Raw genomic sequence first — 144,179 nt, 5'->3', positions numbered from 1 at the left:
ATCAGAATCTTCAGAATCGACAAGAGAGAACCTCCGGCGTTTTCAGAAATCTCCACTTCGGCCGTTTTTAGAAATAATCGTTTTCTGTGATAAAACAGGGTTCCCATTCGAAGGGAACTCAACAATACGTCGAATGACGCAATGAGGCGTTCCCCATTGCGTCATTCGACGTATTGTCTCGTTCCCTGTTCTCAGGGAACTTAGGTTACAGTCGCAACCTGAGATGTTCCCTTTCGAAGGGAACTCAACAATACGTCGAATGACGCAATGGGGAACTCCTCATTGCGTCATTCAACGTATTGTCTCGTTCCCTGTTCTCAGGGAACATAGGTTACAGTCGTAATCTGAGACGTTTTCGTGTAAATGACAGGCCAAAGCGCAAGAGAAATATATGTGTTTTCCCTTCGTGTAAACATGGCCTAAGAAGAGTGAAGATGGATTGCAGAAGAGGAATTAGGTAATTCGTTAGGGAAGGTGAGTAAAAGTTCATGAATTGTTTTTGACAAAGAAAGTGCAATAAAAAAATCTTTAGTATTTACAATGTTGTGGTATTTGACACAGCCTGTGCCAAACCATCATTTAGTAAGTATTGCATTTGTAATTCTACAGGAGTGATGTTGAATGAAGTGACAGACGAAGTGATGGAGGAAAATCAACTCGGCTTCTTTCAGGAGCTTCTTCCATCGGCGGAGCGCACCGATTGGAGTGGGTTCTCCGAGAGTGTGCTCTTGAAACCCAGAATCTCTTTGCCTCCTCTGAGGCTCTTCTGCAAAGGTAAAGTCAAAAGTCTTCTGACTTTTCTTTTATTGAAGTAAAACAAAAGAGTTTTTAAAATCTTAAAATAAGCTGATATAATCAACAGTAGGAATCAAGGATAGATTTGTATTGAAGAATTTCAAGGTGTAGAATTGATATGCATTGAAATTAATAGAAATGACAGGGTAGCTTTTAATAATGAATTTAATAAATGTATACATTTCACTGTAATTATTATCTTGGAATTTAATTTCATGTTTAACCTCTTTTGAATTTAATACGCATCTGATATGCAAAATTAAGCTATTTTTATTTAACTCTGTTTGACTTTTTGTCTTCTGGTGGAGATAAGGTGAATGATAGGTATGTGATGCAGTTGACCATGATATAAGGTATCTCACTAAATTCTAAGACTCTTTGGTTGAGTTGAGAAATTACTTTTTTAAATAATATTAATGTGTATTTAAAATTTTGGATGGATTTCCCCAACCACCCGCATATTTTGGCTTCAAATGGCGAAATTCTAGCCTGACTTCGTCATACTCATATTCAAGAAAGAATATGAGTCTGAAACTCCTCCATTGGGCTTTTATTATGAGGCTTGTCGTAACCGAACCAGGACAAAAAAAAAAACCCTCTGCACTCAATTGGATAGTCGGTAGACCTACCAACCAATCAGAGCAACGCATAAGTCAACTCCTTTGCATAGCGCAGTTTTCAAATACAGAACGTAGCCTAACTTTATTTATTTTAGAAGTTAAATAACGAGTGTTACTTCTTTTACTTACTTCTCCATGAGTGCCACCAAAGGAGAAACCACAACGACCACAGGCTTTTCATTACGTCCCATCTTCTTAACGACCGTCAGAGCCAGCTAATAAGTTGCACTTTTCCCGAATCATGTAGGAAGGACGCCAAAAATATCTTTCCGATCGACAAATGCCTTGATTGCAGTTCTCTGTTTGTCTATTAAAATGAATGCGCTGTTGATTTTTTTTTAACAAAAGACGCGACATCGGAATCTATACATCTCAATTCTCCAGCTGCAGTCATCTTTGACAAGCTCACTTTGATGACGTGATGATTACGTTACTAAAGACCACCTGTCAATCATCGTATAAAGCCCGCCCTGGCAATTTGATTGGCACGATGATTTCTGAACCAATCATAATTACTCCTCAATGGATTGAGTCCAGACCGAACTTCCCGTCCAAAAAATGTTGTGGGCGGAGTTCGGGCTGGCATCCAGGCTAGCGAAATTCACCAAAATGTCACGATTTTGAGAACTGAAAATCTGAACTGAACTGAAGTAGTTGAAGGAGATCGCAATTCTCGCGCATTGTTCAGGCCAACAAGGAAGAAAAGGAATAGTCGAATAAAGTCGTTATTTTTTTTTGTTTTTTCGCACAAAAAGTATTCCCGTCGCTTGATAAACTTATAGTTGAGCCACGGTAGTCACATGGAATATTTAAACATTTTCTTCATTGAATTTCTGGGCCGTCAAGTGTCATTCCCTTAGGAGCCAATGTGGTAGTTATACAGCTCTCAAATTTAATCAAAAATATCTTCATTTGTGTTCCGAAGATGAACGAAGGTCTTACGGGGTTGGTACAGCATGGGGGTGAGTAATGAATGACTTAATTTTTATTTTTGGGTGAACTAACCCTTTAAACGATTCCAGACGATGAATAAGAGACTTATCAAGTGAAACGATCGGTCATTTAAAAAATAAATAACAAAGTTTAAGTTAAGTTAAGTTGCTCTGTTCTGTGATGCACATTCGTGACTCTTCTTTCCGAACTCATTCATCAAAATTAACCAATCTTTTTTCCGAGTCATTTCGTTCATTTTGTTCGTTGAATGAAGAAAAAAAGAAAACAGAAAATAGCTTCAGAATGGCAAAATGAGGTTGATAGTTAAATGGAAACTGGTTATTTTTTCTGGTTTCCCTTGTTCTTGATTCTTGTAATTACTTTGCAGGTGTGTCCTTGCCGTACACAAGGTTTTAGAAATTCTGGTCCAAAAACTGAGCTTGCTATCCACAAGTTTCCGAGGGGCGCTACTGTAAAAAATAAAGTGGGTGAAACTTCCGGTGAGGCGGCGGAAGTAGCATTCCAATGGTATTTTGTGTGTTAGTTAGCGAAGAATTCGGAGAATTATTTTACTATTTAAAGACGCAAATCTTTATGAGAGATGTCGTTACGGAGCTCAGGGACAACATGTGCTGTTCGAGGTTGTATGTATAAGCGGACTAAACTAATTCAGTGGCTTAAACGTGATTGTTTTGAACATAAGCTGAAAACGAAATCAGAGTGATCCTGCCAACGACTGTAGTTTCCATCACCTCCCAAAAGACGACGAATCTTCCTGTGTACTTTTTTTAAAATTCTTAATATTCTATAAACTCTATCAGCATGTGATTGGCTGTTCACTACTGATGTTACACCTAAACTCTGGATCAAAGCCTGTGTTGACAGAATACCAAATGTGCCAGAGTTAGTATTCAAGTAGCACATTCATTTATAATTTTGAACTCCAAAGCACAATGACTAAGTGTGTATTTTTTATTTTAATTGTTTGTCAGCTCGCACAACTGTCTGTCACCATGCCTTGATGAGTATTGATTATTGATAATGTTAATATAATACTCCCAATCAACTACTGCGGAGGGTAGAGGTACTGTTATTTTACCCTTTTGAATTCCGTTGAGGTTGTGTTCCCACATCGTTAGCTAGTTTGGATCGCTATAACTTGAATGACTGTCAACTGTTGAATGAACGAGTGTGAAGTATGTCAAATCGCGCTTTGTTTACTTCAAACCGGAAGTCGCGCCCACTTTTGACGCAAGGCCTCATCATGGGGCGTAGGAAACTTGTGGATAGTGTCTGAAAAAAAAAAAAAAAAAAAAACCACTTTCACCGATCACCTACATAAGTGCATTTTAAGGGCAAAATTTGGATAGAACCATGCGGGCAGTATCATAAATTATCTTTCAAGCAATAAGACATTATATAGCCTAGATTTCTGTATTTATACACTCATGTTCCCTTGTTCATGATTTGGTGTTGTCCGTGTTATTCTATTTGTGGTGAGTCTTAGTTTCTCATGCTTTCGTTTATTGATTTATTACAATAACTCTAATTAAATGCATTTGGATGAACAACCTCTGGATTACAGAACCCCACCCCCCTTTTATACTCTTTATATTATTGAAAACCAAATCAATAATCATAAGAAAAATGAGAATTGAAAATCATTATAAAATAAAAGGTTTTTATTAAAACAGAAAATAACAAATGTATTATTGAAAGCAGTAAGCCTGAATCATTATATAGGCTTATACTCTGTTTATACTGTAAAGACTAAACTTTACTGAGTAATGGCAGCTGGTGCTTCGGGATTGAAGGGATCAGGATTTATTTTGTTCAGCTCCTCTATGACAGTTTCATACTCTATTTTCCATTGCTCTGGGGTCAGTGCAGATGGGCTGGTCTCCAGGAACTTATACGCATCTTTAGTCTGCAAGCTAAAGATGCTTTTTGCATGTAGACAGGATTCACCGAAGGCCTTCCAATGCTGGAAGATTTGAGGTACAAAGTCAATCACAGGAAAAAGAATACAATCAAGGTGAAATTATTTCTGCAACTGAATATTTTCTCAATATCTAAGTTACCCCTTGTGCCGAATTAATAGATTCCAGGAAGATCTCCTTCATTTCGCTCTCCTCGATGAAGTGTTCATTAGCAAAAGTCTCGTCTTTGAGAGCCTCCAGCATTACACTCACTGATTCCCAGAACTTCTGAAGCTGAATCAGAATGTTTTGGATTCGGGAAAGGCATTTTTGGACGTCGTTCAGATGGACAGGGTCGGGTATTGAACCTTTGGAAATAACATGAAGCAGACATTAATTATGAGAGATAACTCTGAGGCTTCTGGTGTAAATCAGGGACTGTGTTGAGCATGATTAATCTTTTAAGAGAAATAAATCTAGTAATTCTAGAATCTTTACTAGAAGAAAAGTGCAGAATACCACTCCAAATGCAAATTATTGGACGGGACCAATTTATTGGAGCAGAAATCAAAAAGAAAGAAAGAAAGAAAGAAAGAAAGAAAGAAAGAAAGAAAGAAAGAAAGAAAGAAAGAAAGAAAGAAAGAAAGAAAAGCAAGCAAGCAAGCAAGCAAATAATGGAAATCTCCATAAAAGTCACAAAATTATGGAAGTTTTCCAGTTCGAATTTATTCTTCCACAATTTTGTGACTTCTAAAGTCTAAAGAAACTGGTATTGTCCAATAATTTGCATCTGGAGTGGCATTCTGCCCTTGATTTGAATTGAAGGGACACTTCCCATTCTTTTATGTGATTGCTAAAATCTCACTAGATTAGTCTTGTTCTTCTGGGAGGTAGATTCACTTGTCTTGTGTAACATTATATATTGCTACTGAAACAAATATTATGTATCAAGTTGATTCATTAAACATTTACAGGCACCCCAGATAGCAAACTGACATTGAATCAACGTGGAAATATGACATCGAAACAACGTTGATCTGACATTGTTTTGCTCATCGAATTAACGTTGAACCAACGTCAGACGCGTCATTCTTTCAAAACTAACGGAAAATCAACTTGAAATCAACGCGTTGTTTCAACGTTAAGAAAGCAAACCAATTTTCGATTTTCATTTAGCTTTGAAGAATGCCGCGTCTGACGTTGGTTCAACGTTAATTCGATGAGCAAAATCAACGTTGTTTCAATGTCATGAGAGACGTCGTTTCCACGTTGATTCAATGTCAGTTTGCTATCTGGGACATTATCTCAAATGTTAATGTGCATATATATTAACTAATGTTCTGTAAAACATTAGTTAATTATTTATTAATGAAAGCTATTTTGAAGTGTTACCAAGAATCTTACCATTTTCTATTTTCATGGTTGCCAACTTCAGCTGCATGTCCGTCATCCTGACATGGATGCTCCACTCTTTGCCCATCAGACTCGACTTCTCAATGGAGAGTTGAGTCAATTCGCTGGACAGAAGCTGGGTTTTCGCAGCTGCTTCAGGTTCCGTTTTAGCATTATAAATGGATTTAACAAGGGGTCCAACAAATGGTACAAGGGAAGAGAAGATACCCACGACATTACTTTTGCTAGAAGACTCTTTGACATGATTATACAGGTCTTGGTTTTTCTCTGAAATCTTTGCCTCAATTTGTGCAATTTTCTGATTGTTGTTCTTCAGTTGATCTTCGAGATCTCTCACCGCCTTCTCCTGAGCCTCTATCTCCTTAGTACTTTGTGCTTTTTTTCTCTCTGTCTCAGTCTTTTCAAGAATGACATCACTGGTGCAGGCAGCCACACTGTGGTTGTGTTTCTCATATCTGGCGATAACAGATTGCAGATTAATCGTGAGCTAAAGCACAGTAAATATTCTTGATATACACTTGATATACATAATGACGTTCTGTTTCATCCAGAGGACTTTTGACAGTGGCCAGATATGGAAAATGTAACAAATCTTTCGAAACTTTCTTATGCTAAAACATTTTACCTGTCTACCATTTGTCCCACTTTGTCAACGATTTCAGTGATCCATGCTCTGGCTTTTTCCAGGGACTTAATAGCCAAAATGCTTTTATCCTTTTCAACGGCGACCTTCAGCGCAGGCAGAAGTGTGGAAACCAGGTTTTTACTTGTGGCCGCACACTGAAAGACAGCACAAACGCTCACATTGTTTATCCACATTTCACTCTTTATATAGGAGACAACTTCAACAATCAAAATCAATCGATCAATGAAATATAGGGTATTGTGACCAGTTCAAAGAATGGGCTGCAATTTTAGTGAAATATGTGTTGTCAAGATGAACAGTTCTCAGAAAGTTCAGATGATTTTGGTAACAGCTCACTAAAGCCAACATTACAGAAAGTATGTGCCAGCTAGTAGCCTAAACTCCTTCGAATTGCCAGTAGTCCGTGATGATTATGTAATTGGTGGTTTTCTCTAGGGTTCGCTTTCTCATTCATTCCTTCACTCAATCAGAGTGAAGTGATCTGTATGGTATACAAATTTCAAATAAATTTGAGTAGAGTGCTGAATTGTCAACAATATCTCACAACCAATTCGTATGAATACGTACGAATACTCATTCATACAAATTCGTGCAATTTGTTGAAATCCCAGTAATGGGTATAGGTTAAGGGTTGGGGTCATGGGTATGGCGATGATGAATTCATCACAAGTTCGTATGAATTCGTACAATTTAGCCACCTCGTAAAATACGTACAAATTGCCGTGAGATCGTGTTGGGATTGTAGATTTCTTTGATCGGACGCTGTGAGCCTCCTTAATCATTTTTATTATGTGATTGTTGTGTAATTGAGAGATAGAATGTAACGCATATTTAAATATTTATCTGAACACTGCAGATTTCTTGCCAATATATAAAATTATTTTATAAGTGCCATCTCTCTTGGTGAAGAGAATGGTGGAAACATTAGAAATGTGAAGAATTAAGGTAAACAGATCTTGTGCAATATGTATAACAATGCCTCATCTCTTGGATTGACAGTTGTACACTCTTAAAGGGATACTTTTCCACTTTTTTTTTGGAAATAGGCTCATTTTACAACTCCCCCAGAGTTAAACAGTTGGGTTTTTACCGTTTTCGAATCCATTCAGACGATTTTCTGATATTTAGAAGAATATCAGTAAACAGACAGTTTCTGGTCCCATTGACTTCCATAGTAGGAAAAAATATATACTATGGAAGTCAATGAGACCAGAAACTGTCTGGTTACTGATATTCTTCTACATATCAGAAAATCGGCTGAATGGATTTGAAAACGGTAAAACTCAACTGTTTAAATCTGAGGGAGTTGTAAAATGAGCCTATTTCCAAAAAAAGTGGAGTATCCCTTTAAAGATAATGGTTCTTTATTGGCTTCTATGGTTCCCTGAAGAACACTTAAAATCCATAAAACTTTTTCTTCGCACAAAAGGATCTAGTGGTAACAGGTTCTTTGGAATTGTATACTATTCTTCACATGGCTCTTTTAAGAACTGTTCACTGGAAGTTTCTTTGGTTAGCCAAAAATGGTTATTCTATGGCATTTCTGTGAAAACACACTTTTGGTGTCTTTAAGTTGAGTTTTAACTTTGTCAATGGATGGTGTACAATTACAGAAATGGATAAAGAACATTGGCTTTACCTTCAGCAGAAGAGCCTCAGAGGACCCAAAGAGAAGCTGAGTTTCAACAGCACGCTCTCGGAGAACCCTTTCCAACTTGGGGAACTTTGCCAAACAGAGATAGGAGAGATGGTAGAGAAGAGCGGTGCGCTGAGCAGATGGAAGAAGCTCCGTGACAAAGTCAGGGCTACTTGCGACCACAATTTCTGTAGAATTACAAATGTGATAGTTACAACATGATGGTTTTGCGCAGACGTGTGTCAATTATTAACAACATCAAATGTGTGAGAGGTTTACATTTTATCAGTGAAAAACAATTCCCAGTTATTTACCCACCTTGGCTGTCTGACATTTTTTGTCTGTAAAGGAAGTACCTGGAAAACAACAAAACTATCATGAGACATCACTATCATGAGATAAGAATCAACAATAAATGAGAGAGGTCAGTAAAAGTTACCTGTAAGGTGAATGAACCTCTAAGCAATGTAGTTGACTGTGTCAGCATGGGGAATTTATACTCTATGGGACCTCCTTAAAATTGTTTGTCCAGTTGGGGGTTTGCCTTGTTGGATCTCTGGGGTCGGGCAGGATGAGACTTGTATTTTCAACATCCCCTTTATCTGCAACTGTTCTCATTCATATCAACTTTCTAAAATGTTTAAAATTTTCAATTCTTATTTCAAGCAGTGCATTTGCCTTTCCTTAAAGGGGGATTCATTGTGCGCTACCTTTACTTTTCAAATAAATAATTTACATAACTCAGTCTGTGTAGGGCAGTGGTTCCCAAACCTGTCTCCCTAATCAAACACACCCGATTCAACTCAATGATTTGAAACATGCAGTGTTGGTGGTCCTTCAGGAGGACAGGTTTGGGAATCACTGGTGTAGGGTACCATCTCAGATGATCAAAATCAGATCAGACTGTTTTATTCCATTTTAAGGGATGCATTATTTGGTTTCCACATATGAGAATGTGTTTATGTGAAATGCATTGAAAATATGGGTAACGCTTTACAATACAGGTGCACTAATAAGCATTAATTCATGCTTAACTAATGCACAGATAATACTGAGTGTAACTAATGATTTAATGATTACCACATTAGGAACTAATTAAGAGTCTGTAGGGTTAATGTATTAGTTTATACATGAATTGTTATTAATTAAATATGTAATTGTGGATTAATTCCATAATAACTCATTTTTTTAACTAATAGTGTTAATTAATATGTTAATTACCAGAATGAGCCAAAGCCTTGTATTTCAACTTCCAGATAATATGGCAGGGACACTAATATGCATTAATACATGATGAATTACTTCATTGTTAGTGCAAATTCGTGTGCAAATTACTACAATTACTAAATGAATAGTTAATAATGATGTGCCCCAACAAGTAAAGTCATAACATAATGATACTTTTGCAAATCATTAGCTAATGATTAATTAAAGCAGACAGCTGGAAGTTGAAGTGCATAGCTTTGACTAATTGTGGTAATTAACACATTATTTACACTATTAGTTAATAAAATATGTTATTATTATGTATTAATATACAATGACACATTGAATTAATAGCAATTCATATTACTTAATCTATAAATCATATAGACTCTTTATTATTAGTTGCTGATGCAGTAATCATTGATTAACGGTTTAGTTCTTCATGAGTTATATGTTAACTCATGATTATCTGTGCATTAGTTAAGTATGAATTAATGCATATTAGTGCATCTGTATTGTAAAGTGTTACCAAAATATGCATCATATTCATATGACCCACAGTTTTATCTGCCGTTGCTCTTCACAAGCTGCCATTGCCGGACTTCGACCAAAGAAAGGTTTGTGCATTTGTGAAATTCTTAGGTTTGCAGGTCCAGACTGGCCGCCAGGAATTATCACAGGGCCCCCGGTGGCCAGTCTGGACCTGCTGGCGAGTTGGCCAGTTTCTGTAAGCACACAGTGTTTTGGGGACAAGCATTGTTTTTTGCTTGGATATTTCTATATTAATATTTTTTATTCAAAAATTTTTAATTCTAAAATTCAAACAAATGATTTATTGTATAAAAGCTAATTATAACTTCCTAATTTCTTTTGCACATCTCTCTGTTGAAAGAAGAACATTTTAAATGTTTTAGCTATGATTGTGTTATTGATCAAAATCATCTGAAGTTTTGAATGACAAAGAAAATTTCCAGGCTGATAAAACATTTCAAAGGATCAAAGTATTTGTCTCCTGTTTCAAAGGACCTGTAAAAATTCTCAGTTAAAATCAGCTAAAAAGAGCTTTTTTATATCACAAAAAAAAAAAAAAACATTTAGAAATGTGAAAACAACATCAAAAAAGCCAAATAAAACCATCTGTTTGTGTTTATGCTAAAGTTTTACCAGCATTTGCTCTTCATGAGCTGCCATTGTATTCTTGCTTTTGCACAAAGTTTGTGCATTTATGAAATTCTTTTGGTTTGCAAGCCTGGACTGGCCATCGGGAGCCCTGGGATAATTTAATTACTAGTGGCCTGGCGAATTGGCCAGTTGTCTGTAAGTAAGCAGTGTCTTTGCTTGCATTTTATATATTTAACATTTGTTTTGTTTTTGGTAGAAAAAAGACAGGTCAAATATACAATTTTTTATCCAAAAATGTTTTATTCTAAAAATGTAAATTAATTGTAACTTTAAATATTAAAAAAAAATCAGACAGGTCAAATGTTTCAATGGTTCAAATGATTTGTCTTCTGTTTCAAAGTATTTGTTCAGCTGGCATTCGACTGACATTAAATGTTGAATTGTTGTTGAAATAATGTCAGTTTATGAAAAAACATGAATTCGAGGTCAAAACAACATTGAACACCAAATAGTTGACGTGGTGTTGTTAACTCACTATGGATTCAACATAGAAATATCAAAAATGTTTGAATTTAAATCAACATTATTTGTACTCTTCTACAACCTCAAAATTCAACGGTTATCCAACACTGGCACCCGCGTTGATTCAACAGCGACTCGATGTTAAAATGCCAGCTGGGCAAGTTAAACAGAGCTGGTGTACATTGCAAAACAAACATTCTTCATTCTTTACACATAGCCTGCGAGCACCTTGCCTGCTTTCCTTTACTGAAGGCAGATAAGGATAGACAGATTAAAAAAAAAATTAGAAGCACCCTCCAATGGTGCATTGGTTATACATTGAGTTGTAGTTGAGAGCATTATCACCTGATCTGGGACGTGATGCAATCCTGTGGCTTATCTCCTGCCCCTGATTACTGTTTTTTCAGGTAATCATTCATATTCCTGAATTAAATGTGATGAAAGTAACTGATCTCCATTCAGTTTAGCATGTTCCCGCTGAAACACAATCACAAAAAACCCTACACTTTGAGTTCATGGGAAAGTAACAGACATGACCATTTTGTGATATTTAAAGAAAGTAAGGTCCAAATAAGATGAATCTGCAGCTTTAAAGAACTGTTAATTGAAAAAAAAAAATTATAAAATTTGTAATTCCTCTTCATGCAGAGTTGAGCACCAACACACTTGCCTGGATGTTTTCATTGATCCTAATACCCTTGGTTAGCTGGTTCAGATGTGTTCGATTAGCCTAATCGAGAGAGAGAGAGAGAGAGAGAGAGAGAGAGAGAGAGAGAGAGAGAGAGAGAGAGAGAGAGAGAGAGAGAGAGAGAGAGAGCCTAACAACACTCTTCCCTAAGGACCGCAGCCAGGGACATTCATAACAAGCCCAGTGCTACTAAGGAAAAGCTCAAGAGAGTGGAGGCCCCAAAGGGATAACTCTTTAGAATGAGAGGAGGCCTATCTACACCATTTTACAAAAAGACAGCCCCACCAAGTAGGCTCACTGTGAGCCGTACCACTTGGCAACATCATCTACTGTAAGCAGAGTTCTAGCGAGTGAAAGCCTCTGTAGAACGACTCTCTGAAACGAGAGGAAATGCAATTCCTTTCACTCAGTCTAAATCACCCTAAGGAAATATTTATTGAGGAGGCTCATGGAGAGCCTTGCGAGACAACATCGCTAAGCTGCGGGGCTTAAAGGTATGCGGGACGACTCTCAAGGATGAGAGAAAACCCAGGACTACTTCTTACGCACCTATGGAAGCTCACCAGGAGCCCTGCGACTTAGGCCCCGTCCACACTACTGCGTTTTCGTTTAAAAATGGAGACCTTTTGCTACGTTTGCACCTCCCGTCCAGACTAAAACGGGAAAAACGAAGACCTAAAACGGAGAAGTTTAGAAACGCTGCAGCTGCGTTTTGAATCTTTGGAGGGCGTTTTAGTGTGGACAAGACAAAACGGAAGAGTTCACGCAGACGCAAACGCTGACGCTCGGCTCTATGATTGGATGTTATCAGTCATGACATATCCTTCCCTGATTTGTCAATCACTGTTTACACCGCACGCGCATGCCCAGTGTTGGTGAATGGTCACGTGATCCGCGTTTTCAGTTGTTTTAATGTGGACGGAGATCATTTCTAATAAGCAGATAAAACGCTGGTGTGGACGGAGATTGTATTCGTTTTAATTCTCCGTTTTTAAACGAAAACGCAGTAGTGTGGACGGTAGGGTTGGGTATCGTTTGAATTTGAACGATTCTGATTCCGATTCCGATTCCTTGTTTCGATTCCGGTTCCTAACGATTCTCGATTCCGATTCTTTTAAGAGGCAGGGTCAAAAAAGTTTAGCTAACCTTGCTAACCAACGGCCTTTCTGAAGGAAATACTCCTTCTGTAAAAATACTCCTTTTGTCACAAATTTTGCATTTTGCCGAGATTTCGATATTTTTTAGAAAAGTGAAGCCACACTTTGGATCGGCGACGTAAGGCGCGGTTATGCCAACACTTCCGGTAGACGCTTCTTCGTTGGTGTTGTTCAGCGGTTTCTTCTTCCGCTCGGTGGACTGTGAATATCGAAACTAGGAATTGAAATTTTAACTTTTGAACGATTCCGGGAAAAACGAAAAGTTAGTCTCGGTTCCAATCGATACTCGATTCTCGATACCCAACCCTAGTGGACGGGGCCTTAGTGCCCCTATCTAGAAGGAGGCTATAGTATCCAGCTGCAGACCCGCAGCACACCAGTTTCAGAACCCCAGTTTCAGAACCCCAGCGCCAGAACCAGAAGTAAGGGGCGGAGTTAGGTTCTAACCAAAACCAGCGCCAGGAACGTAAGTGAGGGGCGGAGCTTAGATTTGAAACCTAACATAATTTGGAGGGTATTTTACACATGAAACAACTTTTATTGAACAAGAAACGTCCTACTCTCTACGTATGTTATACGCATGGGTATTTGTTTTATAAAATATACTTTATTTCACAAGAACATGTGCAGCATGCATTTTTCGTGTAAAATAATGTCAAAATCTAAAAAAGAGAGAAAATTCGGCATTGTTTTGTTAAAAATCTATACAAAATGACCAATTCAACCCAAGATATGCCTGTTTTATCACGACAACTTTGTTTAAATTTAACTTACAATGTATCAAATGAGGAACTCAAGGCCAGTTTTGTCCTTACATGCTTGCTAAAATAATTATAATGCAATAATAATAATTCCGCCCTCCCTCACTTCCGGTTCTGGCGCTGGGTTTCTGAAACTGGGGTTCTGAAACTGGTGGTGCTGCGGGTCTGCAGCTGGATATATCTCGAAGGAGGAGCTATATCGAGAGCAGCAGGATGCCACTGTAAAACAAGAGGGGACCTAATTAACAAACCCTGGTATCTAATAATAGCTCTGGGAGCTAAAAGAAGCTGTGGGGAGCGGAAGCCTCAGCAGGACGGCTCTCTATGTGAGAGGAGACCTAACAACACTCAAGGAAGGAAGCTCACCTGGACCCATTCCTCTTTATACTAAAGTTCAACAGTGCTTTTAAGAGTGAAGAGCATTCTCCAGAGTGAGAGGAGCACTTGTGACATTTCAACAATGTTGTTTAGTCAAGGTGGCTTGTCGAGAGCCATACAACTCAACTAGTTTTACTGAACTTTTCAAGCAGGCTCATAAAGTCATTCAGCTTGACACAGAGCTGAACAATAGCTATAGGTAGCAGAGGACTTAGCATGATAACCCTCTCGAAGACGAGGGGAGTACTAGCAATGCTCAGCTGAAACTTGGCAAGGAGACTCACCAAAAAACCTTCCTGCTTGACTCTAACAATCAAAGGACCTCTTAGGGTCCATCCACCCATCCATCTTCTTCCGCTTATCCGGGGCCGGGTCAAGGGGGCAGCAGTCTAAGCAGAGATCCCCAGAGTTCCCTCACCCTAGACACATCCTCCAGCTCTTCCGGGGGGACACCGAGGCGTTCCCAGGCCAGCCGGGAGACATAGTCCCTCCAGTGTGTCCTGGGTATTCCCCGGGGTCTCCTCCTAGTGGGACATGCCCGGAACACCTTCCCTTCCAGGAGGCATCCAGAACAGATGCCCGAGCCACCTCAGCTGACCCCTCTTGATGTGGAGGAGCAGCGGCTTTACTCTGAGCTCCTCCCGAGTGACCGAGCTTCTCAGCCTATCTCTAAGGGATCGCCCACCCACCCTGCGGAGAAAGCTCATTTTCGCCGCCTGTATCCGGGATCTTGTCCTTTCGGACATGACCCAAAGCTCACGACCATAGGTGAGAGAAGGAACATAGACTGACCGGTAAATCGAGAGCTTCGCCTTGCGGCTCCAGCACCACAACAGACCGGTACATCGACCGCATTACTACAGAAGCTGCATCGATCCGTCTGCCAATCTCCCGTTCCATCCTTCCCTCACTCGTGAACAAAACCCCAAGAACTCCTCCGCTTGAGGCAGGATCTGTCTACCAACCTGAAGTGGGCAAGCCACCATTTTCCGACTGAGGACCATGGCCTCGGATTTGGAGGTGTGAGTACTTAAACATAACCCTCCAAAATGAGGGGAGTTCTACCAATGCTTATGTTACGCTGGAGTGAATTTTTAAATTTGTGTTGTTGGGGAAGATGTATATATTCGTGGTCTAGTTTTCCCTGGTCTCTCTCTCTCTCTCTCCCTTGTTTACTCTAACTGTAATGACTCACAGGTGGAGCTGCTAAGGAGTGACCTGATTGGTGACGGCACTGTTTGGCGCTGTACTTAAGACTCCTGAACCATCATTCTACAGCTCCTTGCCCTCATGACTTCCTTGATGGACAGACGTGTTTATTGTTTATGCATTATGGTGTACATAGTGATTGTTAAAGGACTGTATACCGGTTGTGTACCGTAGTGCTGTAGCGGCGCGTCGATGACGTCAATGATTCGACGTCAAAATTTCGTCGACGTCATATTTTTGCGTCGACTCTTCTTTATTTATTTATATTTTGCATGTTCCCGGCGGTACAGCTTGCCACACACACGTGGGAGACCGAAACATTGAAAACAACTAGAAGTGAATGTGCTATCCATTAAATGAATCACACACAGTAAACAAACCCTTAAGAAAAAAAACTTCGCAATTTAGACGCGCAAACTGGGTGCCGGTGTGGTGAGACGTACAAGCTCGGGCAGATTCGGCTTGAAGTGGTTCCCGGACGCGGCGCCGGGCGCGCTGTGACAAAAAAAGGCGTACACACAGCCAGCCACAGTCTTCCTGGTCTTGCGCACCTAACGGGTCATTTTTGCCGTGCGCACATTCGCGCTCGTGCTGACGTGTCGAGTATAAACAAGGCTTTACTCCGTGTCAGCACGCGCTCTGATCAGTAGGTGAACTCCGCCTCCGACTCCGTTTCCCTCCTCAGCTGATATTAATATTTAAACATTCTCTATGATAAAAAATGTTTGTAAAAAATATTTTAATAACACGGTTTTGGCGGTTGTAGAGTTATGATGGTGTTCAAATACATAACATTAGACTAACGTTAGCCAGCTTATAGTATCTTGATTCAGTATGCTAGTATTTATTTGAGATATTGTTTTTTTATTAATTGAGCAGCAGAAAAAATATTCTTTATATTAGTCGTCCAATTAGTCATTAGATTAGTCGACTAATCGATAAAATAATCGGCCAACTAATCGTTTAGTTAATAATCGTTTACCCCAGCCCTAGTGTACCGATACCTTTGACGTAAACCCCTACCTTTTGCTAAGTTGTGATTTGTTATGTTCAGCTTTGTCCTGCATCCTAATCCTTATCGAATCGGAGAATGGTAGGCAGGTGGGTGCCTCTTTAATTTATTATTCATTTTCTCTTGTTTATGATAAGTAGGGAGGGAAGCTTTCGTATCTTTTGTTTATCAGATTTCTAGGTTAGTATCCTTTAATTGGTTAGCTTTGTTTTGCTTTTTGTTTTGGCTTTTCAACCTCCTGAAATTTAGTTTGCTCACTATTTACTTATGTTTGATAAATTCACTTTTTCACTTTAAAGTGTGTTTTGAAGCCTTGGGAGTGACAGCGGGGACTCTAGGGATCTTGTTGATTGGATCCCTGTTAATTGTTATGGATGGTTTTGTTCCCTTTGAGTAGAGATTTTACTTAATTTGTAACACTGAACTGAAATTAAGCTTATCAAGGAGGCTCACAGATACAGGATCTACAATAAACAGAACACAAGTAAAAAACAATTCAAATTAATTTGCACAAAGAAGGAAACTCGAAGACAATCTAAAGCGAGGAGAGTCCTAATGCCTGAACAAGGTCTGTCAAGGAAGCCCACAGAGGGCCATTCAATCTGGCAATAAAGAGCCATCAGAAGGCCAATCTTATTTTATCTTAGCCAAAAAGATCATTGTTCCAGCAGTATGGAGTACTTAGCATATTGACCCTCTCTAAACCGAGGTGAGTACCAGGGCCGTGCACAGGGAGGTGGCCCGGTGGCTAGAGCCACTGCCCCTCTGCCCTCATCGACTGAGGTGCCCCTCTTGCCCACCTGCTCCGCTTCGCTCAAAGCATTCCTTTGATTCCGCTAATCCCCTCCAGGTTTTCCTGCTCGCTCCGCAGTCCGCACTTTACATCTCGCAATTCTGACTTTATTTCTCAGAATTGCGAGATATGAAGAATGGGGTGTTATAAAGTCACAATTGCGTGTTATAAAGTCAGAATTGCGAGATGTAAAGTTACAATTGCGTGTTACGAAGTCAGAATTGCGAGATATAAAGTAAGAATTGCTAGATATAAAGTCGCAATTGCATGTTATAAAGTCAGAAATGCATGATATAAAGTCAGAATTGCGAGGTTTAAACTATTTTGAGGGGAAAAAAGTTCGTATTTTTTCCCCCTTATTGGCTTGATTAGGCTACTCGCAATTGCGAGTTTTTATCTCGCAATTTTGAGAAAAGATGTCAGAAATTCAACATATAAACTCGCAATTATGTGTTATAAAGTCAGAATTGAGAGATGTAAACTCGCAGTTGTGAGAAAAAAAGTCGCAATTCTGTCTTTTTTTCTCCGAATTGCAACTCTATAACACCCAATTCTGACTTTATATCTCGCAATTTTGAGATAAAAAGTCGCAATTATTTATTTATTTATGTATTTATTTTTATTCAGTGGCAGAAACAAGCTTCCATGCAAGACAGTGGTTGAATATGCGAAATTATTCGTTATTTTTTTGTTTGTTTTTTGCATTTATGTCGGTAATGTTTTGCTCTTGGTCTTCTACTAATGCTAACAACTTGTACAGCATATTCACGTTCTTAGAATTAGCTTAGAATTATTTTGTAATAACTGAATAATTTGTGTTAACAAGCAACTACCCCCTTAGTGCCCCTTTTTTTGGCTAAGGCCACTGCCCCTCAAAATGTCTGTGCACGGCCCTGGTGAGTACTAACAACGCTGAACTATAACTAAGCTTGTCAAATGCTAGATTCTGATCTGGAATGAGAAACAAGGTAGAACAGAGTCTACTGCCATGACTGCAATGCAATGCATGCATTGAAAATCCTTGAGAGCCTTGAGTGCGCCGTTCAACACTAGATTCTTATTGCTCGATCGAGAAACAAACAAGAACAGAGTATGTTGCAATGAATGCATCATTATGAGTGCTTTCAACTCTGCCCCTGAAGATGAAAAAGAGGACGATGTGTTCTTCAGGTGCCCTTGAAGAAAGGGGGCACACACAAGAGTTCTCCGCGGTCTAGGGTTGTAGGTTCTAGCTGTGTCCTGGATCGGAATGTGACGCTCTCCAGAGGTCGATAGGGTGGTGGAAGGTTTTCCCGATCCAGAACAATGTCTTCAGGGTCTCATCTTCAAGGGGGCTGGAGATAACAAAAACCTGGAGCCAGGACAATAAACATCACTCTACAATCCATTTTCTTGACCCGGTATTCTGTAACGCCTAAATTCAATAAAGATGAAGAATATAGCTCACAAGGTTTATTCGAATAATCCAAACAGCAAACATGCAAAAAAGCATGCAGACACAAACAATACAGAACAAGCAATGCAGGTGAGGCAACAACTCAAGAAGGAACACAAACGAGGACAATTAAACTACATACAGCTGACACATTTGAACTAATTTTAACACTAACCAAGGAGACAAACGAAATGAGCGGTGGGAATTTGAACAAAGAAGACGTGACAAATGAAAATCAACTGAAATTTCAAACTAAACTAAACAGAAGAGAATGGTGACATACATAGGCTTGATAATAAACAACAATACGTGGAATTAAGTAATACAACATTAAAGGGATAGTTCACCCAAAAATAAAAACTCAGTGATCATTTACTCACCCTCAAACGAAGATATTTTGAAGAATGTTGGTAACCAGACAGTTGACTGCAGCCATTATTTTTTTTTTCCTACCATGGAAGCCAATGGGGTCTATCAACTGTCTGGTTACCAACATTCATCAAAATATCTTCTTTTGTTTTCAACAGAAGAAAGAAACTCACACGTGTTTGGAACAACTTGAGGGTGAGTAAATTCATTTTTGGTTGAACTACCTTAAGCAACTTTACATGATGATGAATATAATGTGGAAACGTCACAGTAAAAGGAGTGAAACGAATCCATACTATGACATCATGAATGCATATGTATAATTTCCTATTATCCAATTTAAAATTAATAATCTTGAAGTAGCTGCTCACCCATGTCCAAGAAGACTGTCATCAGAACAAAGCTCCTGGTTTATGCACTGGATAATCAATAACATATATCAGTGTTTATTGCAATGACTAAATTTTACTAGCTTATGTCGTTAATTGCATTTACTTCTGAGACTTGAATTCTATACGATAACAGGTGTTGTGTCGAATTTCGACTGCCTACCAGACTGCCCTTGGCTAAATTAATTTAAAGTGTGATTCTTTCACTTTTTAAAGAAATGGTGATTCCCTTTCTTTATTTTAATACATTTTTCTGTAGTTATTGCATATGGTGGTCACGGTTTAATTCACGGAACTTTTATGTCAGATACGACTGACTGATATTGAGTTGCCTAAATCTTGTATACGATTCCTACACCCCCCTACCCTCCCAATGTTCAAGACAGGGTTACAGTTGTGGGGGGTTGAACATTCTTTTATCTGCAAAAAGGTGGCCCGGTAAATATAGTTTGGGAACCCTTGACTTAAAGCAGGCAGGTTTGTGCAGGTTTGTAAAGTGGACATAAATCAAGCGTGTCATCAACAGGTCCAAACAGGAACTGCTGGCACAGAAAAATCAACTTATTATATGTCTAAAGAACACCCAATCAGTTTTCTGATAGACTGATAGGTAGATACAACATATAGCAAGATCCAATGTTCATTGTCAGTAAATCTAAAAAAAAAATTACATAATTTTTTTTTTTTGGTACACTGTTCCTTTAAGGACGCCTCCTAATCCCCCAAAAGATACTCCCTCTGTTCTTAGACAAGCAGTTTTATGTATCTTTGTTCCAAACATTTTTAAGGAGGCACCAGAGAGTATAAATTCCCTTTGCTGATATCAACAACTGCATTAAAGATGCACTCCTCTTGCAGGTAACTTTGACTGACATGCTCCATCCATCATTGGTGTAGTGATTCTTGCCATTTTGTTACTTTTTTTGTTGTTTTTCAGCCACTGTAATTTCTTTACAGGCCAATAAAAATGACCATGGCTTGCAGAATGCCAGTCCCTGAAGGTGAGTAGAAGTGTAGGAATAGTTTTTGACCAATAAAATGTAATCAAAATTTCTGAGTCTTCACAAATTTACATGCTTACCGTGTGGTATTTGAGTAAGTATTACATTTGTAATTCTACAGAAGTGATGGAGGAAAATCAACTCGGCTTCTTTCAGGAGCTTCTTCCATCAGCGGAGCGTACGGCTTTGCTCTACCATCTCTCCTATCTCTGTTTGGCTAAGTTCCCCAAGTTGGAGAGGGTTCTCCGAGAGTGTGCTCTTGAAACCCAGAATCTCTTTGCCTCCTCTGAGGCTCTTCTGCAGAAGGTAAAGTCAAAAGTCTTCTGACCTTTCTCTTATTGAAGTCAAACTAAAAAGGCAGATTAAAATAAGCTACTAAATCGATGATAGATTTGGATTGAATTTGAATTCAGGTACAAAACAAGAAGAATTTCAAGGAGTAGCATTGAAATGCATTGGAATTAATAGAAATGTTGTGAGTGTAGCTTGTAATAATCCATTTGATTTTTCTGCGTGAGTTATTAATTATCTCACAGCAAATGAGTTTTTTTTTGTTGTTGTTTTTAACTGTCACTCGCCCATATACTGGCAACCTAACTTTACTTCACTATATTACTATTAAATCCTAATCTTGTCATGACAAACTATATATCGTTGGAAAGGTCTAAGACTCCTAAATAGATATTTTAGGTCTGTTTTTTTTTTCTTACAAATTATGAATGAACAGTAATATATGATTTTATGACAAGAGTGCGCCTCAAAAAAATCGACGGCATTACAGGAGTTTCTGACCTTTGTCACAAAAAGTCGACGCACACACTTTTAATAATTGAAACTTTGGTTTTTAGTGCTAAAAGTTCATAATAAAACATAATTAGTATTTGTCAATAAAAAAATATAAAATTATATTTTAAAAAGTAAGGTGAGAAGTCCTCTAAAAAGTAAAATATATAATTTTTTATTATTATTATATCACATATTTTAGTAGTTATCATAAGTAGTAGGTATCATTTGAAAGCTTACGAACTCAGAATTCATCCTGTGAAAACCGTTTTGAAATTGGACGTTGCGTTGCCATAGAAACGGTATTTTTTTATTAGGCCCCTCCCCTTTTGCGCATCATCTTTCATAATTTATTATGAAAACCTTTTCTAATCTTGACAAAACACATATTGTCAGAAAGGTCTGAGTCTCAAGGTTCCATATTTAGTGACAGAAGTGATATTTGGATAGAAATTTATTAATTTGTTATGGCAAAATTCATACAATTAAATTTAATGGAATTCAATGGCACCCGGTGGCTATTTTTGGTATAACGCCTAAACAAAATCTCATGGGAACTTCAATTTTTGTGATATCAACTTCAAATTTGGAACACAACTTGGTTAGATATAGCTTTCATTTTATAGTAATTTTATAGTAAAACATATTTTGTAAAATATATACTTAATATTAAAAAAATATATTAATAAAGTATATTTGATTTACTGTAAATTATAACTTCCATAACTTTTTCATAGTTTAATTTTTGTTAAGTGCTTTCAATTTAATAATAATCTGCTGATTGTTTTCTTTAAAACAAGACAAAACTAAGGTCTATATTCCAAAGCATTCTTGAATTACAACCATTTAAGTTTGTATAGTGCATTTTAATGTCAATTATCAAAAAGGGGGCTGACAGGTAAAGGGTTAAAACATTAATGTCTGAAATGTATTTATTTCACTGCAATTAATTACTTAATTTTAGTTTAATTTAATTTCGTTTAATTTATAGAAACTTGTACTTTTGGGATAATTTCTCTAATTTTCAGTAGGTAGATATCAGCAGATAAAACAATGTCCATTTAATTTAATACAGGTCTGATATGTAAAATAAAGTTATTTTGATTTAACTTTGAACTTTTTGTCTTCTGGTGGAGATAAGGGGAATGATAGGTATAAAATATTTATGATAAATTATTTGACATTATTGTAGTATCCACTAAAACTCTTTGGTTGTGTTGATAGATTAATATTTTGTGATTCCCCCATCCACCTGCATATTTTGGTGTAAAATCAGCAAAAGGAGCTAGATGACTTTGGTGGACGATTAATTTTCAACATAGAACAACTTAATTATCTATAACAGAACTTAATTATTGATTCAAGTTGGCTCAAAAATCTGATTTGGCACATGCAAGGAAATAACATGTAAACATCTTGCTGTCTTTCAGTGTGTGGACACAAGTAACCAAATGGTTTCCTCAATGTTCCCTCAACTGAAACTCGCTGTTGAAAATAATGAAAACATTCAGGCTACAATGTCTTTGGAAAAAGCAAGAGAATGGATAGCAGAAATTGTTAACAAAGTGGAACAGATGGTGGACAGGTAAAAATTTAGGAAGTGTTACACATCAAAAGCATTACGATGAACCCATACAGAACAAAGTTTACTGTGATTGAACTGATGATCTGAAATCTGTCATTATCAGATATGAGAAAAACAACCGCAGTGTGGCTTCCTGCACCAGTGATGTGATTCTTGAAAAGGATGAGACAGAAAAAAAAAATGCACAAACTACTAAGGAGATAGAGGCTCTAGAGAAGGTGGTGAGAGATCTTCAGATGGAACTGAGGAAAACCTTGGAGGAAATCAGACAAATTGAGTCAAATTTAAACCGATCTCATGGCAGAATTGCTTCTAGGAGACGGTTTGGTTTCAGTTTCCTGGCTGCCGTTGTTCCATTTGTTGGAAACATTATTAAATCCATATTTCAAACTAGACCTTCACCAAACCATGCTCTCGCCAATGAAAAAGCTCAACTCGCTGCTCAGAAGTCAAACCTGAAAAGCAAGGAGCAAAATATCCAAGTTAAGCTGACTGATGTTCAGCTGAAGTTGGCAAACAAGAAGGCGGAAAAGGGTGAGATTCTTGCAAGATCTGTGTGTGGCAATGGTCAAAAACCTCAGAGTGATCTCTCATGATTCATGTCTGCTTCACATTGTTTTTCAAGGTTCAATACCCGAAACTGTCTATCTGAATGATGCCCAAAAGTATCTTTATCAAATCCAACAAACTCTGCTTCATCATAATATGTTCTGGAAATCTGTGCTAGTATTTCTGGAATCTCTCAGAAGCGAGACCTTCGCTGATGAACACTTCATTGAGGAGAATGAACTGAAGGACATTGTTCTAAAGCATATTGATTCAGCGCAAGAGGTAACTTACACACTGAGTAAACGTTCAGTTGCAGTTTATGAGAGTTAATTTCATTGCATTTTCTATATTGTGGTTCATTTTGTATCTCAAATCTTTCAGAATTGGAAGGGCTTTGGTGAATCCTGTCTGACGGCAAAGATGGCTTTTAGCTTGCAGAATAAGGATGCGTTTAAGTTCCTGGAGTTTAACCCATCTTCATTGTCACCAGAGGAATGGAAAAGGCGGTATGACGTTGTCAAAGCAGATCTTACCAAAATAGGTGCTGCCATCTGTGCAAATTAGCCAATAATGGCTGCCATTACTTTACAGTATATAGAAGTACATCCAATTATACTGTTTTAATACAAAGCTGCGTTTAAACTGTCGCTGGCTAGCGCTGTGGTCCTCGTAAAGTTTATGAATGACATTCATAGATGTCATTCCATGTTGAGGACATCTTTTCTTTTTCTTCTTTCTTTTTTGGAATCCATTTTCTTTCCACTAAACTTTTTGGAGGGAAAAGATTATGTAACCAGCACATGTATGTTATAATTTTTTAATATACATTTATTTGTAATTAGCATCTTACGATTTATATAATTGATGTGGTACTATATGATACATTTATGTAAAAATAACGTAACACTTTATTTGGATAGTCCACTTTAGACATTCTACTATTAACTATAAGTAACTACATGTCAACTATCTCTCATTTCAGTATTAGTAGACTGTAGTGACTGTTGGTTAAGTGTAAGGGTTCGGGTTAGTAGAATAAGTTGACTTGTAGTTGCCACGTTACTTACTATATATATTTTTGGGGAGCATTAAAATAAAGTGTTAGCAGATATTAAGCTATTAAGATATTAAGACCGGTAATCTAATGACAGTTATTTGAAATGTAGTCTAAAGTGGACTATCCAAATAAAGTGTTACGAAAAATAACCAAGCCAAAATCTTGTAATGTGTGTTTCTGTGTGTAAGTGTAAAAAAATAAAAAAATAAATAAAAATAAAAACATTTTGGGTATAAGTTTCTTGAGGTTCACTTGTAATGAATATATAATAACACTCACCTAAAGTATTATTAGGAACACCTGTTCAATTTCTCATTAATGCATTTATCTAATCAACCAATCACATGCTTCAGTCACAGTTGCTTCAATGCATTTAGGGGTGTGGTCCTGGTCAAGACAATCTCCTGAACTCCAAACTGAATGTCAGAATAGGAAAGAAAGGTGATTTAAACAATTTTGAGCGTGGCATGGTTGTTGGTATCTGAGTATTTCACAATCTGCTCAGTTACTGGGATTTTCACACACAACCATTTCTAGGGTTTACAAAGAATGGCGTGAAAAGGGGAAAACATCCAGTATGTGGCAGTCCTGTGGGCGAAAATGCCTAGTTGATGCTAGAGGTCAGAGGAGAATGGGCCGACTGATTCAAGATGATAGAAGAGCAACTTTGACTGAAATAACCACTCGTTACAACCGAGGTATTCAGCAAAGCATTTGTGAAGTCACAACACACACAACCTTGAGGCGGATGGACTACAACAGCAGAAGTACCACTCATCTCCACTACAAATAGGAAAAAGAGTGAAATGTAGATGAATGAAAACTGCTTAAATCACCTTTCTTTCCCATTTTGACATTCAGTTTGGAGTTCAGGAGATTGTCTTGACCAGCACCACACCCCTAAATGCATTGAAGGAACTGCCATGTGATTGGTTGATTAGATAATTGCAGTAATGAGAAGTTGAACTTATGATACAAGAACCAATGAGAATTTAACACGTGAACCAAGTGAAGCTCATGACATGATGGGATAAATGAATCACATGACAAAACAGGAAACAAAGAAGCCATGACTACAAAATAAAATAAATGAACTATGAACATAAAATTAAACCATGACACTAAGTATATGTCATAATTATGTATTATTTATTTTTATAGGCTAGTAGTAATAATAATTTAAAAAAAATAATTTTAAATAAAAACTTAATTAAGACTTACCAAAGCATAATTTCTTGGGAATAGGCTTTAGATATCACAACATATTCTTCTTCCTGGATGGTCATTTTGGTTGATGTTGTTCAAGGGAACTCACATGTCATGACTCCTGCATGAATATTGCAGCTTTGAAATGTCCTGCATGTTTTGCCACGGCATGTTTCTATAAATGTCTACAGCACTAGCCCACTGTGTATGGCATTATGAATGTCATTGTTTCTTTAGAGCTGACACGATGAAACTATTTGTGCTTGAAGGCGCTTGATCCTGCACTACCAATAATGGCCTGCTGGTTGTAGCAGAGAGCAATTGTGCCTTTAAGTATTTTTTCCATGTTTTTTTTTTTTTTACTTTCATGATAATTTCAAACCTCAGAGAGTTGACATTAATGATATACAACTTTGTATACAAAATATATCAATAGTATGTCTGAAAAAAAAATTAACAATGATTTACTAAATAATAACAATGGAAAAATAGGAGAAGATATGGAATTTTTTTTTATACATCAGTTAAATTGTACCTTTTGCACATTCTGTAAACCTATGCAGAGACGTATCATAATCTCTTTAATGAATATGGTTTTAGGCTGTGTCAGTTTAGCTCCAACCCTGATAAAAAACAACCTCAGTCTTAGTAAAACTCAATCTTGTTCATGTGTGTTTAATTAAGGTTGGAAATAAACTCTGCAGAACAGCGGCATTTCAGGACCGATGTTGCCCATCCCATATAGTCTTACAGATCATTTAAGTCTTTGCTGATGATTTCCTTTTCCTTATTTAGTGTGCTACCTTTTTTCTTCACCCCATGTGTGAATGTAAGATACAATTCCTCTTTAAATATAGTCTTTTTATATTTCTGTAGCTCTTATTGCAGAACGTTATTTTACATGATCGACAACCATAGTAACATCATTTAGAATAGCCTATATGACTAACTTATTAGAAAATGCAGAATTCCCTAATGCTTTATGAATCAAGCACAATGTTTTAGAAATACATACCACATTCTTTATCTTTAAGACGTGCTGTTGTTTGCAAAGCACATTAACAAAACGCTCTTTTTGTTTTTATGATTTCTGATATTTTATGTTATGCTTTGTTTTGAGCCATAAAGAGGCGGTATGCTGTTCTGTGATGACGACGTCCTCTGCTGACGTCCTGATTGGCCTGTTTTCATCTTCAGCACCTGTCGAATTTGCCATCACTCCTGGCAAATTATTAGTGGATCACTTTCTTGTAGGAAGGCAGGCAGTATTTTTAGTCTTTGTCTTAACCAAGAAACAAATATGTATTCACCAAGGTGATTATTAGAAATTATAGGCCTATATCCTCTAGATTTATCGTGAAATGCCTCTGGACGCTGTAAATCAGCTGCGTGTCGGTTAACGTTACTGTTCTTCTATTGTGTGATCGATTGACCAGTCGCTTAAATTTGTTCTGTTGCATCATTGATTGTGATTGATTGCTCGCGTCGCGCGTGTGTACGTGACGAGTGAAGACTGGATGAACTGGATTCATCGACCAACTTTCAAATCGATGTTTGGGAATGTGAAACTGTCAGATTCTGTGAGGGCTCTGTTCAGCACCTTGGTTAGTTCCTCTGGGGAAAAACTCGAACCATATGGCAAAGAAACGGACACATTTCAGTTTGTTTTATTCTTAACATATTTGAGTTAGGCGCTTTTATTTGACAGCGAGGTTTCTGGACTGGATTGAAAACCATCATATGTGGTCGCAGTTTTGGGAACAACTGGAATTTCAGGATGATGATCACGCGCTACAGACCGGTATGCACATTTATTTTTTGATTAATAGGAAAAGTGTTTCAATTAGAAATGTTCATGATTTGTAGAGTTTTACCTACATATTGTCAATTGCCTTTAAACACGAAGTGATGTATTGAATTGTGTAGCGTATACTATTTCGCGACTATTTTCCAGTGAGGAAGTTGTTAGGAAAACCAAGCTGTTCACCACAGGAAATGCAGCTACGCTGTAACTTTTAACGAAATACTTTCCACACATGAACCTGATGTCGCTTTATAATAAAATTAGACATATTTGCTATTTTAACACGTTTTTGCTTGTGACAAGATGCGACAGAATTCAGCGGCTGCCAGTTAAAGGAAATTTTCGCGCATGCGCAGTAGTTTTGAAATGTATCATCTCAATGGGATGAAGCCCAAAACATAATCATGAAAAAAAATAAATATATTTTTCAACCAGCACTCCACAGTAATCATTTCTCTTGTGTATGTGTGTCAGAGCTCTGTAAAGATATTATTTAATATTTTCAATTTTTTGCAAATGCACAAGGATGTCTAATCTTTACTAAAGTCAGTTAATGTGATTGGCCTTAATCTTCGAGTATCAGTTGTAGTAAAAATAAACTCTTTTATATGCATTCTGATTATAGATCTATTCATTTTAATACATTTTTTAATCAAAATCAAATGACATGCAGGCATACTGCACTGTACAACAAATATCTCTGTGACCTAATGATATAATAATTAGCTATTTAAATTATAAATGAGAATGAAATTAGGGAAATGTGCCTAGTTTTCATAAATTCATCCTGAAAATAGATTAATTTTCTGCGACATGTTTTACATCAATGTCTGTAAAAAGTGTTCAGGTCACTTACTCAATAATTTTAAGAGAGCGTGTTTACTAACTTTTTTAAGTAATGTCCAGTGTTTACACCACACAGACTCTATATAACCTGATCATGAATAAGAGCTTTAATCTAGATGATCATTAAAGGACACTTGATGGAAACTACAGTCCAAATAGAATTAAAGGCCTTTAGAATGAAATAATATACCTTTAGGCCCACTTTTGATTTAACCTGCCATGGATTGCAGATTATAGGGTCATGGTACTCATTTAATCTTCAGGAAATGGAAATTTAGTGCTGGTGAATTTTAAGTGTTGCCCTACTGCATCTGCTGGTCTGTCATAAGTGAATTTGCATTCTGCATAACTCATCTAGAACACACCACGTCTGTCTGTACTTGACACCTTTGAGTAATGGATCAACATTATCTCCTCATCACAATGTCATAAGGTCATCACACTATGGCAATAAGTGGTTGTTTTAGTTCTGGAGATTAATAAGGGTCACTGTCCATTAGGGGTGGAGCCGAATCCGAATACGGTATTCGGAAAGGTACAAATAATGTGTTTTTTACGAATACTTATTCCGAACAAATACTTAAAAAAATATTTGTATTCGGGAACAAGAAATACTTTATATCAAAAAGCTGCGTTCCTCACGAGACGCGAGTTGAGTGACTTGAGTCAGTGCGCGAGTTGAGTGAGTGACGTTCAGGAAGAGGTGACTGACAGGCTGCTCCACACAGCAACAGAGAGGGCTCGGCTGAGCGAAAAAACACTTAACTGCATCACTATTTTTGTTTAATAGATGTTTGTACCTTAACTATGTTCCGGTGGCAGTTTATAACTTTCGGGAAGCGGAGTTTGATCGGGAGTATATTCCATTATTGACGTCTGCAGACGGGTGCTTTCATGTTCGCTCTGTTTACGTAGCTCTGTTAGCTCGGTAACGGTAATTATTTGTTTCATGGCTTGATTGAATTCCAATGTAGAATGCGGTCTGTTATTATAACAGGCCCCTGCTTATAAGTATAACACACCGTTGCTATGAAAAACAGAGCGTTGCCATGGATTCTAAACGTAGAGACAGAACGGACTATTTTTCTTTTTTTAGCGGGAGCGATACAATCGTTTTTTAAATCAATAAACTCCTTTTTCCTTTTTATATCCATATTTTGAGTCAAATTATTGATTTATTTGGTAGGTAGCCATGTAATAAGCGGGGTAATGTAGAGCGAGGCGTAGTTATAGCGAAAACCCTTCAGGCTTCGCGTCGGGCTCATAATCAACCTCCTCACTATAAATTATCCATATAACTTATTCTGTCTGCACAGCGTCCTCCACCGTGGTGTTGGGGTTCATAATGTTCACAATTGTATTTTATTAGTTGTTGGTTTAACCATGGTTCATGAGGTAATGGCTGACTGTTATTTTCTTTTCAATGACTTTTCTTGTTACATGTTCATTGCTGGATTTATAGAAAAAATCAACCAATATTGCATATCCATAATTATTATAATGGATATAATTAAAGAATCCATACACTATAAAGTATTTTTAAAGATTTTTATGCCTATTTTGAATTTTACTCGAATACAAATACAAATACAAATACTTTTCCTCCCTGAACAAATACAAATACAAATACAAATAGCGGCTGCTTTGCACACCCCTACTGTCCATATACACTCTAGATCTAATATCAGCATGGGTCAGGTATACTGTACCTTGTTTAGATACACATTCTTCAAACTGCACCATTCAATTGAAAAAAAAATTGACACGACCTTTTATTTTTTTGTTCTCTTCCCCTATGGCCGTTTCACACCGAAGAGCGCGACAGTGCAACTACATCGTCGCAGCAGCTCCAAACCGACAGAAGAACAATTTAAACAATACTCTTTGAACATTGGGTTCTCAGACAACTTTTCGTTTTTTATTTATTATATGCCCGTATTTAACTTGCAGAATATTTGTAATAAAATTGTTGACTCACCATCTGGAGAAATAGCAGAAGCAATTTCATTTTTCCTTACAAGATATGTCCTTGTAGTACCTACTTTCATTACCAAACGGAATGATTAAACAAGTTTAAATGGGTAAATCTTCTACAAATATTTTTTTTAATCTTCGATTTCTTTTTTGACATAGTCCAGTTCTTAAAACACACCACACATGCTTATTCTGTGAATTTTGAGCACTTTTTTGTGTGAAATCTTTTTTATTTTGTCCATCAAAAGTGTGCTTTCACTTTAATTGAGCATGAGCAGCGCAGCAAAAATAGACTCTCCGCCGAAACCTCGCTTCAGTGCTGCTCCTGCTTGACACCTACGGCGAAAAAAATACACGCTGCTCACGTGCTGCTGCCGCTTGCGGTGTGAAACGGCCGTTATGCTGTAAATCTGTTAACCCACATTTCCTGAAAGAGTTAACGGAGAAGTTCGTCGGAGGGATCAGACAGAAATGGGAAATGTTGGACAAAATACTCAATGGCATCGCATAAGAGGCGGACCTGGGAGATAGGGGAGTTAAGGAACCGATTTTGGTCCAGCCAGAGATGGCGTTTCTGGACCATCATGGTGGACATCGCTCGACCCAGGCAGCATGAGTGACTTTCGTCGCTCTTAAGGAGTTCCTGCTTACGACTTGGGTCGAGACCACCCTTATGCCTGGTTCAGATTACACGATTTTTTTGTCTGTTACGATAGTCACTGTGTCAGATTACGCGATTTTGGCTCCTAAAATCTTGTCGTGTCGTGGACAAGACACGTCAGACTACACGTTACTTCCTGACCAGTCATCGCATGCCGTGTTGTCATCGAGAAGGCGAAACTCGTAGCGAGTGAGTTCCTGGATTGCTCGGCATTGCCTTTTCAGCGTGAGAAATACACGGTGTGAAATGGTTGAATTGCGTGTGTCTCACGGCCATTGCGTGAGACTTGAGAACCCTGTTCGAAGAGGACAGTATGGGCTGTCAATCCTCCAAAGAGAACTTGAGGTAAAATATTGTTTTCTTGTATATTTTTACTTCTAGTTTTAACGTTAGCACCATCGTCTCTCTTTCGTTTTATCTTTTTTGAAAGTTGTGTACGGAAAAGCTTCTGTGCTCCTATTGGTCAACCTCATACATGTGACGGAACCGTCATGGACGACCGTTAAAAAAATTAAACATGCTAGTCTTTTTGTCGTGATGTCGTGAAGCATTGTAGGTTGTCGCCCGCTATGACACACTATACGAGATGATACGATCGAATCTTGCGTCCCGACGCCCGTTGTCGTTTACGAATCCCCACGACACCCTACGTCAAACGAATCGTGCCAAAATCGGGCTAAAATCGTGTAATCTGAACCAGGCATAAGCCTTGCCTGTGAAAGCAGATGAGATCTTGCAGGCTCAGGAGGGGTGGCGCGGATCATCCCGCCAAGTGTTAACGGAGGTAGTCTTCATGTACTGTAGTTGTCATGAAACGGAAGTTGAAATGATCCATTTTTCCTTATTGTGATGGTTATCCGAGTGAAACGGCTTCTGAAATTAGAAAAAAAATGTAGGGTGGGGCTTGAAGGTTGGGCGTTGCTAACAAAATGATGAGAACGAAGACGAGCAGCCAAATTTTCCAGAAGGTATCTATCGCCCCATATTTACACGATCCTCCCGTGAACCAAGACAAGGCGTGCCTTGCACACAGACGCGAACTCGCCATTATTCCTCCTCCTTCGAAATGCAGGAATTCAAGCCAGCGGGCCCGCAGACAAGGATGTTTAAAAAAAGGAAAGAGGACATGAGGAGCGCAACCCAAAATGCACCTAAACACCATATTTGCTGGCTATGAGTGACACTGACAGGTTTCTGAGATGCGGGCCAGAAACAAGACAGACCCCAATAGCCACGCCCTCTAGCAGTGTTGTAGTCAAAACCAGCTCACTCGAGTCCGAGTCGAGACCGAGACCATAGAGGGTCGAGTCCGAGTCGAGACCGAGACCAAAGAGAGTCGAGTCCGAGTCGAGACCGAGACCAGAGTGGCTGGATAACCTAAGGTTGGGTCTCAAACCAGACTTAAAGATATCTTCAAGAATATGTAAAATATTTGGTGGTAACAATAAAATTGGCACCATACTCAAACAGTAAACCAAACATACGATGGAATCATGTACACTGTAATGGTAAAAAGGCCACATAGTGGTGTAGGGAATTTTATTATGATTATTACTTACAATTGTTACAAACATTTTCATAGTTGTGCTAGAGGTTCCACATCACATCTGACGTGGGTCCTGCTGCATTTGCACGCCGCAAACATTATAGTCTCAAGTCATGCGCAGTTGCGCACAAGAAAGTCAGCAATCATTGGACGTTTCAATCAAACAACAATTTAAAGAAATATTAACATACAGTAATAATCATGGCATATTTTGAATGGGTCTTGAGTGGATTTGGGAATAAGTCCGAGTCCCGACTCCCAATATGTTCGAGTACGAGTCAATTCCGCACACGAGTTCATGACAAGACCGAGTCCGTTAAAATATGGACTCGAGACCGAGTCCGAGTCTCGAGTGCAAAACACTGCCCTCTAGTGATAGTTTTCTCTTCCAGAAGAGAAGCCGTTTTGAGGGGGGAGGGAAGGCTAACGTATTTGATTAAAGATTAGATGAAGTGCACAGATAAATCATTCATAATAAACACTACAATAATACATATGAAAATACGAATGGTAAAATTTGATTTCATCATGGCGACTTTAATCTCTCGTTTTCCAACTATTGGATTCAGTCTTTTTTTATCAACTTGTTTTCTTTCAATTAGGATAGGTTCTGTATTTATTTTTGATCTGAGCCTCATTGACCTGAGGTCAAAGTTCATCTCTGAAAAAGAAGGCATGCAATAGTCAAAATAGTTTGTTTGTGTACATGAATGTGTGTGTGTGTGCTAGCATGTATCCATGCATGCACAGGTCTGAAGGTTTTATCTTTGCAAGCACACATGAACATGATGTACTGAAAAATAAATGTTTATATTATTTTCAATCTCCCCCCTTCATTTTCAATGGATGGTAATTTTTGACCAATATAAGCTCATATCAATCAGTCAGTTTCAAAAATAAAAATACAAAATCAAGTTGACAAAACGATTGAATTCAATATTTATAATAAATCATAATGAGCGATTTATAAGCTATCTTTTTGTAGGCCAGTTATTTAGGTGGGAAAAAAGTCCCAAAAAATCAAAACAAATATCCAAAACATTTGGGGAAGTAGTTATATACCCTGTGTGAACAAAGTCACTAAGTTTTAGTCCAATGCAAAAACATTAACTAACATTTTCGTGAAAAAGAATATCCACTCCAGGTTAAAATGGCCCGAACACAACATAAGGGTTAAAAATAATGGTCCATATGTAGTGTAGCAGTAGAAATAGTTTGATACAACCAATATCATTTTGTTTTTAGTGTTTTTATTTTATTTTTGTTTTCATTCATTTGGTTTTCCTGCTTTTGTTTTTGTTATTTTTGGTTTTGTTTTCATTTGTTTTGTTTTTTTTCTGTTTTTGTGGTGTTTTTTTTTTTGTTTGTTTTCATTTTGTTTTATATTCATTTAGTTTTTTTCTGTTTTTGTTTTGTTCATCTTTTCTGCGTTTTTGTTTGTTTTTAATTTTTTGTAAAAAAATTTTTTTTATGTTTTTGTTTTGTGATTATCGGCATCGCTGTTGTTGAACGCCTAATGGAAGACTATCTACATGTAGATTATAGATAATTAAATGTCCCGCCAAATACTAATGTAATATAAATCTAATTTACTAATTTACATCTACCACAGAACAAGCAATATCAGTAAACTTAACCTGAAAAACCTCTGTTTGTCCTCATTACAAGGCCTTTCGTCCTTCAACCGTCTCATAGGTTCGCTTTGGTTTTTGAATTTCCTGACAATCCGACCAAAGAAGTCTTTGTTAACTGTGAGTCAGCTCACCAGTCATTATGTTTGATGGTACATAGCGTGAACCTCACTGTGACATGTGTGCTGGTTTTTCAATACCGTCTGCTATGCAATTCTCCCCTCCCTTCCTCCCTCTCCCTTCCTCCCTCTCCCCTCCGTCATGCTGTCTCTTGCTCCTTCTCTCTCTCCTCGTTAAACACTCCACCATCCAGCTTTCCTCCCACAAGGTCGACTCTGAGCTTTTGATCACAGGAAGATCGCATTCTGAGCACAGGCGTGAGTGTGCGCCGAACTGAGATGCTTTTTGTTTTTTAATGCCATTAAGCCGCGGCGGGTTTAAAAGCATGCGTGTGGGTGGAATCCGATGCAGGCGTCCCCCTGTGGAAATGAAGCTGTTTGGATGTGCTCATCCCATGCCGGACCGGAGCCGTTGTTGCGCTCTACCTGTGCAGTGATTCACTTCGGCTGATTTCCTCCACCTGCAGCAAGGATGTAACGGGTCTTCTGTGGACCGATTATGCTCTGAGAGGATCTTTTTTTAGCTTTTAACCCTCTTCTTGTCCTCTTTCTCCTCCTGCCTCTGTCCTTCTTCTGCCGGATCACCTCAGAGACCCGATACCACCATGTCTTTGGCATTCTGCGGCAACGACAACAACTCAGCCGCTTACAATGTGGATGCCGGTGTCCTCAACAACGGCTGCTTCCTGGACGCCCTCACAGTGGTGCCGCACGTCTTCCTGCTCTTCATCACGTTTCCTATCCTCTTCATCGGTGAGTGTCAGAGACAGGTGAGAACTAGTGCATGTGTCACAATACTGAAAGGCTGGAGTGACTGAACTCACTATACTCTAACTTTAATAGGGATGGATGCATTATTCAGACAGCTTTAGCATTTCTCACATTATCACAGTTTATTCACTATCGTTTAGAAAATGGTCAGTACTATGAACATCCTTCTGTTCGACCATCTCACAAATGAATTGAATTGAATAGCTGTCAGCTGTTAATTTAAAGTACACAGTTAGATAATACCAATTTAGGTCAACCAATTCATTCAGTCTGTGGGGTTAAAAGGTCACATTAGCAATTAAAGAAAAAACACTTAAGCAAAACCTGGTCAGGTCAAAGTGTCTGAATCATTTTTGGTATAATACATGTTACTTGTGTCCACTGTATGAAAAATCTTTCAGTATAAAATGTCACGGTTTACTTTATTTTGCTATCTGCTATTATAGCGTCCTCTACCCTCTAGTAAAAAATCTTAAATTAAATATGGTGTCTGAATTATTTTTGTTTTGACTGTACTGCACCATTTAGGATAATGTTTTGTTTGTTGAAGGGTCAGATAAACAGACAGGAAATGATTAATGAACTCATTGAAAATAATTTCTGAACAGTTGTCTCATTCATTATGAGATAACCACTGCATAATTGATGTACACTCAAGTAGCCATTCGCCAAATAATGTGATTTGGCGAACCACATTGGGAGACCAAGATAGAGTTCGTCATCCCGCTGTGGAAAACAATTTTAGGCAAGCAAATGTGACCTTAGTGGTGGAATGTAGAGCCGAAGACACTCAGAGAGTCCAGTTACATGAAGGTCGCTGTTCGTTTTGCCATACCAGAAGAGTCAGAGCAACATTCAAGTATCCCACTTATGTTAGAGTGAGCTAACCCAGCACATACTTTCATACTTATTAATTTCTTATTTTTGATAAGCTTTATTTTGCGTCCTGCCACCAAGTTTCCGGTATTCTCAGAGGTGGTAGTCTTCATAGATGGGGAAACTTCAATAGCGGTAAATGGAAGATGACAGCAAATATATTTTTCTGTGTTCCCATTTGGTCTAATAGCAAAAGGAAAAAAAAAAAAAGATCCATGATAGCGTTTCCACAACTTTCCAAAAGAGGGAAATATGGCAGAATTTACGTCACTACCTCAGCCGTTGTATAGAAACAAGCAGCAGCATTAATTTGGTAATATAACACAATATATACTGTTATAATAATAATAATAAAATAATAATAATAATATGTTAATTTATATAACGCCTTTCAGTGTTCTCAAGGTCGCTGTATAGTTAAGTACAAATAAACATGACATAGAAACATGCCATAGAAACATGACATAGAAACAAAAAAACTACAAAGTAGAATGTACATTTCCAGAAGAAAATGTGAAGTTGTGCTTGCAGTGGCAAAACTCACCACCCGGTTGCTAGGGTGTTCTGGGTGGTTGCTAAGCGGTTGTTAGGGTTTTCTGGGTGGTTCCTATGGTGTTGCTATGTGGTTGCTAGGGTATTCTGGGTGGTTGAAACATGAAAAACATAGACATAGAAACATGACATAGAAACAATAAAAATAAATTGAAATAGTAGTACATAAACATAGAAATCAAGGGAAACAAGTAGCGAAAAGATACTTTTCAAGGTGAGTTTTGAAATTCGTGTAATGATGAGCGGTCGTGGATGTGTTGGGGAAAAGAATTCCAGAGAGTTGGGGCGGCAGTACAAAAAGCCTTTCCGCCAAATGATGATAGTTTGTGCTGTGGAATCGTTAAGAGACCAGCGTCAGAGGATCTACGTGTGCGAACTGGGGAGTAGGTATGGATGAGATCAGAAATATTGGGAGGGCCCGGGGGGAGGGGGTAGGGGGAGGGCAAGACCATGGAGTGCTTTGAATGTGATAAGGAGAATCTTGGGTAACGCTTCCTTTTACAGTCCAGTTACCCATGTAAACACTATGTACTTATTTTAGTAACTACAATTACTGGGTAATAACTAGTACTAACCCTGAACCTACCCCTAAACCTACCGCTGTTCCATGTACTATACCTTATATTAGCCAGTACTTTCTAGGTAAGTACACTGTAAGTATACTGTACTGTAAAAGGAAACCATGTTACCGTGGCTACCGGTACGTTAATGCGAAAACGTACCGGTAGCCAATGAAGTCTGCGTAAAATCAGAACAATGTGGGAAGATTTCTTTGTGTATATAAGGACCGTAGCTGCGACTTCTGAATATATTGGAGTTTATTTATAGATGAGTCGGGTAAGCCATAGAAAAGAGAATTGCAGTAATCAAGCCGTGATGTGATGAAGCCATGAACCAAGGTTGTTGATGTTGATGATGTTCAGAAATGGACGCAAACGTGTGATATTACGTAGGTGAAAGAAGGCAGACTTAGTGAGAGAGGAAATGTGTGGAAGGAAAGAGAGGAATCAAAGATTATACCAAGGTTTTTGACAGTAGTGGAAGTTTGAACTTAAACTCCAGCAATATGAACATTGCCAACATAGAAAAGCGGTGTAAATCGAGGTGAGCCAATAAGAAGTAAGTCTGTTTTATCAGTGTTGAGTTTGAGACAATTTGAGGCTGATATGGAATTTTGTGGGAAAAGGAGAATTGCGTCGTGAATGGATGTATAATTTGGTGGAATTTGAAGCTATGATGACGGATGATGTTACCTAATGGGGGCATGTAGAGGATGAAGAGAAGAGGCCCAAGAACAGAACCCTGGGGAACACCGTGTGGGACAGAGGATAAGTAGTAGACTTATAGGGGCTGTTTATACCTGGCCACTTCATGCGTTTTCTCAGATTTCTCAGATAGCTATCTGATTTATCAAAACGATTCCATTCACACCTGGTCACATAAATGTGTTTTTGCAAAACGGATATAAATCCGATCTTCAATTCCCGCGCTATATGCGGATTTAATGAAGTGCACGTCACCTAAAGCAAGCTAAATTTTATTGATCATCGGCATCAAAGACAGCAATAAGAAAGAGCTTCGTTTCTTTACTTTTAATGAAGATGGTATTGTTAAGTGTCTGCGACTTACTTTCACTTTGATTTGCGATAGATTGCGGCGCGTTGGCTTGATTAGGCGCTCAGCTGCTCATCTGAGGTGATGCGTGTCTCAGTAGCGTCATCATATCTGACTAAAATAACATTACATACACCCTATAACACGCTCTCACACGTTTATTTTTTATCATTTTTGGGAGTAGTAAAATTTACATATGTGGTTTCAACATCCAGATGCATTTGCACATGTCCAGGTTCGTCTGTAATGCGGTTCAGACCACCTCCCAACGTGGTTTGAGCGATCGGATTCAAATCCGTCTCAAATGCGTTTCGGGGGGCATTTACACCTAGTCTTTTTGCGATCGGATAGCTATCCGATCACTGAAAACGCATGAAGTGGCCAGGTATAAACGGCCCCATAGTGTTTGTGTAAACTGTGGAAATGTGAAAAGAGTTCATTGTTTGGTTAAACAAGTAGCCCTGCCCCTATTTACTCCAAGAGCTGATTGGCTAACACTTTTGTTCTACAAAAATTAACCATAGTTTTAATGCATAAAACCCATGTTTTTCCATGGCGTTTGTTGTAAAACTGCGGTTATACAAATGGTTATCAAGCCAAAAAACAAAACAAAAAAAACAACAAAAAAAACATGGTTACTACACTTTTACTATAATAATTTTCATAAGGGCAGAGCAACCCCGACTTTCTCAGAACTGCTATTTCAATGATATCTTTCAATACAGACATTAGGCTTGCTAACCAAGAATCACTTATTATTTAGAAACAGTTCTATTTTTCTGATTTGTTATCTGTTCAAAGTTAAATTCCATAAAATCTTTAAATTCCATAGAATTCCCATCTTAAATGGACATTTTATTCATCTTTTTTTTTAAAATTGCTTCAATCAGTTTTTAATATGCAATACATGTTGTTGCAGTTTTATATCCATAAAATATTCAGTTCTTCTGGATATCAAGGCAAATCTCTCCCAGATATATTACAAATACAAATGTAAGGTACTTTAGTTGAGGTGATGACATGTGGACAAACAATTTATTCCTCGAGGATGGTTTACATCACTTCCTGCCATAGAGAAATTTACTGTTGTAAGGGAGGAAAAGATTTTGAATCATTGTCTTGTAGGTTGGGGGAGTCAGAGCTCCAAGGTGCACATCCATCACAGCACTTGGCTGCATTTCCCCGGACACAACCTCCGCTGGATCCTCACCTTCATCCTGCTCTTCGTCGTCGTGTGTGAAATAGCAGAGGGCATCGTGTCGGATGGGTGAGATATCTCTGTCTTTCTGTCAGTCTCATTAAGCCTGTCAAGAACATGGCCTGGACAATGGCTCAAATGACACATTTTTTTTTTTATGCCAATTAAGGCATTCATGCGGATACATCTGAAAACGGCTTGCTTTGTGCAAAAGTTTTTTTTATTGAAAACAACATGGGCATATACTGTGTTCAATTTCACACTAACACTCTCACTTGGACCAAATAATCTCTCACACAATGTAACACTGTCCATCAGTGAAAGGGTGAAAGAAGAGGCAGGCAACTGATATATACGAGGGGGGCGGGGAATTTGCATCAGCTTTGTGTGTGTGTGTGTGTGTGTGTGTGCCTGGCCATCATCATCAAGCGGTATTTGATGTGCTCAGTTCACAACGACAAAACACAAAGATCACTTTAGTCTTGTCTATTGAACCATTTAAAATGTCAATTCAGAATCTGCATCCATTTCGGCATCTCGTGCTCGTCATCCACTCAAAACGTAATGCTAACCAACTATTCGGCCGGCTCGCAACCCCAAACAAGTGTGTGCGGCGTGCCTGTTGTTTTGTTTCCGGTCTAGCTATAAAATGGGTTTACGTTAACACCGTTAATAATGCGCTTGAATACAGTATCTATATAATTTAGAACTGTCAAACGATTAATCGCAATTAATCGCATCCAAAAATAAAACTTTGTGTTTACATAATATATGTGGGTGTACTGTGTATAATTATTTTGTATATATATAAATACACACACATGCATGTATATTTAAGAAAAAATATTATTTATATATTGATATTGATATATAATATATATTATATATAAATCTATATACAGTATAATACATGAAAATATTTGTTAAATGTATACAAACGTGTGTGTATATATATTTATTTATAATTATACACAGTGCACACACATATATTATGTAAACAAGAACTTTTATTTTGGAAGCGATTAATTGTGATTAATCATTTGACAGCCCTAATATAATTTCTTACTTCATGTAATTTTACATGGACATGACATTAACCTATTCGTACATCAGTCTGTATCCTATATAGCCAAATTTTTCATGGAATTGTAAGTTGATCTACATCTAATAGGGTCTCTCTCTCTTTCTCAGGTTTAATCAGTCAGTCCACCTGCACCTCTATATGCCATCATGTCTGGCCTTCATGGCTGCCATCACGTCAATCATCTACTACCACAACATCGAGACCTCTAACTTCCCCAAACTACTGATTAGTAGGTGTCGAATTTTAGTGTGTTTTGCTTATTAAGGATTGACTTTTCTTTTAATTGGGTGTGGCATGCACATTTAAGAAGTATGGGTACTTTGGAAGGAATATGTTTTGAATTGCAACAGCTACATTCACACAGATCCCATGTTTGTAGAAATCCGACTGCATTGCAGTGCTACAGTCTTGGTGGGTTTAATGCTATTTTCCAACTAAAATGTCATTTAGTTGACACAATGACTTCAAATCATCTGACCGTCCAGAGGTTGAAGTTTCATCCCTACAATCCCATTCCTCGACTGTAATATTTTTGAGAATGGCAGGGCCTCTTAAAACACCCTAACCTTATCTATCACCGTCATTGACCATCTGGAGTGTGAAGACGTTTTAAAGTGTCCCCATTATGCTTTTTCGGATATTACTTTTCATGTAGTGTGTAATACAGCTTTTTGTAAAGGTCTGCAAAGTTTCAAATATCAAAGGGCGGATAAATGGCATTTTTGTCTCCCAAAAGAAAGAACTGATTCTTATTTCCTGTACAAAATACATTGGTTTATAACAAATGTGCATAATGGCGGCATATGGTCTTTGCCAGCTAACTATTGACCCTCAAACATTGTAGTTGGAGCTGAGTCTTGAAGAGTTTGGTTTGTGTTTTGACATGCCAAGAAGACGCTGTTTTCTGCGCTGCGAAAGCACATCTACTTTGGTTTACAATATTAATTTAAGCCCTCATCTTTTGGAAGTGAAACAATCACAACAGACTGGGCCATCTGACCAATCAGAGCAGAGGAAGCTTAGGAAATTAGGAACCATTAAAATTGCATAATAAGGGCACTTTAAAATTGTGCATGTTGAGCAAAACCAGCGGAGAGCTGTGTGTTGAGAATGTGATGTCATATATGATTATATTTTCTTTGTTCTATTTTTCTTTCACAGCTTTGCTCATTTACTGGGTTCTGGCGTTTGTCTCTAAATCGATCAAGTTTGCCAAGTACACGGAGCATGGGATCGGCCTGAGACAGCTGCGCTTCGGGATCACTGGCTTACTGACCCTTCTTTACGGTCTGCTGTTGGCCGTGGAGATCAATGTCATCATGACGAGGGTAAGGATTGTGTGTCAGCCATTTTGAATGCTTGGTCGTTGATTCTCCAATCTTTCTTCAGCCGCTTGCTTTCGTTTTCTTGCAATATACTCATTTTGCAGTCCCGGATTATACAAAAGTCTGCTTTGTCAGCCTGACAGACTGCAGGGAATTTGGGAAGCTCTGAATGCAACCTGAATATAATATCCTCAGGTCTTTCCAACTTTACTTATTTCTTGTGGAACACAAAAGGTGATATTTGGTAGAAAATTCAAGCTGCTTAAATGTGGTCTTCTGAAGCCATATGACTGATATTTTATAGGCTTAAATATTTATTTATGTATGACATATGAGAATGCATCTCATAATAACTGCAGTATGATGGTGCAGAGCGCTGTGTTATGATTTTATGAAATGACATAAAAGGGATAACATATTTCTCTATGAGGATGTTTTTTTTGTGAAATATCTCGAAAGTTGCTTCATACTTCCATTTATTTTTCCATTTGTCCTGTCGGCAGACGCAAGCGTGCGGAGGATGTCACAAAGCGAATGGGCATCTGTATACTGGTTCCTGTGTAGACAGCGTCTGTGATTTACAATGGGTTCTCTTTGCTTTTGACGCGACACGAAGTTAGCGTCTGGTGTAGTTATGGTGCGATGACGTAAAACTATTTGTCGATGTCTTCCTCTGGAGACAGGCTTATGTACGTGGGGCCAAAAAGTATTTAGTCAGCCACTGATTGTGCAAGTTCTCCTACTTAGAATGATGAGAGAGGTCTGTAATTTTCATCATAGGTACACTTCAACTATGAGAGACAAAATGAGAAAAAAAAAATCCAGGAAATCTCATTGTAGGATTTTTAAAGAATTTATTTGTAAATGATGGTGGAAAATAAGTGTTTGGTCAATAACAAAAGTTCAACTCAATACTTTGTAACATAACATTTGTTGGCAATGACAGAGGTCAAACGTTTCCTGTAAGTCTTGACCAGGTTTGCACACACTGTAGCTGGTATTTTGGCCCATTCCTCCATGCAGATCTCCTCTAGAGCTGTGATGTTTCGGGACAATACAGACTTTCAACTCCCTCCACAAATTTTCTATGGGGTTAAGGTCTGGAGACTGGCTAGGCCACTCCAGGACCATGAAATGCTTTTTATGGAGCCACTCCTTCGTTGTCCGGGTGGCGTGTTTGGGATCATTGTCATGCTGTAAGATCCAACCACATTTCATCTTCAAGGCTCTCCCTGATGGAAGGAGGTTTAGGCTTAAAATCTCATGATACATGGCCCCGTTCATTTTTCCCTCAACACGGATCAGTTTTCCTGTCCCCTTTGCAGAAAACAGCCCCAAAGCATGATGTTTCCTCCCCCATGCTTCACAGTAGGTATGTAACTCTGCATTCTTTTCCCTAAAAACACGACGAGTTGAGTTTTTAACAAAAAGTTCCATTTTGGTTTCATCTGACCACACGATATTCTCCCAATCCTCTTCTGGATCATCCATATGCTCTCTGGCAAACTTCAAATGGGTCTGGACATGTACTGGCTTAAGCAGGGGGACACGCCTGGCACTGCAGGATTAGAGTCCCTCTCGGTGTAGTGTGTTACTTATGGTAGCCTTTGTTACTTTAGTCCCAGCTCTCTGCAGGTCATTCATCAGGTCCCTCTGTGTAGTTCTGGGATTTTTTGCTTACTGTTCTCATGATGATTTTGACCCCACGGGATGAGATCTTGCATGGAGTCCCAGATCGAGGGAGATTATCAGTGGTCTTGTATGTCTTCCATTTTCTTACAATTGCTCCCACAGTTGATTTTTTCACTCTTCCCAGCCTGGTGCAGGTCTACAATTTTCTTCCTGGTGTCCTTCGACAGCTCTTTGGTCTTGACCATGGTTGAGTTTGGAGTGTGAATGTTTGAGGCTGTGGACAGGTGTCTTTTATACAGATAACGGGTCAAACAGGTGCCAATAATACAGGTAACGAGTGGAGGACTTCTTAAAGAAGAATGCTGCGTCCCAATTCGCTTACTTATACTACGCCCTAAAAGTATGTACTCTTTTTGTGAGGAAAAAGTACATACTTTTGAGTGTGTAGCAAAAGAGTAGTCAAGCTTTGGGACATACTATCACGTCATCTTTAACGGACAGCTCCGTGCATCCTCCGTAAACTGCCCTGTCAATCATCTTGTCACAGTTAAAATCCTCCATTGTATCTAATTTTATTTCCTACCGTTTCGGAAAGCACGTTCATCTGCCAGTTGCGACGTCTTTCATGCTCTCCTCGTGTTTGCAATTTGAATATAATGATGCATTTAAAACGTAATGGCTAAACGTGTCTTTGCAAAGTTCACAATGCTGCTGCAAATGCAATATAATGTGGACAACATTGAATAATTTCATTTTCGTCAGATTCGATACTGATAATTAATCACTCAAAGCTCTTTATCTAAACCTCTCTACACAACCGCGGGGACTCGCGCGTCCTCCGTATCGACTACGTGTCTGTAGTTTCTTAACACTTTTTACTCGTGTTTGTAGTTCTAACCGAATCCTCGTCCAACGCGCAATGGTTTGTGGGCAATATCAGCCGTTAGAGTGCGCATCGATCTACACTTTGGATTCTGACCGGAAAAAGTAGACCATCCCGGTATCTTTGAAACACTCATTTCAACATACTACGGTTTGGGACGTACTAATTCTATTTTCGAATACTATTTAGGACGGATAGTATGCGAATTGGGATGCAGGGGAAGTTACAGGTCTGTGAGAGCCAGAAATCTTGCTGGTTTGCGGGTGACCAAATACTTATTTTACACCATAATTTACAAATAAATTCTTTAAAAATCCTACAATGTCTACATTTTTTTTTCTCTCATAGTTGAAGTGTACCTATGATGAAAATTACAGACCTCTCTCATCATTCTAGGAGAACTTTCACAATCAGTGGCTGACTAAATACTTTTTGGCCCCACTGTAAATGTATTTATCCATGTGACAAATCATGTCACAAATCCCAAAATATCCAAACGAAGCAATTTTGGGGGCTTGATTAAATAAATGCTTTCTTTATAATGAGGATGTTTCAAGCTATGAAAGTTGCAGGATGTTTTAATGGTACAAAGGCCTTCTATATGTCAAAGGATCAAGGCAAATTTGATTTGATTAGTCACGACATGATCCCTTTAATTCCTGTCCTTTAATGTTGAGATTGGAAACATTGCTTTTGAACCAGCATTTTCTTTCATGTACAATTTTGACATGGTTTCCTATGTTTTTCTACAGCGTTATATGTGTTTCGCGTACGCCCCTGAAGTGAAGCCCCCGGAGGATTTACAGGACCTGGGGGTTCGATTCCTGCAGCCATTTGTTAACCTGCTGTCCAAAAGCACATACTGGTGGATGAACACCTTCATCACTTCAGCACACAGACGCCCCATCGACCTGAAGGTCATTGGCAGGCTTCCAATCGCTATGAGAGCTCTTACAAACTACCTGAGGCTCCGCGAGGCCTTTGAAAGCCAGAAGGTACATTTTAAGAATCTGTCTTTTATTTATTTAGTTTATTTATTTTTTGTTACTAAAACTATTTGACTGCTCACTCTGATGCTGTTCAAAAAAAAAAAAAAGAAAAAAATCTTGATTATGTGAACTATGAGGTTATGAGGTTACTATTTTAAGGGAACATTCCATATTTGTATTATTTTGCAAACATTATGGGAAAGTTATTGTTTAATATTCAATGAAAGTTAACCGGAAGCTCCGCCTTGGCATATTGTTGGCGTAAGGCTCAAATGAATGATTTCTCACACACACACACACACACACACACATATATTCGATAGTCCATTCTCTGTGGATTTGGGGATTGCTGCTCTCTCTTTGAAGATGATGAGTATGAAGTGAAAGGTCATGTACTTCACAAACCACAGCAAGACAGATGTAGACTACTACTCAAATGAGCGTACGTGTCTTTAAAAAAACTGAATGACGGAAGATGATCCTTTTGGGCTGTGAACATAGTGACATTTTGACCCTCAGCGGAGTGAAAGACATCTGTATCTTTGTGCTAATGGGAATAAAGTTAATGTGATGTGCGCAGTCACATGTTTGTGCGTTCAGCTCCAGGTAAAAGGATATTGTGAGAGTTCTCACATGCATTGTGGCATCTGTCACGTGTCATGTGATGCGCTCCATTAGGAAAGGACATGACAAATGCTACATGATTGATTCCATCCTCTGGTGCAATAGTTCACGGATTGCATCAGATCTGGCTCCGTTCTCGTATGTGACGCCCACTTTTCACCATCCAATCATTTCCCAAATGATAAAATCAATCTCCTACATTTTTCAGAAATGCACTTGCATAGATGTTATAAACGGGGTTTCACGTTGACTTAAGGGAATGTCACACCTTGTATATGCAGTAACTAAGCACAAAGATAACAAAACACAAACACACGGAAGTTCCTAATTTCTTAGTTTTTTAATTATAATCCATAAGCATCTGTTGGGTAGGAGTAAAAAAAAAAAAAACTAGACAGCTGCGTATCTAAACTGCATTTTAATTTGTAGTGCCTTCAAAGCAAAGATTGCTCCTGAATGTTGGCAGAACCATAATAAATGCCTTCTGTGATACCTAATTTTGTCTAAATTGCAAATTTGCATAACTTGTGGATTGTGACAAACTCACCTTTGTAAAAAAGAAGTTTGCTTGAATTGAATGACAATGTACGTTAGTAGTTTATCAGATCTTAAAAGCATTTTTTTTTTAAAAAACTGTACTTGCAGGTAATATTATGTTCATGAAAGAAAATTTAAATGTAATTAAATAGAGCAGACTTTCATGAATTTTTCTTTACACGTTTTAGTATAATTTTGATACTTTGACTACACTTATTTTAATTTTTGACTAACATAAAGCACATATAAGTACTAAAATATATTTTAGTTTACCATTAATGCTCGTCTGTAAATTTGTCAGTACACTTTAATCAAATTTAAAAAAACAATCAAAGTAATAAACAAAATACAAATAAAGATGCACCAGGTCAAAAAAAAAAAAAAAAAAAAAAAAAAGCCACTCTTATCAGCTAATGGGCTTTATGCACAGCTTCACTACTTCCTGAACTTCAGCCAGTTCCTTGTTTCCTGTCTGCCATTATTGGCCAAATTGATTAATTCAGGTGTGCTTGTCCTCAGTAGTCAAGGCAACAATAATCAGACACACCTGAATTAATCAAGTTTGGCCAATAATGGCAGGCAGGAAACAAGGAGCTGGCTGAAGTTCAGGAAGTAGTGCAGCTGGGCATATAGCCTATTGCTTTTAATATATACGGTATGTCAACTATAATACATTTTCATTTAAATGCAATAAACATGCAGTTGTATCTCACAAAAATTTGTATATAATTAATTAATTCAATAAAAAAATGGGAATTTTAACCCTGTAGGCTATGTGTGTGTGATTTCTATGTTTTATGCTTCAAGAAGCTCATAGTTAGCTTAGCAACATGCTAACTCACTTCTTAGCATCATTGGCATTCCTCCTGTCTTAGATGATAGCTGACTGTAGACATTAGATATCATGTTCACTGTTACATGTTCCCCCTTTTTCTGGACTTTTATGTTGTGTGTTTCATTTTCATTTGATTGTATCCACAGGTGTGTTGTTACCTTTGTTAGCTTGTCCGTATGTATTTCCCATGTTGTTTGTCAGGTATTCTCTGTTGTATTGTTGCATTTAGTTTACCTGCATTTTTGTTTTGTAGCTTTTGAGTTATTTGTATTCTCGTGCTTCTGTAATTAACCTGCGGATTTGTATCCATCTCTCCCTCGTTTCTGAATTCGCCTAATAATTTAGATCCATTCGAGAAAATCTTGATTCTATTCATATCTGTCTCCGGGTGATTATAATTAACTAAAACTGTTAACTGTTTTGTCAATTGAGAAAAGGCTGAAATCAACTAAAATAATGAATATTTTATGAAAAAAAAAATGTTAGGGGTATGTTTTGGGATCTTACTAAACTGAAATTGATTAACTGAAGCACTAAAATTTGAGATCAAACCTAAATAAAGTGGAAAAAAAGACTAAAAAAAAATAGCAACTAAAATGTTAACTCAACTGGAAATGTTGATCCGTCTTTATTTGTCTGTTACCTATAGAGGCCCCAGCCGCAGGGGTCCAAGTGGATCTGGACGGCTCTGAGACAGGCTTTCGGAAGACCTCTGCTCCTCAGTATCACCTACCGTTTCTTGGCGGATCTTCTTGGCTTTGCCGGCCCTCTCTGCATCTCAGGCATCGTGCACCATCTCAGTAAAGAGAACCACACCATTCAGCCACCGGTGAGAGCATTTTAAACCCATCTAAGCCACATTAAAACAACCAAGAATTTTTTGCACAGAAATTGAATCGGTCCTAAAGCAAAAGCATCACTGACACCGAGTGAAGGAGGTGTTAGTTGTTTGTGTTGTTAGTCAAGAACATGCCGTTTTATACTCTGAGGTTTTTTTGAAGGTAAAAATAGAAACCGATGCCGTGAGGGGCTGACTTCAGGTCATGGCTGCGTCTTTTCATGTAACATTTTCATCTTGTGTTACAAAGCGGTTCATCGCAATGCCTTCTGTTGTTAATTATTAAAATGTTGAACAGCCTGCTGTCTGGCTCTCAGATACTGGCCTATTTGGACGTCTTTGTATGATGTAATCTACTTCAGAGTTAGTGATGGAAAAACATTGATGTGAGATGAATGAACACATGGAAAAACTGCATAGAAAAAGCCAAGACCATCATGTACCTGTATTTATTTTTGAATGGATGAGAAAATCTGCCATTATATATATATATATATGAAGAGTTCAGATGCAAAAGCCTCTAAATGCCATTTGAAATTTTCTTCTTTAATGATGATTTTTATCAAACTTGTATATTTAAGTTCAGTAATTTCACTTAAATAACAATTAATAGGTAATTATCATTGCAATTTAAGTGAAATCACTGAACTTAAATATACAAGCTTGATAAAAATGATCATTCTAGAAGAAAATTTCAAATGGCACTTAGAGGCTTTTGCATCTGAACTCTTCATATATATATATATATACTGTATATATATATGGTTACACTTTAGATTAGGGTCTAATTCTCACTAATAACTTACTATTAATAGGACATTTGCCTCAATAAACTCATAATGTCTGCTTATTTACAATTAGAAAGGTACTTGTTAAGTTTAGGTATTGGGCAGGATTAGATATAAAGAGTTCAGATGCAAAAGCCTCTAAATGCCATTTGAAATTTTCTTCTTTAATGATGATTTTTATCAAACTTGTATATTTAAGTTCAGTGCTTTCACTTAAATGGCAATGATAATTACCTATTAATTGTTATTTAAGTGAAATTACTGAACTTAAATATGCAAGTTTGATAAAAATCATCATTAAAGAAGAAAATTTCAAATGGCATTTAGAGGCTTTTGCATCTGAACTCTTCATATGTAGAATATGGTCATTCAGAATAAAGCATTATGTGCTTTATAAGTACTAATAAACAGCCAATTTCTAAGTAATATGCATACTAATAAGCAACTAGTTGACCCTAAACTAAAATATTTATAATTACAGTTAATGTAGTAGATATCGACATAAGAATTGTTTTCAAAAAAAGGTTTCAAGAACAAAATTTAAAATCCTATTTGAGGGGACACACTTCTGAAAGTAATAACTGAATGTCTTGATTCAATAATAAATTCGTCATGTTCAAAGATGGCTTCTAATAGAGAAAACGAAATTGTTGTTCTGTCAGCAGTGTTTCTGTTCCATTGGTTTAATTAACGGATGTGTTGCTGCTCTAATCTTTAATTGCATTATATATTATTTATATAAAAGAGATATAATTATTTTTCTGTACTCTCTCTTTAGAGGAAGATTGTCGGTGACAGAATAGTATCGTAGTAGGAAAATACAAGTACTAGTATCATTAAAGCTGCAATCCTTATTTTTTTTTTCTGTTTAAAATTGGCAAAATGTATATAATAAGCGAGTACATCATAAATCCATTTTCCAAAACGTGTTCTGTTTATTAACCGCTAAAGCGGCAAAAGTTACAGACTGCAGCTTAAAAAAATGATTTAGCATTTGAAATGTAGAAATTAAAGCTACTTTTACAGGGGATTGTCAAGGCATGTTAAGCTAATTTGTTTGTTGTGTTGCAGGTGAAGCATCTCGGAATCTATTTCATCTCCTCCCAGGAGTTCCTCGCCAATGCTTACGTCCTCGCCGTGCTCCTGTTCTTCGCCCTGCTCCTCCAGAGAACGTTCCTCCAGGCCTCCTACTTTGTTGCCATCGAGACTGGAATCAATTTGAGAGGAGCCATTCAGGTCAGCACAGCGGTCTATCGATCTATCAACAAAAAAAAACAGGCAATGGATTCAGACCTTTTGACTTAAGTCATGAAAAATAATATGATGTCCATGTTTACTTCCAGACAAAGATTTTCAATAAAATAATGCGTCTCTGCACCTCCAACATGTCCATGGGGGGAATGACAGGGGGCCAGATTTGCAACCTCGTCGCCATAGACACTAACCAACTGATGTGGTTCTTCTTCCTGTGTCCCAACCTGTTCGCAATGCCAGTTCAGGTAAGCCCAAGGTTCCGGTATTTGAATTATGGAACTCATGATGGGATTGCAACTATACCGTCACCCCACTGCACACCTCCTCATGTAATTGTGGGTTTGAAACCTTCTGCTGTCTTGGTCAAATGTGGTGTTCCATCACATGATTTGTTATCTGTATTTGACCCACATAGGAAGAGATTTTGTGTGCAAACTGTCCAATCCTGACAAGAGTCAATTAATTCTGAAGTTTACTCTGATTTTAACTAGACTATTTTATACATCTTTTTCCCTGTATCTAAGGATGATGAATGAGTAGTGCCCTTTTCTTTTATTTAGATCTGAGATACTGAATATCTAATGGAAACCAAACACTGTAACAAAATAGATTTTTGTTTTGCTTTGAAGGGTTTTTTTTTTTTTGTATAATTGGATAATCATTTGCACCTTCGAACCTATTTCAGGGAGAGCGTTCTCGAGGCACTGAGCATCTAAAAGTTTTCTGGTAGAACAGTGTCGTGTTAGCGGACCCTAAGTTAATAACTAATGATCTTTGCAACGTAAGTGAATCGACCACTAACTTTAACTCACTTTAAATTTAGCTGGACAATAACTTGCTGCTGTAAAGCCAAAACAATTTTGTTACGGTAATTTCTATTATCACTGTAAAGCTGCTTTGAAACAATCCATACTGTTAAAAGTGCTTTATAAATGAAGGTGACTTGACTTTTGCTTTAGTGTTAAAAAAATAAACCCCTTAGTTTTTTTTTTTGTCTTTGCTTTATTTTATAACTGCTCTGTAATTTATACATATACATTTACATTACCCCATATTTAGGTCAGTCAATTAATACATTTAATTGTGATTTTTTTTTTTTTGTAGATAAGACTACACATTCGTTATTTACTTCAAATTTACAGGAGGATTGTGTTTTATCTCCTTTAATTATTGGATTTTCCAATTTTTGTAGATGCCATTATTAAGATGCCATTATTGCAATTTTTGCAAGAATGTTTTTCATATAAAAAAAAAAAACACAGTTTCTATTTTCTCCATCTGTACAACCCCCCATAAACAAGCTCTCTCTTACCTACACTCTAAAAAATGCTGGGTTGTTTTAACCCAACTTTGGGTCAAATATGGACTAACCCAGCCGTTGGGTTAAATTTTTACATTACATTTTTAACCCAACATTTCGGGTTTGTCCATATTTGACCCAAAATTGGGTTAAAACAACCCAGCTTTTTTTAGAGTGTACCTTTGAAGGCATGACATGAGCTGGATACACACATTTTCTGAGGAAAACAAAATGTAAAAATATTGCAAACCCACTCAGTATTCCTCTCACTGCTTCTGATATTTGAATGTTTCTCCTGAGGTTAGACAGTGCAAAATATCAGGATCTATTTTTAGTCTGTTTATGACAGTATTTTTGTCCTTGAAATCCATAGTGCCACGTTGAACGGTTTTTATATTGGCTCTTGAATGAAGATATTAGACATATTTCAACAACACCAACAATTAAGTCATCAGATTACTCTGTAAATAATGAGAGTCCTAGAGATAACTTTTGTTTTAAAACAGATTGTGTGTGTGTGTGTGTGTGTGAGCATCATAGCTTTCAGGCGCTATCGCCATCTCCAGTTTGTCATTAAAATTTTTTCTCTTAAATTATTATTATTGGTCATCCTTTACGTTTGCTGTGGGTTCTGCAAATATTTGACCAAACCTTGTAATGGCATTGGCTCCTCAAACTGTCAGTCAAACCTCACAACTCCACACACTTCTATCGTAAATGAGGTGCCGCACACAGTTTGGATCGTCTCTGCTCTTTTGCAATTCAAGGGTAAAATAAAGAACTGGTTGTTTGAATAAGTACAGCTTTTTTCTTTATTCAAGAAACACTATATTTATAAAGGCTCATATTTGATGTATTTGAGGAGTGGTCACTTCATCTTTTATAACATGAGATTTTGGCCACATGACCAAACAAACTTAGCTCCCACATAGCTACGATAAACTTCATAATCTGTATGTTGATGAAAAGACACACACACACACACACACACACACACACACACACACACACACACACACACACACACACACACACACACACACACACAAGGAGGAAGTATCAGGTAAGCCATGAAGTGAGTCCTTACGTTGAGTATGGCATGTACACTGCTCTTGGGGTTACTTCTGGCTGCCTTAGTGCAAAACTTGATTAGTGCAAACCTTGATTAGTTCCCTAAGGCTCTTTCTTTATTTTTATTTTTTTTATTGCGGCTTTTATGTTGTTCAAACCACATGCTCAGCTTCTGCATAGCAAGACTTATAATTATGTAAAATTCATCATATATTTTCTCCCTTTTCTTCTTTTTCACAACACAAAAGTAGATTCCAGCTGGGGTCCAGGGATCCACAAGGGTGTCTGGGAAAAATCCCCACCCAAAAAAATTGTTCAAAAATAAAATGCTACTTTAATTTAATGTTTATAATTATATAATTACATGTAACATGTTTAACGCAATGATTAGGCGCATTTATAGAATTTGATAATGTCACGTTTTAAATTATATGATTAATGGCCATTATTTTGTTCTGTTGACAGTAGGGTTGGGTATCGAGAATCGAGTATCGATTGGAACCGAGACTAACTTTTCGTTTTTCGCGGAATCGTTCAAAAGTAAAAATTTCGATTCCTAGTTTCGATATTCACAGTCCGCCGAGCGGAAGAAGAAACCGCTAAACAACACCAACGAAGAGGCGTCTACCGGAAGTGTTGGCATAACCGCGCGAGTCGAACATGAGTAGCTTACGTCGACGATCCAAAGTGTGGCTTCACTTTTCTAAAAATAACGAAATCTCGGCAAAATGCAAAATTTGTGACAAAAGGAGTATTTTTACAGAAGGATTATTTCCTTCAGAAAGGCCGTTGGTTAGCAAGGTTAGCTAAACTTTTTTGACCCTGCCTCTTAAAAGAATCGAAATCGAGAATCGTTAGGAACCGGAATCGAAACAAGGAATCGGAATCGGAATCAGAATCGTTCAAATTCAAACGATACCCCAACCCTAGTTGACAGCCCTAGTTTTAAGAGAAGTAAAATAAAGTATAAATCTGCATTTTATTTAATGAAAGAAATGTCTATAAAACTGCATTGATATGATATTTCAGTGTCAATGTTATACAAAGTGAAAATTTTTTCAGGTAGTTAAATGTGTTTTTATGCATGGAAATTTATAGCTTATTTTATAGTTTAGAAAGGGGGATCTCATACTTGTGGGTTATTGGCATCAAAAACCCCCTGACTCTTGCTCTGACAAAAGTGCTACTGAATGTAAAATTGATACCAGAAGAACATTTTTCTCTTGGTTTCAGATCATAGTGGGAGTCATCCTCCTTTACTACCTCCTGGGAATAAGTGCCTTGATAGGGGCCACGGTCATCACCCTCCTGGCTCCGGTGCAGTACTTTGTGGCCACCAAGTTATCAGATGCACAGAAAAGCACATTGGTGAGCTACTTTGTTAATATTCTTGATAACATGAAACATGCAGTGACTGTGCAAACACCGAATTTGTTCAAATACAAATGATATTTGTGCAATAAAGCCAGAACTTGTCCAAATGATAAGCCTGTCAAATATAGAGAATCTAATGTATTGTAACTAATGTATAATTTATGTGATGGCCTTAGGAGTATTCCAGTGAGCGGCTGAAGAAGACTAATGAATTGCTGAGGGGTATCAAACTCTTGAAGCTGTATGCCTGGGAACACATCTTCTGCTCAAGTGTGGAGGAGACCCGTGGCAAGGAGCTCACTAGCCTGCAGACCTTTGCCCTGTACACCTCCATATCCAGTAAGACACCTTAGCTTTCACAGTTACCTCACTGAAGAATAGGATGGAGAGCAAACATGTTTGTTACATGGGGTTAAAGATATCATAGCAAGTTCTAAGTCTTAACAACGCAGTCTCATCCCAAAAAGTCATATAACTGACGTTTTGGTACGTCTTTTGACCATACGTCTATATTCGCCTTTTTAGGGCCCCCTTAAACGTCGGTAGATGAGGTTATGGGATCCTAACTCTACCCCAGACCTAAACCTAACCCTAAACCTAACCCGTCACCTAACTGACGTTAAAGGTAAAGCGTCAGTTGTATGACGGCCCGGGATCGTCATCTACCGGCGTTTAAGGGGGCCCTAAAAAGGCGAATATTGACGTATGGTCAAAATACGTCCCAAGACGTCAGTTATATGACGTCTTGGGATGAGACTGTGTTGGTCTTAACTATTATGTAGGGAAAAATCTGTGTTATTGTTGCTTTAAAGGCGACCTATTATGCAAAATTCACTTTTGCATGGCGTTTGGACATAATTGTGTGTTGGCAGTATGTGTGCACAACCACCCTACAGTGTTAAAAATCCACCAACTCCTTTTTTAAATCCTCATAAATCATAAGCAGTGTCTCCCGACGTCACTAAAGCCATAGAACCGCCCTGATCGAATTCACAGTGAGTTGAGAGTTGTACATCCGCCATTGCTACATTGACGAGGATGTCTCCCAAGCGTTGTCGGTGTTGTGTAGCTGGATGTATTAATCCGCATAGCCCTATCTATTTACTCCCGAAATCGGAGCTGCTGAAAACGAGGTGGATTCATTATGTTTTTGAAGAAATTGCTCCCTCAACTCTATCAAAGTTTGTTTATGTCTGCTCGAATCATTTTACTCTGGACAGCTTTTTGAATGAGGCTCAGTATATATCAGGTTTTGCAAAATAGTTGCTCCTGAAGGATGTAACCAGTAATCCAGGTCCACATCTAGAAGTATTACATGTTTGTTTTCCAAATTGCCTTTGAATTTGTCAAGCTCATAATAACATGTTAGACTTTGTGATAGCACCATGATTCTGGCTATGTTGCTATTTTTTTATCGCACTGATAGTGAAATCTTTATTTGAAAATGACAGTGGGGTGGAAGCAGCAGCTTATTAGCATTTAAAGGGAAACACATTAAAACAGTGCGTTTTTGCACAAGCCCAAATTTGGCAATTTTGAAATGCTATAAAAAATTATCTGTGGGGTATTTTGAGACTTCACATACACACTCTAGGACATCAAATAATGTTTTTACATCTTGTGAAAAGGGGCATAAATTTAGCCTGGATGCCAGCCCGAACCCCGCCCACAACATTTTTTGGTCAGGAAGTTCGGTCTGGACTCGATCCATTGAGGAGAAATTATGATCAGTAGAAAAATTATCGGGGCCAATCAAATTGCCAAGACGGGCTTTATACGATGATGGACAGATGATCTGCAGGGACGTAATCATCACAGGCCAGTTGTTCAAAACATTTGGAAATCCCATTTTTTCCAATCCGGGATCAGGTAATCCGTCTTTTTTTTATGCCGGTTTTTCAAAGCAACATTGGACTGGATCACCCTGGGATGCGTTTCCCGAAAGCATCGTTAGCCAACTATGGTCGCAAGTTGATCGCAATTTCCATTGAACTCTATTGGCAACGACGGAACTTGCGACCATAGTTGGCTAACGATGCTTTCGGGAAACGCACCCCAGATCCAGATACACAATTTTCAAGATTACCAAATCCGGATTACCAGTGCTCTAAATGGGACGACATATCACAATGTGGGCTGCCAGCTATGTAAAGCACAGGTAGAAGAGCCAACATGGGGTCACTGTAAGTGTTTCTTATTTTGAGACAAAACACAAATCGGGACAAGACAATTTTTATTTTTACAGTACTTTACTCTACTGAGTAACTTAATTGTTAGCCTATGTCTACTTTATCACTGTTACAACGGTTACACAAGACAAAACATAAATGAAATTATATACACTAAATGATGCAAATGTATTATTTGACCAATTTTAAAGTTTTACTACATTTGAAGAGTTTGGTTCCAAAACGCGATAAACGCCATTTTTAAAAAAAATGAGTTACTGCAAAAATCTGACTTTTCAATACCGACCAGATACAAAACAATGTTTAATTTTACGTAAAATGGGATATCCGCTGTGTTATTATGTAATGTTTTCTCCCTTTCTTTCCAAACCGCGACAAACTCCAGTCTCCCTTTTCTGCAAAATGCCACATATCCGCTAAACCAATCAAAACGCACCATTCCACGCAATGTAAACAGTAACGGCAGCGCTTTAACTAACCCGGCTTCCTAGGTTTTCTCTATTTTGTCCTTTCGATCAACAAACAAACAAAAAAATGAATAATTTTGACAGCATTGCATTGGTGAACCTGCGGAGGGTAAGGCATCCTGCATGGGTAAACGTGACATCGAAATCGAATCATTTACGTGAGGAAGAAGATGGACTCGGGAGGAGGAAATGCCGGCTGTTGCTTGTTCTCACACGACAGCATCAAACTTCTGTCACGCTGACACACTGACCCCAGAGGATCTTTTGGAAAACTTTCAGTTGTTTTATTCAAAGTCAACGAAAACCGAGCAGGACCAAGCCAGTTTACAGCTGATCGCCGTCAAAAAAGTTCAGCGGCGACGTCCCAAGGTTGACAACAGCGATATGCATAACGTTAGATCATGCTTAATAAATCATAATTCATGATGAAGTGCTCGTCTTAGTTAATGTTTTAATTAAGGTTTTGTTCATCCATGAATTCATGAATGAAAAACGTTGAACTGTTAAAAAAAAGTTGTTAGTTCCTGATGATATTAATATGAATTAATGCATAATTCATTTATCCATGAATTCATGATAATTCATGACATGAACCCTTAAAATGTTACCGAATATTGTTATATTAAAGCAATGGATTTATAGTATGCACAAGAAATTCAATGTGTATAAAATTTTATTTTGATTAATTGCATTTTGAAAAAAAAAAAAAATTATTGGATTTATTGCATTTTGGGGGAAAAACGTTTGTTTTTATAATAACGATCTGTTTTTATAATAAATCTTTGGAAATCAACCTGGATTTCATTTTTTATTGTTATTATAACCTACAAATGCTATGTGAAAATTTGAAACCGAAAATAGTGGTTTTTATCTTCCCATTTTCTTGCTAAAGAAAACACAGTTTTACTCAAATTCATCAAAATGGATTTATAGCGTTTTGGAACCAAACTCTTCATTTTCTTCCTGAAATCCACTTTGAAATCCTACCCCCTATTGGGATCAGGATAATCCGGAGATAATCAGGAAAATCAGATCGTGGAATTAATCAGCTCGTAGATCTGCGGTGGGCTCTGGCTTAGTTGTCGCAGTTGTTTACTGTAGCAATATCCAGTCAATGTAAATATGGAGGCTCCCCTGATGTCCCTCTCCAGACAAACATGCATGAGTTTGTTGATTTAAACCCGATCTGTCATCGAAAATAATGAAGGAGACCAGGTACCTCTGCATATGGGCCTTGACGGATGAATCTCCCTGGGAGAGGAGGAATAGTTTTACTGCTGTTAGATCAATGGTTGGTCAGTTCATGTCACAATCGGTAGCAAGAAAAGCCAAGAAAAATGTAAGCAAGAAAAAGGTAAAGCACTAAAATCAAAAGACACTCAACTAGAAGACACAAATACCGAACAACTGGGTAAAACCATAGACTGTAAAAAAAATATGGACGTAGTGTCTGTGACGTCACCCATAGGTTTCTGAAGAGCAATTTTGAGGCCTAAAGTGGGCGGGGCCGGCCGTCGCCATCTTGGCAGTGCGTCACCTCTCGTCACTACCGGATAAATTAAAATGGGCAAAGAGGCGGGACGCGGGTGGAGCTGAGGTGCTAATGCTATGCTACTGTCGCTGAATTGACAGCTGATTGAAAAAGTAAAGCCAATGGTTAAAGTTCATGTTTTGCCCTTCGAAATATTATAATAGACGTAACTAAAAGTGAGACTATTTACTTTACTTTTTTATCAACTTTATTAATCTCACAAGGGGCAATTAGTTAAGAGCATGTATTCAAGTACATTAACACAGATCAAACACATTTCTCACAACATACAAGCAGTCAACTATGTGCATCGTGATGCATTATTATTCTGCTAGTTAAAAATGTATTTACGGTAACACTTTACAATAAGGTTCATTAGTTAACATTAGTTAACTACATTAGTTAACATGTACTAAGAATGAACAATACTTCTTCAGCATTTATTAATCTTAGTTAATATTAATTCCAAAATTTACTAATACGTTATTAAAATCAAAGGTTGTATTAGTTAACATTAGTTAATGCACTGTGAACTAACATGAACAAACAATGAGCAGCTGTATTTATATTAACTAACATTAACAAAGATTAACAAACACTGTAACTAATGCATTGCTCATCGTTAGTTCATGTTAGTTAATGCATTTACTAATGTTAACCAATGAACCTTATTGTAAAGTGTTACCGTATTTACTTACAATATTTCTCTAAGCTTGTGGATGTGACAGTGATTCAAGGCAAGCACACGTCAGTCGGCATCTCACGTCAAGTTCGTAAAGAGCTTTAATTCAGTCCATTTTACAATCCGATTTTGGCCGCCTCTCAGTTTCTCAGATGGGTCAAACCAAAGATATTACCTCAGAACTTCAAGTAAATGAACTAGAAATCCGCGCTCATTCAAGGGTGTGCATCTGTTGCATGGACGGAGAGAAAGCGCTGAAATCATCAGACATCCATTAGTGCATGCGAGGGAAACAGCTGGAAACACGGCGCTGGTCGATCTCTCCATACTCAACACGACGGGATCCAACGGCGTGCACGGGCGAAGGTATAAATACATGTATCAAATTGTATGAAATAATCCCGGAAAAGCACAAACACAGCTGAGGGTGACGCTAACAGACAGCAGACAAACAACTAGCAGTGAAAGCAGCCGCACCTGTCACTCAAGTGGCCACGCCCTTAATTATGCTTTGAGGCTTAAATATAATTTAAACAGATGAGTTGTAAAAAAATTCACCCCCCTCACAGTTGTCATGAAGGGAAAAATGAGCTCTATAGACCAAAACCACTTTTTGCTCCAGGCTGTAAACATGTTTTTTTTTGGTGTAAAGTTGGGCATTTTAACATGGGGGAGATACAGATTTGACTCGCTTCTGCAGCCTGCCTCAAGCGGCCACTCGATAAATTGCAGTTTAATTCACTTCCGTGTTGGCTTCAAGAGAGAGACGGGGAGGTTGCCGCTTGGGTAAAATACGATGAGAACTGACAATTACCTGAATGAAACACGGATACATATGCATATGCTATATATATATATATACCCTGGAGCCTGAGCTAGCCACGTCAGACCAGGTGTGCGAGCATGCTGCACCATCCATCACCGTGGGAGCCCTTGTGGAGTACGAGGGTGTGGAAGTGAGCCCCACTCATCCTGCCGCTACTGAGAGTCAGAGTCTATTGGCTTTAATGTACTGTTGTTTTGTGTTGAGGGTTGGATCCCCTGTCTCCTCTAATCCCGTCCGAATTCTAATCGTCATCATGAGACCTGCTGGTCCTGCCTAATCTCCCTCTCCCACCTCCTCTCCAAACCACAACCTTGGAATCATTATTTATTGTCAATCCCAGTGCTTCTTTTCAGCCATCAGCCACTCCAGTCATGTTTGTCTCCCATCAGCCCCTCAGTGCTTGCTGTGAGCCACCTCCTCCTGGGTATGGGGAGTCCGTTGCTCCAACTTCAGCCTCAGAATGTTCATTTCACAATGACCCAGTGCTTTGGCTCTTGCATCTGCTCTCCTTCCTCCCTTGACTCCAGCAAGGACCATTGGGCATTCAACCTCGCCGGGCTCCCTGGGACCACCGGCTCCACCTGGGTTGGACATCGCACCTCCTTGGTCATGGACCTGTGGGCTGTCTACTTTTCTCCAGCCCTCCACCCCTACAGCTTTGGCTAGCTCCACCCTTCCTCAGGCTTCAGCTCTGCCCTCTAGATCCATACCATACCATCTTCTTCCGCTCATCCGGGGCCGGGTCGCGGGGGCAGCAGTCTAAGCAGAGATGCCCAGACTTCCCTCTCCCTAGACACTTCCTCCAGCTCTTCTGGGGGGATACCGAGGCGTTCCCAGGCCAGCCGGGAGACATAGTCTCTCCAGCGTGTCCTAGATCTTCCCCGGGGCCTCCGCCCAGTGGGACGTGCCCGGAACACCTCCCCAGGAAGGCGTCCAGGAGGCATCCGGAACAGATGCCCGAGCCACCTCAGCTGACCCCTCTCGATGTGGAGGAGCAGCAGCTCTACTCTGAGCTCCTCCCGAATGACCGAGCTTCTCACCCTATCTCTAAGGGATCGCCCAGCCACCCTGCGGACAGAGCTCATTTCGGCCGCCTGTATCCGGGATCTTGTCCTTTTGGTCATGACCCAAAGCTCACGACCATAGGTGAGAGTAGGAACGTAGATTGACCGGTAAATCGAGAGCTTTGCCTTACGGCTCAGCTCCTTCTTCACCACAACAGACCGGTACATCGACCGCATTACTGCTGAAGCTGCACCGATCCGTCTGTCAATCTCCCGTTCCATCCTTCCCTCACTCGTGAACAAAACCCCAAGATACTTAAACTCCTCCACTTGAGGAAGGATCTCTCCACCAACCTGAAGTGGGCAAGCCACCCTTTTCCGGCTGAGGACCATGGCCTCGGATTTGGAGGTGCTTATTTTCATCCCAGCCCTCTGGATCCCTGCTTCCATATTCCGTCATTGCGGTCTCCAAAGTCTTAGGTGTCTCTACGCTACGCTGCATGGTGGGCTACACCTTCTATGTTGCCATCGCCTCTGGTCACACCCATGGTGCTGTCTGGGTGCCTTCTGATCTTAGTTCTGACTGTGGCCTGGATCATCACCTGTTCAAGGCTATTCGTTGGATCACACCACTAGTTCCACCCTCAACTTTCCCTTTGATTCCTCTCCCGGACTCTCTTTATCCACCTCTCCTCCTCCACTTATCTGTTGTCTTGAGACTACGCCTTTCCAGGAGGAGTCATAATGTCACAGTCACATCAGTTTGGTCAGTTTGGTTTTCCCCTGCCTTATTTGTTGTCATAGTTACAGATTTGATTCTGACGCTCAAGCGTGTCTAATCATCCTTGTTTGTCGGTGTATTTAATTTCCCTGGCTTCTGTTCTTCCCTTTGGGGTCTCGTCTGTGAGTGTGTTGATTGTGATTGTGTTGGTTTGCTGTTCTACTTGCATGGATTTACCTGTGGAATAATTAAACAACTGCCTACTACCTTTATTTTCGTGTGCGTTTGCATAACTCAACCCATGACAATAGGTTCTTGGGAAGTCATTATGCATTAAAATAATAATTTTGTTATTCGATTCTTGTCAAAAAACGTTTAAGAAAAACGTTTTTTTTTTTTTTTTTTTAATGCTCTCTAAAGTTGTTTTGATATATGTCAAGGTTACAGAGTCTTTAAACCATAAGACCTGTTTGTTCTCTGATCTTTTTTTCGCTGCATTTTTCTTTTATGCGACACTGACAATAGAAGAAGGACTGTGTTGCTCAGCAGGAAAACATTCTGCATGCATTGATGCCAAGAGACACCAGGTTCATGTAAAATTCATTTGGAATCAATATTCTTCGCTACTGGTATTTTTGCAGAGGATCACTCACTTTCTTCTGCTCTTTTAAAATATCTACAGATTTCAAACCATATATTCTACAATGAACAACAGCTAAGTTAAAGAATCACTAATGGACTCAGCAATAATAGAACAGATCATAATAACCTCACCAAAAACCCAATTCTCCTTTTTTCAGCAGAAAATGGGCAAACCCTGGCAGATAGTAAACTCCGTTGTGGAAGGAAGTCCCATCAGTGTGATTAATCTGTAGACCCACAGCAGTACATTGTAGTAAAATAAAATAAAATAGCTGATAGCTTGATGCAGCAGAACTCGAAGGAAACAATCGTTTTGACTGTATCGTCAAGGACCCTGTAGGTACTGTGATCAAAGTTATGATTTTTTTCCCTGAAAATTTAGTAGTGGATTGAACTTGTCAACCCATTGTTGGCAAAAATGAAATTTAGCTCTAATGACATTTCTGGGTGTCATCAGTCCTTCCCAGCACATAAAGGTCATTTAGATGGCTCATCCCTCACAGCAGAGAAATGGACCATGTCAACAGGTTTGACTCCAGGCCATACCTTCTTTACACACTGCTCGGTTCGGAGGCAATGAGCATATTTGAGAGATGATGATACAGGGGTTGGACAAAAAAAACTGAAACACCTGGTTTTACTACACAATAATTTGTTAGAATGGTGAGGGCCTCATTTTGCATCCAAATACAGCACCAATTGACAGATAGAAGTCCTTCACAGTGACCAGAGGGATTATGAGCCGTTCATCTTCCAGAACAGTGTCCAGGTCACTATATGATGCTGGTGGACTCGCTCCTCCAAAACACCTCAATAATATTCAGATCTGGTGACTGTCAGACCATGGGAGATGTTCAACGTCACTTTCATCTTCATCAAACCCTTCTGTCACAAGTCTTGCTGTGTGTGTTGGTGCATGATCATGCTGATACACGGTTTGAGCATCAGGTGCTCATGATCCTTCAGAAGGGTTTGGTAGTCCTCGGCAGTGTCGTGTCCATCAAATACAATCAGGATTGTCATGATATTGGAGCTCAAACCATCACTGATCCGCACCCGTGCTTTACTCTGAAGATTGGCCGCCAGGCATATAGATGTGAAACCTCCAACATTGGCCAGTGTTTCAGTTTCATTGTCCAACCCCTGTAGCTACTACAGTCTCTGGTCTCTATTGAGCAAAATTGAACGTTGAACGGATACGGAACGCACTTTGTTCCGTATTTTTGAGTATCAATTTAGTGCAAATCCATGACAGACACATACTGTAGCTTCTAATATATATGTCAGACAGACTTTGAATGAATGAAGACCTGCTATAATGGAAAATTCGGGGATTTGGCGCCTGCACCATTGGACCCCTCACTCAATCGTTACATTTGTTTTTGAGAAGTATAATATTTAAAAATATATTTAAATAGAAAAGTTATTTTAAATTGGAATAATATATTACTGTTTTAAATAAATGCAGCCTTAGTGAGCATAAGAGACTTCTTTAGAAAAACCCAAACTCTTGAGTGCATTTACACATGTACAGTATAAGAAGTGAAAAAGAGCTTTCAGTAGCTGTCAGAGCCCTAGAGCCGAAAGCCACAACTCTTTCAGTAAAATCGGGATGAAACTAGGTCAAAAACACGCATAACTGAATCTGAAGCATCTAAGAGAATGTGGTTCTGAATCAATGTGGGGCGGTGCAGGAATGTGTCAACACTTCATTGTGCAGTATGAAATGAAAGACCTTGTCAGCTATGAGGGATTGTAGGGATTTAAGATAGTCCTTAGGGTACTAATTAAGACTTGAACTGACATTTCATGAGTTATGAATGCGGTCAAGTCGAATTTAATGGAAAGTGATAGTAAACGATAGTGGGAAACATGCTTAAAGGGTGGTTTACTGCTTTTTCTTTTTTGTTTGCATGATTGTGTTTATGGGGTGCAATATAACATGTATTCGTGGTTTTTCTTTTTTAAAAAGTCTTATTTTTCATAGATTTCAACTTTATTGTAAGCCGCTTTCTCCTCTGTCATTTGAACGACTGGTTGACTTCCTGATTCTATGAAACCAATCCCTCAGAAACAGGCAGTGGGCTCAGATTGGTTAGTTTGGGCCGGTGTGTTGTGATTGGCTAAACTGTAGTGCACGTTGTCCGGAAACTTCACGCCCATTACCTTTTATGGGTGAGAGTTGTATGTGTTGTTCATGTCAAATGTAAATAATGGTGTCGATACTGCAGTATCAGTTTGAGGCAGAATCAGACCCAGAAAGCGGCGATGAAGAGAGGCAAGCAGAACCTCACCACACACGGCTCTTACTAAACGTTTCTGAATGCTAATTTGACTATATTTTTTACGTTTGTTTAAAAAAAAATTGCATCGACCTGACTAGCTACTACATACACAAACAGCGTTGGCACTGGTTTACGTTCTTGATCAAATCAAAACATGATTTGTACGCATTTGTCGTAGACATAAAATAGCATAACTAAGTGGATATAAAGCCAGCGCTGGCATTTGATAAAACATTAGGACTAAAATGATACATGCAAATACATTTAGGGCCATATTTTAACGATTTGAAACGCAAGTGTCAAAGCGCAAAGCACAACTAACTTTGTGGGCGGATCCCGGCGCTGTTGCTATTTAACCGGCGGGATAAATGCCTCTTGTGCCTGGCACAAATCTAAAAGGGGTTGGTCTGTAGTAGCTTCATTATTCATAGGTGTGGTTTGGGCGTAACGGAAACAAACCAATCAGAGCGTCATGTTACATCCCTTTAACAGCGTGATGAACGAGGTGCGCTTGTTCCATGGCACAATACTATTTTAACAGCGCATTTACCAGACGCGCTTCAGCATCGGTTCACAGCCGAGGAGATCGATGTTCTCGTCAGGGCCGTAAAAGAAAGAGAAATGACATTGGGGATGAGACAAACCCACCCAAATTAGCTTCGGTTAAACATGCATATGATAATTTGGGTAAATGTGTAAGCTTTATGTCTATTTTTCCCATCGTCATGGACACAACAATGATTTCCCTTGTGTTTTAATATTTTTCCTTATAATAATGTATCATTTGCAAAAAGTGAAATGGTTCTGTGTAGATGAGAGAGAATCATCTACAGTACAGTGTATGCGCGTTGTTCAAACTCATTATGGGCAAGCATCTGAATGTACACGCCACTGACTTTAGACCAGGTTTTTTTCTGGTCAGTGGCGCAAATGTTTTCTGGAACTGCAAAATAGCACCAAAATAGCACGCTGAACCGCCCAGGGAGCGCAAGTTCATTCCCTAGTTTGCTGGCGTGCGTCTGTGGAGGTAAAAGCCTGCTTTGCGCGGGAGCAAAATACCAATTATACATGTGTCGGTGTACAAAGACGATGATGAAGTCTTAGCCTACTTACAGGTTGTGACCCAACAACTGCTGCCTCTGGTTTTAAAGTTGGAACTGCTTCATGTTTTAGTAACAGTTTCTTGTTGAATCCGGTGTTGAACTCGTGGAGATTCCGGAAGCTGTCTTCAGTAAAATGCGCAGCACAGAGAGCTACTGTATGTCATTTTCAGGAACATAATCAAACATAAATTGTATTCATTGTTGACGAACTACATGGGAAGCCCGAACACAGAAGACCTGACAACTGGGTGAACACAACACACTCGACGAGCTGCAGAAATATGGCCAATGGCCATGCCCTTTTTTGCATATTCCGGAGGGAAGTTAGTTACGTCTAAAACCCAGCTGTAGTCCTTACCCAATCGAGTCGTTTTTGTAGGCATTAAACTTCATGATTTTTTAAAAGACGATATCTCTGCTTACATTGAACTTTCAGCGCTGCAACTTTGCAGATACTGTTCATGCACCAACAGCAACATTACACACTATAAAATGAAAAAAGTGAAATCGCAATCTGTCATATCGGTTCCTCAAATTAATGGGTTTGCAGCAAGTAGCACTTACTTATCAGCAATTACTTAGGAATTACCTAATCAGATTCTGGTATTTGTTCATCTAAATTTGACCAATTTTGTTAATTAATTATCAAGATTGATTCCATTATGTCAGCAGCCAGCAGGCAAACCCATTCTGCAGATACAGCATCCCTTACTAATCAGCAGCTTCTTGAATGGGCACTTTTTGAATGAAGCCAAATGTAAGATTCACTCAACTGTGTCCCTTCCAACTCAAGCTGTTTAGAAGAGCAAGCGCATTAATGGAATTGCACTTTTCTCTATAGGTTGGAAATCGGGCATGATGCTGTATGCAGGACTCAGAAAAAATGATTGTCCATCCGTCCGTCTGTTCTTAACGAATACAATTTTACAGAAAAACATTTGTGACAAGACGGAAATCACATGTTCATGTCATAAGGCACTTTTCAATCTGACAGCATAAGATTTCTAAAGTTGATCTCCAACATTTATACAGTGGTGGAGGAAGTACTGAATCTCAGTACTTAAGTAAAAGTACAAATACCCAGATAAATATTTACTTTAGTAAAAGTAGAAGTAACACAATGACAACCATACTTAAGTAAAAAGTAAAAAGTACTTTATTTTAAATGTACTTTAAGTATTAAAAGTAAAAGTACTTGCATAACAATTTATTATCTTAATGTCTATTTTCTAATGATTAATAAAACATTTAATTCTAACTCATTCAACCTAATAGCCTACTCCTATAATGATGTTCAATAATGATGGAAAAAAATGTCACCATTTCTGAAACAAGCTTGCAATTAGGCAATATCATGCTTATCCTTACTATATGTTAATATCTATGTTTGGCAGTAAACGCGATTCATTTATGGTGTAATTCTGAACCTCTTGGCTTGCCATAATCCTAACCAAACCAAACATATATTACACACGGTGTGTTTCCTATGCACGTAAAAACAAATTTTCGCGTATGAGTTGCATGATAAACACACTGCGTGCGAGATGCATTTAGTGTGACCGGGTTGATATATTGTATCTATGGCAACCAAACGTCACTGGTGAGACAAACGTGCAACGAACGGACAGTCAGATTACGTTTTGGCAGGGGAAAAACTGAACAGAAAATGAAACGAAAATGTAACAGAAGCTGTAGAAATGTAGTGGAGTAGAAAGTAGAATAATTGCTGCAAAATGTAACGAAGTAAAAGTAAAAAGTATGCACTATTTATTGTACTTAAGTAAAGTAAAGATACGTGAAAAATGTACTTAAGTAAAGTAACGAAGTATTTGTACTTCGTTACATTCCACCACTGCATTTATATAGCATAGCGAGATACTATATGTGCAGTTTATTTACCAATGACATGTAGTGCCAGATTTACCAAACTGTGCGCATGATTTACTGACGAAGCCGGATCATTTCCATAATGACCAACGCAATTTACCAGGAGCGTCAAATTAGCGTCTGGTTTAAGAGTAAATCACTGTGAAATACTCTCCTACCATAAATTTTGCATCTGAAAGGGACACTCCTACAAATGCATATTCGATAAGCTCAGCCGCATTTAATTTATCTATCAGATGCACGAGCTGTAAGTATTTGAAAGCATGTAGAAAATCTTCTGAGCTTTGGGTCCAAGATAATGAAAAAATAAATCATGCTTACGGGTATCTAGCGAGTCATATCTCAGCTTACGTACAACACTGATAGATCAATGTCAATGTTCTTTATTGAAATGGCATGGTCACCTGGGCACTATAGAGAAATGGAGAAGCTGTACTATACATCTCAACATGTCTTTACTACATGACTCGATCTATATTCTACTGGGAAATTAATGTAGCCCATGAACGCATGGATAGAAAAAGGCGAAGATTGACAGATCAGTGTGTTCACTGACATTTTTATACTGCATCTTTTATTGCAAATGAGCAACAGTGTTTTTTTTGTTTGTCTTCACAGTATTTATGAACACTGCTATTCCCATTGCAGCGGTCCTCGTTGTAAGTATACAACATTTGGTCTGATATCTGTTCATATTGAAACTGCAAAAACGGCAGATGAAAAGATCACGTTTGTTCCAGACGTTCGTGGCCCATGTGCATCTGTCGGATGATGCGGACCTGTCCCCCGCTGTGGCCTTCGCCTCTCTCTCGCTCTTCCACATCCTGGTCACTCCTCTCTTCCTGCTGTCTAGTGTCGTGCGCTCCACTGTCAAAGCCCTGGTCAGGTCAGTTGCATGCTATTGATACAGGATGAGAAAAATTACATGAAAATTTCATTAAAAAACGTCGCAGTAGGTTTTGAAAATGATTCTTTAATCCTGTAAAATCCTGTATATATTTTTTTAAACTTTGGTATTATTTTTTTATCGAACCTTTAGACAAAGGTTTGCATACAGTATGTGTGTGCTTTCCTTTTGTTGCAATTTGGTGCTGTTTTTGATATCTATATGGCTGAAATTCTGATAGCTTGTAATGTAAATCAATGAGATGATTAAAACGCTATACAGACTACTTACATAAAATGCATATAACTATAAGTTTCCACTCTATAGGCCTATCTCCCAATAAAAATACTATATATATTAGTAGGATGATGTTTAAATGCTTAGTTTTATGATCTAAGCTCTGAAGTTTCAAAACAGATGCATATGATTTTTGAGGAATGTTTCATCATTCTTGTATTATATTTGATACTCATGTTTCACCATGATTATTATTTATAATTCTAAATTGTGTATGGATAATTAAGTTGAATTTAGTCCAGTAAGTGTTCAACTTGAAATATTACTAACCAATAAAACATTTATTCTTTTGTTTACTTTATGAAAATCGGTAAAGATTTCACAGCAAAGACACGTGAACCACGAGCAAAAAGGGGGACGTTTAAGAATTATGCTAAAAAAAAATGATAAACTATCAATCAGATAACGGAAGGCATGCATTAGATTGTCTACAACAGGTTTTTCAGCAGTTTTGATCATGTTGATCATTTAGAAATGTGTGTATGTTATTTTTTTATAACAGACTCCTTCTGCTAAACCAATTATAGGACAATTTACTGCTTCGTTTCTGTGCGGTGTTGTGTGACAGCAAATCTGATATACAGCCCACAACAAGAGTTCAGGTTTTATAGCTTTTAATTAACCACCCAGGAATATAATAAATCATTTCTGTGTGATTCTGGTGTCAATGTGCGATAAATCACGTCAGATCCGCCGTGCGCTGTATGCGTACGGCCTTCCTTTCTCAACGCCGATAGACTCTCCCCTGAAATGTGTCTGTCTGTGTGCCTCGTGTTTATTCTCATCAACCCAATGACGTGGAACACATTTTAGAGAGTGCAGGCTGTATATATAGTGTACAAACAGGTCATACATCAGGGCTTTTTGGCATGTTGGATTGTGGTGATAATATTTCAGAGTGGAATTGGCTGGCAGACAATAGGCAGTGCAGATTTTCTCACATAAAAAATGATTTCCTTTCAGTAAATAGAGCTATAAGTTAAACAGAAGTATACGCTTTGGAAGGGTTATTATCTAGAATGGGTGATTGCCAAATAAGAATTTTGGCAGTTGATGTGACTGAATATCACATTCTGTATTGTTTTGTTTTGGCCAGCGTTCAGAAGCTCAGCGAGTTTTTCTCCTGTGATGAGATTGGAAGTGAACTGGAGCCCAGAGCAACTATCCTACTCAATTCAACCAATCACAACAAGTATCAAGCCCTGGTAAGTCAAGGCAGCTCACTATAAAAGCACCATGATTCAAAAGCTTGATTAATATATAGATAAATGTTAGTTGGTTGGTTGGTCAAAAAATGTGACCAATTTTGAATTTTGTCTGAAATTTGTTCCACTCTTGTAGTGAATAATATAAATAAATTATTATTAAATACATACATTTATTTATTGGTAAATATTGTATTGAATAACACATAAATTTAAGTTTTTATTTAATAATTAAACAAATAAATTTATAAAATGAGAAGATGATGGATGGATGGTTGCTTGGATGGATGGATGGTTGGTTGGATGGATGGATGGATGGATGGATGGATGGTTGGATGGATGGATGGATGGATGGATGGATGGATGGATGGATGGTTGGTTGGATCGATGGATGGATGGATGAATGGATGGTTGGATGTATGGATGGATGGATGGATGGATGGTTGGATGGATGGATGGTTGGTTGGTTGGATGAATGGATGGATGGTTGGTTGGATGGATGGATGGATAGATGGATGGATAGATAGATAGATAGATAGATAGATAGATAGATAGATAGATAGATAGATAGATAGATAGATAGATAGATAGATAGATAGATAGATAGATAGAAATAGAGACAGACTTTCAGATAATAGATAGACAGACATATATATTTCATCAGCAATTTGTCATAGAAGTGCATTATTTTGATTAAAAGTGGAATATTTGTTCTTGTTATGAATAGGCCTTAAAGCTTATACTGCCACGCTTTCAGTAATCCAGCCATATGACCATGACTATACATTATTTATGTTTGTAACATCATAATCCTGGTAGGCCTGGAGAGGTTATCACTGTAGTTCATGCTGAGCTTTATTAGATATGTTGGTTTTCTCACCTCTGTAAAGCCTCTGAAGGTGGTGAACCGTAAGCACCCTGTCAGAGAGGACTGGAACAGCTTTGCCCTTCAGAGCGAGCAAGAGGATGAACCGCTGTCTCTGGAGGATGAAGATACCTGCATCAAGGTGAGATGGGTTATTTCTGTAATTTCTACTTTGTGAAGAGTCCTTTGAGAATAAGAATAACTGTCAGTCTCCATTATGTTCATTCTAGATAACAAGTGGATATTTCAGCTGGACTGATGGATCCGCAACGTTGTCCAATGTGGATATTAAGATTCCTTTTGGTAAGTGCTGGCTATGTTGAGCCAGGGCACTCATATGGCTTTGAATCTGGCTGGTGCTATCACCTGATCCACTAACTTCAACCATAAATGAAAATTCGACATTCCAAACTCCTATGGAACACGATAGAAGACATTTTGAATATTGCTTATGCTGTTAAGCCTCAAAAGGACATGAAGTTTCATAAAAGTAGTCCATATGACAATATATTCCAAGTTTTCTAAACCCAATGAAATTTAAACTTTTTTTTTTGTGGAAAACTATCCCCTTCACCGCTTAATTTTAAGTTGCTCCATTAAATCCATGTTTCTTGATTCTTGATTTATTCTCTCTACAGGCCAGTTAACTATGATAGTGGGCCAGGTGGGATGTGGGAAATCATCCCTGCTGTTGGCTGCTCTCGGCGAGATGCAGAAGATCTCTGGCACAGTTATATGGAACAGGTGAGAACTTCTGGAGCGCTTGACAGTGTTGGACACTTTAGGCCCATTCACACCAAGGATGATACCTGTAACGATAACTATAAAGTTGTAATAATCATTCTAATTATATGATAATAGAGAAGACCACTCCGCTCGTACAAGGACACAGAGAAAATATATTGTTGGAATCATGTTCAGAAAAAAATATTTCAGATGATGAACAATAAAAACATTGACAGCCAATCAAAATCCAACAGACTTTAAAGAGCTCGAGCATTTAAAGCAGCAGACGTCAAAAAAGCTGCGTGCGTTTTTGCAGTGAAAGGGCCAATAATAAACAGAGGGTTATTGACCATGGATGTGGACAATAATATAGTTATTGTCATTGGCTGAGAGGCGTGGCAGAGCGTCACCTGAGCGCCACCCCATTCTTGAATCCCATGGAGGAGCTCCGAAGTGATGAAAGGAGGAGTGAAGCCCGTACAAGACGAGAGAAGACCAGGCCTTGACTTTATGTAGTTTTGTTGTAGTTTATGCAGCAGATGTCCTAGAGGGGCTGTCGCTTTACTTAAATGCCTCCGGCCTGTCTTGTGGATCCATTTTAATAAGAAGTAGGGGGGTGGGGGGTGCTGCATCCAGGCCAAGCAAGCTCTGGAATACCCGCCGGTCCTCCTGCGCTTGGACCAGTAAATGGAAGCGACCCTCCTTGCTCATGCTTGAGGTCCATAAGCACCTAATGTTGTGTATGAGCGATTTGACCAGTTCGGCAAGTGGTGTCTGATGTGAGGACTTCAAAACAACAAACAAAGTCCACATGATGAATTTGCCACATGATCTTTAGAGTTATCATTCTTAGTTTGAACAGCCAAGTTTCCATACTATGACTTTTTTTTTTTTTTTTTTTTGCAGGAAAAGGTTTAGCGTATCAAAATATTTCCATGATGGAAATGCAAATTTTTCGCTCACTTTTTTTTCTACTGAATGACATTTAGGGCTCCATTTTAATGACCTAAGCGCATGGTCTAAAGCGCACGACACAAGTGCACTTAGGGCATGTCCGAATTCACTTTTGCTAGTTTAGCGACGGAAAAATGGTCGGTATATTCTCTTAATGCTACGTTCACACCGGACGTGAATAGGGCGTCAGGCGCGAATGATTTCAATGTTAAGTCAATGCAAAGACGCTTTACGCGCGTGAAAAATTCCTGCGGCGCGAATGAGCCGTGGAGCGTGGCGCGGAAGACGCGGAAGGCGCGAATTGAGCATCTGGCGCGTTATGCGCGAATGTGCCATTTGTGCATTCACGCGTTTGACGCGAATTCGCGTCTGCCGCCCGAGTTTAAAAATCTGAACCTTGGCATGAATTCGCGCCGCGTTAACCAATCAGGAGCCTAGCTGCTTGCTCACGTGGTAAAGTGTCTGGATGCTTCAATAAATTATTTTGTTAATATGACTAAATGCATGTTGAGATTATGCACAACAAAGCAAATGTTTTATCACTTAAAACATTATTTCTATATACGAGACATGTTCATTTTGTATTGAATGTTATTCATTCCATAGCTAGATTATTATGTTGTAAAGACAATCAACATATGTGCATAAATTCGTGCCTGGATGTGAGAGAGAGAGAAAAAATCACAGGACAGGTTAATAACTTTTGAAGGCTGTCTCTATTTATCATCAAAACAAAAATAAATGACAGCTAGATTAGATGGATGAGGGCGAGGGTGATCCTCTCTCCGATGCGGGACAACCGGTCATCAAACTGGGCGCGTGACAGGCGGAAGTACCGCTGACAGCGGCCGTCATCCAGCGCAGCTCCTGGAGCGAGCAAATGGTGAGCAAAACTCGCCAAACGGTTCGGCTCCGAAGGGTCTGGTGGACACAAATATACGGTGCTGATGATCCCCACGATTGCACAATCGATCAGATCAACCAGCATAAGTTTCGAAAACAATTTCGAAAATAGAGAATCGATTGTTACGGGCTTTTTTATTTTAACCTAAAATGTGTTTTTAGGTGGACTGAGCAATACAGTTAACAGAACATGTAGGATGTTGGAAAATAATGTCTTTTCTGTTAACCAAATTTTTTTTTAATATTAGCTATTACTTCAATGCCAGTGAACAAGCGCACCGTTATTTGTTGCTAATTGACGTGTGTGTTCTAGTAAGCCAGAAATGCACAGATTCTGTGCAGTACGCTGTATTTAAAGCTGCGGTCGGCAAGTCTGGCTGATTGAGTGGACTTGCCCCTCCCCCACTATCAACGAAAACCCTCCCTCAGAGTTCGTGCTCAAGTGCGTGTGCACCGGGTTATCTGTGAATGCAACCGTCTCGTCAGCATCCATCAACACCATGGATTTTTTGGAGGTACTGTATGCTGCCCTGGCTAATCTACCAATATATTGCAATTGCTAACGTCATTTATGCTCCAAATGAGCTTACTTGGTTTGTTAGTGTTCCGCCATCACTCTTCCTTACTGCGCGAACCTCAGGTGTGTACATGTGATTGTAACGTGCGTGAGGCGATCTGTGATTGACTGCCAGATCTCACACCCCCCTGCGCTGATTGCACCCGATGATCCGGGAGCGGTGGATTTTTGCAAAACAAATAACACGCTCCAGATGGAGTTAGAAGCTCGGGTTTTTTTTAAAACCACTTTTTTTTATGTTGTTCTGTTGGATTATAGTGTCGATTTCACTGAATATGATCAAAAAAATGTTGCCGACGGCAGCTTTAATATATCATGAGGACTTGGATTTGGCTTACACAAACTTCCCCACCAAAGTGAGGAAACATAGAAACACGTCAAATTGACTTGTGATTTGACAGCGTTACCTGGAGGGTGGTTGGAAGGTGTTAATTTCAATCCCTGAATGTTGCACTCCTGTTTGTCATTGGGTTTGACTTGTGCGCTATCTCAAGTGCACTCTACGTTCGTCATAATGCCTGTTAGTTGTCCGTGGATTTGGTGAAAATGGAAACGTCTTTAGAAATTTACAATCGATTCAATGAACACTTATGTCTCAAAAATCAAACAGGATTTTTTTTCACAGAAGTGACAGCCCTAATGAGTAATGGGTGTGTTTTGGGCCTACTCAGCCCTAATACTCAGCCCTAATGAGTATTTGGCATGTTTGTGTGCTGCTGCGAATCCCTATGTGTGTGTAATAAGCAGAGTGTACGTGTGTTATGAACCTGCCTATAGGCTCATATTACTAATGCGCCCTTTAAATAACAAAATAATATTGCACCATTGACTTAAGACCAGGTTTCAGTTGGTCAATGGCGCAGTCTTGCCTTAAAATAACAATGCACCTGAACACGCCTCGTTTCCAGACCCATCTTTTACGCCCATTGGGGCACAAATGGGCACAAATACATTTGCTATTTAAATAATGTGACTCAGGATGTGAAAATAATATCTGCGTCGGGCTGAAATTAGCAATAAACACTTGTCACACCTGACGCTTCAATGTGTATGATAGGGCCCCAAGTGTCATCATTTACTTATCCCTAAAGTTTATTTCCTTCCCCCGAGTCTTTCCTGGTGTAACACTGGGTTGGGATGTGGCAGAAATAAGAAAAGATGGTAATTGAAAAGCTCTAATCGATGACCAAACTGCTCACCCTAATTTCCATCTCAGGCCTGGTTGAAGTGATTGGTGTGTTCACTGGATGGGATCCCATTTGTGGATGAGAGCTGAATCAGAGCACACACTGTGTGCAGAGAATACAATGTAATGAGTAATTCCTTTTATATACAGCTTGAAATTGCTTTATTGGTTCTGTGGATGTTTTGGAGATTGGTAATTCCCGGAGTCGCTATTATATAAAGATTTTTTTGTTGTTGTTGTTAAGGGCCTGTTTAGTGCAGTTCTGTTTTGTACGCTTATGTAACTCTATTATCCTCAATTTCTAGGTAATATAAAAGTTTCCTATTGTGCTACCAGCTCTTATTATCTTTTCAAAGAAGATCTTAGGCTTGTGTAAGACACAGCAAGAAATTGGACTGCCGCTGGTATCGATTCCCAATTTTGAGAGACAAATTTTTTTTAGGATAAGTGGACCCACAAAGAATCAATTTTGGGTGTGATGATTTATGTGAGTCATCATGAAAAATAATTTTCTTGTAATTTGACAGTGTTTAATGTACTATGAAAACAAGCTCTTTCAGAATTCAAAACTTCCATAGCCAGGCAAAATAAAAGGCATTTTTTTGAAAATAAGATCTTTTTTAATTTTATTTTAGTTTTTATTAATTTTATTTTAAGTTTTATGTATTTCTATTTAGCTATATTTTTTTTATTTTAGTTTGTCATTTTATGACTATTTTTTAATTTTTTTATTTACTATTTAGATTTTATTTTATTTTAGCTTTATTTCAAAAAACAAAACAATTTGAATCTATATACTTTTATTTTACACACACACATACACACTCATACAGAAATACTTATACAACTGTATGTGTATATACAATATATATATACTGTATATGAAGAGTTCAGATGCAAAAGCCTCTTAATGCCATTTGAAATTTTCTTCTTTAATGATGATTTTTATCAAACTTGTAAATTTAAGTTCAGTAATTTCACTTAAATAACAATTAATAGGTAATTATCATTGCCATTTAAGTGAAATCACTGAACTTAAATATACAAGCTTGATAAAAATCATCATTAAAGAAGAAAATTTCAAATGGCATTTAGAGGCTTTTGCATCTGAACTCTTCATATGTAGGTGTTGTAGGTGCATCAGTCAGTGAAATGAAAGGGGCCGTTCAGAGAAAGGTTGCCGATTTGAGCTGCCTGAATCAAATTACCCCCTTTGACCCCAATCAAGTACTCTTTAAATGAGTTAAATCTGAATAATGGCGTCTATGTAATAGACATTTGTCTATTGCAAATAGACAAACGTCTATGGCATAGACATTTGAAAGTAACTCTAGCACCCCTTGAGTACAGAGGCTTGTTAATGAATCCACAATGCATTGTCCAAGACAAAAAAGATTAATTATCCACGTGCGATATTTGAGAACGCTATGAGTACTGTATATTCAGATGGTTTACATGGTATGTTTGCCCAGGGTGGCTATGCTAGCTAAGGGTTAAGCTTATGTTTTCTAAAAATAGACTACAATGCCGTATGGCACAACATATCTCGTTGGACAGACGTCAACTCTTCGAGTCTTGAAAAGCAAATGTTTATACAAACAGTAAAATGTCTGCGTTGACTGGGTGTTGTCTAATTGTTGTCTAAAGGAAATGGTTTTTACGTGTGAATGTTCATGCTGGGTTCGACATCTTTTGGCTGATGATCAGAGAGTGTCGGGCGCTGTGACAAGAAAAGCTCTCTTTTATCTGAATCGTTTATCGCACAAATGTCAACATGTCATGTCCTAAAGATCAGAAATAAGATGTTGCGGTAAGCAATAGATAAGCTAAATAGTCTTTGATCCCTGACAGTTGTTGCCTGTAAACCTTTACTGTTTTTATTTTTATTTTTAGTAGGGCTGTCAAATGATTCATCGCGATTAATCGCATCCAAAATAAAAGTTTGTGTTTACATAATATATGTGGGTGCACTGTGTATAATTATTTTATATATACTGTATAAATACACACTCATGTTTGTATATATTTAAGAAATATTTCATGTATATACTGTTTATAGATTTATATATAATTTATATTATATGTAAATATCAATATTTTATTTATAAATTATATTTTGTTCTTAAATATACATGCATATGTGTGTATTTATTTATATATATATATATATACAAAATAATTATACACAGTGCACCCACATATATTATGTAAACACAAACTTTTATTTTGGATGTGATTGACTGCCCTCTTTGTATTAAAAAGATCAGACAGATTACTCTACACGCTAATAATGATGTTTTTTAACAGCTAAAGAACACACGATTGTATTGTTTAAGTTTGTTTCTTACAAACAAGCCCATGAGAGTATCAACTTTCTCGATCAACTGTTATCTGCACAAATAATGACTTTAAAACAGTTATAATGTCAACATGTCCTATACACAAGTCTGCGACACAATGTAGTGAAGTTAGCTGTCATTATTTTAGAGGTAGTAAATCAACAAGCAAATTTTTCGAAATTTCGAGATTTCTTTCCGTAACAACGAAATATATTGTTTCATATTTAATACAATATTGAAATATTATTAAAAAATACTATTATTTTCATAAAAAATTGAAGGTTCCATAATTTTCTATATTATTAAAGTTGGTAAAATTATGATAATACAAGTGTTTTATAAATTACTTGGCTTTGATTTTTAATTTTATTTTTTTTTTGCCTGACATGGTGCTTTGCATGGGTCCTCCCTATACGCAAAGTATGCAAGTTGTGTAAAGCCCCTGAACCATCAGAGGGGTTTAATTGTGATTAATTAAAATCTAGTTTTGTTTTTGTGCATTATCATCATTCTTAATTAACATTTAGACATTCAGTCTTACGTGAACATAAACAGATGGGAAAGTAATTAAAAGCTTGTCAGTAAATTAGATCTGTGCATTCAGTCTTAAAGTGACAGCAGCGTTATAAACCTGCTGCTTACTGTCATTTAATGTTAATCAAACAACAAAAGAAAACAGAAGAGAATCACTGACTGCTCTTCACTGAATAACTTTAGTAACTTCAATAAGAATCAATGTATATTTCATTCATACGGTGAAGATGGTAATTCATTTTTATTATATTACTGTTTCAACTCGCTGTTGTTTGTTGACAAGGAAACTGAAGGAAAAAAACAACAACAGATGAATGGGTTGGGGGTCTTTTTTTTTATGAATGCACTGACAGGGGCCCCTTTAAAATTTTGCTTAGGGCCCCCAGAAGTCTAGGACTGGCACCGTTTAGCACCTCTACAAATGATATGTCATGATTTAAAAAAAAAAAAAAATGTCAGTAATTACATATTGGCACACAGTGTGTTTACATCTCAGTATGGTGTGTAAAAAATGACTTAGCTCTGATTCATGTTCACAGTCCTTGACTGTTTTTTTAAGTGATTCTTTTTCAGCAGTTTTTCCAAATCTATTCAAATCATCATCATTGTCATGTTAATTTCTCCTCCTTGAGTTATTCATTTTCTGTATTATTTTGCAGACTACCCACTCTGGATGGAGATGGAAGTGAAAGGTAGGTTCTGTTTAATTACTGTACAAAGCTGCAAAGCACAAGCATAACGATTTAGCCCACCCCGCCGAGAGCCTGTTAATTATTGTGTGCACACGATGAGGGTGTGTGGATGCGCCCCGTCATGCTGTGCAGCGCTGATCCTTTTTTACTATGCTTTGTTCGCTTGGCATAATCCCTCTGCTTTGCTCTTCTGGTCTCTGTATTTCCTCAGTAACCCTCAGCTACTTTATGAGGTATTTGTAATTTTATGATCCATAATATATTATAATACACTCACCTAAAAGATTATTAGGAACACCATACTAATACTGTGTTTGACCCCCTTTCGTGGCATTGATTCAACAAGGTGCTGAAAGCATTCTTTAGAAATTGATAGGATAGCATCTTGCAGTTGATGGAGATTTGTGGGATGCACATCCAGGGCACGAAGCTCCCGTTCCACCACATCCTAAAGATGCTCTATTGTGTTGAGATCTGGTGACTGTGGGGGCCATTTTAGCACAGTGACTCATTGTCATGTTCAAGAAACCAATTTGAAATGATTTGAGCTTTGTGACATGGTGCATTATCCTGCTGGAAGTAGACATCAGAGGATGGGGACATGGTGGCCATAAAGGGATGGACATGATCAGAAACAATGCTCAGGTAGGCCGTGGCATTTAAATGATGCCCAATTGGCACTAAGGGTCCTAAAGTGTGCCAAGAAAACATCCCCCACACCATTACACCACCACCACCAGCCTGCACAGCGGTAACAAGGCATGATGGATCCATGTTCTCATTCTGTTTACGCCAAACTCTGACTCTACCATCTGAATGTCTCAACAGAAATCGAGACTCATCAGACCAGGCAACATTTTTCCAGTCTTCAACTGTCCACTTTTGGTGAGCTCTTGCAAATTGTAGCCTCTTTTTCCTATTTGTAGTGGAGATGAGTGGTACCCGGTGGGGTCTTCTGCTGTTGTAGCCCATCCGCCTCAAGGTTGTGTGTGTTGTGGCTTCACAAATCACACGTTCATCTCGGTGCGGCCCGTTCGAATGCACAAATCTTGGGGAGCACATAACTTTTGTGAGAACATCTTTGCAAGCAAATGCGATGTTTCTTGGGGGAACGCCGCACTTTTACAAAACAAACCAAACGTTTTGTAAATGAATGCAAAACTTCTGCGAGAACACACTTTTGCCAGTGGAAGTTTCTTGAGGAACGTGAAATCTTGATTATTTATGTCTCATTCTGTTAATGCTCAGTTCATTCCAATGTTAGCATATTAGCTAATCTAACAAGTCATGTATCCAAACGTTAAGCTGCCTAAACAGCATTTTTGGACATGGTAGGCATGCTGCAGCTTGTCTCAAAGTGTAGGAAATGAATATATGTCAGTCTAGTTAGTCACTAGGTTTTGAGGCAATTGTTGTTTTGGCCAGTTTTTATATGGTAAGCGGAGCAAGGACAGAAAATAATGAGAAAACCAGATGTGTGGCTTGTGTGTGCACATCATGTTAGCATTTACACTTAACACTAAGCCATGGCTCCAACAGGGACAGCTGCAATGTTAATGGTTCTCTTATCTACTGTAATCGGTGGACTCGTTTGGTTTGTCTGTTAAATACATAAACTCTGTTGGGAATAGCTGTTAAAAAGCATTTTATTTTAAAGTCGACAGTTGGTGCTGGTGATAAAATGTGCTAGCGTCCCCCTGGTCATCAGTAAAACAACATGTGCTGTCACAAGTGTGTGAGAGTGTGTAGGTGGCTAGGTGTCTGTCCTTTTCTTGGCAATTGAGCTGGAATGGCAGCCAAGAATAGACGTCTCTTATTACTGTTGGCAGCAATCACTAGGTCATACATTACAAAGCCAAGGTGTATTATTACCGGACATGAGACATCTGTTATTTCCTTTAATTCACTGAAATGAAAAAGAATTGTGGATACTTAAAAAACGCCATTTCTATATTTATTTCTATACAAGCCTTCTTATTTTTCTAATAAAGCTTGACATCCACTTACAATCCATTGTTGACACAGCTCAAATAGAAAATGGTTATGTTTGGAGTGGTATACTAGCATTATGCATACTGTGCAGTGTCTGTATATGTTTACTATTTAAAAATGGATGTGAAACAGTATGCATTATGCAGTAGGAAGCAAACTCTGTTGTTACTTATTATATTTCCTCCCATCTCATCTCATCTCATTTTTTTTTACACCCTGTACCTTTATTAGGGCTCCATATATTCATGATGTTGGTCCACCAGTAAATAAACGTTTACATGTGCTGGGTTGACTTCCATGTCAATATTCAGTTTTGTGTAAAAATGACAACTTTTGGCATACTGATGAAATGTTGATAAAAAAAATTTTAAAAAGGAGTTGATTTTGCTGATCAATTAATTTTATTTGTAATTGAATGTTAAACACTAGGGGTGTAACAATATATCGTGTCATAATAACATATGTCAATACAAAAATGAAACATCGTTAAAAAATTCAAAAAAAATTCAAGCTTCCAGAGTTTTAGGGTTAGTACTAAACTGTTGAATTATATAATGTATAATGCTGCAGTCTAGGAATATTTGTGGGTCCTGATAATGCCAAATGTCTAATGTTACCAGTAAAAAGGGTCCGACATTATTTTAAATGTATCTAGTCAGTGACTGAGTGCAAGCATTCGTAAAATAATTCTGTATTTTCAGCTTCAGAATCATGAATATGTTAATTCTGGTGTCAATATTGTCTTGTGCTTTGGGTTACCAGCACAAAGTCCAAGCCTGTTCATTTATACTACCAATATGAAAGCAAATTTAGCATTTTAATCAACACATTTTTTGGTAACCTTTCATCATATGTCTTAAAGTATCGCAAAAATATCGTATTGTGAGTTCAGTATCATGATATGTATCGAATTGTGACATGAGGGTCTCATTACACCCCTATTAAGCACAGTGTATTACATGCAGTAATATTATAACACCGTTAGAGTATGCAGAAAGAGCCCGTTCTCATCCCAAAGTGCCATATAAGACGCTTTTGCAAAAGCGTAAATATCCAACGCACATGGCACCCTTTAACGTGAAATGAGACGCAGATATATTTGGGCAGAAGGCGCCCCCTAGTGGTCTAACCCTTACCCTACACCATACCTAAACTTAACCATAACCGAAGCGTCTCATTAGACGTTAAAGGGTGCCATGTGCGTTGGATATTTACGCTTTTGCAAAAGCGTCCTATATGGCGCTTTGGGATGAGAACGCGTTGGCAGAAATCATAGTGTGCTTTTTCAAACATAGCCTTGAATCATATTCAGAAATGGTTATGCAGCTCTCTATATAAATACTCATATAAAACGTGGTCTTTTTCTGCTTTCTACATGTTCTCAAGGACAGCATGACATTACAAGCCCAAATGCTCAATAGACAAATTCATTAAGAGTCTTCCTCTCTGTACTCATCCCTTCATTGGGTCAGCTGCACTGCATTGCGATTGACCCATACATGATTACACAGCATTTCTTCAGCCTCCTATTACATGGCATCAGCAGCAGTGCTTCATGTCTAACGTGACGCCCGGTGGTGCTGAGAGAGATGTGCGGCAGAGGTCACTGTGATACGCTCCGCAATGCTTGTGTGTGTGTGTGTGTGTGTGTAAATGTCTTTTTAGGATGCTTTAGGGGAATCTCTTAAAGTGGTATTTATGTATTTGTGTTTTTTTAGTCCCACAGATGCAGCTTCAGAAGAGGATATCAGGTGCGTTAACACACACACACACACACACACACACACACACACACACACACACACCTGGACCAAGACCTGATAAACTAGTTAGAATGTAATTGTTTTAAAGCTGTTGTATGCTAAAGTGAAAATGTTTATTAACTTAATTTATAATTTTTCTGACATATCAAAAATGAAGCAATTAGAAAGGTTAATGTTTTACCATGGAACATGGTTACTGACATTAACTGTTTGTAAGAGCACACAGTACATTTTACATTTTTGAAATCTTTATTTCGAACATAAAAAAGAAAATATATAAAATAAAACAATGTTTAAAAACTTAGGAAAAATCAAAACAAATGAGCAGCAAATATATGTATATATATATATATATATATATAACTCTTTGCTGTTGACATACTTCTATTATATGTGCGAAAAGGAGTAGGAAGAAGTAAAACTTATATACTCCTACCCCCTAAATTCTTACAGTCTTACATTTACAATTTTAGATTATTATTATCATGTTGTTCTATACATCCATAGACCTATACAGATATATACATATACATACATACAACCACACATATACATATATACACACATACATTTGTCTAACCTCAATTATGTACTTATTCAAGCAGCAAAAATAAATAAATAAATAAATAAAATAAAAAGTACAACTAAAAATGACAGAGCATTAAAGGAACAGTTCACTAGAAATGATCATTTTAACTCATGTTGTTCCAAACTAATATACTTATACGTACTGAACAAAATTATATCATGGCCACGAATTCCTAATACGTCAGCACGTTTTAGTAATTATATCCCTCGTTTTAAAGGTAGGGCACGCAATTTTGGAGAGGCTAGTAAGCGAGCATTGAAAGCATAAGATCTCAACCTCCTTTCAGATCTTCTCCAAAGCCACGCCTCCTCAAAAGCTCATAAACGCGACAGCCAGAGCAGAGTCTGCAAAGCGTCACGAGGGACGTTAAATTACCTCATGTCACATAACATTACAATAATTATGAACATAAACAACTTACAGAGCTCTGACTTGTACCACCTGAATACTGAAGATTAATTTAGACGTTGATTGTGTTGACACTATCGACACAAAATTCAGAGTTAATTCGTTCTCTCATTTTACAATTTATCGCCACATTATTATAATTTGTTCCCACATTTTAGTTTAAGGCCGTGTGTCTACCAAAGCATTTTTAGCCAGCTGAAAACGGCAGACACTCTGCTGAAGACGCTGTGCTTTGGGCGCTTGAGAGTGTTTTGGCAACGCAGCGTTTTTTTTTTTTTCCGTTGAGACGTTTCGTTGCTATGATACAGAATATCTTGATTTCGCAGATAATTTGTTTCATACTAAAAAAATATTTTTCATCCATTTTGTTCGGTTAGCTCTGCTGGTTGATGTTATTTTACAGAAAGAATGTTTTGACAGTTGGTCGGTGTGGTTTAGTCCCGCCCCTCCTCCACTGTGATTGGACGGATGGGTAAAAAGTGACAGTGATGAGCGCTGCGTTTTATCCAAAGTTGAACATTTTTCAACTCTCGGCGACCAATAAAAAAACATTGGGTGTTTGGCGCTTCTGCGTGAAAAAAAAAATGCTCAGCGCGTACGCCAGGCGCGTGGAAAAACGTTTTGGTAGTCAAACAGCCTAACCCTCTGAGGACGGATTGGGCGGTACCGTCTAAAATGACATACTTTTACAAATGTGTACTTATCTTAAAAATTATTCATGATAGAGAGGTGCGGTCTTTTTTGCCGTCTTCCTCAGATTCAGCTGAAAACAGTGATAACCGGATATCTGGAGATACCCGGCTAGTATACACACCGTCAAAGGCCAGTGTAATCCATGTTGTTTGGCAGATTCACGAGCAACAACCAATGGAAAAATTGCTGGTGGAGAAATGTTTTTCTTACCCAATCAGTGGAAGGTTACCATGACGTATTCTAGCAAATTGGAGGACTCTGTAGCCTTGCAAGGGGTGTTATATAGTAAGGGATATGTGGTGGAGGAGATGACAGAAAGTGAACGGACGAGTGAAGTATAAATAAGGCTTTACGGAGCGAGAGCGCGCTGAGATTTATATGAGATAATTGTATGTATATATATATATATATATATACAGTATATATATATATACATACAATTATTGCATTATTTATTATTTTAGCTCTTTTATGCCAAGCATTAAACGATTTAGGTCTCTGGAAAAATTACTGGAGAGTGACGAGGAGAAAGCATTGCTTAGAAAATTCTAAGCATTCCTAAGAAAAACGCCTGGGACTACTTGTAAATAATGTAGATTTTTTTTATTGTTCTTCACACATTTTATTTAACAATTACACATGTCTGTCAAGCAAAGGCTTTGACAAATATATTTTTTGTTCAAAAACTGTTCACTATTGTTGTGTGATGTGTGATTTTCAGAAATAAAAGACAAAAATCGAATTTCCGTTTTTGAAATTCTCTAGTATAATGTAAATTTTTCACTCATACTTGCTTTATAAACACATTACATGCATGCTTCTGTTAGCTTAGGGTCTTCTGAATCCATAGATACCAAACACACCATCTCCATTACATATATTTTACATTTATAAGCCCAAATGTAAAAATAGAGAAAACGGACCAAAAAGGGCTTAGTCCCCTGAGCGTTAATCAAAAAAATGGAAACAAACTACAACATGGCCATGATATACTAAAGTGAATTGAACGGGTTGTGTTGAAAAAATGTGAAAAATAATTCTTAATTAGTGGCCAGAATTCAACTAAAACGAGAAAATGAATCATTAATTTGTGTCGATGTCCGCATTATATTATTTTTCGGAACAAATTTTGCACCAACAAGCCAAATTTTACAGTATTTTCTTGTTATTAACGAAAACTAAAACTGTAATAAAAATAAATTAAAGCTATAAATGTATATAAAAATCACAAAAAGTACATGACAAAATTACTAAAACTTGAAATAAATCTAAAATGAAAACTATAAAAGTAAAAGCTAATTAAAAATATTAATAAAACTGACACTAAATATAGTCTGACACATTAATAGGATATAAATAACACTAAAACAACCTAATCATACTAATAATCACCTCACCAAACAACAATTAGTAATGACCACCAATAAGGGGGAAAACAAAGTTACTACTTTTGTGCCATATTTAAGCTTTGTGTAAGTAGAAGATGAAATTAAACATGTTATTACCAAATGAAATATGGTGCACGTTGAGCTCGACTTGAGATCTAGAGTTCATGCCATGGGTTTATAAACAACAGCGTTCGGGTTTGGAACAACATGAGGTAAATTATGGCAGAATTATAATTTCTTCAATTATAATTTTTAGTGCAGATTTAAAAAAAGCTTGAACAAGCCTTTCTTTTATATTTAAGAGCAACATTGGTGTTGTGAAGGAGATCACTGATGTTATGGCAACCCCTCTGACAGGAAAAGAGGTGCAGTGGCATACGCTTCCCAGAAGCCCTGGCTCCTAAACACCACACTAGCGGAGAACATCACTTTTGAGATGCCTTTAATAAAGCAAAGGTAAATGACCTTCATGTACTTTCTGCCCACACAATAATACACAACAAATACGCCACCATATGCCGACTAGGTACAACATTTGTGCCAAATGTGCCTTCCGTACCCATTAACCCGTGTCTAGCACCCTGTCGCCCTGGTGATGTACAACAGTCAAGTGTTTACTATCCTTTTTTTGCCTCGTTTATATTCCCCAGTGTCCATTTGTCAATAGAAATGCGTTCTCTTTATCCATCTGACATGCAATCATTCTCGCCTCTTTAAATTTTAGTATAAATATTAACAGTCATGAGACAGATAAAGCCCCGAGTAAGTGTTTCTCTGTGAGTCGGCGCTTCTCATGATCTCTGTTGTATATTCACCTTCCCGGGCCTGGAGCCTCAACAGCTGCCGGAGGTGTCTCTACTTAAAGTCCACGAGGACACAATCTACGTTTAGAGTCCGATTATATTGTTGAGGTGCACATTTGCACAATTTCAGTGAAATTCACTGGCAGAATGCTTCAATGTATGCACTCATTTGCATGACAAATTAAACACAATGTGAAAACTGCGTGGGGAAAAGGTTTCCTGATCATGCAGCTTCCTAGCCTGACTTCGTCATACTCATATTCTGGTCAGAATGTGTGAGTCTGAATCTGTTCCATAGGGCTTTGATTATGAGACGTGTCTTAAAGGACAACTCCGGCGCAAAATGAACCTTTAGTCTAATTACACATTGTTACCTAGTCAACCGTTATCTGAGATTTGTTTTCATGATTGCCGAATGTAAATAGTTTTATCTCTAAAAACAGTTTAGCCTATAACGCTAGTATAATGCTAGTATATAGGGCATAGAGTAATCAGTCCCTCCAGGATTTCGCGGGCCTTTTTTGTGATTGTTGCGGCCTAAAATGCCTGATGTTGCGGCCGCTTTTTTAAAAAGTTGCGATAAAAGTTGCGATGTTCTTCTGCATGTTTTTATAGGTTAAAACGGCAAAGATAGATAGATTTTTAACTTAAAATGCCCATATTACGCTTTTTGGCTTTTCCCCTTTCCTTTATTGTGTTGTTATATTTTTTGTGCATGTTATAGGTTTACTAAGAGAGAAAAGTCCAAAGTCCACCCCAAAGGGACTTATTATGTCCCACAGAAAACACTGTTCATCATCTGCATCTGCTCTATTGTAGTCCAGAATTGACTTAAGAGACAAAGTCACACACTTTGTAACACACGAACAAACTAACTAACCATTAGTAACCATAAAAGGCAAAACAAACGATTTGAAGACACAGCAAAACCTAACAAACTAAGTTTCTTTTTTTTTTTTTTAAACAAGATCTGCACCTGCAAAAAAGTCAATGTGCAGAACCTCACAAACATTAAGCAGCATTTATGTTGAAAGATGCCAATACTAATAAAGTGCAAAATCCAGTTTTAGGAATAGCCACTAAAGTGAAAAACCAAATGTTTGATAATGTATTTTAATGTAGCTAATATAATATAATATAGCCGCATATCCAATAAAGCTTAATTTTTTTTTTTGTCAGACAATAGAATTTTCTGAATTGAGAGAGTTCGGGAACTGGGTGAACTAATGCACTGTGATAGTAGCCTATTACAAGTGATAAACACAAGAAAAGAAAGGAAAATAAAATGGTCAAACTAAATTCTTTAAATATAAAACAAAAGAGAAGCAGATAAGTGATGAGTCCGTGGAAACAACACTGCTCATTCGCGTCTGTCAGCTGCCGTGCACTCCCATACTGAAAAGATTATGAGCGCGCCTCCCGCGAGCGCATAATGAGCGCGCTTCCCGTGCGCCTAATCGCCTATTTGAAATAACGACCTCAAGCGCGCAAAAGACGCGATACGTGAATTAATCAAGAGACCCCCTTGATATCGCTTCTGCGCACGGCACCTTCTCAGCAAGCAGGGCGCCATTGCCAATAATTGAATTGAAATGATAAAAAACAGAAAACCTTCGCGGGACAGAGGATTTTTTTAACTGCTCGTGCCGCCCCCCATGTGACATGAAGAGATGCCGCCCCGGGCGACTGCCCGGTTCGCCCGTGCCTAGAACCGCTACTGGCCGTGCTGCTCCTCTACTGCAGCCGTTCACTGAACAGGGACGCAGAGAGAGGTGTGACGGCAGGGAGAAAGCAAACCTTGCGCTCGCAGGATTGTGCTGGCAACATTTGGTTACTGGGGTTTGTCCAAAAAGCCGCTAGTTTTGTCTCTAGTCGCTTTTTTATATCACTAAATATAGCGACAAAGACTAAGTTGGCAACATTGGCCTTTTCTGTTATTTTTGTAGGTAGCCTAAATGTGAGACGTTGGCAGTCCACATCTGCTGCGTCTTCTGAACAAAACAAGTGAGTTTGCTGACGTATGACGACGCTTTGCAGGAGACCGCGGCGCGATGATTCGTCAAAGTTGCAGAAAAGTTGCGGTGATTTTTCAAAATTGCAAGGCGCACTGAATTCACGTGGATTTGTTGAAGTTGCGTTAATAGTTGCGATCGCGACATCGCGAAATCCTGGAGGGACTGAGTAATGACAAAAATCGCTTGTTATTACCACTAACAAGGCTCAAAATAGCCCCACACCAACACGACAGCATAACAAGGGTCCCTACATTCAAACCGAAGCGTTGAGAACTTTGTCAGTGTCCAAACAGTTTAATAAGAAGATATTTTATACACACAGTCAACTTCGCGAATACAGGAAGAAGCCATCTTTGAAAAATAGTCTCTACCAGTCGATCTACGAGCGCCGATCCAAGTGCGCTGAACTGTGCAGAATCTCATATGATCCGTTGTTTCCAGAAGAAACACAAACACAAACCGTTTACTTGTGTTCAATATGTACACGTAGCCTACTGTTCGCGCTCACCTTATCACCTTATTCACATCTCACCAGCGCACTTGGATCGGCGTTCGTAGTTCGACTGGTAGAGACTATTTTTCAAAGATGGCTTCTTCCTGAATTCGCGAAATTTACTGTGTCTATAAAATATCTTCTTATTAAACTGTATGGACACTGACAAAGTTCTCAATGCTTCGGTTTGAATGTAGGGACCCATGTTATGCTGTCGTGTTGGTGTGGGGCTATTTTGAACCTCTTTAGTGGTAATAACAAGCGATTTTCATCTGTCATTACTCTATGCCCTATATACTAGCGTTATAGGCTAAACTATAAAGGTTCATTTTGCGCCGGAGTTGTCCTTTAACCGAACCAGGAAAAAAAAGACCTCTGCACTCAATTGACTAGTCGGTATTTTGAATAGCGCAGTTTTCAACTATATAACTGACTTATTTTAGAAGTAAAATAACGAGTGTTGCTTCTTTTCTGCTTTTAATTACGTCCCATCTTCTTAGCGACCGATAAGTTACACTTTTGCCGAATCATGTAGGAAGGACGGCAAAAATATCTTTCCGATCGGCAAATGCGTTGATTGCAGTTTTCTGTTTCTCTATTAAAAAAAATGAGCTGTCAAATTATTTTACAATAATTTTACATCTCAATTCTCCAGCTGCAGTCATCTCTAAGGGAAACCAGTTAAGCGCTCTTTGATAACGTGTTGATTACGTCCCTGAAGATCATCTGTCCATCATCGTATAAAGCCCGCCCTGGCAATTTGATTGGCCCGTTCATTTTTTGACTGATCATAATTTCTCCTCAATGGATCGAGTCCAGACCGAACTTCCCGACCAAAAAATGTTGTGGGTGGGGTTCGGGCTGGCATCCAGGCTAGCAGCTTCCTATTAAAAATACTGTATTTTGCCAGGAAAATTTTGGCGAGTAATGTTTAATGTAACCCCACCTTTGGTTAAGTTGTCTTGCACTCAATTTTTCATGACCATTTCCCACTTTCCAATTAAAGTGTCTGTTTCTGTCATACCTTTAATACTTTTATATGTAAATGATCTCTGTTATGATAGGCTAATCTCTTAGCATTTTTTTTTGGTAAGTTTTGCCCTAACTAACTGCGATCACGATGAGCTAAAGGATATGTTGCCGGTCTATTGGATAGGCTCCGCCCACAAAGAAATCTGATAGTCGACAGTCACATATAAAATTGCTGTAAATTAGGGTATGTTTACACGACAATGATTAAAGGTCTTAAAACTGAGATGTTTTTCCTTGGAATTTTCCTCACACAGATTGTCAAAACGATCCCCATTTAAACAGATCAGCGAAAACAACTAAAAACGCTGTATTCTGCTGCCAGCCAGGCCATTAGATGGCGATGAAACACTATAGATTGAATACGTAATACACCAGCGCATGATGTCATCGACTTTAGAAAATCGCGTTTTTATTGTTTACACAGAGACTGTTTTCAAAAATTTGCACTTTGAAAACCATTTTCAAAAGTTTGCGTTTTCAGGTTCGTTTTCTCTTGTAAACGAACGGCCAAAATGCATAAAGTTTAACTTTTTTATTTTTTCGTTGTAAACGGAGTTGTGTAAACACCCCCGCAAACATCACAAATTGACTGTTTTGTTCTCAGTGGTTCAGTACAGTTTGACATTATTGTGGACAGGCATTGTAGAAATGAAGGTAGCGACTTTTCTTTCGTATTGTGACGTACAGACGTGAGAAACTGATTATTGCGAAAGGAAAAAAATGCGGGTTGGAGACTTTTTCAATCCATCGGTCACTGATTGGATTTTGAGATGTGAGTGTTGCATTGAAAATAGTAGCAGATCCTCAATGTGACCTTACAGTCTATTGTAAGAAAGGGGCGGGTTAAAGAAGGCTAAATGATTGGAGAAATCTGGCATACCTCACCAGAGAGAATTAGATGTTTGACCGGAAGATCCAATTATGAGATTTTAATTAAAAAATGGCAAGTTCAAAATAATAATAATAAAAACAAGGTAAATCTTTTACACAGAATTTTTTTTAATTTCATGCTGACTTTTATATGTAAATGATCTCTGTTATGATTGGCTAATCTCTACGTACTATCAAATTTGACACTATTATCATCTTATTCTAAGTTTTCCCTTAGCTAACTGAGATCACAATGAGAAACTGGATATTTTGTTGCTCACTTGTTTTCTGCTGGGTAGCCCCACCCACAAAGATATCTCATTGGTCAACTGTCCCATTTAATATTTTTGTATACTAAACATTACAAATGTTCTGACTGGCTGTGATTGCGTAATGTAAATGTTCACATTGTGGGAAGGCAGTTTATTAAAAACTTGCACATTGCTCGGACACCGAGATTTCAATAAATGACCTGAGGGAAATTTAGAGGGGAATTTGCATTTTTGGTCTTTTTTAGCATTTGTCTGTAATTTTAATATCAGTTAAAATCCTTTAAGCGCTATTATATCAAGGGCACAGTTCATGCAGGGAATCAGTCATTTATTATTAACCACAAATTTTATTTCCACATCAATATTTAAAAGACTAATAAAGATAGATTAAGTGTCTAGCCAGCTGTGCTTCTGTCTCATGTTTTGTTGTGTCCAGGTACAAGGCAGTAATTGAAGCATGTTCTCTCCAGCCTGACATTGACATCCTGGCTCAGGGGGATCAGACGGAGATCGGAGAGCGGGTCAGTGTGCCGCCCATGTGACTTATGTGGCGCATTTCATTACCAGCCATCTGGAATGGTTTTAGAACTGCATATGGTTGAGTTTCAGTTATATTGTATTTCACTAATGAACGTACATATTTAGTGTGAGACATAGCGATTTAGTATCTAGGTAGCCGTTAAAGACGGCCGTCTCGTTGTTTACTCTCGCCCATTCAGGGTTTTAGCTCAGGTCACATTTAAGGCAGCTTGATGTTGTAAATGGCTTTCAGGTTGGAACTAAAAGCCTCATTTAAAGAGTCGGCCAGGTTTACATGATCGATCCACATGCCATTTGTTTGTGTAACGGTTACCTTACTTCTACTACCTTCCTAGTTTGAGTTTTTTAATGTAATTCAATTTAATTTATTTTTTTCTTCTTTCCAGGGCGTTATTCTCTCTGGAGGCCAGAGGCAGCGAATCAGTGTGGCTCGAGCTCTTTATCAAACCACCAATGTGGTGTTTTTGGTAAGTTCAGAATCATCTATACACAAAAAGGGTAACACTTTAGAATACGGTTCCTTCGTTAATGAATAACTACACAAGAACTAATGAGTAACACAATATTAACAATCTAGTAACTATTATTTACTAAGAAGAAACTCTGATTAACAAACTAATAAGTAATAGCGCACAGACGAAAGTGGTAGTTCACTATTAAGTAATCAATAACTACTATTTTTTTTTAATACTTCCCAGAGAACAACTGAAAAAGTTTATTTACAATCTAGTAACTACTATTAACTAAAACAAATTCTTATTAACGAATTAGTAAGTAATAGCTCACAGATGAAAGTGTTACTAGATACTTCTGTGGAAGTTACTTATTATTTGGATTCGTATTATAAAGTGAAGATCATTGGATCTAACTAGTAATGACTCAAGTGTTACTAAAGACATTTTCTAAAAGTTACTAAAGTTCACCAAAAATCTCAAACGTTTGCACAAATCATGACTAGATCATGTAGTAACACTTGAGTCATTACTAGTTAGTTCCAATGATCTTCACTTTATAATACAGATCCAAATAATTAGTAATTCCCACAGAAGTATCTAGTAACACTTTCATCTGTGAGCTATTACTTATTAATTCGTTAATAAGAATTTCGTTTAGTTAATAGTAGTTACTAGATTGTTAATAAATTTTTCAGTAGTTCTCTGGGAAGTATTAAAAAAATAGTAGTTATTGATTACTTAAAGGATTAGTTCACTTTTGAAAAAACTTTTGCTGATAATTTACTTTCCTCAGTCGAAAAGAAATTTAGGTTTTTGATGAAAACATTCCAGGATTTTTCTCCATATAATGGACTTCAATGGGAACCGGATGGTTCAGGTCCAAAAGATAGTGTTAATAACGGTTTCAGATGCAGCTTCAAATGTCTTTAAACGACACCAGACGATGAATAAGGGTCTTATCATGCGAAACGATCGGTTATTTCAATGCTTATTCCAAAAATTTAACTTTTCTAAGGACAAATGCTAGCCTTTCTCCATTCTGTGAGGCGCGTTTGCAACGTCACGTATTACGTAATTACGTTCAAAAGGTCACGGGCGATGTAGCCAGAAGTACAGAGTCAGAGTGTTTACAAGTTGAACGCATAGGTTGAACGTGAAAACTAACTCAAACGCCGTTTACAAAAAAGGAATTAAAAGGTAAAACAACGATGTCGGGCGATTTTGATTCTGTACTTCCGGCTACGTCGCCCGTGACCTTTTGAACGTAATTACGTATTACGTGACCTTCACAGAATAGAGCTAGGCTAGCATTTGTCCTTAGAAAAGTTACATTTTTGGAATAAGTTTTGAAATAACCGATCGTTTCGCATGATAAGACCCTTATTCATCATCTGATATCGTTTCAAGACATTTGAAGCTGCATCTGAAACCGTTATTAACTGTCTTTTGGACCTTGAACCATCCGGTTCCCATTGAAGTCCATTATATGGAGGAAAATCCTGGAATGTTTTCATCAAAAACCTTAATTTCTTTTCGACTGAGGAAAGAAAGACATGGACATCTTGGATGACATGGGGGTGAGTAAATTATCAGCAAAAGTTTTTTCAAAAGTGAACTAATCCTTTAATAGTGAACTACCTCTTTCGTCTGTGCGCTATTACTTACTAGTTCGTTAATCAGAGTTTCTTCTTAGTTAATAATAGTTACTAGATTGTTAATATTGTGTTACTCATTAGTTCTTGTGTAGTTATTCTTTAACGAAGGAACCGTATTCTAAAGTGTTACCACAAAAAGTATTGAAGTGAGATTTCAATTGATTATTTTTCATTTTTTATAATCACAGGATGATCCTTTCTCAGCACTGGATATTCACTTGAGTGATCACCTGATGCAGGAAGGTATTCTTAAACTACTGCGAGAGGAGAAAAGGACGGTGGTGCTCGTGACACACAAACTGCAGTATCTCCCTCACGCAGACTGGGTACTTCATATGCAAATGCACTTATTCAAACTTCTTCCCCTATTAAACTGTTGGTCACACTTTTGATGGGAATATTTGGTTTAAAAATGCTCTTAGGCCTAACAGCAAACCTGGACCTCTGACTCGTCTCTGTTCATTTGGAAAAAAAAGAGTGAAAATGAATTATTGATTGGGTGAGCTCTGAGATGTCGAAGCCTGATTTAAAATTCTAATCTCACAAAACTTGAGTTATACTTATGAATTATTCACCTTCATTCATCATCTATGGGGTGGTGATGGCGCAGTGGATAAGACGCATGCCTTTGGTGTTAGATACCCAGGTACGAGTCCACTGTGAGACACCAATGTGTCCCTGAGCAAGACACTTAACCCCTAGTTGCTCCAGAAGCATGCAAACTCTGACATATACAATTGTAAGTCGCTTTGGATAAAAGCGTCAACTAAATCAATAAATGTAAATGATATGTCGTCTACCCCGCTGAACCTATAGAAATGATTTCAAAGGAACCTTGTAACATCTTTTATTCATAGTTCAATACAAGAGTTCGTTGTAAAGGATGAATTCATTTTGTTTGTCACGTTTTCAACTGCAAATCCTACTAACAATTCATTATACATCAAATTGAGCAAAATAGACCATCTGGTCTGCAGGAAACAAATGAAATGAAATCCCCATTTGGCCACTGTTTGCAATGACAGGAATCAAACTGCAGACCAAAACAAAGCCATTCAATCAAAATAAGGTCACTGCAGGTTTAGAAAACCATGAGCAAATAATTATCTTTTCCCTAACCTGATTTGTTTTTCACAGACCTTATAAGATTCAGCACCAGTGCTTCACTTGCATTTCACGTCTCTTCTGGAAATACTTCATCCAATGCAACAAACACCTACATTGTAAACTCAGTAGTAGTGGGCAAAAACATTACTTTTAAAAAAGTAACTTGTTACATTTTAGCGTTAGTTTTAATAAAAGTAACACGAAATGTAAAAAAAATTATTACATCTTTTTATTTAAAGAAACATGATTCATAGGACTGGGTAATAAATATCGATTTCTCGATATTAATCGATTCTCATTTTTACGAACCGATATCAATTCTTAAATCTCAAGAATCGATTAGTCATCCTGTTTCATTTGAATGAATGGGACATTTTATCGCGGCTGCGTGCATCCAAAAAAATCGCAATAATCTTTGTCCTTTGTTACTATTGATATGAAACAAAGTCTCAAATTTCAAATTACGTCCATTTTCTTTAGAAATTCAAAAACATCAATAACGTTTTGGCGCTGTGGCGTGAGATCGCTCTGGCGCAGCTCTAGAGAAGCAGCAGCGCTGATCTCTCTTCCGGCTTAATAATACCAGTTACCGCGCGAAATAAACATGAATGAGCATCTGAAAGTGTGTTAAAAGATAGAGTACAACTTATCGAAATCCGTATCATGACACGTAGATTCGCTCAATCAGCATTTCAACCGTGGAAAAACGTCAGTTAAACAGCTTGTAATCAATGTCATCGTCATATTTACGTCATATATAAACCCACATAAAATTAGTCAGCTAGAAAAAATAACTCTAGGGAGGAGTATTTTGCTAAATATATACACCATATTACATATGCATTATAATCTTTCTGTTCTTCATTTGAATAAATCTGGCAAGTTTTATGACAGCCACCATTTAAATGTTTATATTTCATATAATCTTATTATTATAAAAATAAATAAAGTAGGCTACAACTAGACTCCCATAGTTTACACCATTAGTTAAGAGATTTGATTTCCTTGAGAAAATTTGCCATTTATTGTAACTGATATCCAAAATAATCAATATTGAATCGATTCGAAATCGAATTGCAAGCTTGTGAATCAAAATCGAATCGAATTGTGAAATTTGTGTCAATACCCAGCCCTAATGATTCAATGAATCCATTCATTTGAGCATTTTTTTTTAGAATGAAAGCACTGTGCTTGACTTCTGCAATTATTTTATTTTACTGAAATTTTTTTTTTTTTTTTGCATAATGTTGATTACCACAAGCAAATTGCTAAAATTTTGGAGGATTTAAAAGAGAAAATATATATATAAAAAAAATCTTGTGGTCATACTTTTGAAACAGTGGGTATTTAACAAATACAAGCCGAACTTTACAAATGGGCCGTATTCATTTCTATTGTTTTGCTTTTTTGTTTCCAGTAAAGCATCCTTAATACAAGATCAGTTTACTGTAGAAGTTAAATTTGGATATTGAGACTTACGAGAATATACATAGTTCCAAACGCTTTGACCCAATATACCTAAACAGAGAAAGCTTACAGGCACTGCGCATTTTCATGAAACTGTTTTTTACTTTTCCCAAGCCAATTTATTGTCATCATCAACCCTGTTTTTATCAGGAATGAATGAGGTCCCTTGTCTCTCTCACCCTGGCTCTAGACGATGAATGGCCTTGTTAAAGTGTTCCTCCTCCTGGCACTCAATAAACCACCAGTGGTCAGAAGAGTTTCCCTGTTATTTAGACATAGCCACTCTAAGCTGACAGATTGAAAGGGACAAGCTTGCCTTTAAATATTGGCTTTACTTGTCACAGGGCATTAAAAACATCCACCTTCTTCTTTATGTGGCGTCAGGGGCTTGTCAGGAGAATGAAGTGATAATTGAATGTTTGTTGTTTATTTGTAGATCATTGCGATGAAAGATGGCAGCATACAAGCAGAAGGAACGTTGAAGGACATCCAAAACTCTCAGCCTGAGCTCTTCAAGCAGTGGAAGAGTCTAATGCACAGACAAGACAAAGAATTTGAAAAGGTACTCTGCAAATAATTAATGCTACACTAGAGGAAGCGATTTAAAGGTCAAGTTCACTTGTTTAGCTTTGTAACACCAAATACCTAATTGGCCTTTTTGTTAACATTTGTTTGGACTGTTTGAAAGATTGGAAAACCTACACAAAAATGGCTCGGCACTCAAGAAGACAGGACACAGTGTATACACTAAGTGGGATTGGACTTAGTGACTAAAAAGTGACTAATAAACTCAAGTCTCTGAACAAGTGTTTATATGCCATCTAGTGGCCAACACAGCTGTCAATAAACTTTCTAAACTGTCTCTCTGTGTACAAAAAATACATTTAATCTGCGCAACTGTATGTTGAAGATCAAACAACACTGAAGTACCTCAAGGAACTGTGTTGGGCCCCTTCAGGTTCTTCTTCCACTTGATACTGTATATCTTACAGTATTTGGTCCAAACTATCGGGAGATATTCTCTGACTACCCCTTCATTATAGACTCTTTTAACATTTGAAGGAGTATGTTCTTGCAGAACATGTCACTATTAGTCAGTGTCTTTTTAAGAGACCCAAATACTCAGGGAATTAATTGCAAAATAATGACACTGACTTTTGATTTAAGTTTTTAGTTTTGCAATTTGCATATCTAGCCAAATATGCTAAACAGAATACCCTGCTCTACATATTTGTTTAGGCATGATGTTTTTGTTGTGTTCCAGGAGACAGTAGATGAGAATATGACGGTGCTGGAAAGAAAAAACTTGAGGCGAGCCATGTACTCCAGAGAGGCTTTAAAAACTGAAGAGGAAGTAGAAGGTAAGATTAGATAAACATCTAGCAAAACACTAATACTGTATATGTTTTAGCAGTGTTTATATCTCATGCTCATCATATACTATATACATTTTTTACTGTAACCTATCTGCAAAAAAGGACAGGGGTTTGTTGCATTGTTAACTATGTAAGCCCCTGGTAGGAATCCTCATAAATCTTCATTAAAGATTTGGCTGACCAGAGGGTAGTACCCACTTGTTCCTGTTTGTGGTTTTTTTGTTGACTGCAGCATTGAAAAAGAGTTAAATTATCTGGTTGTAGCCCTTTCGGCTAGATCTTGCAGTCTTGTGTGATTGCTTTCTCGAGTCTACCTGGAGAGGATCTCCTGGAGTGGCATCTTGAAACTACTCCAGCTCCTGGTATAATATAGTCATTACTGAGCATTCCTGACCAGCTGTTGATGTGAATGGACTTTGCCAAGATGTTTGGATGCCCACCCTCACCATCTGTCAGGAAGTCCAGGATCCACTGACAGATGACTGAGGTCCAAGGTCTTTGTGATTGTGTATCGGTTGGGTTTTATCCGATTCCACTTTTTAAACGGTTCTTGAAACGGTACTTAAGAAAACGAAACCGCACACACTTTGTCAAAAAATAATACCCTTTTGATATTGGTCGATTGCGATTTCACTTTTTTTTTTCATTTTAAATAGTGTGTAATGTTGCTGTTGGTGCATGAACAGTGTCAAAGTTGCAGCACTGAAAGTTCAGTGTAAGCTGAGATATCGTCTTTTAAAAATCATGAAGTTTAATGCCTACAAAAACGACTCGATTGGGACTACAGCTGGGTTTTAGACGTCACTAACCCATACATTTGCATCAACCCCTCCCTCCGGAATATGCAAAAAAGGGCATGGTCATATTTCTGCGGCTCGTCGAGTGTGTTGTGTTCACCCAGCTGTCAGGTCTTCTCTATTCGAGCTTCCCACGGACGTTGTAGTTCGTCAACAATGGATACAATTTGTGTTTGATTATGTTCGTGAAAATGACGATCGTAATTTAGCTCTTTGTGCTGCGCATTTACGGAAGACAACTTCCAGAATTTCCACGAATTCAACACCAGATTCAACAAGAAACTGTTACTAAAACATGAAGCAGTTCTGACTTTAAAACCAGAGGCAGCAGTTGTTGGGCCACAACCTGTAAGTAAGACTTAATAATTTTAAATGTATTTCAGACGTAATGTTTTAGTTTTATCAAATGCCAGCGCTGGCTTTATAGGCACTTAGTTATGCTATTTTGTGTATTTTATGTATTTTTCATGTATATATACTTTATGACGTAATGTTTCAATTTGATCAAGAACGTAAACCAATGCCAATGCTGTTTGTGTAAATAGTAGCCAGTCAGTTCGAAGCTATTTTGTGTAAGACAAACGTGTATAAAGTTAAAAAAAATTATAGGCTATGTAATCGCAGCAAACTTCAGCTGTTGTTATCAGTGTATATGGTTTTAACACAGTCGCCACATGTAGGCTACACCTAAATAAAACGATACACTGAGTAAACTAAGTTTTGTGAATAGATACACGGTTGTTCATTATATCGATAAAACAATAACTTAAAAAAACAACATTTATTCAGTTATACTAAATGTTTAATCAGGAGAAAACCATATCTCAAAATTTAACAATCAACAGTAGCATTTTCACGCTTTTAGGTGGTCTAGTAAGGGAACCAGCTTCGAAAAACTGGTCTCTGGTGTTTTTCAAGTTGTCAGCTTGGCGCCCTGATTAGGATTACTGGCAGGAAACAGCCAAACTGGTTGGAGGGGGCAAATCTCGGAGTGCCGCAATGTCTCTGGGCAGACACTGAAACCTGATTTAGCTGGAAATAGCTGTGCCCCAAAGCATCAAGGGTGGCAGAACGGCCCCCTGAGGGAACAGAGGAGAAGCGGGCACTTGTTAAGGCCACTTGAAGGCTGAAGCTCTTGTGGGGTGGGGGCTCAGGAGGCAACCTGCTGCGCTCTGTATAAGGATCTTGTAGGCATCTGGGGTCACCCATCCAACAGCACCTGAGACCTGACTTCGGCGAGGGAGGTACCTCTGAAACTCTGCCGCTGGCTTCTTCGCCTCCTGAAACCTCTCAATGAGTGAGGTGAATGTGAAAGCAGGGCATCCAGAAGAAACGCCTCTCCGTGACATCCAGGGCTGCCATAGCCTTGATGGCCTAGAGAGACAAATCCATGGCCCGGCGCAGATCTTTAACCCATGTGCATCAATTCGCCTTTGGCTAAGCCACGCCCTAGAATGTAGATTGACCAATCACAGCGCAGCCAAGAACGAGCTCCCACAGAGGTCCGACACTTTTTCACGGCGCTCTATTGACTTTCAACACAGGCGTCTCATATTTTTGGTCTCGGCAAGCTATTATCGTCGTAGTTTTATCAAAAATATGGTTAAACGTTGTGCCTCGGGCATTTGCAACACCGATACGCGTTTCCCAGAGAGGTTGGAGGGGGGTGTCCGTTTTTTCCCTTCCCAAAACCAAAGTCAAATCCTGACAAGTGTCGTCTTTGGATTAAACTGTGTGGATGTCCTCAGTCAGCTAAACCCCTCAAAGATTAACTAGCACATCTTTTTTTACTTCTAACCTTACTGTGAAGTTATACTAGTTAGACGTTTTATAATGTTTTAGGTTATGATTTCGGTTCTCATACCGGTTGTTGATACGCTAGCACACGCTGCTAATAAATACAACGTCATACTCGTGTAGTCCGTTTGCTTTGTAATAACGATTATAGAATGAATAGAGACCTACCCAGCTTTGCATGAACAGTGTTGCTCCCTGATATTGTTGTTAGTCCCAGCCTCCATCTCGATTAGGATATGTGGTGGTTCATGTTTTGACTGTGTTCATGTTGAACTTTGAACGTTATGCTTTTGCCTATTTGGATGGCTAGTTGTTTCTTGCGTTTCACCTGTATGTCTTGAATATAGCCTTCGAACGCATATGCAGCCCCTTTTGCCAACTTCTATCGGACTCTTTATTTGCTGCTTTATAAAAGTTTGATAACATTTCAGCAGGAAGAGCTGTCACAGCATAAGCCATGTTGATACCAAACCAGAGCCCAGATGAAGTTTGACGGATGTAGCAATAGTAACTAAGGGGGGCAAAGGTGAATTAAAAAAACTTGCACATAGGTCCATAGAGTCAAAAAACTGTCATCAAAATTAAGCTTGGGACACAGACTTAGGTTTTGGTCTCATTTTAAAGAAGGCCCGTGGCAGATTTTGTAAACCCCAAAATCCCAGTTTCAATTGGGACACTTTTGACCGAAAGGAGCTGAGAGGAGGTATTTTGTGTACCTAGTGCAAAATATATATTTTTAAAGGAAATGGCAGTAAAATTCCAATATAAATACACACCTGTGCCAATTTTTATGCAGTTAGCATTAACACAGGCAATGTGATAAAAAAAAACAACTGAAAAGGACAAAAATGTCCATAAGGATGCATAAGGGATAATAGAATCTGGGCTCACCCCCTCACCTTCATCAAGGTCTCTGAGCAGGTCGGCCTAGTATGCCTGCAAAATGGACATAGTATGCAGGCATGCACTGGCCTGACCTACTGCTACACCCCGTCACCTTTATAATTGATTATTCTAGATGGCAGACAAGTAATGTGGCGGTTGGCCAAATGTCAATATGCTTCAGTACTGAAGCTATATTGGAAGGTTAGCCTTTTTACTGCAGTGACTGACAAAATAATAGACCCCATGGTTTGCCTGAAAAAGTAAATGTCACCTCACATGTTGTATTCTCTGTGCATGGTCATTTTACTATTATAGACCTCTTTGCATAGCTATCATTATAGAGAGCCTAAGTTCCTCCCCTTCCGGTCGACCACCATGGGACCTTATTTCGGAAAAATATTGAATGGTAGTCAATGGCGAGAGACAACAGATATTTTGATCTCGTTGAATTGTGCCCTGAATTACACATATGTTTGTCAATTTAACCCTTATGCTGCATTAGGGACATTTTTGGTCTTTTGCAGTTTAATTTCTTTGACCATTTTGGCTGTTTTAATGCAAATGGTATGAAATTTGGCAAAATTGTGACTTTTTGGATACATGTAAAAAATGTGATCCCATTTTGCAAAATATGTATAACACACACTGTGTAGATCAAATAGTAACACTCAGCACCATAAAGACCAAAAATGGCCCATTGAAACCCATTAAAACGTTTAAAAAAACCATTTTAAAACAAAGAACCCATTAAAACGTTTAAAAACCATTAAAAAGGCTGTCAGTAATACATGAAACATGATTTTTGCACAAACATCCTTTCATTTTGAAGCAAAAGCATTATATTTGCATTATATAGTGTATTCCACCAGATGACGTCACTACATATTTATTCCCTATGGGTGGAAATGCACCTTATTTTAGGCAATAGGCAATGTTTAATAGGTGGCCATTTTTGGTCTCTAACGCGCTAAGTGGGATTTTTTGCAAAGTGGGACTGTGATAATCCAAATCTAAAGTTTTCTCTTTGCATTTTGTTTATTGAAAATAATTGAATTTTTGTGTTTTTTCCTCTTATACAAATCGATGGTTTCGCAAACAAAACTGGTAATTAAAGGGTTAAAATCCTGAAATTGAATACATTTTTGGTAGTTATGATGAGGACTGATGCTGGTTAAAAGATTTAACTTGGTAAAAGTGGAAAATAATGATAATATATAATATTTTAGGCAATGTTTAATATGTGGCCATTTTTGGTCCTTAATGCACTCAACGGTGTTAAAAATCTAATGCAGCACAAGGGTTAAAAGATACATTTTAAAGTAAAGAAAGTCGCTGTTTGATGTTAAACCGTTGAGGTATAAGACTGTGAAAATACGTAATTACAAAGACTACAAACCCAAAAGGCGCACATTTTCACTCAATGAATGAAGCTAACTTTACTAAAGCTAATGTCTGTCATTGTTTCTATAGTCTCACGTTATAATCGTAACGTTACGCCGTGATGGCTGAGAGTTTTGTACCAGACTGCACACACACGAGCAGCGGATCTCACTCGTTGTTTCGCTTACCGGGAGATGTAGTTCATTGAGCGATTTTCACATAAAACTAAACGTTACTCTTCTGTTTTATGACCAACTGCGACGTTTTTGACTTTCAGAATTATCTTTTAAATTGACACACATCATATGTGTAATTGAGGGCACGGTTCAGACGGAATAAAAAGATAAGTTGTCTCTTGCCATTGACTACCATACATATCTTTTCCGAAATAAGGTCCCATGTGCCGGAAGCGGAGGGGCGGGACTTAGGCTCTCTATGTCACATTTGATTTGTTTGCTAAGCATTTTTTTATTTTAATTGTAGCATGGTAGAGTGAGCAAAAGTATTTAACATCTGCTGACGGACCAGACCATGCTGGAAATACTGAATAATGAATGTGGGAATTTTTCTGTCTGTTCAGCACTGAGATTGTGCTGAGTGCTAATGCGTGTAAATGCTCTTCTACTGACCTAAACGTTATATATATACACACCGCATTACTGCTCTGCCACTCAAGGGTATTCTTGGCATGGTGCAAGAGTATGGCTGGACTTTTTATTCTTATGTGTATTCCTTCTTACAGTATCTCTCGTTTATTTTGCTATCCACCTCCACTTGTGTTTTTAAACTGCCGCTTCTTTTTAAATTCAGAGCAAGTGGGGTGTGCTCTCCACATTTAAGTTTGCACATGTTCAAAAGGTTAAATTGTGTTCTTGGGACAAGTTGACACATGTATTGTATGTTAGTCAATCCATCCATCCATCCATCCAGTCTCTCAGTTCGTTTATGTTTCTATGCATCCATCTATCTATAGAAGAGTCTGTGGAGAGCGATGATGAAGATAGCCTATCTCAAGTGATGAGGCAGAGAGCCACCATTCCCTGGAAATCCTGTGGGACGTACCTGAGCTCTGCAGGCCTCCTCCTGCTTTTCCTGCTCCTGCTATCCCAGCTCACCAAACACTCCCTTCTGGTGGCCATCGACTACTGGCTCGCTCACTGGACGTCCAAAGTCATCACAGCCAAAATCGACGCTGCTGCACACAACTGCTCCCTAGTGCAGGTAAAGTTAGACGTTCATACATGTGAACTTGAATATTAGACTTTCTGAAAAATGACTTGCGTGGCAAGTAGCCGTGTAATAAGCGAGATAATGTACATCCAGCTGCTTGTTATCCAAGAATAAACCCCATTCAGGCTGATAACAACTGGCTGGATGTACATTATCCCAAACACAATAAATGCATATGAGTGGTCCCGTATTGTACTGAATTACGGAAAAAAAAAAAAAACATTTGGCACATTTGATTTCTACTTTGAAAATGTACTCTGCATATGGATCCCCTCTTGAACCATTTGACTGTAATTTACATAATTTATGGATTGCACCTGCTGAAGAGGCAGTTCATCGACCTCAGATAGTGATAAATATGCTACAAAAGAGGAGTTTTATATTTCCAGGAGACACATACATGTTTTATGGCACATAGGAAAAAAAACAAGAGAAGGTGTTACAACCAGATACAAACACTTGACTTTATTAATAGACCACCCTGTCTCTGAGGAAGAGCATGTTGTGGTGAGCTTAGCCTTGAGCTGTGACAGCTCAGATAACACAGTGAGACTAGAATCCAGTTGCTCAGAGTTAGAGGCAAGGTAGTTTATAAGTCAGTCAGATGGCGTTAAAACTGTGCTACTTTGAAGAAGCCAATGGGTCTCCAGATCTCCATCTTTCTTAGACACACAGGTCAAGCTAAGGCTCATTTTACAACTCCCCCAGAGTTAAACAGTTGAGTTTTACCGTTTTCGAATCCATTCAGCCGATTTTCTGATATTTAGAAGAATATCAGTAACCAGACAGTTTCTGGTCTCATTGACTTCCATAGTAGGAAAAACAAATATACTATGGAAGTCAATGAGACCAGAAACTGTCTGTTTACTGATATTCTTCTAAATATCAGAAAATCGGCTGAAAACATTCGAAAACGGTAAAACTCAACTGTTTAATTCTGGGGGAGTGGTAAAATGAGCCTATTTCCAAAATAAGTGGAGTATCCCTTTAAGCAGCAGTCTTTGCCACCACACAGAATGTAAAGTAGACTTTATTTAGACTTGCACTAATTAATGTGTTTGAGTTGGTTAACATTATTGATCTTCTCGGCTGGAGTTCTACGGTAATGAATTGCCATTTAGTCACCTTGATTGCCAGATTGATTTTCTTTCACGTTGTTATTTCTTCCGGGTGTATTAGCATTTTTGGAGGGTGGCAGTACATAAATTAGAATCGGTCAAAATATCCAGTGTTATGGATTTTTTGCAGACTCGCTTAAGTACACTTAAGGCTCGTTCACCTCACAGATGATAACTCGATAACTGTAAAGTTTTAATAATCGTAATTCTATGAGAATAGGGAAGACCAGACCACAGCGATAACGACATGAGAAACCATATTGTTGGACGTTAGCTGATAAACGATAAAAACATTGACAGCCAATCAGAATCTGCCTGAATTGAAATAGCTTGAGCATTTAATGTGGCAGATGAGAAAACTGCAACATGTGCAGACATTATTATCTGTTGTTGTGGCCATTGATATAGTTATTGTTATAGCTATCGTATCGCAATAAAACTGCGACAGGCTGCCGCAATAACATTGGCAAATAAATATGCAGCTATTGCACTGTTATGAAAGTATAACCATGACAACACAATGTGTTAGAGTGAGATCAGCTTGATTGAATTGCTTTGTGTGCGCAGAAATATTCAGTCTTTCAACTAACGAACTACGTACCAAGTTTTTTAAGTGTTGGCATTGTTCTCCCCACAGGACGTTGGTTTCAGTCACTCGTCATACCTGCTGGTGTTCAGCTTGCTGTGCTGTCTAGGTATCGTGTTGTGTCTGGCCACATCAGTGGCCGTGGAGTGGACAGGCTTGCGGGTGGCCAAAGAACTGCACCACAGTCTACTCAGTAAAATTATCCTCGCCCCAATGAGGTACATCTTAAACCTTCATATTTCGGAAGTGTTTGTGTGGAATATAATGGAATGTTGTGTATAATTTGTAATGTGTTATGGTGTGTGTGGGTATGTATGAAATAAGAATATACAAGGTGGGTGGCCAATGTTTGCATAGAAGAGAGCGAGTTTATGTATGTGAACGTGTCTTGTTTTATTGCTCTTTGCCAGTATAAAAAATCCTGTGGAATGCCAAATGAGATATTTAGCTAAACGTCCTAAGTTGCTCTTTTACATACAATTGAAGTGGATGGGAACAGCAGCTCTCAAATTCCTATAGGACAAAAAAAATATAATATCAAGTGTATATTTCACAGATCACAACATTTTGGGTGAAACGGCCCTTTTTCCATGAGCCTGTATTTGAAAGATAATTTTGTAAAAATCCAAATAAGCTTTACAGATATTTATTGGAAAGTGTTTAATATTTTTCATGCTCGCTCAATGAACCATAAGCAATGTTTGCACATGCACCTGTGGAACAGTCCTTAAAGGGATACTCCACTTTTTTATGGAAATAGGCTCATTTTACAACTCCCCCAGAGTTAAACAGTTGAGTTTCACCGTTTTCAAATCCATTCAGCCGATTTTCTTATATTTAGAAAAATATCAGTAACCAGACAGTTTCTGGTCTCATTGACTTCCATAGTATATTTTTTTCCTACTATGGAAGTCAATGAGACCAGAAACTGTCTGGTTACTGATATTTTTCTAAATATCACAAAAATCGGCTGAATGGATTCGAAAACGGTGAAACTCAACTGTTTAACTCTGGGGGAGTTGTAAAATGAGCCTATTTCCAAAAAAAAGTGGAGTATCCCTTTAAGACACTAGCCGTTTACAGGCAATGGTCAATTAAAGTCACATTTCTAATAACATATGACATTAAAGAGACCTTTCTACTGAAAAACACTAGGAGAAAGATTCTCACGATCCCAGATCACCTGCATGAACATGCCAAAGATCTGTAGTGCAACATATAATCAAGGCCGAGAAAAGAACACAACTGCGCAGACGAAGGCGACAAGTAAATGCCGTTAACGTTAGCTTTTAAAAAATGGCGGGTGTTTCATATGGCATGCGTTTAACCAATCGGCATACACTTACGTTACTAGTAGTTCCAATTGTGCTGAGATAGACCCATAGACTGTAAAAAGAAAATATGGACGTTGTGTCCGTGACGTCACCCTTAGGTTTCTGAAGAGCATTTTTGAAACCCAACGTGGGCGGAGCCAGCCGTTGCCATCTTGGCAGTGTGTCGCTCCCGGATAACCGAAAATGAGCAAAGACAAACGGCTAGTAGTGTCAGCAGCGGCAATCCATCTGTCACTCAAGTGGCCACGCCCTTAATTATGCAGAACTTTAAGGCTTAATAAAATTTCAACGGATGAGTTGTAAAACAATTCACCCCCCCTTACAGTTATCATGAAGGGCAAAATTAGCTACAGAACGACACTTTTTGTACCAGGCCGAAGACATTTCCTGCTGTTAATTTTATTTTTTTTTTGCTGAGTATTCCTTTGAGTAAAGTGATTTAACCTTTAAAATAGATTGAAATTTTCTCTTTCATTTTCCAGGCTCTTTGAAACGACTCCTTTAGGAAGCATTTTAAACCGCTTCTCTTCCGATACCAATACGATAGATCAGGTAGGATCTGACGATACCCAAATCATGAAATCACAAAATGTTGGTGGGTTGCAGTATTACTCACTTGGTGGCTAACAAACACAGCATTTAGTAATAGATTTTTATTTCTGTCCATTTATGTTTCAGCACATTCCCGCTACCCTGGAGTGTTTGATTCGCTCCACGCTGCTGTGTGTATCGGCTCTGGGTGTGATCTCATACGTCACGCCGGTTTTCCTCATTGTACTAGCACCACTGGCCATCACCTGCTACTTCATCCAGAAATACTTCAGAGTCGCTTCAAAGTAACCAATCCAGTTAATTTATCACTTATCTAAAGACATTTACTTCTCCATTGCAACCACAGTATTGCATTTACTTCTCCAATACTAAATTGCAACTTTTTGTCCAGATTTGTATAGCTACAAATGTATTCTCAATACTAAGAGATACTTCACCCAAAAATGAAAATGCTTTAATCATTTACTGACCCTCCCACAACCCAGATTTATGACTTACTTTCTTCAGATGAACACAAAGATTTTAAGAATAACAATCCATCTGTATGTCTGTATGATGCAAGTAAATTGGCTCCCAAAAGCTGACAGCACAAACAACCATCATGACTGTACTACCTACAACCCCAGTGGAGGAATCACTGACTTCTAGGGCTGTGAATCTTTGGGTAGACAGCGAATCGATTTGATTCACGATTCATAGGTTTTCGATTCGATTCATGAACGATTTGTGCAAATTCGGAACGATTCGATTCGATGCGATTCACATCCAAATTTGATGCGATTCGATTAATTCGATTCGATTCTTAATTTTGTATATGCGTTATAGTATTATTTCAATGCTTCACCCATCTTTGTCTGGGTTTGAATTAGCCTAAAGAGGCCTTCGGGGATCAGATAGTGGGGATTTTGTCCATTGTTAATGTTAGTTCATGTTTGTTTTTAATTTTAATGAATATATTATTATAAATAATTCAATGGCCTACAAATTAGCATTTGCAAGTAGCAAATATTTTGAAAAAGGCTTTTAAAGTATTGCATTAAATGACTACATGCACAAATTAATGGAGACGTTTTCATTAGTTTCATTTTGCGTCCTCTCAGTGCACTCGTTATCATCTTTTCACTGGATTTTGCTCGCGCTCGGTCCCATAGCTCTCATGCTTTCATAACGTTAACTACAGATTTTTGAGCAGTCTATGTTTGAACTCTCCAGCTGAGCTCTCTGTCGAGAAAGCAATAGTTTTGAGGCAAACCGCTCAAGCCATTGATAAAGCTGCCATGCCATTGCGTGGGCACTATGAAATAAAACACTTTCATTCATTTATTACATGGACTCTCCGTACACGCAAGGTGGTCTCTCGCTCGCTTTCCCTCTCTGCCGAGTGCGTGCAGCCGTGTGTGAACGCGCGATACGCGGTTTGGAGCACAACCTCTGTCTCGTATGCACGCTCGCTCTAGATTCCGGGAGATTTTAACTAATTTGCAGTAATACAAGCTGATCACGACATGAGTAGCTCAACAGGTAGAAAGATAAACTCATCTTTCAGGCATTTGACCGACCGGGCTTCAGCGTGAGAAATCAGGGGTGTGTGAGTGAGCGCCTGAAACCAATCAAATGCGGATGTCGTATGACGGCCAATGCGTGAGGCAGCTTGTACCAGGAACACTTTAAGGTTGTGTTTATATATTTTAAACCACTGAATCGCTATAAAATCGTGATTAATTCGATTCTTAGCCTTTTAAATCGATTATTCACGTAAATAAACGATTCACGAGTCCTAGTAGTTGGCCAAACTTTATAGTTTTTCACATGCTTTTGCAACAAGACGCAGCATGCGCGGCGTTCACTATGAAACCCAGGACGTTTTGTTGCTTCGTCGACCAAAGCGCAAGTGGATCTAGCTAGACCGGAAACAAAACAACAGGCACACCACACACACATATACACATGTATATATACACACACATACATATACATACACACAAGGAATGGTTTAGAGTAAAAAAAAAAGGTCATCACCAAAAGACACATCCTTTGTTGATGGCATGAGGTTGAGTAGATGATTGGAGAATTGTATTTTGTATTGAGATTTAGTGTTAGTGACCTGTGTGCTTGTATTTCCAGAGATCTCCAGCAGCTAGAAGACAGCACACAGCTTCCTCTGCTCTCACACTTCTCTGAGACAGTTGAGGGGCTCACAACCATCAGAGCCTTCAGGTGGGCAAGATTATGGGTTTGAGTGCTTTATTGGCTCATCTGTTGACTGTGGCAGTCACTCTGGATGAGAACATCTGCTAAATGCCTTCCATATAAAAAGTTATTGAACAGATTCTTCTTGTATTTTCCCTCTTAGGTATGAGCCTAGATTCAGACAGAGACTTCTAGAGTTCACAGATGCCAATAACATGGCCTCTCTCTTCCTCACAGCGGCCAACCGCTGGCTGGAGGTTCGAATGGTGAGTTTATAAGCCATACAAGTCAGTTACTATTAAGGGCTTTCGCACCAGAGGAACCTTTTCATAGTTCCTAGAACTATTGGCGGAAGTAGCCTATCCGTTTTTCACCAGAGGAACAATTTTAGTTCTAGGAACTCCTTTTGGAGGAAGGGTCTAGAGTAGGGTCTAAACCAGCACTATAGACCCCTTTTGCGCCGACGTCACAGTTACGTCACGGCGCTAGCTGGAGGCAAAACAAAGTGAAAACTGGAGGCGGCCAATGCAAACCAGCACAGATTCGGCTACATAATAAGGAGCTTAAATTACTTTTATTATTATTAAATGTCTTCTTATTGTGTTGTTTGGTGCAAATATCAATGAAAAATGAACATGCTGTATCTGGATTTTTTATTTCTAGAAAATATTCACATGATTAAAATCGCACCGTAATGTCACTCTTTACATTGTCGTCTTCTCTGCCCTGGCTCGGCAGAACTGCGGATCATACACACAAGTCTTGTACAGGACCATATATGCATCTTAAGATTTATATGCCTTTAGTTTCTCTTTACGATCGGTTTCTCTATAAGGTAGGTGTAGAAGTCAGGCCACTCACCCGAGGTAACGTAACGTTAATCCTGTCAGATCGTCCATGCATTGAGTGAGTGTGTAGGCGGCTAAAATCAACTTAATCACTTAAACTTAAAAATAACAATCGTATTTTTAAATAACTTAAAAATAACAATCGTTGTCCTGGACAGTGAGTGACCTTACGTATTAAGATAAAATCTGATTTTCTCCAGTCATTGTTAAAAAAACAAGCTAATAAAACTTGCTAACTAGCGTTAGTGAAGCGGCCAGAGGGATCGCTCTGCTTCCACCTAAGCTCCGCCCACATAAAAACGTCACCATGTTTACCAACTGAAAAGGGGTCTGTAGGAACTACCAGTGACGTGTGTAAATTTTACAAACTTTACGAACATTGAAAATAGTGATAGATGAGCCTTTTAACTCTTAGAAAATTCAACGCAAGTTTGAGAGGACAAACGAAACATGATTATGTATTCTCTGCTCAGCTAGCAACACTCGACATCAACCACATGGCATACGCTAATACATTTTCATATACTGTCTAATTGCTATGTATAACAGTTCTATCAACTAACATATTAGACAGGACTGTTAGACAGATCATAAACTAATGAACACGGAAAATCACTGTGCTCAGGCTCTGGCGTTCACAGCGCCGTCAAAGTAAGTCACATCAACAAGCGCGGCTTACGTCACTTCAGAGTTCCTACTGGCAGTGCGAATGCAACCAGGAAAAAGTTCCCAAGGGAACCATTAGTTCTCGGGAACCACCCATGTGGCTAGTTCCTTGAACTACCCGGTGGGAAAGCCCCTTATGTGACATCTAGTTCCAGTTAAAAATCTTTTTTATTTGATCAAATACTAGCAAAAATATATGTTGCTTCCTTGAGCGACTCAACAGTAATGGTTATTCTGTTGTATATCTTTTGCAGGAGTACATTGGGGCCTTTATTGTCCTAATAGCAGCTGTGGCCTCCATCACAAACTCCCAATACAATCATCTGTCCACTGGGCTGGTGGGGCTGGGACTCACATACGCCCTCATGGCAAGACCACACACACACATACATCTAACTCTCTACGTGCTGATCTTCAGCAACATTGGACAACTTCTGCTTCTATATTTTATGTCTCAGGTGTCCAACTACCTGAACTGGATGGTGCGTAATCTGGCAGACATGGAGGTGCAGCTGGGAGCTGTGAAGAGAATAAAAGCTCTGCTGAGGACAGAACCTGAAAACTACGAGGGTCTGCTGTGTGAGTATCCATTAGAACGGCCCCTAAGTAAATAACTAATGATCTTTGCAAAGGAAGTCAATCAAAACTAACTTTAACTGGACAATAACTTTATTCTAAAGCTGCAGTAAAGCCAAAACAATCTCTGTTACTTTAATTCCCTATTATCACTGTAAAGCTGCTTCGGAACAATCGATATTGTTAAAGGACAACTCCGGCGCAAAATGAACCTTTAGTCTAATTACACATTGTTACCTAGTCAACCGTTATCTGAGATTTGTTTTCATGATTGCCGAATGTAAATAGTTTTATCTCTAAAAACAGTTTAGCCTATAACGCTAGTATAATGCTAGTATATAGGGCATAGAGTAATGACAAATAAAAATCGCTTGTTATTACCACTAAAAAGGCTCAAAATAGCCCCACACCAACACGACAGCATAATAAGGGTCCCTACATTCAAACCGAAGCATTGAGAACTTTGTCAGTGTCCATACAGTTTAATAAGCAGATGTTTTATACACACAGTAAATTTCACGAATTCAGGAAGAAGCTATCTTGGAAAAATAGTCTCTACCAGTCGATCTACGAACGCCGATCCAAGTGCGCTGGTGAGATGTGAATAAGGTGATAAAGTGAGCGTGAACAGTAGGCTACGTGTACATATTGAAGACAAGTAAACGGTTTGTGTTTGTGTTTCTTCTGGAAACAACGGACCATATGAGATTCTGCACAGTTCAGCGCACTTGGATCGGCGTTCGTAGATCGACTGGTAGAGACTATTTTTCAAAGATGGCTTCTTCCTGTATTCGCGAAATTTACTGTGTGTATAAAATATCTTCTTATTAAACAGTCTGGACACTGACAAAGTTCTCAACGCTTCGGTTTGAATGTAGAGACCCTTGTTATGCTGTCGTTTTGGTGTGGGGCTATTTTGAGCCTTGTTAGTGGTAATAAAAAGCGATTTTTATTTGTCATTACTCTATGCCCTATATACTAGCATTGAACTAGCGTTATAGGCTAAACTGTTTTTAGAGATAAAACTATTTACATTCGGCAATCATGAAAACAAATCTCAGATAACGGTTGACTAGGTAGCAATGTGTAATTAGACCAAAGGTTCATTTTGCGCCGGAGTTGTCCTTTAAAAGCGCTATTTAAATAACTTGTCTTGATTGAATCACTGGATGTGTCTACTTCTTTTCCTGTGTTTTCACATTCTGTATATCGTACGCCTCTTATCTCTTTGGTTAAATGTTTCTCTCTCAGCCGCGTCTCAGCTTCCTGAAGGTTGGCCTCAGCGGGGTGAGATTCAGATCCAGAATCTGAGCGTGAGGTACGACAGCACCCTGAAGCCTGTCCTCAAACAGGTCAATGCTCACATCAGCCCAGGACAAAAGGTACAATTATACATATATTTAACAAAGTAAATGTTCTTAAGAAAGTTCAATAATTACATTCAACTTATTTAAATATACAGAGGGTATGCACAGTAGGTGGAGTCACTGCAGTTGCACCCACTGAGTGGCAGTGATGGTGTTAAGCGTGAATGCCGCAAAAGAGATGTGTGATTGACTATACAAATAGATTCAACAAGAAATCTGAGCTGTCTTTATACCAGTTGCTGAAAGCTAAAGAATCCATAGAACCACAGATTACTGCCATTCACTGACACAACTGGAGTTCAGGCTACGAAACATGGATTTGCGGTTACCGGTTTTATAAGATGTTGAATTTTGAGGTAAAATTACACCCTAGGCCAGGGTTTCCCAAACTCGGTCCTGGAGGGTCATTGTCCCTGCAGAGTTTAGCTTCAACCCTGATCAAACACACCAACCTGTGAGTTTCTACTGATCCTGAAGACCTTGACTAGCTTGCTCAGGGACTCCGCAGGGACAGTGGCCCTCCAGGTCCGAGTTTGGGGAAAGGGCCAAATATTGACAAATGATCAATTAAATATTCACCATCTTATATTTTGCATAACTGTAATGTATTTGTCAGTGTTCATTTAAAGCTACACTGTGTAACTATTTTAGTTTATTCTTAGCTAAAAACACTTAGTTGTTTCAAAAATATATGTGATCATTAATGTATATTTACTTTGTTCAAGTAATAAAGTATTGACGTGAGTGTTCTAATGTCGGTCGCCATGTTGCCCCTCCATGTTGAAAGTACATTAGCCAAAGAGGGACATACCCGTTAATTCAAGCTTCGCCTTTCGCGTTTACGTTTGAGTTAACACTCATGGACGAGGTCGAACTGGAAGCCATGTTAAACTTGGACAACATTGGCCACCTTAGGAGTTAAACCAAAATCGGAATTGAGAGGAACAGAAACTAATATTCACTGGATAATCACATACATTTTCACCACTAGATGGGGATAAAAATCACACAGCGTAGCTTTAAAAAATGAGCCTTGAGCCTTGTGTTCTACAAACCCAATTCCATAAAAGTTGGGACACTGTACAAATTGTGAATAAACACAGAATGCAATGATGTGGAAGTTTCAAATTTCAATATTATATTTAGAATACAACATAGATCACATATCAAATGTTGAAAGTGAGACATTTTGAATTGCCATGCCAAATATTGGCTCCTTTTGGATTTCATGAGAGCTACAAATTCCAAAAAAGTTGGGACAGGTAGCAGTAAGAGGCCAGAAAAGTTAAATGTACATATAAGGAACAACTGGAGGACCAATTTGCAACTTATTAGGTCAATTGGCAACATGATTGGGTATAAAAAGAGCCTCTCAGAGTGGCAGTGTCTCTCAGAAGTCAAGATGGGCAGAGGATCACCAATTTCCCCAATGCTGAGGCAAAAAATAGTGGAGCAATATCAGAAAGGAGTTTCTCAGAGAAAAATTGCAAAGAGTTTGAAGTTATCATCATCAACAGTGCATAATATCATCCAAAGATTCAGAGAATCTGGAACAATCTCTGTGCATAAGGGTCAAGGCTGGAAAACCATACTGAATGCCCGTGATCTTCGGGCCCTTAGACGGCACTGCATCACACACAGGAATGCTACTGTAATGGAAATCACAACATGGGCTCAAGAATACTTCCAGAAAACATTGTCAGTGAACACAATCCACCGTGCCATTCACCGTTGCCGGCTAAAGCTCTATAGGTCAAAAAAGAAGCCATATCTAAACGGGAACCAGAAGCGCAGGCGTTTTCTCTGGGCCAAGGCTCATTTAAAGTGGACTCTAGCAAAGTGGAAAACTGTTCTGTGGTCAGACGAATCAAAATTTGAAGTTCTTTTTGGAAAACTGGGACGCCATGTCATCCGGACTAAAGAGGACAAGGACAACCCAAGTTGTTATCAGCGCTCAGTTCAGAAGCCTGCATCTCTGATGGTATGGGGTTGCATTAGTGCGTGTGGCATGGGCAGCTTACACATCTGGAAAGGCACCATCAATGCTGAAAGGTATATCCAAGTTCTAGAACAACATATGCTCCCATCCAGACATCATCTCTTTCAGGGAAGACCTTGTATTTTCCAACAAGACAATGCCAAACCACATACTGCATCAATTACAACATCATGGCTGCGTAGAAGAAGGATCCGGGTACTGAAATGGCCAGCCTGCAGTCCAGATCTTTCACCCATAGAAAACATTTGGCGCATCATAAAGAGGAAGATGCAACAAAGAAGACCTAAGACAGTTGAGCAGCTAGAAGCCTTTATTAGACAAGAATGGGACAACATTCCTATTCCTAAACTTGAGCAACTTGTGTCCTCAGTCCCCAGACGTTTGCAGACTGTTATTAAAAGAAGAGGGGATGCCACACAGTGGTAAAAATGGCCTTGTCCCAACTTTTTTGAGATGTGTTGATGCCATGAAATTTAAAATCAACTTATGTTTCCCTTAAAATTATGCATTTTCTCAGTTTAAACATTTGATACGTCATCTATGTTGTATTCTAAATATAATATTGAAATTTGAAACTTCCACATCATTGCATTCTGTTTTTATTCACAATTTGTACAGTGTCCCAACTTTTATGGAATTGGGTTTGTACAAAGTGGTATGGTTGGATGCTGAATTTGATTTTACGGAGTACATCATGTTCCTGGATCAATATCTTTGTTAATCCTGGAACAATATACCAACTTGCGTCAGTCTAATTAGCCAGACTGATCTCAAGTAGTGTGTATGACACGCCAATTCGTATTTCCATTTTTGGCGTGCTATCAAGACGCATAATCGCTTTTCACCGTGTTTATGAACGCCGTTGACTTAACGTTATTACTGTATAAATAAATATATGACTTACCTCAACCCCGTCCCTAAACCTAAACCTAACCGTCACTGGGGTTAATGGCATTTATGACTCCCCAGATGTAGATCTACATTTTGCTTCATTTCGCGCGAACATTTGACGGCGTGTACAGACACACGGAATCACTCGGACGTTAATGGCGTAGATATACACGCGGATAGCTCAAAATGCGCAGAGATAACACGCCACTTGACTCGAAAGTGGCGTGTATGTTTACGCAAAAGTCATGATGTCATGTTAAATTAGCATATACTAACGTCACTGGTAGAACCAAAATCCTTCCTAGTTAACAGTGGTGCGAACACGCCAAAATCCAGGTACTTCCGCCAATAGTTCTAGGAACTATGAAAGGTTCCTCAATTGCGAAAACCCATATTTGTTTATTTGTTTATTTAAATGTCCTCGTCAAGTCAAGTCGCCCTACTTGATATAGCGCTTTTAACAATATAGATTGTTTTAAAACAGCTTTACAGATAGTTTTTTACAATAACAGATTGTTTTGGCTTTGCATCAGCTCTAGAATAAGTTCTTGTCCAGCTAAAGTTAGTTTTGATTGATTCACTTCCGTTGCAACAGCAGTGCCTGGTGGCTCGAGAACGCAAACCTTGAAATAGGTTCTAAGTTGCAAGCGTTAAATTTCATTCGTCAGTTTTAAGCGTCATCATTTTAATTTCACCATCAAATCTTGTCTTGAAGTAAAATGGTAAATGGACTGCATTTATATAGTGCTTTCACAGACCCAATGGCCACCAAAGTGCTTTAAATTTGCCTCACATTCACCCATTAAAGCCCAGGTAAAGCATTCATGGACTTTGCTTGTATTTCTCAGTGGTATAAAAATGACAGAAAACCTGATTCCTGGCCTCATGTCAATGTCCACGGACCACATCTTTGGTGAGGTGTGAGGATCACTGTCGAGTCCAACTCCCTCGAGTCGAGTCAATCTACATTATTAACTACATAAGCCAGTTATGTTGCCACTCAGTCTGCCTGAGGGGGCACGCCCTGGTGGGAAAGTGACAATGCATACCCTCACACAGACTTTATTATTATTTTGATTTAAATATTGTTAAAGGTTTACTTTGTGTTGATCTGTTACAGCTTGGAATCTGTGGTAGAACAGGAAGTGGCAAGTCATCTTTCTCATTGGCCTTTTTCCGGATGGTGGACACGTTTGAAGGTGATTCTTATTTTTTATCAAGGCCAGGCTAATAATTTCATTTAATTTACAGAGTAGAATATAAGTCCCTATTCTCCAACAGGGCGAATAATCATTGATGGCATCGATATAGCAAAGATGCCTCTTCAGACGCTGAGGTCTCGCTTCTCTATTATTCTACAAGATCCCTTCTTATTCAGCGGAACCATCCGGTGCGTCTCATGACACCAAATACTGCATGAGTGAATAAAATTGTCCCAATATCCTAGACATTTATTCATTTACAAACAAATATACTTCTGATCAACATTATCAGTTTGTATTTGACACTTAAATGTGATTTCATAGGCCAAACTTCCCCAGATTTACATTATGAATGGATGACAAGCATGAATGAGCATTCATATATTATTAATCATTGCCGTTTTCTCTCTGAATCTCTACCATAGAAAGCACTGAAACGGGCTGTAGAGATGAAGGATTTCTGGAGATAATGAGAAATTTTTTACTATGTCATTTTCTTCTGTTCAGTTTTAATCTAGATCCAGAGATGAAAGCCACAGACTGCATGTTGTGGGAGGCGTTAGAAATAGCACAACTCAAACCAGTGGTTAAAACTCTGCCTGGAGGACTAGGTAAGACACCTTAGACATGATAAAACATGATTAGAGACTGATAGAAATCACATGTTAAAGGGATAGTTCGGCCTAAAATGATAAACCTGTCAATTGAATCACTCTAATATCATTCCAAACCTACAGTATGATTTTTTTTCCTTCTGTTGAACATAGAAGATGATATTTGAATGATATTTCAATTTGTCACTATAAAGAAAGTCTATATGGGGATCAGTTTTCGTACAGGTTTGGAATGATATAATGGCGAGTAAATGACAACTTTAACCCTGTCATATTTTTTTTTTTTAATGGAACAGTTTATTGAATGTTTAGACAGTCTTGACAAAAATATATGCCACCTTTTTTGAATATCATATTTGATGGACCAGGTTTTTGTCTCCTATAGTATGATCTTAAATATGAGCTCCATATTTTCACTGAGGAAAAAAACTATTTGGTGAATTTTGAACAATTTGCAATTCGGTGATGTTTCCGATGTTTATACGGTCAGAAAATAATAAATTCTGATAGCTTGTAATGTAAATCAATGAGATCTTTAAAAGTAGTACTTCCATACAGTGCATAAATATCAGTTGTCACACTATATCACCCAATAACGTCTTAATATGATGATATTTAAATGTTTATTTTAGGATCAAAGCTCTCTAGTTTTTGTGCAATGCAATACAATGATGATTGACACATGTACAAATAAACGTTCCTCAAAAGCCTGTTGTATCATATTTGATACACAAGTTAACATGATTTTTCAATAATAAAAATATATATATGAAGAGTTCAGATGCAAAAGCCTCTAAGTGCCATTTGACATTTTCTTCTAAAATGATAATTTTTTCAAGCTTGTATATTTAAGTTCAGTAATTTCACTTAAATGGCAATGAAGATTACCTATTAATTGTCATTTAAGTGAAATTACTGAACTTAAATATACAAGCTTGATAAAAATGGCCATTTTAGAAGAAAATTTCAAATGGCACTTAGAGGCTTTTGCATCTGAACTCTTCATATATATATATATATATAATATACATGAATAATCAAGTATGGAAGTTGCTTCAGCCCAGTAAATGTCCGTCTTTAAATCTAAAAACAACTTTTATATTGTTAGTAATATTTCCTTTATTATAAAGGTTTTCAAAGCAAAAGACATGTGACTGATGACCTGAAGGGGAACGTTTTTAGAATAATACTTTTAAAAGGCCTTTTTACTTGCTAAAAATACAAACTAACAATAGGCTTTATGCGGAGCGTCACGTGACCAAACCGGAAAACAGGTCTCATCGCATCCGCTTGTCATAGAAAGTGTTAACGGCCGTAAGAACTGACTACGATATCTATGGATATTTAAGGTAATCAGCTAACCTACCTAGTTCACTTTGTTATTGGCGTTTTATTCCATTTAAATATCTAAACGTTACTGTGAAGATGAAAAAATATAAAACGTTTAAATATCAATCTGCATATGTGAGGTACATTGGTTATGCTAATCTTTGCTCGCTCCTTTTTTTAAGTTATCTTGAGTAAAACCGCAAAAAATTTCATGAAGCACATACAAAAGATCCTGGACCGGAAGCGATGAGACCTGTTCAAACAGAATGCGGAAGTAAGTTGTGCATAGAGCCTATTAGACGACCGAAGGCTTGTGTACAACAGAAGAATAAAGATTTTGATCATGTTGCTCATTAGAGGCCTTAAAATTGTGTGCGTCAAATATGATAGAGTAGGCTTTAAGGCATGTTCACACCAAGAACAATAACTTCACTCACCTAAATGATTATTAGGAACACCTGTTCAATTTCTCATTAATCAACCAATCACATGGCAGTTGCTTCAATGCATTTAGGGGTGTGGTCCTGGTCAAGACAATCTCCTGAACTCCAAACTGAATGTCAGAATGGGAAAGAAAGATGATTTAAGCAATTTTGAGCGTGGCATGGTTGTTGGTGCCAGACGGGCCGCTCTGAGTATTTCACAATCTGCTCAGTTACTGGGATTTTCACGCACAATTATTTCTAGGGTTTACAAAGAATGGTGTGAAAAGGTAAAAACATCCAGTATGCGGCAGTCCTGTGGGCGAAAATGCCTTGTTGATGCTAGAGGTCAGAGGAGAATGGGCCGACTGATTCAAGCTGATAGAAGAGCAACTTTGACTGAAATAACCACTCGTTACAACCGAGGTATTCAGCAAAGCACACAACACACACAACCTTGAGGCGGATGGACTACAACAGCAGAAGACCCCACCGGGTACCACTCATCTCCACTACAAATAGGAAAAAGAGGCTACAATTTGCAAGAGCTCACCAAAAGTGGACAGTCGAAGACTGGAAAAATGTTGCCTGGTCTGATGAGTCTCGATTTCTGTTGAGACATTCAGATGGTAGAGTCAGAGTTTGGCATAAACAGAATGAGAACATGGATCCATCATGCCTTGTTACCACTGTGCAGGCTGGTGGTGGTGGTGTAATGGTGTGGGGGATGTTTTCTTGGCACACTTTAGGCCCCTTAGTGCCAATTGGGCATCGTTTAAATGCCACGGCCTACCTGAGCATTGTTTCTGATCATGTCCATCCCTTTATGGCCACCATGTCCCCATCCTCTGATGTCTACTTCCAGCAGGATAATGCACCATGTCACAAAGCTCAAATCATTTCAAATTGGTTTCTTGAACATGACAATGAGTTCACTGTACTAAAATGACCCCCACAGTCACCAGATCTCAACCCAATAGAGCATCTTTGGGATGTGGTGGAACGGGAGCTTCGTGTCCTGGATGTGCATCCCACAAATCTCCATCAACTGCAAGATGCTATCCTATCAATATGGGCCAACATTTCTAAAGAATGCTGTTAATCAATGCCACGTAGAATTAAGGCAGTTCTGAAGGTGAAAGGGGGTCAAACACAGTATTAGTATGGTGTTCCTAATAATCCTTTAGGTGAGTGTATATTAGCGTCCACATCAACGCACAATAATCTTCCGTTTATTATAAGTATGTGCTGTCTTCTGCCATTTTTAATGCTCACTCTTTAAAGACTTTTAGATTCTGATTAGCTCTTAATGTTTTTACTGTTCATTAACTGGAAAAAAAAATCGTCCTGTAAGTGATTCTAACAATAATTTTCCTCTGTTTTGTTATCTTTATGGTTGCGGTGTGGACTTCCCTATTCCCTACAGAATTAGAACGACTATTATAATTTTAGATTTATATAGTTATAGCTACCATCCTTGGTGTGAACGGGCCTTTTTAAGGTTAAGATTTCATTTTAAAACCGTAGTATAATCTAAATATATGATTGATGACGATACTCTTTCCTTGTGTTTCAGATGCAATAATAACCGAGGGTGGGGAGAACTTCAGCCAGGGGCAACGTCAGCTGTTCTGTCTGGCACGCGCATTTGTGCGGAAGAGCAGTATTCTGATTATGGACGAGGCCACTGCTTCCATAGACATGGCTACGGTGTGTGTGTGTGTGTGTGTGTGTGTGTTTAGAAGTATAATAGAGAGTCTAAGAGGTAGAAGGAACCCCCTCAGGGGCCATGACCTCGATTCACTTCACACTATTCTCAAACACACTTCTCTTCCGACTGCTCCTCTGCCTTCATCTCTCCGGAGTAAATGAACCATGGCTGTGTTAAATGCACTGGCTGGGGTTTCATACTGGAATGAACACACAGTGAGGGACAGTTTGATAGATTCAAAACGAAAGGAATCCGTGTGGAAAGTGCTGGTGTTTCCGAGTACTCCGAAAGAATTCAAAATAAAAATGCTATGTCAGCTTGAAAGTAAGCCAGGGTTTTTCAATATCTAATTACACACACACAGATTCTTAATAACGCTATAGAAGATATTCAGTCAAGAGCAGTGAATGAGTTTGATTAACATTAATGACTGGCGTTTATGAGGCTGCCGTCACTTTAAGAGCTTATGAGAATAAAATAAGAATGTCGCCCAACTGTTTTGCCCAATTTGACAACTGTTATGTCTAATTTCACTTTAGACATATCCAGACATTTTGACACAAGCGCAATAAGCCGTGAAAGTCAACTGAATTCAGCACGTACCGAATTAAGTTCTCTGTCGCAATTTATTGTAATTTAAATAACTCATCATAAAGTATATCTTTTCAATCGTGTTTAAGCAGTCTTACGCTGCATGGAAATATTTACATACAGATAAACTATAGAACAATCTCTATCGATTAACATTGTCACGTCACCCAGCTCTACGGCCCCACACTTTGAAAACCCGTCATTAAAACACTAATATACAAAGTAAAATCCTTGTTCATTTTTCAATGAAATCCTTCACTTAAATTGTTATAACAATAATATAATTAATCTGTTAATAATAACTACTAAATTAGAGAAATGCATTTAAAAAGATTATATTATTAGGTTAAAAAGTAAAAAATTATCTATATATTATGTAATTATTATATATAATAATAATAATATAACAAATTGTAAATAATTTCTAACTTTATAATATATGTAAACTATAGTTGAATGTAGCCATTTTTCTGCCATTTTTATAATAATAATAATAATAATAATAAATTATTTATAAAATAAAAATTTGAATTACTAAAATAATATAATGCACTTTTTAATAGATTAAAGTTTTTAATTATAAAGACATACATATATATATACACATACATACACACACACACATAAGGTTAAAATATTTGAAATGATAAATTTTCATTTTTTAGAAATTATATATATATATATATATATATATATATATATAATGATAAATGTTTGAATTATTAAAATTATATAATGTATAATACATACATGCATATAAACATTTACATATATATGTGTGTGTGTGTATATATATATATATATATATATATATATATATACAGTATAATGCTCTTTTTTTAAATAGGTTAGGTTTAGATTGTATTATATTATATATTTTTATATTATATTAATAATTATCTTTTTTTAATAGGAGAGCATTCTACAGAAAGTTGTGATGACTGCCTTCACCGACAGAACTGTGGTCACCATCGCCGTAAGTTGCTTTCGGACTTTAATATTTGAAGTCTAGCTGTGGTTAAACGACGATTCAATGCTTTTAATGATGAAGAAGCATTTCAGTCAGATCAAACAAGCTCTTAGCTATTTCACAACATTGCATGTGTGTGTGTGTGTGTTTCCACAGCATCGTGTGCACACCATCCTGAATGCAGACCTGGTGATTGTGATGAAGCGAGGAGTCATTCTGGAGTTTGATAAACCAGAGGTTCTCCTGAATCAAGAGGACAGTGTGTTTGCGTCGTTCGTGCGAGCCGACAAATGAGTCCGGAGACCCTATACTGAAAGTGCACTTGTACCGTGAATTATAAATTATTTATAACTGTATTTATCATAATCACATTTGTACATAAAATCTTAAACATTTATTAATAAAAATATTTAAACAACCTGTATGCCCTTTTTATTATACAAAAAAATTACAATTTTTTATACAGAAAAGGACACATTATATAAAACATGAATTCATATTATAATTTAAACAATAATTTATATTATTTTAGCATCCTAAAGTGGAATAATAATATGACATAATATGTACAGATTATCAACTTGTATATTTTACAACCTTTCATCATAGATATAAGTACAGATCTTAGTCAGGGTTGCAGCTTTTATTTAATTTGACAAGTTTTCTGTAGTGTGTTATTGCATTTGTGTAGTAGTGTATAGAATTATTTATAGTATAAATATTCACTATAGCCCAACGGAACCTAAATATTTGTATTGTTAATGAATAGTGAAGTACAGCATAGATAAATCACTATTTTGTAGGGGTGTCACGATTCTCCAAATCCTCGATTCGATCGATTCTAAGGTCACGATTCGATTCTCGATTTAAAAAAAAATGTAAAGCGCAGATTGCTATGCAATTTTTAGACTACACATTTATGCATTATGCAATATAAATTTGTTTACAATGTACACTACACCATTGCCAAATTTAAAATATAACAAAAACAAGTAACATAACTTAATAGTATAACATTTAAAGCCCCTGAAATGACTAGAAAAAAAGTTTAGTTAATTTTGATGAACGAGATTGAACAATAGAGTCAGTAAAATGATCCGAACTTTCCATCACGGACGCGACATGGGGCGTGGCAGTATCGACGATACCATTTTTTATTTCGATTTCGATACCATTGAATTAATTTCGATCGATTTCGATTTAATATCGAAATCGTGACACCCCTACTATTTTGTATTTTATTTTGTAGTTTTTAGCCTTTAAAAGCTAACTGTGTTGCTAGTTCACAGTTAATTAGCATAATATAGTAAGCTAGTGTATAGTATAGGTTATTAGTTATATAGCATGGTGGTTAGTGTAGTTTGTCTCATGCAAATTTGCACTCACACACTGATTTAATGCAGCGTGTAACAATATTTAACAAGATAGTACAGCTTTGTTGTCTATATTATGGTATGTTAATCTGTTAAATATAAAAATAATGCAATTAAAAGATATTTTTTTAAAAAGGTAAAAAAAAAAGTGTTATACTTCGTTTCATTGTGTCCCTGTTACAGTGTAATTATACATTTAATAATGAGTAATATTAATTACGTATACTTGCTAGGGGGGTTAGGGTATAGGAATAGTTTTTAATTCAGGGTTAGTTGCATGCCCAATTATATAGTCATTAATATACACGCTAAAAAATGTGGGTCAAATATGGACAAACCCAAATGTTGGGTTAAAAATGCAATTAAAAAATGTAAAGTTGAAAGTTGAAGTTGGGTTAAAATTTTACATTACATTTGTAATCCAACATTTGGTTAAAACCCAGCATTATTTAAAGTGTAGTAAACACAGTAAAGTGTTTCAAGGACACGTTAAAATATTGTTACCGAAGTTAGAAATGAAATTAAAAAATGCTCCTTTTTATAATAAGTTATATTGTTAATGCAGAGTAAAGTGTTTAGTATTATAGTGTAGGCCTAGTCACTAGTTTCTCTCTTTAGAACTCGAGCCCTAACTATGACATAATGAAAAGTGTAGGCTATGAGTGGGTTCTTCTTCTCACTGTGGTAAAGTTCGCGTTTAGCACGCATGCCCTGTGCTAAACCAGTCTTTCTGAAGTCACATCTGAGGATGTGCGAGAATATATCCGGTTGCAATTGACTGGCAGCGGCAGCCGGATAACCTAAAAGTGTCGTCTTCCCACGGGACCTCCTGTGAGCGCGTGAACGCACACCGAGCGCGGCGCGCGCGCTGAAGATGAGTGCACTTGTCATGTTACAACTTACTAGCGCAGCCGCGAAACTGTAGTATGGACCAGCTATGTTGTCCAGAAAAGGACTTATTCCCGACGACTATTACTTGACTCGGTTGGCGGAGGATGTGTTACAGCCCAAATATAAATCGACCAAATCGCGGACGGCGCGATTCGTCGCCAAGAACGGAACCTGCAACGTCGCGCACACGAACATACGCGAACAAGGACGGTTTCTACAAGACGTGTTCACCACTCTAGTGGATCTAAAATGGCTTCACACTCTGGTGATCTTCACGATGTCCTTCTTGTGCAGTTGGCTGTTGTTCGGGATGATCTGGTGGCTCATCGCCTTCGCGCACGGAGACCTGGACCCGAAAGGTGACGACTTTGTCCCGTGTGTAACGGACATCCACTCGTTCTCCTCAGCCTTTCTGTTCTCCATTGAAGTCCAGGTGACCATCGGTTTCGGCGGACGGATGGTCACCGAGGAGTGCCTATCGGCCATCGTGATATTGATCATTCAGAACATAGTCGGCTTGCTGATCAACGCCATCATGTTGGGATGCATCTTCATGAAAACCGCGCAAGCGAACCGGCGCGCGGAAACGCTCATCTTCAGCAAACACGCGGTTATAACCGTCAGAAACAACAAGCTGTGCTTCATGTTTCGCCTCGGCGACTTGAGGAAGAGCATGATCATCAGTGCCGCCATCCACATGCAGGTGGTGCGGAAAACCGTCACCAATGAAGGCGAGATGGTGCCTTTGGATCAGATAGACATCCAGATGGACAACCCGCTGGGCACCAACAGCATCTTCCTGGTGTCGCCCCTCATCATCAACCACGTCATTGACAAAAACAGCCCGCTGTATGATCTGTCGGCGGCTGATCTGCTGCACGAGGACATCGAGGTGGTCGTCGTGCTGGAGGGGGTCGTGGAGACCACCGGCATCACCACTCAAGCGCGGACCTCTTACCTGTCCGAGGAGATATTGTGGGGTCAGAGGTTTGTGCCGACGGTGTCTCAAGAAGACGGGATGTATGCTGTGGACTATTCGAAGTTTGGGAACACCGTTAAAGTGCCCACGCCGAGCTGCAGCGCGCGAGCTCTGGATGAGGCGGGAGGACTGGAGAGCTTTAAACTGCAGGAGTCCGGCAGGACAGGCGCATCCGTGAGGAGAAGAGTCAAGATCAGCACACCAAACAAACAGGAATCTGTTACGTCGTTAACCTCCTGAGACGTTTTATTATTTTTTATTTAACTGGATTGGAATAAAAAGTGACATCCAAATAGGTATAACAACAAAACGTTGTCCGTATGTCCACTGCAGTGGACACAAACAATTTGGCAAGTCTCAATAGGTTAATGGTGAAATATTACGTTTGTATGTATAGTAAAAAGAGATATAATATATATATTAATATTATATAATATTTTCGTTTGCACTGTTGCAACTACTTTTTTCCCCTTTATATTAATTACCTCTAATTGAGAAATATGCACGTTTGAACTGAGGTCTCAGGGAACTGAATGGCTATGCACATGCTATGAAGAAGCGCATGACGTTTAATGCAATCCCTGTTTTATGCCTTGTTATAAATAAACCAGCTTGTTTGTATTGAATTGTTTTGTAAGGCAGTGGACAGACTTTACAGTATAGCTAAAGGTTTAACCTTTGCATATTAATGGATAGGCCTACATATCGGTGCTGTGACTCTCTGTTTTACCAGAATATAATTAGCACATGACTATGTTGCTTGGCAACCTTCTCACTGCGGAACATGAAATCCACGGGGAGGAGTCGGATCCAGATCCAACTCCTCCCACCTCACATTCACCTAAACCAACCCAACTCCGCCCCCTGATCCCTGAAAACGTGTAGATGTCACGGTTTGACCCAGAAGCGCAGCGCCGCGTCGCGCAGTTCCATATCAAAACCATAAATAGAGCTATACTGCCCTCTTGTGTCAAATTATATTTCTAGATTTATTTATTTTTTTGTTAGTTCTCCTAGGACATCGGGGGGAGTAGCTATTTTTAAGAATTCTTTCAAGTGTTGTCTATTATCAGTGGACACTTTTAGTAGTTTTGAAGTTCAAGTACTTAAGATAAGTACAGAGAATTCCCTTCTCTGTGCCTTGTTTTATCGACCTCCTTATTACAATAAGATGTTTCTGCAGGAATTTTTATCCTCTAGGGTACTGTATTTTGATAAACTATTAATTTTAGGCGATTTTAATATACATATCTGTTGTCCCTCTCATCCATTGGTTAAGGAATTTCTTCAAATTATTGACTCTTTTAATCTCACTCTGTCCATCACAGTCTCCAGTTTTGCACTCAGGTCTAAGTCTTTATATTTCCTGCTTTATATTTTGGGGTGAAGTGTGACCAGGATCTGGTTTTGTTGAGATTCACACACTGAATGTGGTGTGTTTGTGCGTGTGCACCTGCTGTCTGGTCTAGTACACAGTAGTGCAGTGCCAGATCAGTGCTGTGTGTATTAAGCCCAGCAGTGTTTATGTGGATGAGTGCGTGTTGGCGCTGATTGTGTCCTCTTCACATCCGTTCCTCCACTCCTCCAGCACCTGATTGCCAACACTCACTTCAGTCCCTAATATGAAGACATGTTGTGATGGATCCGTGTCAATATCGGGATTCTGATAACACCTGGTTTGGCCTATACATCCTTTAACATATCTCAGCTCTGGGAGGGTCTAGGGCCTCCATTTTTGCACTCAAGTCTAAGTCACATGGCCCTCTATAAGAATCCAGAGTTTTGAGAATATTGGAGAAACTTAATTTCTCACCCCGAAAAAAAAAACGAAAGGGGTACCACTGTCGTTTTTTTTTTTTGGTCGAAATTTTGAGTTTCTCTGATCTTCTTGAAACTCTGGATTCTGATAGAGGGCCATGAGACTTAGACCTGAGTGCAAAAATGGAGGCTCTAGACCTTTCCAGAGCTGAAATATTGAGATCCCACGTAGAATTTATGCCATTATAAATATCTCAATATCTCAGCTCTGGAAGGGTCTAGAGCCTCCATTTTTGCACTTAGGTCTAAGTCTCATTGCCCTCTATCAGAATCCAGAGTTTCAAGAAGATCAGAGAAACTCAAAATTTCGACCAAAAAAAAAAACGACAGTGGTACCCCTTTCGTTTTTTTTTTTCGGAGCGAGAAAATAAGTTTCTCCAATCTTCTCAAAACTCTGGATACTGATAGAGGGCCACGAGACTTTGACCTGAGTGCAAAAATGGAGGCTCTAGATCCTTCCAGAGCTGAGATATCGAAATTCAAAATTTCGACCCGAAAAAAAAAACGACAGTGTTACCCCTTTCGTTTTTTTTCGTTTTCGGGCGAAAAATTAAGTTTCTCCAATCTTCTCAAAACTCTGGATTCTGATAGAGGGCCACGAGACTTTGACCTGAGTGCAAAAATGGATGCTCTAGACCCTTCTAGAGCTGAGATATCGAAATTCAAAATTTCGACCTGAAAAAAAAAAACGACAGTGTTACCCCTTTCGTTTTTTTCGTTTTCGGGCGAAAAAATAAGTTTCTCCAATCTTCTCAAAACTCTGGATTCTGATAGAGGGCCACAAGACTTTGACCTGAGTGCAAAAATGGAGGCTCTAGATCCTTCCAGAGCTGAGATATCGAAATTCAAAATTTCGACCCGAAAAAAAAAACGACAGTGTTACCCCTTTCGTTTTTTTTCGTTTTTGGGAGAAAAATTAAGTTTCTCCAATCTTCTCAAAACTCTGGATTCTGATAGAGGGCCACGAGACTTTGACCTGAGTGCAAAAATGGAGGCTCTAGACCCTTCCAGAGCTGAGATATCGAAATTCAAAATTTTGACCCTAAAAAAAAAACGACAGTGTTACCCCTTTCGTTTTTTTTTTTCGTTTTTGGGCGAAAAATTAAGTTTCTCCAATCTTCTCAAAACTCTGGATTCTGATAGAGGGCCACGAGACTTTGACCTGAGTGCAAAAATGGAGGCTCTAGATCCTTCCAGAGCTGAGATATCGAAATTCAAAATTTCGACCCGAAAAAAAAAACGACAGTGTTACCCCTTTCGTTTTTTTTCGTTTTCGGGCGAAAAATTAAGTTTCTCCAATCTTCTCAAAACTCTGGATTCTGATAGAGGGCCACGAGACTTTGACCTGAGTGCAAAAATGGAGGCTCTAGATCCTTCCAGAGCTGAAAAGTCGAAATTCAAAAATTCGACCCGAAAAAAAAACGACAGTGTTACCCCTTTCGTTTTTTTCGTTTTCGGGCGAAAAATTAAGTTTCTCCAATCTTCTCAAAACTCTGGATTCTGATAGAGGGCCACGAGACTTTGACCTGAGTGCAAAAATGGAGGCTCTAGATCCTTCCAGAGCTGAGATATCGAAATTCAAAATTTCGACCCGAAAAAAAAAAACGACAGTGTTACCCCTTTCGTTTTTTTTTTTCGTTTTCGGGCGAAAAATTAAGTTTCTCCAATCTTCTCAAAACTCTGGATTCTGATAGAGGGCCACGAGACTTTGACCTGAGTGCAAAAATGGAGGCTCTAGATCCTTCCAGAGCCGAGATATCGAACTTCAAAAAGTTCTAAGTCTTTATATTTCCTGCTTTATATTTTGGGGTGAAGTGTGACCAGGATCTGGTTTTGTTGAGATTCACACACTGACTGTGGTGTGTTTGTGCGTGTGCACCTGCTGTCTGGTCTAGTACACAGTAGTGCAGTGCCAGATCAGTGCTGTGTGTATTAAGCCCAGCAGTGTTTATGTGGATGAGTGCGTGTTGGCGCTGATTGTGTCCTCTTCACATCCGTTCCTCCACTCCTCCAGCACCTGATTGCCAACACTCACTTCAGTCCCTAATATGAAGACATGTTGTGATGGATCCGTGTCAATATCGGGATTCTGATAACACCTAGTTTGGCCTATACATCCTTTAACATATCTCAGCTCTGGGAGGGTCTAGAGCCTCCATTTTTGCACTCAAGTCTAAGTCTCATGGCCCTCTATAAGAATCCAGAGTTTTGAGAATATTGCAGAAACTTTATTTCTCACCCCGAAAAAAAACAAAAAACGAAAGGGGTACCACTGTCGGTTTTTTTTTTGGTCGAAATTTTGAGTTTCTCTGATCTTCTTGAAACTCTGGATTCTGATAGAGGGCCACGAGACTTAGACCTGAGTGCAAAAATGGAGGCTCTAGACCTTTCCAGAGCTGAAATATTGAGATCCCACGTAGAATTTATGCCATTATAAATATCTCAATATCTCAGCTCTGGAAGGGTCTAGAGCCTCCATTTTTGCACTTAGGTCTACGTCTCATGGCCCTCTATCAGAATCCGGAGTTTCAAGAAGATCAGAGAAACTCAAAATTTCGACCAAAAAAAAAAAAAAACGACAGTGTTACCCCTTTCGGTTTTTTTTTCGGAGCGAGAAAATAAGTTTCTCCAATCTTCTTAAACTCTGGATTCTGATAGAGGGCCACGAGACTTTGACCTGAGTGCAAAAATGGAGGCTCTAGATCCTTCCAGAGCTGAGATATCGAAATTCAAAATTTCGACCCGGAAAAAAAAAACGTCAGTGTTACCCCTTTCTTTTTTTTCGTTTTCGGGCGAAAAATTAAGTTTCTCCAATCTTCTCAAAACTCTGGATTCCGATAGAGGGCCACGCGAATTTGACCTGAGTGCAAAAATGGAGGCTCTAGACCCTTCCAGAGCTGAGATATCGAAATTCTAAATTTTGACCCGAAAAAAAAAACGACAGTGTTACCCCTTTCGTTTTTTTTTAATTTCCGGGCGAAAAATTAAGTTTCTCCAATCTTCTCAAAACTCTGGATTCTGATAGAGGGCCACAAGACTTTGACCTGAGTGCAAAAATGGAGGCTCTAGATCCTTCCAGAGCTGAGATATCGAAATTCAAAATTTCGACCCGAAAAAAAAACGAGAGTGTTACCCCTTTCGTTTTTTTTCGTTTTCGGGCGAAAAATTAAGTTTCTCCAATCTTCTCAAAACTCTGGATTCTGATAGAGGGCCATGAGACTTTGACCTGAGTGCAAAAATGGAGGCTCTAGACCCTTCAAGAGCTGAGATATCGAAATTCAAAATTTCGACCTGAAAAAAAAACGACAGTGTTACCCCTTTGGTTTTTTTTTTCGTTTTTGGGCGAAAAAATAAGTTTCTCCAATCTTCTCAAAACTCTGGATTCTGATAGAGGGCCACGAGACTTTGACCTGAGTGCAAAAATGGAGGCTCTAGATCCTTCCAGAGCTGAGATATCGAAATTCAAAATTTCGACCCGAAAAAAAAAAACGGCAGTGTTACCCCTTTCGTTTTTTTCGTTTTCGGGCGAAAAATTAAGTTTCTCCAATCTTCTCAAAACTCTGGATTCTGATAAAGGGCCACGAGACTTTGACCTGAGTGCAAAAATGGAGGCTCTAGACCCTTCCAGAGCCGAGATATCGAACTTCAAAAAGATCTAAGTCTTTATATTTCCTGCTTTATATTTTGGGGTGAAGTGTGACCAGGATCTGGTTTTGTTGAGATTCACACACTGACTGTGGTGTGTTTGTGCGTGTGCACCTGCTGTCTGGTCTAGTACACAGTAGTGCAGTGCCAGATCAGTGCTGTGTGTATTAAGCCCAGCAGTGTTTATGTGGATGAGTGCGTGTTGGCGCTGATTGTGTCCTCTTCACATCCGTTCCTCCACTCCTCCAGCACCTCATTGCCAACACTCACTTCAGTCCCTAATATGAAGACATGTTGTGATGGATCCGTGCCAATATCGGGATTCTGATAACACCTGGTTTGGCCTATACATCCTTTAACATATCTCAGCTCTGGGAGGGTCTAGGGCCTCCATTTTTGCACTCAGGTCAAAGTCTCGTGGCCCTCTATAAGAATCCAGAGTTTTGAGAATATTGGAGAAACTTAATTTCTCACCCCGAAAAAAAAAAACGAAAGGGGTACCACTGTCGTTTTTTTTTTTGGTCGAAATTTTGAGTTTCTCTGATCTTCTTGAAACTCTGGATTCTGATAGAGGGCCATGAGACTTAGACCTGAGTGCAAAAATGGAGGCTCTAGACCTTTCCAGAGCTGAAATATTGAGATCCCACGTAGAATTTATGCCATTATAAATATCTCAATATCTCAGCTCTGGAAGGGTCTAGAGCCTCCATTTTTGCACTTGGGTCTAAGTCTCATTGCCCTCTATCAGAGTCCAGAGTTTCAGGAAGATCAGATAAACTCAAAATTTCGACCAAAAAAAAAAACGACAGTGGTGCCCCTTTCGTTTTTTTTTCGGAGCGAGAAAATAAGTTTCTCCAATCTTCTCAAAACTCTGGATACTGATAGAGGGCCACGAGACTTTGACCTGAGTGCAAAAATGGAGGCTCTAGATCCTTCCAGAGCTGAGATATCGAAATTCAAAATTTCGACCCGAAAAAAAAAACGACAGTGTTACCCCTTTCGTTTTTTTTCGTTTTCGGGCGAAAAATTAAGTTTCTCCAATCTTCTCAAAACTCTGGATTCTGATAGAGGGCCACGAGACTTTGACCTGAGTGCAAAAATGGAGGCTCTAGACCCTTCCAGAGCTGAGATATCGAAATTCAAAATTTTGAACCCGAAAAAAAAACGACAGTGTTACCCCTTTCGTTTTTTTTCGTTTTCGGGCGAAAAATTAAGTTTCTCCAATCTTCTCAAAACTCTGGATTCTGATAAAGGGCCACGAGACTTTGACCTGAGTGCAAAAATGGAGGCTCTAGATCCTTCCAGAGCTGAAATATCGAAATTCAAAAATTCGACCCGAAAAAAAAACGACAGTGTTACCCCTTTCGTTTTTTTCGTTTTTGGGCGAAAAATTAAGTTTCTCCAATCTTCCCAAAACTTTGGATTCTGATAGAGGGCCACGAGACTTTAACCTGAGTGCAAAAATGGAGGCTCTAGACCCTTCCAGAGCTGAGATATCGAAATTCAAAATTTTGACCCTAAAAAAAAAACGACAGTGTTACCCCTTTCGTTTTTTTTTTTTTTCGTTTTCGGGCGAAAAATTAAGTTTCTCCAATCTTCTCAAAACTCTGGATTCTGATAGAGGGCCACGAGACTTTGACCTGAATGTAAAAATGGAGGCTCTAGATCCTTCCAGAGCTGAAATATCGAAATTCAAAAATTCGACCCGAAAAAAAAACGACAGTGTTACCCCTTTCGTTTTTTTTCGTTTTCGGGCGAAAAATTAAGTTTCTCCAATCTTCTCAAAACTCTGGATTCTGATAGAGGGCCACAAGACTTTGACCTGAGTGCAAAAATGGAGGCTCTAGATCCTCAGAAATTCAAAATTTCGACCCGAAAAAAAAACGACAGTGTTACACCCCTTTCGTTTTTTTTCGTTTTCGGACGAAAAATTAAGTTTCTCCAATCTTCTCAAAACTCTGGATTCTGATAGAGGGCCACGAGACTTTGACCTGAGTGCAAAAATGGAGGCTCTAGACCCTTCAAGAGCTGAGATATCGAAATTCAAAATTTCGACCTGAAAAAAAAACGACAGTGTTACCCCTTTCGTTTTTTTTCGTTTTCGGGCCAAAAATTAAGTTTCTCCAATCTTCTCAAAACTCTGGATTCTGATAGAGGGCCACGAGACTTTGACCTGAGTGCAAAAATGGAGGCTCTAGACCCTTCCAGAGCTGAGATATCGAAATGAAAAATTTTGACCCGAAAAAAAAAATGACAGTGTTACCCCTTTCGTTTTTTTTCGTTTTCGGGCGAAAAATTAAGTTTCTCCAATCTTCTCAAAACTCTGGATTCTGATAGAGGGCCACGAGACTTTGACCTGAGTGCAAAAATGGAGGCTCTAGATCCTTCCAGAGCTGAGATATCAAAATTCAAAATTTCGACCCGAAAAAGAAAAAACGACAGTGTTACCCCTTTCGTTTGTTTTCGTTTTCGGGCGAAAAATTAAGTTTCTCCAATCTTCTCAAAACTCTGGATTCTGATAAAGGGCCACGAGACTTTGACCTGAGTGCAAAAATGGAGGCTCTAGACCCTTCCAGAGCCGAGATATCGAACTTCAAAAAGGTCTAATTCTTTATATTTCCTGCTTTATATTTTGGGGTGAAGTGTGACCAGGATCTGGTTTTGTTGAGATTCACACACTGACTGTGGTGTGTTTGTGCGTGTGCACCTGCTGTCTGGTCTAGTACACAGTAGTGCAGTGCCAGATCAGTGCTGTGTGTATTAAGCCCAGCAGTGTTTATGTGGATGAGTGTGTGTTGGCGCTGATTGTGTCCTCTTCACATCCGTTCCTCCACTCCTCCAGCACCTGATTGCCAACACTCACTTCAGTCCCTAATATGAAGACATGTTGTGATGGATCCGTGTCAATATCGGGATTCTGATAACACCTGGTTTGGCCTATACATCCTTTAACATATCTCAGCTCTGGGAGGGTCTAGAGCCTCCATTTTTGCACTCAAGTCTAAGTCTCATGGCCCTCTATAAGAATCCAGAGTTTTGAGAATATTGGAGAAACTTAATTTCTCACCCCGAAAAAAAAAACGAAAGGGGTACCACTGTCGTTTTTTTTTTTGGTCGAAATTTTGAGTTGCTCTGATCTTCTTGAAACTCTGGATTCTGATAGAGGGCCATGAGACTTAGACCTGAGTGCAAAAATGGAGTCTCTAGACCTTTCCAGAGCTGAAATATTGAGATCCCACGTAGAATTTATGCCATTATAAATATCTCAATATCTCAGCTCTGGAAGGGTCTAGAGCCTCCATTTTTGCACTTGGGTCTAAGTCTCATTGCCCTCTATCAGAGTCCAGAGTTTCAGGAAGATCAGATAAACTCAAAATTTCGACCAAAAAAAAAAAACGACAGTGGTGCCCCTTTCGTTTTTTTTTTCGGAGCGAGAAAATAAGTTTCTCCAATCTTCTCAAAACTCTGGATACTGATAGAGGGCCACGAGACTTTGACCTGAGTGCAAAAATGGAGGCTCTAGATCCTTCCAGAGCTGAGATATCGAAATTCAAAATTTCGACCCGAAAAAAAAAACGACAGTGTTACCCCTTTCGTTTTTTTTCGTTTTCGGGCGAAAAATTAAGTTTCTCCAATCTTCTCAAAACTCTGGATTCTGATAGAGGGCCACGAGACTTTGACCTGAGTGCAAAAATGGAGGCTCTAGACCCTTCCAGAGCTGAGATATCGAAATTCAAAATTTTGAACCCGAAAAAAAAACGACAGTGTTACCCCTTTCGTTTTTTTTCGTTTTCGGGCGAAAAATTAAGTTTCTCCAATCTTCTCAAAACTCTGGATTCTGATAAAGGGCCACGAGACTTTGACCTGAGTGCAAAAATGGAGGCTCTAGATCCTTCCAGAGCTGAAATATCGAAATTCAAAAATTCGACCCGAAAAAAAAACGACAGTGTTACCCCTTTCGTTTTTTTCGTTTTTGGGCGAAAAATTAAGTTTCTCCAATCTTCCCAAAACTTTGGATTCTGATAGAGGGCCACGAGACTTTGACCTGAGTGCAAAAATGGAGGCTCTAGACCCTTCCAGAGCTGAGATATCGAAATTCAAAATTTTGACCCTAAAAAAAAAACGACAGTGTTACCCCTTTCGTTTTTTTTTTTTTCGTTTTCGGGCGAAAAATTAAGTTTCTCCAATCTTCTCAAAACTCTGGATTCTGATAGAGGGCCACGAGACTTTGACCTGAATGTAAAAATGGAGGCTCTAGATCCTTCCAGAGCTGAAATATCGAAATTCAAAAATTCGACCCGAAAAAAAAACGACAGTGTTACCCCTTTCGTTTTTTTTCGTTTTCGGGTGAAAATTTAAGTTTCTCCAATCTTCTCAAAACTCTGGATTCTGATAGAGGGCCACAAGACTTTGACCTGAGTGCAAAAATGGAGGCTCTAGATCCTCAGAAATTCAAAATTTCGACCCGAAAAAAAAACGACAGTGTTACACCCCTTTCGTTTTTTTTCGTTTTCGGACGAAAAATTAAGTTTCTCCAATCTTCTCAAAACTCTGGATTCTGATAGAGGGCCACGAGACTTTGACCTGAGTGCAAAAATGGAGGCTCTAGACCCTTCAAGAGCTGAGATATCGAAATTCAAAATTTCGACCTGAAAAAAAAACGACAGTGTTAACCCTTTCGTTTTTTTTCGTTTTCGGGCCAAAAATTAAGTTTCTCCAATCTTCTCAAAACTCTGGATTCTGATAGAGGGCCACGAGACTTTGACCTGAGTGCAAAAATGGAGGCTCTAGACCCTTCCAGAGCTGAGATATCGAAATGAAAAATTTTGACCCGAAAAAAAAAATGACAGTGTTACCCCTTTCGTTTTTTTTCGTTTTCGGGCGAAAAATTAAGTTTCTCCAATCTTCTCAAAACTCTGGATTCTGATAAAGGGCCACGAGACTTTGACCTGAGTGCAAAAATGGAGGCTCTAGACCCTTCCAGAGCCGAGATATCGAACTTCAAAAAGATCTAAGTCTTTATATTTCCTGCTTTATATTTTGGGGTGAAGTGTGACCAGGATCTGGTTTTGTTGAGATTCACACACTGACTGTGGTGTGTTTGTGCATGTGCACCTGCTGTCTGGTCTAGTACACAGTAGTGCAGTGCCAGATCAGTGCTGTGTGTATTAAGCCCAGCAGTGTTTATGTGGATGAGTGCGTGTTGGCGCTGATTGTGTCCTCTTCACATCCGTTCCTCCACTCCTCCAGCACCTCATTGCCAACACTCACTTCAGTCCCTAATATGAAGACATGTTGTGATGGATCCGTGCCAATATCGGGATTCTGATAACACCTGGTTTGGCCTATACATCCTTTAACATATCTCAGCTCTGGGAGGGTCTAGGGCCTCCATTTTTGCACTCAGGTCAAAGTCTCGTGGCCCTCTATAAGGATCCAGAGTTTTGAGAATATTGGAGAAACTTAATTTCTCACCCCGAAAAAAAAAAACGAAAGGGGTACCACTGTCGTTTTTTTTTTTGGTCGAAATTTTGAGTTTCTCTGATCTTCTTGAAACTCTGGATTCTGATAGAGGGCCATGAGACTTAGACCTGAGTGCAAAAATGGAGGCTCTAGACCTTTCCAGAGCTGAAATATTGAGATCCCACGTAGAATTTATGCCATTATAAATATCTCAATATCTCAGCTCTGGAAGGGTCTAGAGCCTCCATTTTTGCACTTGGGTCTAAGTCTCATTGCCCTCTATCAGAGTCCAGAGTTTCAGGAAGATCAGATAAACTCAAAATTTCGACCAAAAAAAAAAAACGACAGTGGTGCCCCTTTCGTTTTTTTTTCGGAGCGAGAAAATAAGTTTCTCCAATCTTCTCAAAACTCTGGATACTGATAGAGGGCCACGAGACTTTGACCTGAGTGCAAAAATGGAGGCTCTAGATCCTTCCAGAGCTGAGATATCGAAATTCAAAATTTCGACCCGAAAAAAAAAACGACAGTGTTACCCCTTTCGTTTTTTTTCGTTTTCGGGCGAAAAATTAAGTTTCTCCAATCTTCTCAAAACTCTGGATTCTGATAGAGGGCCACGAGACTTTGACCTGAGTGCAAAAATGGAGGCTCTAGACCCTTCCAGAGCTGAGATATCGAAATTCAAAATTTTGAACCCGAAAAAAAAACGACAGTGTTACCCCTTTCGTTTTTTTTCGTTTTCGGGCGAAAAATTAAGTTTCTCCAATCTTCTCAAAACTCTGGATTCTGATAAAGGGCCACGAGACTTTGACCTGAGTGCAAAAATGGAGGCTCTAGATCCTTCCAGAGCTGAAATATCGAAATTCAAAAATTCGACCCGAAAAAAAAACGACAGTGTTACCCCTTTCGTTTTTTTCGTTTTTGGGCGAAAAATTAAGTTTCTCCAATCTTCCCAAAACTTTGGATTCTGATAGAGGGCCACGAGACTTTGACCTGAGTGCAAAAATGGAGGCTCTAGACCCTTCCAGAGCTGAGATATCGAAATTCAAAATTTTGACCCTAAAAAAAAAACGACAGTGTTACCCCTTTCGTTTTTTTTTTTTCGTTTTCGGGCGAAAAATTAAGTTTCTCCAATCTTCTCAAAACTCTGGATTCTGATAGAGGGCCACTAAACTTTGACCTGAATGTAAAAATGGAGGCTCTAGATCCTTCCAGAGCTGAAATATCGAAATTCAAAAATTCGACCCGAAAAAAAAACGACAGTGTTACCCCCTTTCGTTTTTTTTCGTTTTCGGGCGAAAAATTAAGTTTCTCCAATCTTCTCAAAACTCTGGATTCTGATAGAGGGCCACAAGACTTTGACCTGAGTGCAAAAATGGAGGCTCTAGATCCTCAGAAATTCAAAATTTCGACCCGAAAAAAAAACGACAGTGTTACACCCCTTTCGTTTTTTTTCGTTTTCGGACGAAAAATTAAGTTTCTCCAATCTTCTCAAAACTCTGGATTCTGATAGAGGGCCACGAGACTTTGACCTGAGTGCAAAAATGGAGGCTCTAGACCCTTCAAGAGCTGAGATATCGAAATTCAAAATTTCGACCTGAAAAAAAAACGACAGTGTTACCCCTTTCGTTTTTTTTCGTTTTCGGGCCAAAAATTAAGTTTCTCCAATCTTCTCAAAACTCTGGATTCTGATAGAGGGCCACGAGACTTTGACCTGAGTGCAAAAATGGAGGCTCTAGACCCTTCCAGAGCTGAGATATCGAAATGAAAAATTTTGACCCGAAAAAAAAAATGACAGTGTTACCCCTTTCGTTTTTTTTCGTTTTCGGGCGAAAAATTAAGTTTCTCCAATCTTCTCAAAACTCTGGATTCTGATAGAGGGCCACGAGACTTTGACCTGAGTGCAAAAATGGAGGCTCTAGATCCTTCCAGAGCTGAGATATCAAAATTCAAAATTTCGACCCGAAAAAGAAAAAACGACAGTGTTACCCCTTTCGTTTGTTTTCGTTTTCGGGCGAAAAATTAAGTTTCTCCAATCTTCTCAAAACTCTGGATTCTGATAAAGGGCCACAAGACTTTGACCTGAGTGCAAAAATGGAGGCTCTAGATCCTTCCAGAGCTGAAATATCGAAATTCAAAAATTCGAACAGAAAAAAAAAACGACAGTGTTACCCCTTTCGTTTTTTTTCGTTTTCGGGCGAAAAATTAAGTTTCTCCAATCTTCTCAAAACTCTGGATTCTGATAAAGGGCCACGAGACTTTGACCTGAGTGCAAAAATGGAGGCTCTAGACCCTTCCAGAGCCGAGATATCGAACTTCAAAAAGGTCTAATTCTTTATATTTCCTGCTTTATATTTTGGGGTGAAGTGTGACCAGGATCTGGTTTTGTTGAGATTCACACACTGACTGTGGTGTGTTTGTGCGTGTGCACCTGCTGTCTGGTCTAGTACACAGTAGTGCAGTGCCAGATCAGTGCTGTGTGTATTAAGCCCAGCAGTGTTTATGTGGATGAGTGCGTGTTGGCGCTGATTGTGTCCTCTTCACATCCGTTCCTCCACTCCTCCAGCACCTGATTGCCAACACTCACTTCAGTCCCTAATATGAAGACATGTTGTGATGGATCCGTGTCAATATCGGGACTCTGATAACACCTGGTTTGGCCTATACATCCTTTAACATATCTCAGCTCTGGGAGGGTCTAGAGCCTCCATTTTTGCACTCAAGTCTAAGTCTCATGGCCCTCTATAAGGATCCAGAGTTTTGAGAATATTGGAGAAACTTAATTTCTCACCCCGAAAAAAAAAAACGAAAGGGGTACCACTGTCGTTTTTTTTTTTGGTCGAAATTTTGAGTTGCTCTGATCTTCTTGAAACTCTGGATTCTGATAGAGGGCCATGAGACTTAGACCTGAGTGCAAAAATGGAGTCTCTAGACCTTTCCAGAGCTGAAATATTGAGATCCCACGTAGAATTTATGCCATTATAAATATCTCAATATCTCAGCTCTGGAAGGGTCTAGAGTCTCCATTTTTGCACTTGGGTCTAAGTCTCATTGCCCTCTATCAGAGTCCAGAGTTTCAGGAAGATCAGATAAACTCAAAATTTCGACCAAAAAAAAAAAACGACAGTGGTGCCCCTTTCGTTTTTTTTTCGGAGCGAGAAAATAAGTTTCTCCAATCTTCTCAAAACTCTGGATACTGATAGAGGGCCACGAGACTTTGACCTGAGTGCAAAAATGGAGGCTCTAGATCCTTCCAGAGCTGAGATATCGAAATTCAAAATTTCGACCCGAAAAAAAAAAACGACAGTGTTACCCCTTTCGTTTTTTTTCGTTTTCGGGCGAAAAATTAAGTTTCTCCAATCTTCTCAAAACTCTGGATTCTGATAGAGGGCCACGAGACTTTGACCTGAGTGCAAAAATGGAGGCTCTAGACCCTTCCAGAGCTGAGATATCGAAATTCAAAATTTTGAACCCGAAAAAAAAACGACAGTGTTACCCCTTTCGTTTTTTTTTGTTTTCGGGCGAAAAATTAAGTTTCTCCAATCTTCTCAAAACTCTGGATTCTGATAAAGGGCCACGAGACTTTGACCTGAGTGCAAAAATGGAGGCTCTAGATCCTTCCAGAGCTGAAATATCGAAATTCAAAAATTCGACCCGAAAAAAAAACGACAGTGTTACCCCTTTCGTTTTTTTCGTTTTTGGGCGAAAAATTAAGTTTCTCCAATCTTCCCAAAACTTTGGATTCTGATAGAGGGCCACGAGACTTTGACCTGAGTGCAAAAATGGAGGCTCTAGACCCTTCCAGAGCTGAGATATCGAAATTCAAAATTTTGACCCTAAAAAAAAAACGACAGTGTAACCCCTTTCGTTTTTTTTTTTTCGTTTTCGGGCGAAAAATTAAGTTTCTCCAATCTTCTCAAAACTCTGGATTCTGATAGAGGGCCACGAGACTTTGACCTGAATGTAAAAATGGAGGCTCTAGATCCTTCCAGAGCTGAAATATCGAAATTCAAAAATTCGACCCGAAAAAAAAACGACAGTGTTACCCCTTTCGTTTTTTTTCGTTTTCGGGCGAAAAATTAAGTTTCTCCAATCTTCTCAAAACTCTGAATTCTGATAGAGGGCCACAAGACTTTGACCTGAGTGCAAAAATGGAGGCTCTAGATCCTCAGAAATTCAAAATTTCGACCCGAAAAAAAAACGACAGTGTTACACCCCTTTCGTTTTTTTTCGTTTTCGGACGAAAAATTAAGTTTCTCCAATCTTCTCAAAACTCTGGATTCTGATAGAGGGCCACGAGACTTTGACCTGAGTGCAAAAATGGAGGCTCTAGACCCTTCAAGAGCTGAGATATCGAAATTCAAAATTTCGACCTGAAAAAAAAACGACAGTGTTACCCCTTTCGTTTTTTTTCATTTTCGGGCCAAAAATTAAGTTTCTCCAATCTTCTCAAAACTCTGGATTCTGATAGAGGGCCACGAGACTTTGACCTGAGTGCAAAAATGGAGGCTCTAGACCCTTCCAGAGCTGAGATATCGAAATGAAAAATTTTGACCCGAAAAAAAAAAATGACAGTGTTACCCCTTTCGTTTTTTTTCGTTTTCGGGCGAAAAATTAAGTTTCTCCAATCTTCTCAAAACTCTGGATTCTGATAGAGGGCCACGAGACTTTGACCTGAGTGCAAAAATGGAGGCTCTAGATCCTTCCAGAGCTGAGATATCAAAATTCAAAATTTCGACCCGAAAAAGAAAAAACGACAGTGTTACCCCTTTCGTTTGTTTTCGTTTTCGGGCGAAAAATTAAGTTTCTCCAATCTTCTCAAAACTCTGGATTCTGATAAAGGGCCACAAGACTTTGACCTGAGTGCAAAAATGGAGGCTCTAGATCCTTCCAGAGCTGAAATATCGAAATTCAAAAATTCGAACAGAAAAAAAAAACGACAGTGTTACCCCTTTCGTTTTTTTTCGTTTTCGGGCGAAAAATTAAGTTTCTCCAATCTTCTCAAAACTCTGGATTCTGATAAAGGGCCACGAGACTTTGACCTGAGTGCAAAAATGGAGGCTCTAGACCCTTCCAGAGCCGAGATATCGAACTTCAAAAAGGTCTAATTCTTTATATTTCCTGCTTTATATTTTGGGGTGAAGTGTGACCAGGATCTGGTTTTGTTGAGATTCACACACTGACTGTGGTGTGTTTGTGCGTGTGCACCTGCTGTCTGGTCTAGTACACAGTAGTGCAGTGCCAGATCAGTGCTGTGTGTATTAAGCCCAGCAGTGTTTATGTGGATGAGTGCGTGTTGGCGCTGATTGTGTCCTCTTCACATCCGTTCCTCCACTCCTCCAGCACCTGATTGCCAACACTCACTTCAGTCCCTAATATGAAGACATGTTGTGATGGATCCGTGTCAATATCGGGATTCTGATAACACCTGGTTTGGCCTATACATCCTTTAACATATCTCAGCTCTGGGAGGGTCTAGAGCCTCCATTTTTGCACTCAAGTCTAAGTCTCATGGCCCTCTATAAGGATCCAGAGTTTTGAGAATATTGGAGAAACTTAATTTCTCACCCCGAAAAAAAAAACCGAAAGGGGTACCACTGTCGTTTTTTTTTTTGGTCGAAATTTTGAGTTGCTCTGATCTTCTTGAAACTCTGGATTCTGATAGAGGGCCATGAGACTTAGACCTGAGTGCAAAAATGGAGTCTCTAGACCTTTCCAGAGCTGAAATATTGAGATCCCACGTAGAATTTATGCCATTATAAATATCTCAATATCTCAGCTCTGGAAGGGTCTAGAGCCTCCATTTTTGCACTTAGGTCTAAGTCTCATTGCCCTCTATCAGAATCCAGAGTTTCAGGAAGATCAGAGAAACTCAAAATTTCGACCAAAAAAAAAACGACAGTGGTACCCCTTTCGTTTTTTTTTTCGGAGCGAGAAAATAAGTTTCTCCAATCTTCTCAAAACTCTGGATACTGATAGAGGGCCACGAGACTTTGACCTGAGTGCAAAAATGGAGGCTCTAGATCCTTCCAGAGCTGAGATATCGAAATTCAAAATTTCGACCCGAAAAAAAAACGACATTGTTACCCCTTTCGTTTTTTTTCGTTTTCGGGCGAAAAATTAAGTTTCTCCAATCTTCTCAAAACTCTGGATTCTGATAGAGGGCCACGAGACTTTGACCTGAGTGCAAAAATGGAGGCTCTAGACCCTTCCAGAGCTGAGATATCGAAATTCAAAATTTTGACCCGAAAAAAAAAACGACAGTGTTACCCCTTTCGTTTTTTTCGTTTTCGGGCGAAAAATTAAGTTTATCCAATCTTCTCAAAACTCTGGATTCTGATAGAGGGCCACGAGACTTTGACCTGAGTGCAAAAATGGAGGCTCTAGACCCTTACAGAGCTGAGATATCGAAATTCAAAATTTCGACCCGAAAAAAAAAACGACAGTGTTACCCCTTTCGTTTTTTTTTCGTTTTCTGGCGAAAAAATAAGTTTCTCCAATCTTCTCAAAACTCTGGATTCTGACAGAGGGCCACAAGACTTTGACCTGAGTGCAAAAATGGATGCTCTATACCCTTCAAGAGCTGAGATATCGAAATTCAAAATTTCAACCTGAAAAAAAAAACGACTGTGTTACCCCTTTCGTTTTTTCTTCTCAAAACTCTGGATTCTGATAGAGGGCCACGAGACTTTGACCTGAGTGCAAATGGAGGCTCTAGATCCTTCCAGAGCTGAGATATCGAAATTCAAAATTTCGACCCGAAAAAAAAAAAACGACAGTGTTACCCCTTTCGTTTTTTTTCGTTTTCGGGCGAAAAATTAAGTTTCTCCAATCTTCTCAAAACTCTGGATTCTGATAGAGGGCCATGAGATTTAAACCTGAGTGCAAAAATGGAGGTCTAGACCCTTCCAGATCTGAGATATCGAAACTCAAAATTTCGACCCGAAAAAAAAAAACGACAGTGGTACCCCTTTCGTTTTTTTTTTTCGGCCGAAAAAATAAGTTTCTCCAATCTTCTCAAAACTCTGGATTCTGATAGAGGGCCATGAGACTTAGACCTGAGTGCAAAAATGGAGGCTCTAGATCCTTCCAGAGCTGAGATATTTAGATCCTACGTAGCATTTATGCCATTATAAATATCTCAATATCTCAGCTCTGTAAGGGTCTAGAGCCTCCATTTTTGCACTCAAGTCTAAGTCTCATTGCCCTCTATCAGAATCCAGAGTTTCAATAAGATCAGAGAAACTCAAAATTTCGACCAAAAAAAAAAAAAAAAACGACAGTGGTACCCCTCAATATCTCAGCTCTGGAAGAGTCCAGAGCCTCCAGTTTTGCACTCAGGTCTAAGTATTTATATTTCCTGCTTTATATTTTGGGGTGAAGTGTGACCAGGATCTGGTTTTGTTGAGATTCACACACTGACTGTGGTGTGTTTGTGCGTGTGCACCTGCTGTCTGGTCTAGTACACAGTAGTGCAGTGCCAGATCAGTGCTGTGTGTATTAAGCCCAGCAGTGTTTATGTGGATGAGTGTGTGTTGGCGCTGATTGTGTCCTCTTCACATCCGTTCCTCCACTCCTCCAGCACCTGATTGCCAACACTCACTTCAGTCCCTAATATGAAGACATGTTGTGATGGATCTGTGTCAATATCGGGATTCTGATAACACCTGGTTTGGCCTATACATCCTTTAACATATCTCAGCTCTGGGAGGGTCTAGAGCCTCCATTTTTGCACTCAAGTCTAAGTCTCATGGCCCTCTATAAGAATCCAGAGTTTTTAGAATATTGCAGAAACTTTATTTCTCACCCCGAAAAAAAAAACGAAAGGGGTACCACTGTCGTTTTTTTTTTTGGTCGAAATTTTGAGTTTCTCTGATTTTCTTGAAACTCTGGATTCTGATAGAGGGCCACGAGACTTAGACCTGAGTGCAAAAATGGAGGCTCTAGACCTTTCCAGAGCTGAAATATTGAGATCCCACGTAGAATTTATGCCATAATAAATATCTCAATATCTCTGTTTTGTAAGGGTCTAGAGCCTCCATTTTTGCACGTAGGTCTACGTCTCATGGCCCTCTATCAGAATCCAGAGTTTCAAGAAGATCAGAGAAACTCAAAATTTCGACCAAAAAAAAAAAACGACAGTGGTACCCCTTTCGTTTTTTTGGGGGGGCGAGAAAATAACTTTCTCCAATCTTCTCAAAACTCTGGATTTTGATAGAGGGCCACGAG

The 144,179-nt window shown here is 38.6% G+C and overlaps 4 protein-coding genes across 8 annotated transcripts; 3 read left to right on the top strand and 1 right to left on the bottom strand.

Moving 5' to 3' along the window:
- Positions 1-4,012: 4,012 nt before the first annotated feature.
- Positions 4,013-9,133, bottom strand: LOC120473345 (uncharacterized). The gene is made up of 6 exons (XM_039663134.2): positions 8,281-9,133; positions 7,966-8,150; positions 6,306-6,460; positions 5,672-6,135; positions 4,430-4,635; positions 4,013-4,332 (listed from the first exon to the last, which is right to left on the bottom strand). The coding sequence occupies exons 1-6, from the start codon at positions 8,339-8,341 to the stop codon at positions 4,126-4,128; spliced, it is 1,278 nt and encodes a 425-aa protein (XP_039519068.2). The 5' UTR covers positions 8,342-9,133; the 3' UTR covers positions 4,013-4,125.
- A 10,638-nt stretch (positions 9,134-19,771) lies between these two features.
- Positions 19,772-24,190, top strand: LOC120473348 (uncharacterized). The gene is made up of 7 exons (XM_039663136.2): positions 19,772-19,861; positions 19,961-20,004; positions 20,126-20,310; positions 22,218-22,372; positions 22,476-22,906; positions 22,998-23,203; positions 23,303-24,190. Exons 1-7 carry the CDS (start codon positions 19,845-19,847, stop codon positions 23,483-23,485), a joined length of 1,221 nt encoding a protein of 406 aa, XP_039519070.2. The 5' UTR covers positions 19,772-19,844; the 3' UTR covers positions 23,486-24,190.
- A 2,228-nt stretch (positions 24,191-26,418) lies between these two features.
- abcc8 (ATP binding cassette subfamily C member 8) lies at positions 26,419-122,202 on the top strand. 5 transcript variants are annotated; one of them, XM_089127973.1, is made up of 40 exons: positions 26,422-26,985; positions 34,356-34,518; positions 38,704-38,845; positions 39,968-40,089; positions 41,022-41,188; positions 44,453-44,695; positions 47,335-47,514; positions 49,383-49,547; positions 49,655-49,810; positions 53,170-53,304; positions 53,487-53,649; positions 67,266-67,306; positions 67,388-67,533; positions 68,927-69,035; positions 69,926-70,042; positions 70,131-70,203; positions 70,539-70,644; positions 77,779-77,811; positions 81,522-81,554; positions 85,002-85,100; positions 90,566-90,650; positions 91,056-91,136; positions 92,968-93,105; positions 95,790-95,915; positions 96,621-96,714; positions 102,562-102,809; positions 104,574-104,740; positions 106,339-106,408; positions 106,535-106,692; positions 108,533-108,625; positions 108,762-108,864; positions 110,367-110,480; positions 110,571-110,691; positions 111,940-112,070; positions 116,066-116,144; positions 116,227-116,335; positions 116,655-116,758; positions 120,089-120,222; positions 121,728-121,790; positions 121,941-122,202. In XM_089127973.1, exons 1-40 carry the CDS (start codon positions 26,962-26,964, stop codon positions 122,076-122,078), a joined length of 4,773 nt encoding a protein of 1,590 aa, XP_088984099.1. In that variant the 5' UTR covers positions 26,422-26,961; the 3' UTR covers positions 122,079-122,202. The 5 variants fall into 5 exon arrangements, with proteins under 5 accessions (XP_088984102.1, XP_088984099.1, XP_039519119.2 ...); XM_039663185.2 differs by having other exon boundaries at positions 96,618-96,714; XM_089127974.1 differs by lacking the exon at positions 26,422-26,985 and having other exon boundaries at positions 34,448-34,535; positions 96,618-96,714.
- Positions 122,203-123,916: 1,714 nt separating this feature from the next.
- On the top strand, positions 123,917-125,649 carry kcnj11 (potassium inwardly rectifying channel subfamily J member 11). The gene has a single exon (XM_039663119.2). It carries the CDS (start codon positions 124,095-124,097, stop codon positions 125,265-125,267), a length of 1,173 nt encoding a protein of 390 aa, XP_039519053.2. The 5' UTR covers positions 123,917-124,094; the 3' UTR covers positions 125,268-125,649.
- Positions 125,650-144,179: the final 18,530 nt, after the last annotated feature.

Source organism: Pimephales promelas, chromosome 25 (assembly GCF_988280905.1).
Source record: "Pimephales promelas chromosome 25, fPimPro1.hap1.1, whole genome shotgun sequence".
Lineage (NCBI taxonomy): Eukaryota > Metazoa > Chordata > Actinopteri > Cypriniformes > Leuciscidae > Pimephales > Pimephales promelas.
The sequence above is the reverse complement of the archived record's forward strand: the minus strand, read 5'-3'. Positions and strand labels throughout refer to the sequence as shown.

Excerpts from the sequence above, each read along its gene's own strand:
- abcc8 (XM_039663185.2), top strand. The coding sequence starts at position 26,962 with ATGATGATCACGCGCTACAGACCG. Across the intron at positions 77,812-81,521 it reads GATGGAGATGGAAGTGAAAG|TCCCACAGATGCAGCTTCAG; the intron begins GTAGGTTCTGTT and ends GTGTTTTTTTAG. Across the intron at positions 102,810-104,573 it reads ACAACTGCTCCCTAGTGCAG|GACGTTGGTTTCAGTCACTC; the intron begins GTAAAGTTAGAC and ends TTCTCCCCACAG.
- kcnj11 (XM_039663119.2), top strand. The coding sequence starts at position 124,095 with ATGTTGTCCAGAAAAGGACTTATTCCCGACGACTATTACTTGACTCGG.
- LOC120473345 (XM_039663134.2), bottom strand. The coding sequence starts at position 8,341 with ATGATAGTTTTGTTGTTTTCCAGGTACTTCCTTTACAGACAAAAAATG. Across the intron at positions 6,461-7,965 it reads CTGAGGCTCTTCTGCTGAAG|TGTGCGGCCACAAGTAAAAA; the intron begins GTAAAGCCAATG and ends GCTGTCTTTCAG. Across the intron at positions 4,636-5,671 it reads AACCATGAAAATAGAAAATG|GTTCAATACCCGACCCTGTC; the intron begins GTAAGATTCTTG and ends TTATTTCCAAAG.
- LOC120473348 (XM_039663136.2), top strand. Across the intron at positions 20,005-20,125 it reads CAGAATGCCAGTCCCTGAAG|AAGTGATGGAGGAAAATCAA; the intron begins GTGAGTAGAAGT and ends GTAATTCTACAG. Across the intron at positions 20,311-22,217 it reads CTGAGGCTCTTCTGCAGAAG|TGTGTGGACACAAGTAACCA; the intron begins GTAAAGTCAAAA and ends GCTGTCTTTCAG.